The 138182-nt window shown below is 48.0% G+C and overlaps 1 protein-coding gene and 1 long non-coding RNA gene across 3 annotated transcripts; one reads left to right on the top strand and one right to left on the bottom strand.

Moving 5' to 3' along the window:
- Nucleotides 1-46037: 46037 nt before the first annotated feature.
- On the bottom strand, nt 46038-61229 carry LOC134995855 (uncharacterized). Its single transcript, XR_010198593.1, has 3 exons — nt 61133-61229; nt 57510-57590; nt 46038-46584 (listed from the first exon to the last, which is right to left on the bottom strand). It is a non-coding gene; the product is annotated as an uncharacterized LOC134995855 (long non-coding RNA).
- Nucleotides 61230-61240: 11 nt separating this feature from the next.
- Nucleotides 61241-84885, top strand: NDUFV3 (NADH:ubiquinone oxidoreductase subunit V3). 2 transcript variants are annotated; one of them, XM_063951138.1, is made up of 4 exons: nt 61241-61377; nt 73308-73359; nt 76687-76770; nt 84660-84885. In XM_063951138.1, the coding sequence occupies exons 1-4, from the start codon at nt 61261-61263 to the stop codon at nt 84833-84835; spliced, it is 429 nt and encodes a 142-aa protein (XP_063807208.1). In that variant the 5' UTR covers nt 61241-61260; the 3' UTR covers nt 84836-84885. The 2 variants fall into 2 exon arrangements, with proteins under 2 accessions (XP_063807208.1, XP_063807209.1); XM_063951139.1 differs by lacking the exon at nt 76687-76770 and having other exon boundaries at nt 61245-61377.
- Nucleotides 84886-138182: the final 53297 nt, after the last annotated feature.

The following is a 138182-nucleotide window of genomic DNA, read 5'->3' as shown; positions in this document are numbered from 1 at the left end:
ACACACTGTCACATAGAGGAGAGAAGGAAGGATGGTACACACAGGAAACACACTGTCATATAGAGGAGAGAAGAAAGGATGGTCACATAGAGGAGAGAGGGAAGGATGGTACACACAGGAAACACACTGTCACAGAGGAGAGAAAGAAGGATGGTACACACAGGAAACACACTGTCACAGAGGAGAGAAGGAAGGATGGTACACGCAGGAAACACACTGTCATACAGAGGAGAGAAGGAAGGATGGTACACACAGGAAACACACTGTCACAGAGGAGAGGAGAGAAGGATGGTACACGCAGGAAAACACACTGTCACAGAGGAGAGAAGCAAGGATGGTACACACAGGAAACACACTGTCACATAGAGGAGAGAAGGAAGGATGGTACACGCGGGAAACACACTGTCACAGAGGAGAGAAAGAAGGATGGTACACACAGGAAACACACTGTCACAGAGAAGAGGAGAGAAGGATGGTACACGCAGGAAACACACTGTCACAGAGGAGAGAAGGAAGGATGGTACACACAGGAAACACACTGTCACAGAGGAGAGAAGCAAGGATGGTACACACAGGAAACACACTGTCACAGAGGAGAGAGAGGAAGGGTGGTACACGCAGGAAACACACTGTCACATAGAGGAGAGAAGGAAGGATGGTACACGCAGGAAACACACTGTCACAGAGGAGAGAGAAAGAAGGATGGTACACACAGGAAACACACTGTCACAGAGGAGAGAAGGAAGGGTGGTACACGCAGGAAACACACTGTCACATAGAGGAGAGAAGGAAGGATGGTACACACAGGAAACACACTGTCACACAGAGGAGAGAAGGAAGGATGGTACACACAGGAAACACACTGTCAAAGAGGAGAGAAGGAAGGATGGTACACACAGGAAACACACTGTCACATAGAGGAGAGAAGGAAGGATGGTACACACAGGAAACACACCGTCACATAGAGGAGAGAAGAAGGGATGGTACACACAGGAAACACACTGTCACATAGAGGAGAGAAGGAAGGATGGTACACACAGGAAACACACTGTCACATAGAGGAGAGAAGGAAGGTTGGTACACACAAGAAACACACTGTCACATAGAAGAGAAAAGGAAGGATGGTACACACAGGAAACACACTGTCACATAGAGGAGAGAAGGAAGGTTGGTACACACAGGAAACACACTGTCACATAGAGGAGAGAAGAAAGGATGGTACACACAGGAAACACACTGTCACATAGAGGAGAGAAGGAAGGATGGTACAAACAGGAAACACACCGTCACATAGAGGAGAGAAGAAGGGATGGTACATACAGGAAACACACTGTCACATAGAGGAGAGAAGGAAGGATGGTACACAGGAAACACACCGTCACATAGAGAAGAGAAGGAAGGATGGTACACACAGGAAACACACTGTCACATAGAGGAGAGAAGGAAGGATGGTACAAACAGGAAACACACCGTCACATAGAGGAGAGAAGAAGGGATGGTACACACAGGAAACACACTGTCACATAGAGGAGAGAAGGAAGGATGGTACACAGGAAACACACCGTCACATAGAGGAGAGAAGAAGGGATGGTACACACAGGAAACACACTGTCACATAGAGGAGAGAAGGGATGGTACACACAGGAAACACACCGTCACATAGAGGAGAGAAGAAGGGATGGTACACACAGGAAACACACTGTCACATAGAGGAGAGAAGGAAGGATGGTACACACAGGAAACACACTGTCACAGAGGAGAGAAGGATGGTACACACAGGAAACACACTGTCACAGAGGAGAGAAGGAAGGATGGTACACACAGGAAACACACTGTCACATAGAAGAGGAGAGAAGGATGGTACACACAGGAAACACACTGTCACAGAGGAGAGAAAGAAAGATGGTACACACAGGAAACACACTGTCACAGAGGAGAGAAAGAAGGATGGTACACACAGGAAACACACTGTCACAGAGGAGAGAAGGAAGGATGGTACACGCAGGAAACACACTGTCACACAGAGGAGAGAAGGAAGGATGGTACACACAGGAAACACACTGTCAAAGAGGAGAGAAGGAAGGATGGTACACACAGGAAACACACTGTCACAGAGAAGAGGAGAGAAGGATGGTACACGCAGGAAACACACTGTCACAGAGGAGAGAAGGAAGGATGGTACACGCAGGAAACACACTGTCACACAGAGGAGAGAAGGAAGGATGGTACACACAGGAAACACACTGTCAAAGAGGAGAGAAGGAAGGATGGTACACACAGGAAACACACTGTCACAGAGAAGAGGAGAGAAGGATGGTACACGCAGGAAACACACTGTCACAGAGGAGAGAAGGAAGGATGGTACACACAGGAAACACGCTGTCACAGAGGAGAGAAGGACGGTACACACAGGAAACACACTGTCACATAGAGGAGAGAAGGAAGGATGGTATACACAGGAAACACACTGTCATATAGAGGAGAGAAGAAAGGATGGTCACATAGAGGAGAGAGGGAAGGATGGTACACACAGGAAACACACTGTCACACAGAGGAGAGAAGAAAGGACGGTACACACAGGAAACACACTGTCACAGAGGAGAGAAAGAAGGATGGTACACACTGGAAACACACTGTCACAGAGGAGAGAAGCAAGGATGGTACACACAGGAAACACACTGTCACAGAGGAGAGAAGGAAGGGTGGTACACGCAGGAAACACACTGTCACATAGAGGAGAGAAGGAAGGATGGTACACGCAGGAAACACACTGTCACAGAGGAGAGAAAGAAGGATGGTACACGCAGGAAACACACTGTCACAGAGGAGAGAAAGAAGGATGGTACACACAGGAAACACACTGTCACAGAGGAGAGAAGGAAGGGTGGTACACGCAGGAAACACACTGTCACATAGAGGAGAGAAGGAAGGATGGTACACACAGGAAACACACTGTCACATAGAAGAGGAGAGAAGGATGGTACACACAGGAAACACACTGTCACAGAGGAGAGAAAGAAGGATGGTACACACAGGAAACACACTGTTACAGATGAGAGAAAGAAGGATGGTACACACAGGAAACACACTGTCACATAGAGCAGAGAAGGAAGGATGGTACACACAGGAAACACACTGTCACACAGAGGAGAGAAGAAGGGATGGTACACACAGGAAACACACTGTCACATAGAGGAGAGAAGGAAGGATGGTACACACAGGAAACACACTGTCACAGAGGAGAGAAGGAAGGATGGTACACACAGGAAACACACTGTCGCAGAGGAGAGAAGGAAGGATGGTACACACAGGAAACACACTGTCACAGAGGAGAGAAAGAAGGATGGTACACACAGGAAACACACTGTCACAGAGGAGAGAAAGAAGGACGGTACACACAGGATACACACCGTCACATAGAGGAGAGAAGAAGGGATGGTACACACAGGAAACACACCGTCACATAGAGGAGAGAAGAAGGGATGGTACACACAGGAAACACACTGTCACATAGAGGAGAGAAGAAGGGATGGTACACACAGGAAACACACTGTCACAGAGGAGAGAAAGAAGGACGGTACACACAGGATACACACCGTCACATAGAGGAGAGAAGAAGGGATGGTACACACAGGAAACACACCGTCACATAGAGGAGAGAAGAAGGGATGGTACACACAGGAAACACACTGTCACATAGAGGAGAGAAGGAAGGATGGTACACACAGGAAACACACTGTCACAGAGGAGAGAAGGATGGTACACACAGGAAACACTCTGTCACAGAGGAGAGAAGGAAGGATGGTACACACAGGAAACACACTGTCACATAGAAGAGGAGAGAAGGATGGTACACACAGGAAACACACTGTCACAGAGGAGAGAAAGAAAGATGGTACACACAGGAAACACACTGTCACAGAGGAGAGAAAGAAGGATGGTACACACAGGAAACACACTGTCACAGAGGAGAGAAGGAAGGATGGTACACGCAGGAAACACACTGTCACACAGAGGAGAGAAGGAAGGATGGTACACACAGGAAACACACTGTCAAAGAGGAGAGAAGGAAGGATGGTACACACAGGAAACACACTGTCACAGAGAAGAGGAGAGAAGGATGGTACACGCAGGAAACACACTGTCACAGAGGAGAGAAGGAAGGATGGTACACACAGGAAACACGCTGTCACAGAGGAGAGAAGGACGGTACACACAGGAAACACACTGTCACATAGAGGAGAGAAGGAAGGATGGTATACACAGGAAACACACTGTCATATAGAGGAGAGAAGAAAGGATGGTCACATAGAGGAGAGAGGGAAGGATGGTACACACAGGAAACACACTGTCACACAGAGGAGAGAAGAAAGGACGGTACACACAGGAAACACACTGTCACAGAGGAGAGAAGAAAGGATGGTACACACAGGAAACACACTGTCACAGAGGAGAGAAAGAAGGATGGTACACACAGGAAACACACTGTCACAGAGGAGAGAAGGAAGGATGGTACACGCAGGAAACACACTGTCATACAGAGGAGAGAAGGAAGGATGGTACACACATGAAACACACTGTCACAGAGAAGAGGAGAGAAGGATGGTACACGCAGGAAACACACTGTCACAGAGGAGAGAAGCAAGGATGGTACACACAGGAAACACACTGTCACATAGAGGAGAGAAGGAAGGATGGTACACGCGGGAAACACACTGTCACAGAGAGAAAGAAGGATGGTACACACAGGAAACACACTGTCACAGAGAAGAGGAGAGAAGGATGGTACACGCAGGAAACACACTGTCACAGAGGAGAGAAGGAAGGATGGTACACACAGGAAACACACTGTCACAGAGGAGAGAAGCAAGGATGGTACACACAGGAAACACACTGTCACAGAGGAGAGAAGGAAGGGTGGTACACGCAGGAAACACACTGTCACATAGAGGAGAGAAGGAAGGATGGTACACGCAGGAAACACACTGTCACAGAGGAGAGAAAGAAGGATGGTACACGCAGGAAACACACTGTCACAGGAGAGAAAGAAGGATGGTACACACAGGAAACACACTGTCACAGAGGAGAGAAGGAAGGGTGGTACACGCAGGAAACACACTGTCACATAGAGGAGAGAAGGAAGGATGGTACACACAGGAAACACACTGTCACACAGAGGAGAGAAGGAAGGATGGTACACACAGGAAACACACTGTCAAAGAGGAGAGAAGGAAGGATGGTACACACAGGAAACACACTGTCACATAGAGGAGAGAAGGAAGGATGGTACACACAGGAAACACACTGTCATATAGAGGAGAGAAGAAAGGATGGTCACATAGAGGAGAGAGGGAAGGATGGTACACACAGGAAACACACTGTCACACAGAGGAGAGAAGAAAGGACGGTACACACAGGAAACACACTGTCACAGAGGAGAGAAGAAAGGATGGTACACACAGGAAACACACTGTCACAGAGGAGAGAAAGAAGGATGGTACACACAGGAAACACACTGTCACAGAGGAGAGAAGGAAGGATGGTACACACAGGAAACACACTGTCACAGAGGAGAGAAGCAAGGATGGTACACACAGGAAACACACTGTCACAGAGGAGAGAAGGAAGGGTGGTACACGCAGGAAACACACTGTCACATAGAGGAGAGAAGGAAGGATGGTACACGCAGGAAACACACTGTCACAGAGGAGAGAAAGAAGGATGGTACACGCAGGAAACACACTGTCACAGGAGAGAAAGAAGGATGGTACACACAGGAAACACACTGTCACAGAGGAGAGAAGGAAGGGTGGTACACGCAGGAAACACACTGTCACATAGAGGAGAGAAGGAAGGATGGTACACACAGGAAACACACTGTCACACAGAGGAGAGAAGGAAGGATGGTACACACAGGAAACACACTGTCAAAGAGGAGAGAAGGAAGGATGGTACACACAGGAAACACACTGTCACATAGAGGAGAGAGGGAAGGATGGTACACACAGGAAACACACTGTCACACAGAGGAGAGAAGAAAGGACGGTACACACAGGAAACACACTGTCACAGAGGAGAGAAGAAAGGATGGTACACACAGGAAACACACTGTCACAGAGGAGAGAAAGAAGGATGGTACACACAGGAAACACACTGTCACAGAGGAGAGAAGGAAGGATGGTACACGCAGGAAACACACTGTCATACAGAGGAGAGAAGGAAGGATGGTACACACAGGAAACACACTGTCACAGAGAAGAGGAGAGAAGGATGGTACACGCAGGAAACACACTGTCACAGAGGAGAGAAGCAAGGATGGTACACACAGGAAACACACTGTCACATAGAGGAGAGAAGGAAGGATGGTACACGCGGGAAACACACTGTCACAGAGGAGAGAAAGAAGGATGGTACACACAGGAAACACACTGTCACAGAGGAGAGAAGGAAGGATGGTACACGCAGGAAACACACTGTCACACAGAGGAGAGAAGGAAGGATGGTACACACAGGAAACACACTGTCAAAGAGGAGAGAAGGAAGGATGGTACACACAGGAAACACACTGTCACAGAGAAGAGGAGAGAAGGATGGTACACGCAGGAAACACACTGTCACAGAGGAGAGAAGGAAGGATGGTACACACAGGAAACACGCTGTCACAGAGGAGAGAAGGACGGTACACACAGGAAACACACTGTCACATAGAGGAGAGAAGGAAGGATGGTATACACAGGAAACACACTGTCATATAGAGGAGAGAAGAAAGGATGGTCACATAGAGGAGAGAGGGAAGGATGGTACACACAGGAAACACACTGTCACACAGAGGAGAGAAGAAAGGACGGTACACACAGGAAACACACTGTCACAGAGGAGAGGAGAGAAGAAAGGATGGTACACACAGGAAACACACTGTCACAGAGGAGAGAAAGAAGGATGGTACACACAGGAAACACACTGTCACAGAGGAGAGAAAGAAGGATGGTACACACAGGAAACACACTGTCACAGAGGAGAGAAGGAAGGATGGTACACGCAGGAAACACACTGTCATACAGAGGAGAGAAGGAAGGATGGTACACACAGGAAACACACTGTCACAGAGGAGAGAAGGAAGGATGGTACACACAGGAAACACACTGTCACATAGAGGAGAGAAGGAAGGATGGTACACGCGGGAAACACACTGTCACAGAGGAGAGAAAGAAGGATGGTACACACAGGAAACACACTGTCACAGAGAAGAGGAGAGAAGGATGGTACACGCAGGAAACACACTGTCACAGAGGAGAGAAGGAAGGATGGTACACACAGGAAACACACTGTCACAGAGGAGAGAAGCAAGGATGGTACACACAGGAAACACACTGTCACAGAGGAGAGAAGGAAGGGTGGTACACGCAGGAAACACACTGTCACATAGAGGAGAGAAGGAAGGATGGTACACGCAGGAAACACACTGTCACAGAGGAGAGAAAGAAGGATGGTACACGCAGGAAACACACTGTCACAGAGGAGAGAAAGAAGGATGGTACACACAGGAAACACACTGTCACAGAGGAGAGAAGGAAGGGTGGTACACGCAGGAAACACACTGTCACATAGAGGAGAGAAGGAAGGATGGTACACACAGGAAACACACTGTCACACAGAGGAGAGAAGGAAGGATGGTACACACAGGAAACACACTGTCAAAGAGGAGAGAAGGAAGGATGGTACACACAGGAAACACACTGTCACATAGAGGAGAGAAGGAAGGATGGTACACACAGGAAACACACCGTCACATAGAGGAGAGAAGAAGGGATGGTACACACAGGAAACACACTGTCACATAGAGGAGAGAAGGAAGGATGGTACACACAGGAAACACACTGTCACATAGAGGAGAGAAGGAAGGTTGGTACACACAAGAAACACACTGTCACATAGAAGAGAAAAGGAAGGATGGTACACACAGGAAACACACTGTCACATAGAGGAGAGAAGGAAGGTTGGTACACACAGGAAACACACTGTCACAGAGGAGAGAAGGAAGGATGGTACACACAGGAAACACACTGTCACATAGAGGAAAGAAGGAAGGATGGTACACACAGGAAACACACTGTGACATAGAGGAGAGAAAGAAGGATGGTACACACAGGAAACACACTGTCAGATAGAGGAGAGAAGAAATGATGGTACACACAGGAAACACACTGTCACATAGAGGAGAGAAGAAAGGATGGTACACACAGGAAACACACTGTCACATAGAGGAGAGAAGGAAGGATGGTACAAACAGGAAACACACTGTCACATAGAGGAGAGAAGAAAGGATGGTACACACAGGAAACACACTGTCACATAGAGGAGAGAAGAAGGGATGGTACATACAGGAAACACACTGTCACATAGAGGAGAGAAGGAAGGATGGTACACAGGAAACACACCGTCACATAGAGAAGAGAAGGAAGGATGGTACACACAGGAAACACACTGTCACATAGAGGAGAGAAGGAAGGATGGTACAAACAGGAAACACACCGTCACATAGAGGAGAGAAGAAGGGATGGTACACACAGGAAACACACTGTCACATAGAGGAGAGAAGGAAGGATGGTACACAGGAAACACACCGTCACATAGAGGAGAGAAGAAGGGATGGTACACACAGGAAACACACTGTCACATAGAGGAGAGAAGGGATGGTACACACAGGAAACACACCGTCACATAGAGGAGAGAAGAAGGGATGGTACACACAGGAAACACACTGTCACATAGAGGAGAGAAGGAAGGATGGTACACACATGAAACACACTGTCACAGAGGAGAGAAGGAAGGATGGTACACACAGGAAACACACTGTCACAGAGGAGAGAAGGAAGGATGGTACACACAGGAAACACACTGTCACATAGAAGAGGAGAGAAGGATGGTACACACAGGAAACACACTGTCACAGAGGAGAGAAAGAAAGATGGTACACACAGGAAACACACTGTCACAGAGGAGAGAAAGAAGGGATGGTACACACAGGAAACACACTGTCACAGAGGAGAGAAGGAAGGATGGTACACGCAGGAAACACACTGTCACATAGAGGAGAGAAGGAAGGATGGTACACGCAGGAAACACACTGTCACACAGAGGAGAGAAGGAAGGATGGTACACACAGGAAACACACTGTCAAAGAGGAGAGAAGGAAGGATGGTACACACAGGAAACACACTGTCACAGAGAAGAGGAGAGAAGGATGGTACACGCAGGAAACACACTGTCACAGAGGAGAGAAGGAAGGATGGTACACACAGGAAACACGCTGTCACAGAGGAGAGAAGGACGGTACACACAGGAAACACACTGTCACATAGAGGAGAGAAAGAAGGATGGTATACACAGGAAACACACTGTCATATAGAGGAGAGAAGAAAGGATGGTCACATAGAGGAGAGAGGGAAGGATGGTACACACAGGAAACACACTGTCACACAGAGGAGAGAAGAAAGGACGGTACACACAGGAAACACACTGTCACAGAGGAGAGAAAGAAGGATGGTACACACTGGAAACACACTGTCACAGAGGAGAGAAGCAAGGATGGTACACACAGGAAACACACTGTCACAGAGGAGAGAAGGAAGGGTGGTACACGCAGGAAACACACTGTCACATAGAGGAGAGAAGGAAGGATGGTACACGCAGGAAACACACTGTCACAGAGGAGAGAAAGAAGGATGGTACACGCAGGAAACACACTGTCACAGAGGAGAGAAAGAAGGATGGTACACACAGGAAACACACTGTCACAGAGGAGAGAAGGAAGGGTGGTACACGCAGGAAACACACTGTCACATAGAGGAGAGAAGGAAGGATGGTACACACAGGAAACACACTGTCACATAGAAGAGGAGAGAAGGATGGTACACACAGGAAACACACTGTCACAGAGGAGAGAAAGAAGGATGGTACACACAGGAAACACACTGTTACAGATGAGAGAAAGAAGGATGGTACACACAGGAAACACACTGTCACATAGAGCAGAGAAGGAAGGATGGTACACACAGGAAACACACTGTCACACAGAGGAGAGAAGAAGGGATGGTACACACAGGAAACACACTGTCACATAGAGGAGAGAAGGAAGGATGGTACACACAGGAAACACACTGTCACAGAGGAGAGAAGGAAGGATGGTACACACAGGAAACACACTGTCGCAGAGGAGAGAAGGAAGGATGGTACACACAGGAAACACACTGTCACAGAGGAGAGAAAGAAGGATGGTACACACAGGAAACACACTGTCACAGAGGAGAGAAAGAAGGACGGTACACACAGGATACACACCGTCACATAGAGGAGAGAAGAAGGGATGGTACACACAGGAAACACACCGTCACATAGAGGAGAGAAGAAGGGATGGTACACACAGGAAACACACTGTCACATAGAGGAGAGAAGAAGGGATGGTACACACAGGAAACACACTGTCACAGAGGAGAGAAAGAAGGACGGTACACACAGGATACACACCGTCACATAGAGGAGATAAGAAGGGATGGTACACACAGGAAACACACCGTCACATAGAGGAGAGAAGAAGGGATGGTACACACAGGAAACACACTGTCACATAGAGGAGAGAAGGAAGGATGGTACACACAGGAAACACACTGTCACAGAGGAGAGAAGGATGGTACACACAGGAAACACACTGTCACAGAGGAGAGAAGGAAGGATGGTACACACAGGAAACACACTGTCACATAGAAGAGGAGAGAAGGATGGTACACACAGGAAACACACTGTCACAGAGGAGAGAAAGAAAGATGGTACACACAGGAAACACACTGTCACAGAGGAGAGAAAGAAGGATGGTACACACAGGAAACACACTGTCACAGAGGAGAGAAGGAAGGATGGTACACGCAGGAAACACACTGTCACACAGAGGAGAGAAGGAAGGATGGTACACACAGGAAACACACTGTCAAAGAGGAGAGAAGGAAGGATGGTACACACAGGAAACACACTGTCACAGAGAAGAGGAGAGAAGGATGGTACACGCAGGAAACACACTGTCACAGAGGAGAGAAGGAAGGATGGTACACACAGGAAACACGCTGTCACAGAGGAGAGAAGGACGGTACACACAGGAAACACACTGTCACATAGAGGAGAGAAGGAAGGATGGTATACACAGGAAACACACTGTCATATAGAGGAGAGAAGAAAGGATGGTCACATAGAGGAGAGAGGGAAGGATGGTACACACAGGAAACACACTGTCACACAGAGGAGAGAAGAAAGGACGGTACACACAGGAAACACACTGTCACAGAGGAGAGAAGAAAGGATGGTACACACAGGAAACACACTGTCACAGAGGAGAGAAAGAAGGATGGTACACACAGGAAACACACTGTCACAGAGGAGAGAAAGAAGGATGGTACACACAGGAAACACACTGTCACAGAGGAGAGAAGGAAGGATGGTACACGCAGGAAACACACTGTCATACAGAGGAGAGAAGGAAGGATGGTACACACAGGAAACACACTGTCACAGAGAAGAGGAGAGAAGGATGGTACACGCAGGAAACACACTGTCACAGAGGAGAGAAGCAAGGATGGTACACACAGGAAACACACTGTCACATAGAGGAGAGAAGGAAGGATGGTACACGCGGGAAACACACTGTCACAGAGGAGAGAAAGAAGGATGGTACACACAGGAAACACACTGTCACAGAGAAGAGGAGAGAAGGATGGTACACGCAGGAAACACACTGTCACAGAGGAGAGAAGGAAGGATGGTACACACAGGAAACACACTGTCACAGAGGAGAGAAGCAAGGATGGTACACACAGGAAACACACTGTCACAGAGGAGAGAAGGAAGGGTGGTACACGCAGGAAACACACTGTCACATAGAGGAGAGAAGGAAGGATGGTACACGCAGGAAACACACTGTCACAGAGGAGAGAAAGAAGGATGGTACACGCAGGAAACACACTGTCACAGGAGAGAAAGAAGGATGGTACACACAGGAAACACACTGTCACAGAGGAGAGAAGGAAGGGTGGTACACGCAGGAAACACACTGTCACATAGAGGAGAGAAGGAAGGATGGTACACACAGGAAACACACTGTCACACAGAGGAGAGAAGGAAGGATGGTACACACAGGAAACACACTGTCAAAGAGGAGAGAAGGAAGGATGGTACACACAGGAAACACACTGTCACATAGAGGAGAGAAGGAAGGATGGTACACACAGGAAACACACCGTCACATAGAGGAGAGAAGGGATGGTACACACAGGAAACACACTGTCACATAGAGGAGAGAAGGAAGGATGGTACACACAGGAAACACACTGTCACATAGAGGAGAGAAGGAAGGTTGGTACACACAAGAAACACACTGTCACATAGAAGAGAAAAGGAAGGATGGTACACACAGGAAACACACTGTCACATAGAGGAGAGAAGGAAGGTTGGTACACACAGGAAACACACTGTCACAGAGGAGAGAAGGAAGGATGGTACACACAGGAAACACACTGTCACATAGAGGAAAGAAGGAAGGATGGTACACACAGGAAACACACTGTGACATAGAGGAGAGAAAGAAGGATGGTACACACAGGAAACACGCTGTCAGATAGAGGAGAGAAGAAATGATGGTACACACAGGAAACACACTGTCACATAGAGGAGAGAAGAAAGGATGGTACACACAGGAAACACACTGTCACATAGAGGAGAGAAGGAAGGATGGTACAAACAGGAAACACACCGTCACATAGAGGAGAGAAGAAGGGATGGTACATACAGGAAACACACTGTCACATAGAGGAGAGAAGGAAGGATGGTACACAGGAAACACACTGTCACATAGAGAAGAGAAGGAAGGATGGTACACACAGGAAACACACTGTCACATAGAGGAGAGAAGGAAGGATGGTACAAACAGGAAACACACCGTCACATAGAGGAGAGAAGAAGGGATGGTACACACAGGAAACACACTGTCACATAGAGGAGAGAAGGAAGGATGGTACACAGGAAACACACCGTCACATAGAGGAGAGAAGAAGGGATGGTACACACAGGAAACACACTGTCACATAGAGGAGAGAAGGGATGGTACACACAGGAAACACACCGTCACATAGAGGAGAGAAGAAGGGATGGTACACACAGGAAACACACTGTCACATAGAGGAGAGAAGGAAGGATGGTACACACATGAAACACACTGTCACAGAGGAGAGAAGGAAGGATGGTACACACAGGAAACACACTGTCACAGAGGAGAGAAGGAAGGATGGTACACACAGGAAACACACTGTCACATAGAAGAGGAGAGAAGGATGGTACACACAGGAAACACACTGTCACAGAGGAGAGAAAGAAAGATGGTACACACAGGAAACACACTGTCACAGAGGAGAGAAAGAAGGGATGGTACACACAGGAAACACACTGTCACAGAGGAGAGAAGGAAGGATGGTACACGCAGGAAACACACTGTCACATAGAGGAGAGAAGGAAGGATGGTACACGCAGGAAACACACTGTCACACAGAGGAGAGAAGGAAGGATGGTACACACAGGAAACACACTGTCAAAGAGGAGAGAAGGAAGGATGGTACACACAGGAAACACACTGTCACAGAGAAGAGGAGAGAAGGATGGTACACGCAGGAAACACACTGTCACAGAGGAGAGAAGGAAGGATGGTACACACAGGAAACACGCTGTCACAGAGGAGAGAAGGACGGTACACACAGGAAACACACTGTCACATAGAGGAGAGAAGGAAGGATGGTATACACAGGAAACACACTGTCATATAGAGGAGAGAAGAAAGGATGGTCACATAGAGGAGAGAGGGAAGGATGGTACACACAGGAAACACACTGTCACACAGAGGAGAGAAGAAAGGACGGTACACACACAGGAAACACACTGTCACAGAGGAGAGAAAGAAGGATGGTACACACTGGAAACACACTGTCACAGAGGAGAGAAAGAAGGATGATACACACAGGAAACACACTGTCACAGAGGAGAGAAGGAAGGATGGTACACGCAGGAAACACACTGTCATACAGAGGAGAGAAGGAAGGATGGTACACACAGGAAACACACTGTCACAGAGAAGAGGAGAGAAGGATGGTACACGCAGGAAACACACTGTCACAGAGGAGAGAAGGAAGGATGGTACACACAGGAAACACACTGTCACAGAGGAGAGAAGCAAGGATGGTACACACAGGAAACACACTGTCACAGAGGAGAGAAGGAAGGGTGGTACACGCAGGAAACACACTGTCACATAGAGGAGAGAAGGAAGGATGGTACACGCAGGAAACACACTGTCACAGAGGAGAGAAAGAAGGATGGTACACACAGGAAACACACTGTCACAGAGGAGAGAAGGAAGGGTGGTACACGCAGGAAACACACTGTCACATAGAGGAGAGAAGGAAGGATGGTACACACAGGAAACACACTGTCACACAGAGGAGAGAAGGAAGGATGGTACACACAGGAAACACACTGTCAAAGAGGAGAGAAGGAAGGATGGTACACACAGGAAACACACTGTCACATAGAGGAGAGAAGGAAGGATGGTACACACAGGAAACACACCGTCACATAGAGGAGAGAAGAAGGGATGGTACACACAGGAAACACACTGTCACATAGAGGAGAGAAGGAAGGATGGTACACACAGGAAACACACTGTCACATAGAGTAGAGAAGGAAGGTTGGTACACACAAGAAACACACTGTCACATAGAAGAGAAAAGGAAGGATGGTACACACAGGAAACACACTGTCACATAGAGGAGAGAAGGAAGGTTGGTACACACAGGAAACACACTGTCACAGAGGAGAGAAGGAAGGATGGTACACACAGGAAACACACTGTCACATAGAGGAAAGAAGGAAGGATGGTACACACAGGAAACACACTGTGACATAGAGGAGAGAAAGAAGGATGGTACACACAGGAAACACACTGTCAGATAGAGGAGAGAAGAAATGATGGTACACACAGGAAACACACTGTCACATAGAGGAGAGAAGAAAGGATGGTACACACAGGAAACACACTGTCACATAGAGGAGAGAAGGAAGGATGGTACAAACAGGAAACACACCGTCACATAGAGGAGAGAAGAAGGGATGGTACACACAGGAAACACACTGTCACATAGAGGAGAGAAGGAAGGATGGTACACAGGAAACACACCGTCACATAGAGAAGAGAAGGAAGGATGGTACACACAGGAAACACACTGTCACATAGAGGAGAGAAGGAAGGATGGTACAAACAGGAAACACACCGTCACATAGAGGAGAGAAGAAGGGATGGTACACACAGGAAACACACTGTCACATAGAGGAGAGAAGGGATGGTACACACAGGAAACACACCGTCACATAGAGGAGAGAAGAAGGGATGGTACACACAGGAAACACACTGTCACATAGAGGAGAGAAGGAAGGATGGTACACACAGGAAACACACTGTCACAGAGGAGAGAAGGAAGGATGGTACACACAGGAAACACACTGTCACATAGAAGAGGAGAGAAGGATGGTACACACAGGAAACACACTGTCACAGAGGAGAGAAAGAAAGATGGTACACACAGGAAACACTGTCACAGAGGAGAGAAAGAAGGATGGTACACACAGGAAACACACTGTCACAGAGGAGAGAAGGAAGGATGGTACACGCAGGAAACACACTGTCACATAGAGGAGAGAAGGAAGGATGGTACACGCAGGAAACACACTGTCACACAGAGGAGAGAAGGAAGGATGGTACACACAGGAAACACACTGTCAAAGAGGAGAGAAGGAAGGATGGTACACACAGGAAACACACTGTCACAGAGAAGAGGAGAGAAGGATGGTACACGCAGGAAACACACTGTCACAGAGGAGAGAAGGAAGGATGGTACACACAGGAAACACGCTGTCACAGAGGAGAAGGACGGTACACACAGGAAACACACTGTCACATAGAGGAGAGAAGGAAGGATGGTATACACAGGAAACACACTGTCATATAGAGGAGAGAAGAAAGGATGGTCACATAGAGGAGAGAGGGAAGGATGGTACACACAGGAAACACACTGTCACACAGAGAGAAGAAAGGACGGTACACACAGGAAACACTGTCACAGAGGAGAGAAGAAAGGATGGTACACACAGGAAACACACTGTCACAGAGGAGAGAAAGAAGGATGGTACACACTGGAAACACACTGTCACAGAGGAGAGAAAGAAGGATGGTACACACAGGAAACACACTGTCACAGAGGAGAGAAGGAAGGATGGTACACGCAGGAAACACACTGTCATACAGAGGAGAGAAGGAAGGATGGTACACACAGGAAACACACTGTCACAGAGAAGAGGAGAGAAGGATGGTACACGCAGGAAACACACTGTGACAGAGGAGAGAAGCAAGGATGGTACACACAGGAAACACACTGTCACATAGAGGAGAGAAGGAAGGATGGTACACGCGGGAAACACACTGTCACAGAGGAGAGAAAGAAGGATGGTACACACAGGAAACACACTGTCACAGAGAAGAGGAGAGAAGGATGGTACACGCAGGAAACACACTGTCACAGAGGAGAGAAGGAAGGATGGTACACACAGGAAACACACTGTCACAGAGGAGAGAAGCAAGGATGGTACACACAGGAAACACACTGTCACATAGAGGAGAGAAGGAAGGATGGTACACGCAGGAAACACACTGTCACAGAGGAGTGAAAGAAGGATGGTACACACAGGAAACACACTGTCACAGAGGAGAGAAGGAAGAGTGGTACACGCAGGAAACACACTGTCACATAGAGGAGAGAAGGAAGGATGGTACACGCAGGAAACACACTGTCACACAGAGGAGAGAAGGAAGGATGGTACACACAGGAAACACACTGTCAAAGAGGAGAGAAGGAAGGATGGTACACACAGGAAACACACTGTCACATAGAGGAGAGAAGGAAGGATGGTACACACAGGAAACACACCGTCACATAGAGGAGAGAAGAAGGGATGGTACACACAGGAAACACACTGTCACATAGAGGAGAGAAGGAAGGATGGTACACACAGGAAACACTCTCACACAGAGGAGAGAAGGAAGGATGGTACACACAGGAAACACACTGTCACATAGAGGAGAGAAGGAAGGTTGGTACACACAAGAAACACACTGTCACATAGAAGAGAAAAGGAAGGATGGTACACACAGGAAACACACTGTCACATAGAGGAGAGAAGGAAGGTTGGTACACACAGGAAACACACTGTCACAGAGGAGAGAAGGAAGGATGGTACACACAGGAAACACACTGTCACATAGAGGAAAGAAGGAAGGATGGTACACACAGGAAACACACTGTGACATAGAGGAGAGAAAGAAGGATGGTACACACAGGAAACACACTGTCAGATAGAGGAGAGAAGAAAGGATGGTACACACAGGAAACACACTGTCACATAGAGGAGAGAAGAAAGGATGGTACACACAGGAAACACACTGTCACATAGAGGAGAGAAGGAAGGATGGTACAAACAGGAAACACACCGTCACATAGAGGAGAGAAGAAGGGATGGTACACACAGGAAACACACTGTCACATAGAGGAGAGAAGGAAGGATGGTACACAGGAAACACACCGTCACATAGAGGAGAGAAGAAGGGATGGTACACACAGAAAACACACTGTCACATAGAGGAGAGAAGGAAGGATGGTACACAGGAAACACACCGTCACATAGAGAAGAGAAGAAAGGATGGTACACACAGGAAACACACTGTCACATAGAGGAGAGAAGAAAGGATGGTACACACAGGAAACACACTGTCACATAGAGGAGAGAAGGAAGGATGGTACAAACAGGAAACACACCGTCACATAGAGGAGAGAAGAAGGGATGGTACACACAGGAAACACACTGTCACATAGAGGAGAGAAGGAAGGATGGTACACACAGGAAACATACTGTCACATAGAGGAAAGAAGGAAGGATGGTACACACAGGAAACACACTGTCACATAGAGGAGAGAAGGAAGGATGGTACACACAGGAAACACACTGTCACAGAGGAGAGAAGGAAGGATGGTACACACAGGAAACACACTGTCGCAGAGGAGAGAAGGAAGGATGGTACACACAGGAAACACACTGTCACAGAGGAGAGAAAGAAGGATGGTACACACAGGAAACACACTGTCACAGAGGAGAGAAAGAAGGACGGTACACACAGGATACACACCGTCACATAGAGGAGAGAAGAAGGGATGGTACACACAGGAAACACACCGTCACATAGAGGAGAGAAGAAGGGATGGTACACACAGGAAACACACTGTCACATAGAGGAGAGAAGAAGGGATGGTACACACAGGAAACACACTGTCACAGAGGAGAGAAAGAAGGACGGTACACACAGGATACACACCGTCACATAGAGGAGAGAAGAAGGGATGGTACACACAGGAAACACACCGTCACATAGAGGAGAGAAGAAGGGATGGTACACACAGGAAACACACTGTCACATAGAGGAGAGAAGGAAGGATGGTACACACAGGAAACACACTGTCACAGAGGAGAGAAGGATGGTACACACAGGAAACACACTGTCACAGAGGAGAGAAGGAAGGATGGTACACACAGGAAACACACTGTCACATAGAAGAGGAGAGAAGGATGGTACACACAGGAAACACACTGTCACAGAGGAGAGAAAGAAAGATGGTACACACAGGAAACACACTGTCACAGAGGAGAGAAAGAAGGATGGTACACACAGGAAACACACTGTCACAGAGGAGAGAAGGAAGGATGGTACACGCAGGAAACACACTGTCACACAGAGGAGAGAAGGAAGGATGGTACACACAGGAAACACACTGTCAAAGAGGAGAGAAGGAAGGATGGTACACACAGGAAACACTGTCACAGAGAAGAGGAGAGAAGGATGGTACACGCAGGAAACACACTGTCACAGAGGAGAGAAGGAAGGATGGTACACACAGGAAACACGCTGTCACAGAGGAGAGAAGGACGGTACACACAGGAAACACACTGTCACATAGAGGAGAGAAGGAAGGATGGTATACACAGGAAACACACTGTCATATAGAGGAGAGAAGAAAGGATGGTCACATAGAGGAGAGAGGGAAGGATGGTACACACAGGAAACACACTGTCACACAGAGGAGAGAAGAAAGGACGGTACACACAGGAAACACACTGTCACAGAGGAGAGAAGAAAGGATGGTACACACAGGAAACACACTGTCACAGAGGAGAGAAAGAAGGATGGTACACACAGGAAACACACTGTCACAGAGGAGAGAAAGAAGGATGGTACACACAGGAAACACACTGTCACAGAGGAGAGAAGGAAGGATGGTACACGCAGGAAACACACTGTCATACAGAGGAGAGAAGGAAGGATGGTACACACAGGAAACACACTGTCACAGAGAAGAGGAGAGAAGGATGGTACACGCAGGAAACACACTGTCACAGAGGAGAGAAGCAAGGATGGTACACACAGGAAACACACTGTCACATAGAGGAGAGAAGGAAGGATGGTACACGCGGGAAACACACTGTCACAGAGGAGAGAAAGAAGGATGGTACACACAGGAAACACACTGTCACAGAGAAGAGGAGAGAAGGATGGTACACGCAGGAAACACACTGTCACAGAGGAGAGAAGGAAGGATGGTACACACAGGAAACACACTGTCACAGAGGAGAGAAGCAAGGATGGTACACACAGGAAACACACTGTCACAGAGGAGAGAAGGAAGGGTGGTACACGCAGGAAACACACTGTCACATAGAGGAGAGAAGGAAGGATGGTACACGCAGGAAACACACTGTCACAGAGGAGAGAAAGAAGGATGGTACAAGCAGGAAACACACTGTCACAGGAGAGAAAGAAGGATGGTACACACAGGAAACACACTGTCACAGAGGAGAGAAGGAAGGGTGGTACACGCAGGAAACACACTGTCACATAGAGGAGAGAAGGAAGGATGGTACACACAGGAAACACACTGTCACACAGAGGAGAGAAGGAAGGATGGTACACACAGGAAACACACTGTCAAAGAGGAGAGAAGGAAGGATGGTACACACAGGAAACACACTGTCACATAGAGGAGAGAAGGAAGGATGGTACACACAGGAAACACACCGTCACATAGAGGAGAGAAGGGATGGTACACACAGGAAACACACTGTCACATAGAGGAGAGAAGGAAGGATGGTACACACAGGAAACACACTGTCACATAGAGGAGAGAAGGAAGGTTGGTACACACAAGAAACACACTGTCACATAGAAGAGAAAAGGAAGGATGGTACACACAGGAAACACACTGTCACATAGAGGAGAGAAGGAAGGTTGGTACACACAGGAAACACACTGTCACAGAGGAGAGAAGGAAGGATGGTACACACAGGAAACACACTGTCACATAGAGGAAAGAAGGAAGGATGGTACACACAGGAAACACACTGTGACATAGAGGAGAGAAAGAAGGATGGTACACACAGGAAACACGCTGTCAGATAGAGGAGAGAAGAAATGATGGTACACACAGGAAACACACTGTCACATAGAGGAGAGAAGAAAGGATGGTACACACAGGAAACACACTGTCACATAGAGGAGAGAAGGAAGGATGGTACAAACAGGAAACACACCGTCACATAGAGGAGAGAAGAAGGGATGGTACATACAGGAAACACACTGTCACATAGAGGAGAGAAGGAAGGATGGTACACAGGAAACACACTGTCACATAGAGAAGAGAAGGAAGGATGGTACACACAGGAAACACACTGTCACATAGAGGAGAGAAGGAAGGATGGTACAAACAGGAAACACACTGTCAAAGAGGAGAGAAGGAAGGATGGTACACACAGGAAACACACTGTCACAGAGAAGAGGAGAGAAGGATGGTACACGCAGGAAACACACTGTCACAGAGGAGAGAAGGAAGGATGGTACACACAGGAAACACGCTGTCACAGAGGAGAGAAGGACGGTACACACAGGAAACACACTGTCACATAGAGGAGAGAAGGAAGGATGGTATACACAGGAAACACACTGTCATATAGAGGAGAGAAGAAAGGATGGTCACATAGAGGAGAGAGGGAAGGATGGTACACACAGGAAACACACTGTCACACAGAGGAGAGAAGGACGGTACACACAGGAAACACACTGTCACAGAGGAGAGAAAGAAGGATGGTACACACTGGAAACACACTGTCACAGAGGAGAGAAAGAAGGATGATACACACAGGAAACACACTGTCACAGAGGAGAGAAGGAAGGATGGTACACGCAGGAAACACACTGTCATACAGAGGAGAGAAGGAAGGATGGTACACACAGGAAACACACTGTCACAGAGAAGAGGAGAGAAGGATGGTACACGCAGGAAACACACTGTCACAGAGGAGAGAAGGAAGGATGGTACACACAGGAAACACACTGTCACAGAGGAGAGAAGCAAGGATGGTACACACAGGAAACACACTGTCACAGAGGAGAGAAGGAAGGGTGGTACACGCAGGAAACACACTGTCACATAGAGGAGAGAAGGAAGGATGGTACACGCAGGAAACACACTGTCACAGAGGAGAGAAAGAAGGATGGTACACACAGGAAACACACTGTCACAGAGGAGAGAAGGAAGGGTGGTACACGCAGGAAACACACTGTCACATAGAGGAGAGAAGGAAGGATGGTACACACAGGAAACACACTGTCAAAGAGGAGAGAAGGAAGGATGGTACACACAGGAAACACACTGTCACAGAGGAGAGAAGGAAGGATGGTACACACAGGAAACACACCGTCACATAGAGGAGAGAAGAAGGGATGGTACACACAGGAAACACACTGTCACATAGAGGAGAGAAGGAAGGATGGTACACACAGGAAACACACTGTCACATAGAGTAGAGAAGGAAGGTTGGTACACACAAGAAACACACTGTCACATAGAAGAGAAAAGGAAGGATGGTACACACAGGAAACACACTGTCACATAGAGGAGAGAAGGAAGGTTGGTACACACAGGAAACACACTGTCACAGAGGAGAGAAGGAAGGTTGGTACACACAGGAAACACACTGTCACAGAGGAGAGAAGGAAGGATGGTACACACAGGAAACACACTGTCACATAGAGGAAAGAAGGAAGGATGGTACACACAGGAAACACACTGTGACATAGAGGAGAGAAAGAAGGATGGTACACACAGGAAACACACTGTCACAGAGAAGAGGAGAGAAGGAAGGATGGTACACACAGGAAACACACTGTCACATAGAGGAGAGAAGAAAGGATGGTACACACAGGAAACACACTGTCACATAGAGGAGAGAAGGAAGGATGGTACAAACAGGAAACACACCGTCACATAGAGGAGAGAAGAAGGGATGGTACACACAGGAAACACACTGTCACATAGAGGAGAGAAGGGATGGTACACACAGGAAACACACCGTCACATAGAGGAGAGAAGAAGGGATGGTACACACAGGAAACACACTGTCACATAGAGGAGAGAAGGAAGGATGGTACACACAGGAAACACACTGTCACAGAGGAGAGAAGGAAGGATGGTACACACAGGAAACACACTGTCACATAGAAGAGGAGAGAAGGATGGTACACACAGGAAACACACTGTCACAGAGGAGAGAAAGAAAGATGGTACACACAGGAAACACTGTCACAGAGGAGAGAAAGAAGGATGGTACACACAGGAAACACACTGTCACAGAGGAGAGAAGGAAGGATGGTACACGCAGGAAACACACTGTCACATAGAGGAGAGAAGGAAGGATGGTACACGCAGGAAACACACTGTCACACAGAGGAGAGAAGGAAGGATGGTACACACAGGAAACACACTGTCAAAGAGGAGAGAAGGAAGGATGGTACACACAGGAAACACACTGTCACAGAGAAGAGGAGAGAAGGATGGTACACGCAGGAAACACACTGTCACAGAGGAGAGAAGGAAGGATGGTACACACAGGAAACACGCTGTCACAGAGGAGAGAAGGACGGTACACACAGGAAACACACTGTCACATAGAGGAGAGAAGGAAGGATGGTATACACAGGAAACACACTGTCATATAGAGGAGAGAAGAAAGGATGGTCACATAGAGGAGAGAGGGAAGGATGGTACACACAGGAAACACACTGTCACACAGAGAGAAGAAAGGACGGTACACACAGGAAACACACTGTCACAGAGGAGAGAAGAAAGGATGGTACACACAGGAAACACACTGTCACAGAGGAGAGAAAGAAGGATGGTACACACTGGAAACACACTGTCACAGAGGAGAGAAAGGATGGTACACACAGGAAACACACTGTCACAGAGGAGAGAAGGAAGGATGGTACACGCAGGAAACACACTGTCATACAGAGGAGAGAAGGAAGGATGGTACACACAGGAAACACACTGTCACAGAGAAGAGGAGAGAAGGATGGTACACGCAGGAAACACACTGTGACAGAGGAGAGAAGCAAGGATGGTACACACAGGAAACACACTGTCACATAGAGGAGAGAAGGAAGGATGGTACACGCGGGAAACACACTGTCACAGAGGAGAGAAAGAAGGATGGTACACACAGGAAACACACTGTCACAGAGAAGAGGAGAGAAGGATGGTACACGCAGGAAACACACTGTCACAGAGGAGAGAAGGAAGGATGGTACACACAGGAAACACACTGTCACAGAGGAGAGAAGCAAGGATGGTACACACAGGAAACACACTGTCACATAGAGGAGAGAAGGAAGGATGGTACACGCAGGAAACACACTGTCACAGAGGAGAGAAAGAAGGATGGTACACACAGGAAACACACTGTCACAGAGGAGAGAAGGAAGAGTGGTACACGCAGGAAACACACTGTCACATAGAGGAGAGAAGGAAGGATGGTACACGCAGGAAACACACTGTCACACAGAGGAGAGAAGGAAGGATGGTACACACAGGAAACACACTGTCAAAGAGGAGAGAAGGAAGGATGGTACACACAGGAAACACACTGTCACATAGAGGAGAGAAGGAAGGATGGTACACACAGGAAACACACCGTCACATAGAGGAGAGAAGAAGGGATGGTACACACAGGAAACACACTGTCACATAGAGGAGAGAAGGAAGGATGGTACACACAGGAAACACTCTCACACAGAGGAGAGAAGGAAGGATGGTACACACAGGAAACACACTGTCACATAGAGGAGAGAAGGAAGGTTGGTACACACAAGAAACACACTGTCACATAGAAGAGAAAAGGAAGGATGGTACACACAGGAAACACACTGTCACATAGAGGAGAGAAGGAAGGTTGGTACACACAGGAAACACACTGTCACAGAGGAGAGAAGGAAGGATGGTACACACAGGAAACACACTGTCACATAGAGGAAAGAAGGAAGGATGGTACACACAGGAAACACACTGTGACATAGAGGAGAGAAAGAAGGATGGTACACACAGGAAACACACTGTCAGATAGAGGAGAGAAGAAAGGATGGTACACACAGGAAACACACTGTCACATAGAGGAGAGAAGAAAGGATGGTACACACAGGAAACACACTGTCACATAGAGGAGAGAAGGAAGGATGGTACAAACAGGAAACACACCGTCACATAGAGGAGAGAAGAAGGGATGGTACACACAGGAAACACACCGTCACATAGAGGAGAGAAGGAAGGATGGTACACAGGAAACACACCGTCACATAGAGAAGAGAAGGAAGGATGGTACACACAGGAAACACACTGTCACATAGAGGAGAGAAGGAAGGATGGTACAAACAGGAAACACACCGTCACATAGAGGAGAGAAGAAGGGATGGTACACACAGGAAACACACTGTCACATAGAGGAGAGAAGGAAGGATGGTACACAGGAAACACACCGTCACATAGAGGAGAGAAGAAGGGATGGTACACACAGCAAACACACTGTCACATAGAGGAGAGAAGGAAGGATGGTACACAGGAAACACACCGTCACATAGAGAAGAGAAGAAAGGATGGTACACACAGGAAACACACTGTCACATAGAGGAGAGAAGAAAGGATGGTACACACAGGAAACACACTGTCACATAGAGGAGAGAAGGAAGGATGGTACAAACAGGAAACACACCGTCACATAGAGGAGAGAAGAAGGGATGGTACACACAGGAAACACACTGTCACATAGAGGAGAGAAGGAAGGATGGTACACAGGAAACACACCGTCACATAGAGAAGGGAAGGAAGGATGGTACACACAGGAAACACACCGTCACATAGAGAAGAGAAGGAAGGATGGTACACACAGGAAACACACTGTCACATAGAGGAGAGAAGAAGGGATGGTACACACAGGAAACACACTGTCACATAGAGGAAAGAAGGAAGGATGGTACACACAGGAAACATACTGTCACATAGAGGAAAGAAGGAAGGATGGTACACACAGGAAACACACCGTCACATAGAGGAGAGAAAGAAGGATGGTACACACAGGAAACACACTGTCACATAGAGGAGAGAAGGAAGGATGGTACACACAGGAAACACACCGTCACATAGAGGAGAGAAGAAGGGATGGTACACACAGGAAACACACTGTCACATAGAGGAGAGAAGGAAGGATGGTACACACAGGAAACACACTGTCACACAGAGGAAAGAAGGAAGGATGGTACACACAGGAAACACACTGTCACATAGAGGAGAGAAGGAGGGATGGTACACACAGGAAACACACCGTCACATAGAGGAGAGAAAGAAGGATGGTACACACAGGAAACACACTGTCACATAGAGGAGAGAAGAAGGGATGGTACACACAGGAAACACACTGTCACATAGAGGAAAGAAGGAAGGATGGTACACACAGGAAACACACTGTCACATAGAGGAGAGAAGGAAGGATGGTACACACAGGAAACACACTGCCACATAGAGGAGAGAAGGAGGAAGGGTACTCACAGGAAACACACTGTCACACGGAGGAGATAAGGAAGGATGGTACACACAGGAAACACACTGTCACAGAGGAGAGAAGGAGGAAGGGTACACACAGGAAACACACCGTCACATAGAGGAGAGAAGAAGGGATGGTACACACAGGAAACACACTGTCACATAGAGGAGAGAAGGAAGGATGGTACACAGGAAACACACCGTCACATAGAGAAGAGAAGAAAGGATGGTACACACAGGAAACACACTGTCACATAGAGGAGAGAAGGAAGGATGGTACAAACAGGAAACACACCGTCACATAGAGGAGAGAAGAAGGGATGGTACACACAGGAAACACACTGTCACATAGAGGAGAGAAGGAAGGATGGTACACAGGAAACACACCGTCACATAGAGAAGGGAAGGAAGGATGGTACACACAGGAAACACACCGTCACATAGAGAAGAGAAGGAAGGATGGTACACACAGGAAACACACTGTCACATAGAGGAGAGAAGAAGGGATGGTACACACAGGAAACACACTGTCACATAGAGGAAAGAAGGAAGGATGGTACACACAGGAAACATACTGTCACATAGAGGAAAGAAGGAAGGATGGTACACACAGGAAACCCACCGTCACAGAGGAGAGAAAGAAGGATGGTACACACAGGAAACACACTGTCACATAGAGGAGAGAAGGAAGGATGGTACACACAGGAAACACACCGTCACATAGAGGAGAGAAGAAGGGATGGTACACACAGGAAACACACTGTCACATAGAGGAGAGAAGGAAGGATGGTACACACAGGAAACACACTGTCACACAGAGGAAAGAAGGAAGGATGGTACACACAGGAAACACACTGTCACATAGAGGAGAGAAGGAGGGATGGTACACACAGGAAACACACCGTCACATAGAGGAGAGAAAGAAGGATGGTACACACAGGAAACACACTGTCACATAGAGGAGAGAAGGAAGGATGGTACACGCAGGAAACACACTGTCACACAGAGGAGAGAAGGAAGGATGGTACACACAGGAAACACACTGTCAAAGAGGAGAGAAGGAAGGATGGTACACACAGGAAACACACTGTCACATAGAGGAGAGAAGGAAGGATGGTACACACAGGAAACACACCGTCACATAGAGGAGAGAAGAAGGGATGGTACACACAGGAAACACACTGTCACATAGAGGAAAGAAGGAAGGATGGTACACACAGGAAACACACTGTCACATAGAGGAGAGAAGGAAGGATGGTACACACAGGAAACACACTGCCACATAGAGGAGAGAAGGAGGAAGGGTACACACAGGAAACACACTGTCACACAGAGGAGATAAGGAAGGATGGTACACACAGGAAACACACTGTCACAGAGGAGAGAAGGAGGAAGGGTACACACAGGAAACACACCGTCACATAGAGGAGAGAAGAAGGGATGGTACACACAGGAAACACACTGTCACATAGAGGAGAGAAGGAAGGATGGTACACAGGAAACACACCGTCACATAGAGAAGAGAAGAAAGGATGGTACACACAGGAAACACACTGTCACATAGAGGAGAGAAGGAAGGATGGTACACACAGGAAACACACTGTCACATAGAGGAGAGAAGAAGGGATGGTACATACAGGAAACACACTGTCACATAGAGGAAAGAAGGAAGGATGGTACACACAGGAAACATACTGTCACATAGAGGAAAGAAGGAAGGATGGTACACACAGGAAACACACCGTCACATAGAGGAGAGAAAGAAGGATGGTACACACAGGAAACACACTGTCACATAGAGGAGAGAAGGAAGGATGGTACACACAGGAAACACACCGTCACATAGAGGAGAGAAGAAGGGATGGTACACACAGGAAACACACTGTCACATAGAGGAAAGAAGGAAGGATGGTACACACAGGAAACACACTGTCACATAGAGGAGAGAAGGAGGGATGGTACACACAGGAAACACACTGTCACATAGAGGAGAGAAGGAAGGATGGTACACACAGGAAACACACTGCCACATAGAGGAGAGAAGGAGGAAGGGTACACACAGGAAACACACTGTCACACAGAGGAGATAAGGAAGGATGGTACACACAGGAAACACACTGTCACAGAGGAGAGAAGGAGGAAGGGTACACACAGGAAACACACTATCACACAGAGGAGAGAAGGAAGGATGGTACACACAGGAAACACACTGTCACACAGAGGAGAGAAGGAACGATGGTACACACAGGAAACACACTGTCACACAGAGGAGAGAAGGAAGGATGGTACACACAGGAAACACACTGTCACATAGAGGAGAGAAGGAAGGATGGTATACACAGGAAACACACTGTCACATAGAGGAGAGAAGGATGGTACATGCAGGAAACACACTGTCACGTAGAGGAGAGAAGGAAGGATGGTACACGCAGGAAACACACTGTCACGTAGAGGAGCAGGGAACTGGTGACCGGAGAAGTAACCCATTGAAGCTTGGTGCATCAGGGTGGGCGTCCTGTGGATCCCATGGACCTCGAAGATAGAGTTAACAAAGGTAAGTTTTAACACAACTCCTCCTTTGTTCTACGGGGACCATGGTCTCCACAGGGTTAATTCTTAAACATGGGGAGGGAATGCTCCTAAGCTGAAAGGAGGACATTGCGGCCAAAGGTTGCATCCTAAGAGGAAAATGTATCAAAGACATAGAACCTAAGAAACGTATGGGCAGAAGACCCCGTAGCTGCCTTGCAGAGTTGTTCGGCAGATGCGCCACGGCGGGCTGCCCATAAGGACCCACAGAGTGAGTACAGTGAGGAGACTGTATTTGGAACAGGCAGACCCTTTGAGTATACACTTGTGAAATAGCCAGGCAGAGCCAACATGCCAACGTTTGTTTAGTGGCTGGCCAGACCCGCTTGTGAAATCCATAAATGATAAATAATCTGTTTTCCTAAGGAAACCAGTACAGTCTACGTAAATCCGGAGAGCACGGACCACATCCAACAATGCTTCCTCTTATGATAGGCTGGGTTCTTGAAAGGCTGGTACTACAATAGGTTCATTAATATGGAACTTAGATACTACCTTTAGGCAGGTATCCTTTTCTCGTTCTAAGGACAGGACGGTCCTGGTGAAAAATTAAGAATGATGAGCAACATGACAGAGCTCCCAAGTCTGAGACCCTACATGCTGAGGCCAGGAGAAAGAGGGTCTCCCAGGTTAACCACTTGAGGTCTACCATCTCCAAGGGTTCAAACGGGGGCCTTGATAAGGCCTGAAGAACCAAAGAAATCCCACGGAGCAACCAGAAGGACAAATGGAGGTTTCAGTCGGAGTACTTCTTGAAGGAAGGTACGTACATCTGGTAATGGAGCCAGTCTCTTTTGGAACCTGTTGATAAGGCAGATACCTGGACCTTCAGAGAAGCCAGGCAAAGGCCCAAGGCTAGGCCCGCTGTAAGAAGGCAAACAGCCGAGGGATCCTCAGAACTTTAGGATCGCAGTGATTATGAGCACACCACTGGAAGCAAGAGTGCCATATGCGGTAATATATGCGGGCTGAGGCTGGTTTTCAAGCCTGAAGCATAGTCTGAATTACCGCACATGTGAAGCCTTTTTCCCTTAGGAGGGAAGTCACAGGAGCCACGCCGTCAAAGACAGGCGTGACAGGTCCGGACAGAGACAGAGCCGCTGAGAGAGCAGGTCTGGCTTAAGAGGTAGAGGGAAGGGTTCGTCTACAGAGAGATCCCCCAGATCCGAGAACCAATGGCGTCTGGGCCATGCTGGAGCTAGCAGGATGAGCTTGCCGCCTTCCTCCTTGAATTTGCCCAGTATTCTGGGAAGGAGAGATACTGAAGGAAAGAAATATGCCAGAGGGAATTCCCATGGAACTGTTAGAGCGTCCACAATGCTCGCTTCTGGATCTCTTGTCCTGGCCCCGTACACGGGAACCTTGTGGTTGTGTCTGGAGGCCATGAGATCCACATCTGGCAACACCCATTTGCGTACCAGGATTTGAAAGACGTCCGGGTGGAGAGACCACTCTCTCCAGTGTGGACATCCTGGCGACTGAGAAAGTCTGCCTCCCAGTGAATGACTCCTGGAATGAGATGGCTGGAAGATGGATTTCTGCCCAGGTGAGGATTCAAGATACTTCCTGCCTGGCTGCCGCACTTAGAGTGCTGCTTTGCCGCACTCTAAAACTTGGGTACTCTGAGGTACTTGTTCAGCAGCTTGAAATTCAGACTGGGGCAGTAGGACCCATTTGGTTTCTGAACCAGAAAGTATGAATAGAACCCTTGACCCTGTTGATGTCGTAACACAGGGATGACCACTCCAGACTGCAGTAAAGAGTGAATAACTCCCTGCAATGCCTGTGCTTTGCCAGGATGCGGTGATGGAGTGGTAGAGAAGTACTGTCTAGGAGGACGCCTCAGGAATGAGAAAGAATACCCGTGAGAGTCTACTTCTTGGACCCAGGAGATGGTTGTTTTAAGACTCCATGCCTGGGAAAACTGAAGAAGCCGGCCTCCCACCCTGGGGTCCCCCAGGGGGTGGCCCGTCACATCAGGCTGAGGGTTCATCCTCAGTTGTGGTAGGACGACGTCTGGCAGTCGAAGCCTGTTTGACCCTGGGTTTGGAGGCCTTGCTTGCGCGATCTAAGTGTGGGAAGGACTAACCCTTGGGTTTGCCTTGTGAACGAAAAGTCCGAAAGGACGAAGTTGGAGGTCTTCCTGGGGAAGATGAAGGCAAATGAGCCATCTTAGATGTCGCTAGTTTCTCGACAATCTTGTGCAGTGTTGGACTAAAGAGGAACTTGCTTGTGTATGGGAGGGCTTCCAGGGCTTTCTTGATGTCTGTATCCGCCTTCCATGAACGGAGCAACACAATGCGGCGAGCTGCAATGGATACAGCCGAAGCCTTAGAGGATAGCAGTGTAACGTCAAGAGCAGCTTCACCAATGTAATAGGTCGCATCCCTGATGTTGGCAATAATTGATAACTAAGCTGTGGACAGATCAGATGTGAAACTACATTCCAGGTCATCGGACCAGGTATCCATTGCCTTAGCGACACACGCTGTGGATATAGCTGGCCTGGCCTGGCTATAGCTGGCCTTCTGTAAGGAAGTAGACAGACTTTAGACACGCATCCAGTTGTCTATCCGGCAGCTCCTTAACTGAGGACGCAGCAAGGATAGGTAGGATGGAACTTTTGAGTAAGCATGTCACATGAGTATCCACAATAAGTGGGTTTTCCCACTGTGCACAATCCGCTGTGGGTAACGGGTAAAAGGAGCAGAGTCTCTTCGGTACCTTGAATTTCTTGGGTGTTTTCCACGATTCAGTTCTGTGAAGTGGTCAGGGTGTGGGAATTCAGCTAGGGCTACTTTCTGCCGCTTGCATAGCGGGTCTTTAGAAGTAGTGGTCGGTTCAGCATCCTCGAGGCTCAAAAGCTTATTGTTTGGTGTCAGTCCTGGTCTCCACCAACATCATACCATGGTTAACAATTAACCTTGTGGAGACCATGGACCCCGGAGAAGAAAGGGTATACACAGAGCACAGGGGGTATATGTACGCAGAGCACAGGGGGTATATGTACGCAGAGCACAGGGGGTATATGTACGCAGAGCACAGGGGGTATATGTACGCAGAGCACAGGGGGTATATGTACGCAGAGTGTACACAGGACATAGGGTATATGTACACAGGGTATATCACAGAGTATAGGGTATATGGTATTTGACATAATATATGTACACAGAGTATAGGGTATATGTACACAGAGTACAGGGTATGTGTACACAGGGTATAGGGTATGTGTACACAGAGCATAAGGTGTATCACAGAGTATAGGGTATATGGTATTTGACAGAGTATATATACACAGGGCATAGGATGTATGCGCACAGGGCATAGGGTGTATGCGCACAGGGCATAGGGTGTATGCGCACAGGGCATAGGGTGTATGCGCACAGGGCATAGGGTGTATGCACACAGGGCATAGGGTGTATGCACACAGGGCATAGGGTGTATGCACACAGGGTGTATGCACACAGAGCATAGGGTATATGTACATAAAATATACGGTATAGATACACAGGGTATATGTACACAGAGCATAGGGGATATGTACACAGAGTATAGGGGATATGTACATAAAATATAGGGTATAGATACACAGGGTATATGTACACAGAGCATAGGGGATATGTACACAGAGCATAGGGGATATGTACACAGAGCATAGGGTATATGTACACAGAACATAGGGGATATGTACACAGAGCATAGGGGATATGTACACAGAGCACAGGGGATATGTACACAGAGCATAGGGTATATGTACACAGGGCATAGGGGATATGTACACAGAGCATAGGGTATATGTACACAGAGCACAGGGTATATGCACACAGAGCACAGGGTATATGCACACATAGCATAGGGGATATGTACACAGAGCACAGGGTATATGCACACAGAGCATAGGGGATATGTACACAGAGCACAGGGTATATGTACACAGAGTATAGGGTATATGTACACAGAGCATAGGGTATATGTACACAGAGCACAGGGGATATGTACACAGAGCATAGGGGATATGTACACAGAGCACAGGGTATCTGTACACAGGGCATAGGGTATATGTACACAGAGCACAGGGGATATGTACACAGGGCACAGGGTATATTCACACAGGGCACAGGTATATGTACACAGAGCATAGGGGATATGTACACAGAGCATAGGGGATATGTACACAGAGCACAGGGTATATGTACACAGAGCACAGGGTATATGTACACAGAGCACAGGGTATATGTACACAGAGCACAGGGTATATGTACACAGAGCACAGGGTATATGTACACAGAGCATAGGGGATATGTACACAGAGCATAGGGGATATGTACACAGAGCATAGGGGATATGTACACAGAGCACAGGGTATATGCACACAGAGCACAGGGTATATGTACACAGAGCATAGGGGATATGTACACAGAGCATAGGGGATATGTACACAGAGCATAGGGGATATGTACACAGAGCATAGGGGATATGTACACAGAGCATAGGGGATATGTACACAGAGCATAGGGTATATGTACACAGAGCATAGGGTATATGTACACAGAGCACAGGGTATATGCACACAGAGCACAGGGGATATGTACACAGAGCACAGGGTATATGTACACAGAGCACAGGGTATATGTACACAGAGCACAGGGTATATGTACACAGAGCACAGGGTATATGTACACAGAGCATAGGGTATATGTACACAGAGCATAGGGGATATGTACACAGAGCATAGGGGATATGTACACAGAGCACAGGGTATATGCACACAGAGCACAGGGTATATGTACACAGAGCATAGGGGATATGTACACAGAGCATAGGGGATATGTACACAGAGCATAGGGGATATGTACACAGAGCATAGGGGATATGTACACAGAGCATAGGGGATATGTACACAGAGCATAGGGTATATGTACACAGAGCATAGGGTATATGTACACAGAGCATAGGGGATATGTACACAGAGCATAGGGTATATGCACACAGAGCATAGGGGATATGTACACAGAGCACAGGGTATATGTACACAGAGCATAGGGGATATGTACACAGAGCATAGGGTATATGTACACAGAGCATAGGGTGTATGTACAGAAAATATAGGGTATAGATACACAGGGTATATGTACACAGAGCATAGGGGATATGTACACAGAGCATAGGGTATATGTACACAGAGCATAGGGTATATGTACACAGAGCACAGGGGATATGTACACAGAGCATAGGGGATATGTACACAGAGCATAGAATATAGGGTATAGATACACAGGGTATATGTACACAGAGCATAGGAGTTATGTACACAGAGCATAGGGTATATGTACACAGAGCATAGGGTATATGTACACAGAGCATAGGGGATATGTACACAGAGCATATGGTATATGTACACAGAGCATAGGTTATATGTACACAGAGCATAGGTTATATGTACACAGAGCATAGGAGATATGTACCCAGAGCACAGGGGATGTGTACACAGAGCATAAGGGATATGTGCACAGGGTATCTGTACACAGGGCATAGGGTATATGTCCACAGAGCACAGGGGATATGTACACAGGGCACAGGGTATATTCACACAGGGCACAGGTATATGTACACAGAGCACAGGGTATATGTACACAGAGCATAGGGTATATGTACACAGAGCACAGGGTATATGTACACAGAGCATAGGGGATATGTACACAGAGCACAGGGTATATGTACACAGAGCATAGGGGATATGTACACAGAGCACTGGGGATATGTACACAGAGCACAGGGTATATGTACACAGAGCATAGGGTATATGTACACAGAGCATAGGGGATATGTACACAGAGCATAGGGTATATGTACACAGAGCATAGGAGATATGTACACAGAGCATAGGGGATATGTACACAGAGCATAGGGGATATGTACACAGAGCATAGGGGATATAGGCATAGGGGATATGTGCACAGGGTATATGTACACAGAGCATAGGGGATATGTACACAGAGCACAGGGTATATGTACACAGAGCATAGGGGATATGTACACAGAGCACAGGGTATATGTACACAGAGCATAGGGGCTATGTACACAGAGCATAGGGGATATGTACACAGAGCATAGGGTATATGTACACAGAGCATAGGGGATATGTACACAGAGCATAGGGGATATGTACACAGAGCACAGGGTATATGCACACAGAGCACAGGGTATATGTACACAGAGCATAGGGGATATGTACACAGAGCATAGGGGATATGTACACAGAGCATAGGGGATATGTACACAGAGCATAGGGGATATGTACACAGAGCATAGGGGATATGTACACAGAGCATAGGGTATATGTACACAGAGCATAGGGTATATGTACACAGAGCACAGGGTATATGCACACAGAGCACAGGGGATATGTACACAGAGCATAGGGGATATGTACACAGAGCATAGGGGATATGTACACAGAGCATAGGGGATATGTACACAGAGCATAGGGGATATGTACACAGAGCATAGGGTATATGTACACAGAGCATAGGGTATATGTACACAGAGCATAGGGTATATGCACACAGAGCATAGGGTATATGCACACAGAGCATAGGGTATATGTACACAGAGCACAGGGTATATGCACACAGAGCACAGGGTATATGCACACAGAGCATAGGGGATATGTACACAGAGCACAGGGTATATGTACACAGAGCATAGGGGATATGTACACAGAGCATAGGGTATATGTACACAGAGCATAGGGGATATGTACACAGAGCATAGGGTATATGCACACAGAGCATAGGGGATATGTACACAGAGCACAGGGTATATGTACACAGAGCATAGGGGATATGTACACAGAGCATAGGGTATATGCACACAGAGCATAGGGGATATGTACACAGAGCACAGGGTATATGTACACAGAGCATAGGGGATATGTACACAGAGCACTGGGGATATGTACACAGAGCACAGGGTATATGTACACAGAGCATAGGGTATATGTACACAGAGCATAGGGGATATGTACACAGAGCATAGGGTATATGTACACAGAGCATAGGAGATATGTACACAGAGCATAGGGGATATGTACACAGAGCATAGGGGATATGTACACAGAGCATAGGGGATATAGGCATAGGGGATATGTGCACAGGGTATATGTACACAGAGCATAGGGGATATGTACACAGAGCACAGGGTATATGTACACAGAGCATAGGGGATATGTACACAGAGCACAGGGTATATGTACACAGAGCATAGGGGCTATGTACACAGAGCATAGGGGATATGTACACAGAGCATAGGGTATATGTACACAGAGCATAGGGGATATGTACACAGAGCATAGGGGATATGTACACAGAGCACAGGGTATATGCACACAGAGCACAGGGTATATGTACACAGAGCATAGGGGATATGTACACAGAGCATAGGGGATATGTACACAGAGCATAGGGGATATGTACACAGAGCATAGGGGATATGTACACAGAGCATAGGGGATATGTACACAGAGCATAGGGTATATGTACACAGAGCATAGGGTATATGTACACAGAGCACAGGGTATATGCACACAGAGCACAGGGGATATGTACACAGAGCATAGGGGATATGTACACAGAGCATAGGGGATATGTACACAGAGCATAGGGGATATGTACACAGAGCATAGGGGATATGTACACAGAGCATAGGGTATATGTACACAGAGCATAGGGTATATGTACACAGAGCATAGGGTATATGCACACAGAGCATAGGGTATATGCACACAGAGCATAGGGTATATGTACACAGAGCACAGGGTATATGCACACAGAGCACAGGGTATATGCACACAGAGCATAGGGGATATGTACACAGAGCACAGGGTATATGTACACAGAGCATAGGGGATATGTACACAGAGCATAGGGTATATGTACACAGAGCATAGGGGATATGTACACAGAGCATAGGGTATATGCACACAGAGCATAGGGGATATGTACACAGAGCACAGGGTATATGTACACAGAGCATAGGGGATATGTACACAGAGCATAGGGTATATGCACACAGAGCATAGGGGATATGTACACAGAGCACAGGGTATATGTACACAGAGCATAGGGGATATGTACACAGAGCATAGGGTATATGTACACAGAGCATAGGGTGTATGTACAGAAAATATAGGGTATAGATACACAGGGTATATGTACACAGAGCATAGGGGATATGTACACAGAGCATAGGGTATATGTACACAGAGCATAGGGTATATGTACACAGAGCACAGGGGATATGTACACAGAGCATAGGGGATATGTACACAGAGCATAGAATATAGGGTATAGATACACAGGGTATATGTACACAGAGCATAGGAGTTATGTACACAGAGCATAGGGTATATGTACACAGAGCATAGGGTATATGTACACAGAGCATAGGGGATATGTACACAGAGCATATGGTATATGTACACAGAGCATAGGTTATATGTACACAGAGCATAGGTTATATGTACACAGAGCATAGGAGATATGTACCCAGAGCACAGGGGATGTGTACACAGAGCATAAGGGATATGTGCACAGGGTATCTGTACACAGGGCATAGGGTATATGTCCACAGAGCACAGGGGATATGTACACAGGGCACAGGGTATATTCACACAGGGCACAGGTATATGTACACAGAGCACAGGGTATATGTACACAGAGCATAGGGTATATGTACACAGAGCACAGGGTATATGTACACAGAGCATAGGGGATATGTACACAGAGCACAGGGTATATGTACACAGAGCATAGGGGATATGTACACAGAGCACTGGGGATATGTACACAGAGCACAGGGTATATGTACACAGAGCATAGGGGATATGTACACAGAGCATAGGGGATATGTACACAGAGCACAGGGTATATGTACACAGAGCATAGGGGATATGTACACAGAGCATAGGGTATATGCACACAGAGCATAGGGGATATGTACACAGAGCACAGGGTATATGTACACAGAGCATAGGGGATATGTACACAGAGCATAGGGTATATGTACACAGAGCATAGGGTGTATGTACAGAAAATATAGGGTATAGATACACAGGGTATATGTACACAGAGCATAGGGGATATGTACACAGAGCATAGGGTATATGTACACAGAGCATAGGGTATATGTACACAGAGCACAGGGGATATGTACACAGAGCATAGGGGATATGTACACAGAGCATAGAATATAGGGTATAGATACACAGGGTATATGTACACAGAGCATAGGAGTTATGTACACAGAGCATAGGGTATATGTACACAGAGCATAGGGTATATGTACACAGAGCATAGGGGATATGTACACAGAGCATATGGTATATGTACACAGAGCATAGGTTATATGTACACAGAGCATAGGTTATATGTACACAGAGCATAGGAGATATGTACCCAGAGCACAGGGGATGTGTACACAGAGCATAAGGGATATGTGCACAGGGTATCTGTACACAGGGCATAGGGTATATGTCCACAGAGCACAGGGGATATGTACACAGGGCACAGGGTATATTCACACAGGGCACAGGTATATGTACACAGAGCACAGGGTATATGTACACAGAGCATAGGGTATATGTACACAGAGCACAGGGTATATGTACACAGAGCATAGGGGATATGTACACAGAGCACAGGGTATATGTACACAGAGCATAGGGGATATGTACACAGAGCACTGGGGATATGTACACAGAGCACAGGGTATATGTACACAGAGCATAGGGTATATGTACACAGAGCATAGGGGATATGTACACAGAGCATAGGGTATATGTACACAGAGCATAGGAGATATGTACACAGAGCATAGGGGATATGTACACAGAGCATAGGGGATATGTACACAGAGCATAGGGGATATAGGCATAGGGGATATGTGCACAGGGTATATGTACACAGAGCATAGGGGATATGTACACAGAGCACAGGGTATATGTACACAGAGCATAGGGGATATGTACACAGAGCACAGGGTATATGTACACAGAGCATAGGGGCTATGTACACAGAGCATAGGGGATATGTACACAGAGCATAGGGTATATGTACACAGAGCATAGGGGATATGTACACAGAGCATAGGGGATATGTACACAGAGCACAGGGTATATGCACACAGAGCACAGGGTATATGTACACAGAGCATAGGGGATATGTACACAGAGCATAGGGGATATGTACACAGAGCATAGGGGATATGTACACAGAGCATAGGGGATATGTACACAGAGCATAGGGGATATGTACACAGAGCATAGGGTATATGTACACAGAGCATAGGGTATATGTACACAGAGCACAGGGTATATGCACACAGAGCACAGGGGATATGTACACAGAGCATAGGGGATATGTACACAGAGCATAGGGGATATGTACACAGAGCATAGGGGATATGTACACAGAGCATAGGGTATATGTACACAGAGCATAGGGTATATGTACACAGAGCATAGTGTATATGTACACAGAGCATAGGGTATATGCACACAGAGCATAGGGTATATGCACACAGAGCATAGGGTATATGTACACAGAGCACAGGGTATATGCACACAGAGCACAGGGTATATGCACACAGAGCATAGGGGATATGTACACAGAGCACAGGGTATATGTACACAGAGCATAGGGGATATGTACACAGAGCATAGGGTATATGTACACAGAGCATAGGGGATATGTACACAGAGCATAGGGTATATGCACACAGAGCATAGGGGATATGTACACAGAGCACAGGGTATATGTACACAGAGCATAGGGGATATGTACACAGAGCATAGGGTATATGCACACAGAGCATAGGGGATATGTACACAGAGCACAGGGTATATGTACACAGAGCATAGGGGATATGTACACAGAGCATAGGGTATATGTACACAGAGCATAGGGTGTATGTACAGAAAATATAGGGTATAGATACACAGGGTATATGTACACAGAGCATAGGGGATATGTACACAGAGCATAGGGTATATGTACACAGAGCATAGGGTATATGTACACAGAGCACAGGGGATATGTACACAGAGCATAGGGGATATGTACACAGAGCATAGAATATAGGGTATAGATACACAGGGTATATGTACACAGAGCATAGGAGTTATGTACACAGAGCATAGGGTATATGTACACAGAGCATAGGGTATATGTACACAGAGCATAGGGGATATGTACACAGAGCATATGGTATATGTACACAGAGCATAGGTTATATGTACACAGAGCATAGGTTATATGTACACAGAGCATAAGGGGATATGTACACAGAGCATAGGGGATATGTACACAGAGCATAGGGGATATGTACACAGAGCATAGGTTATATGTACACAGAGCATAGGGTATATGTACACAGAGCATAGGGTATATGTACACAGGGCATAGGGGATATGTACACAGAGCACAGGGGATATGTACACAGAGCATAGGGGATATGTACACAGAGCACAGGGTCTATGTACACAGAGCACAGGGTCTATGTACACAGAGCACAGGGTATATGTACACAGAGCACAGGGTATATGTACACAGAGCACAGGGTATATGTACACAGAGCACAGGGTATATGTACACAGAGCACAGGGGATATGTACACAGAGCACAGGGTATATGTACACAGAGCATAGGGGATATGTACACAGAGCATAAGGGATATGTACACAGAGCATAGGGGATATGTACACAGAGCACAGGGGATATGTACACAGAGCACAGGGTATATGTACACAGAGCATAGGGTATATGTACACAGGGCATAGGGGATATGTACACAGAGCATAGGATATATGTACACAGAGCATAGGGTATATGTACACAGAGCACAGGGTATATGTACACAGAGCATAGGGGATATGTACACAGAGCACAGGGTATATGTACACAGAGCATAGGCGATATACACACAGGGCACAGGGTATATGTTACATATATATACATATATATATATATATATATATATATATATATGTATGTAATATATTAAAATCTCTGGCGCCCTCCCTCTGCCCACATATGCAACAAACCTAACAGTAACGGAAGAGGACTCAGCATCGTGTCTGTATTATCAGACCAACACCTCACTAGTTGCGTTACTATTATAAAGAACTGCAGCATGTGAATCACTATGGATCTACTCGTTGTCTGATAAAGACTTACTTTTATATATGTGCTAATTACACCTCCCTGTGTAAAGGATATGTTATAGCACGGATCATTACCATTCATAATATGTCACGTTGTATATAGTGACGCTAGTAATCCATTGTAATATTACGAATATTCATGTGTTTTGTGTTATATGCGTCGACTAATGTGTTGTGATATTGTTTTAATTTGTTTTATGGATAAGGTGTAATAAATAAATCTTGATTTGATCATATAGCGCTCCCTCGATATATATTTAATATCTTTATTTCCATAGTTTCAGTGGTGACATTTGGGAGCTGGGTTTGACATAATGGAGCGGGATTGGTGGCTTTATAAGCGCTAGGGATCTGACTGGTTCTCTGAATATGAATATAATTATTGTTCTAGTCAATGGTACTATTACTGTATGATCATGCGCTGTCACATTTTATAGACAGACAATAATTCCCCATTTATAGGTGATCACTGTTCCTATAATCCATGAATTACAGTTTCTCCAGAGAGAATATGGTTATATCCACCGCTATAATGATCAGTGCTTCCAGCACAGATGTTATAGCTTCTTTGTGTTTATACTGACATGCAATGTCTCACTGTCTGAGCATATAAATAATGATCCTCTCTGGGATTCACAACACAATACTACCGCTGTAGTCAGCAGCGCTTCCGGCGCTGTTTATGTAGTCTCTCTCTGATTACAGTAACACATAGTATCACACTGTTGTGGGCACTCAGATAGTGGGGGAGATTCAATTGTTTGAAAAGTCAGTTGGGTGTCTGTATCTAATGGGAAAAATCAGACTCCGAACCGACTTTCCAAACATTTTAATTCCCCCCAGTGACTCCCCAACGGGATTCTGGACACATTATTATCTCAAATCATCTTGTATGTATAATCTACAGAGGTCATCTCTAGTGCGCAGCTAGCCTGACGCACGTTTCACTAGCCTGACGCACGTTTCGCTAGCGGCTTTATCAGAGGAAGACCCAATTGCCTCCCGGGTTTCACTTAAATGACAGCAGACATCCCAATCTACCAATCAGGATCCAGATAGTGTTGTCCAATAGTGTTACACTGTATATCAGTGCATTTTCTCCGGTCATGTGATCAGCATGGTTTATAGGCTACGTCAGTGCCTTTTTCAGGTTTCCCTAATCCATCAATCTCATCTAACCCCGTCCAAGCCATTCAGACTTATCCAATCGGTCACCGATCAGTTATTTAAAATATTTATTTGATCTAGTTGGACACTTTTTTTCCTATTCCATAATTAGTCCCTTATTTTCTTAATTCATCAAGTTGTATAGATGTCATTCATTGAAAGTCCTTACTCCAAGTGAATCATTATTTGGATATATTCCCACAGATGCACCGTATTCAGGTTATGTCATCAATATATTGATCAAACATGACAAATTAATGTTTGACAGATACACAAAAGACATTTCAACTCTAGAAGAGAAATTAAAGAATTATGGAGGTCTGGAAAAATTCCACAGGACGTACGATAGGTAAAAACAAGAAATAGAACCCATCGAGGATATCATCAGTAAAAAAACGGGCAAATTACAAAGTGATGAGAATGATTTCCTTTCCAAAATGTTCATATATGGAGTCATATAAAGAAGAAATCCACAACGGAGAACGGCACTGGCTACAAGGAAGCGCAGGTTTGTGTTCCACCGCAGTGGAAGTCCAGATCCTCTGGTTACTGGCTTCTGGGCTTAATTCTGTTGTCTCGCCAGACGGCCATTCCTGGAGCTGACGATCCTGCGCAGAAGTGACCCCACTACCATATATGCTATAAGGGGAACAGAGCTCGGGACAGAATCCAGGCAGCCAGGATCCAAGAGGTCATTATACCAACACCGGGATCCCGGCTGTCTGAATGCTGTGCTCACCACAGGTTCTATTCTCACTGTATGTATACCAACACCGGGATCCCGGCTGTCTGAATGCTGTGCTCACCACAGGTTCTATTCTCACTGTATGTATACCAACACCGGGATCCCGGCTGTCTGAATGCTGTGCTCACCACAGGTTCTATTCTCACTGTATGTATACCAACACCGGGATCCCGGCTGTCTGAATGCTGTGCTCACCACAGGTTCTATTCTCACTGTATGTATACCAACACCGGGATCCCGGCTGTCTGAATGCTGTGCTCACCACAGGTTCTATTCTTACTGTATGTATACCAACACCGGGATCCCGGCTGTCTGAATGCTGTGCTCACCACAGGTTCTATTCTCACTGTATGTATACCAACACCGGGATCCCGGCTGTCTGAATGCTGTGCTCACCACAGGTTCTATTCTCACTGTATGTATACCAACACCGGGATCCCGGCTGTCTGAATGCTGTGCTCACCACAGGTTCTATTCTCACTGTATGTATACCAACACCGGGATCCCGGCTGTCTGAATGCTGTGCTCACCACAGGTTCTATTCTCACTGTATGTATACCAACACCGGGATCCCGGCTGTCTGAATGCTGTGCTCACCACAGGTTCTATTCTCACTGTATGTATACCAACACCGGGATCCCGGCTGTCTGAATGCTGTGCTCACCACAGGTTCTATTCTCACTGTATGTATACCAACACCGGGATCCCGGCTGTCTGAATGCTGTGCTCACCACAGGTTCTATTCTCACTGTATGTATACCAACACCGGGATCCCGGCTGTCTGAATGCTGTGCTCACCACAGGTTCTATTCTCACTGTATGTATACCAACACCGGGATCCCGGCTGTCTGAATGCTGTGCTCACCACAGGTTCTATTCTCACTGTATGTATACCAACACCGGGATCCCGGCTGTCTGAATGCTGTGCTCACCACAGGTTCTATTCTCACTGTATGTATACCAACACCGGGATCCCGGCTGTCTGAATGCTGTGCTCACCACAGGTTCTATTCTCACTGTATGTATACCAACACCGGGATCCCGGCTGTCTGAATGCTGTGCTCACCACAGGTTCTATTCTCACTGTATGTATACCAACACCGGGATCCCGGCTGTCTGAATGCTGTGCTCACCACAGGTTCTATTCTCACTGTATGTATACCAACACCGGGATCCCGGCTGTCTGAATTCTGTGCTCACCACAGGATTTATTCTCACTGTATGTATACCAACACCGGGATCCCGGCTGTCTGAATGCTGTGCTCACCACAGGTTCTATTCTTACTGTATGTATACCAACACCGGGATCCCGGCTGTCTGAATGCTGTGCTCACCACAGGTTCTATTCTCACTGTATGTATACCAACACCGGGATCCCGGCTGTCTGAATGCTGTGCTCACCACAGGTTCTATTCTCACTGTATGTATACCAACACCGGGATCCCGGCTGTCTGAATGCTGTGCTCACCACAGGTTCTATTCTCACTGTATGTATACCAACACCGGGATCCCGGCTGTCTGAATGCTGTGCTCACCACAGGTTCTATTCTCACTGTATGTACACCAACACCGGGATCCCGGCTGTCTGAATGCTGTGCTCACCACAGGTTCTATTCTCACTGTATGTATACCAACACCGGGATCCCGGCTGTCTGAATGCTGTGCTCACCACAGGTTCTATTCTCACTGTATGTATACCAACACCGGGATCCCGGCTGTCTGAATGCTGTGCTCACCACAGGATCTATTCTCACTGTATGTATACCAACACCGGGACCCGGCTGTCTGAATGCTGTGCTCACCACAGGTTCTATTCTTACTGTATGTATACCAACACCGGGATCCCGGCTGTCTGAATGCTGTGCTCACCACAGGTTCTATTCTCACTGTATGTATACCAACACCGGGATCCCGGCGGTCTGAATGCTGTGCTCACCACAGGCTCTATTCTCACTGTATGTATACCAACACCGGGATCCCGGCTGTCTGAATGCTGTGCTCACCACAGGTTCTATTCTCACTGTATGTATACCAACACCGGGACCCGGCTGTCTGAATGCTGTGCTCACCACAGGTTCTATTCTCACTGTATGTATACCAACACCGGGATCCCGGCTGTCTGAATGCTGTGCTCACCACAGGTTCTATTCTCACTGTATGTATACCAACACCGGGATCCCGGCTGTCTGAATGCTGTGCTCACCACAGGTTCTATTCTCACTGTATGTATACCAACACCGGGATCCCGGCTGTCTGAATGCTGTGTTCACCACAGGTTCTATTCTCACTGTATGTATACCAACACCGGGATCCCGGCTGTCTGAATGCTGTGCTCACCACAGGATTTATTCTCACTGTATGTATACCAACACCGGGATCCCGGCTGTCTGAATGCTGTGTTCACCACAGGTTCTATTCTCACTGTATGTATACCAACACCGGGATCCCGGCTGTCTGAATGCTGTGTTCACCACAGGTTCTATTCTCACTGTATGTATACCAACACCGGGATCCCGGCTGTCTGAATGCTGTGCTCACCACAGGATTTATTCTCACTGTATGTATACCAACACCGGGATCCCGGCTGTCTGAATGCTGTGCTCACCACAGGTTCTATTCTCACTGTATGTATACCAACACCGGGATCCCGGCTGTCTGAATGCTGTGCTCACCACAGGTTCTATTCTCACTGTATTGGTGTCGTGGACAACACGAGTGGGAACAGCCCTGGCGGAGCTGTCGGCATCCCGACATCTGTATTCTGACCTCCGAGGTGCCGACTGCTGGGACAGTAACTACGTCCCGGGGAATATCTAACACTTCCGGTCCCGCCTTGGCATACTGAGTGGTGGGCAGGGGTATACATATCACGTCTGGTGCTCTCCATGATAAAGATATTACATTGAAACGTGCCGGTTCTGAGGACTTGTATCACTGGAAGGACTAAACCCTGCAACTGTAGAACTGACCCTGGCAGCTGTGGCGAGATGTTCTGCAGATCTGTACTTCACGCTGCGGGGAGATTACTATTTGGATTTTCATTTTGGAACTTTCACCTGTTTATGTGATTATATGGAATACACGCGTTTTACCTGTGGAGACGGTGGGGATCCTTATTGACTGACTGACGCAGACGAGAGCGTTCTCCTTCCGCCATCTACATGTGACACGGAAGGTCTGTCTATTAGATACACCGTCGCCACCCGTAATGAGCTGTATATTAGGGACAATCCTACACATTATTGTTTTTTCTTTTTCCGTTTAATATACGACAATCCACTGAGGAGAACATCACAGATAATAATGAGACATCACAGGACTCTGTTACAGTATATGTTTCCATACTTAGCGTTTCCCCTTACTGTTTGTGTTTAGTGTCAGCGCTATGTCAGAGAACAACGTCATCCACAGATCGCGTCAGCCATGCAGAACAGCGGATATATCTGCAGCTATATCGGTGCGTCGTGCTGCGGGCAGTCTGCTCTCCACCCATACGCTGGCTGCAGAGGCTGCCGGTGACTGACATGCAAAGGCTCGCCCACGTCAGACCGATGATCAGTGTGTATGCACTTACAGATGCCAGATACGTCGGCAGACCGGCCTAGCGTGTGCTCCGGCCTAGCGTGTGCCTCTGTCCTCATTATTATACATGAGAGTAACACAATGCACAGATTCCCTGTATCACTTACTCTGCCCCCGGCGGCCTTCTCTCCAGACTGCTGGAATCAAACACGAAGAGGCAATCGCAGGACCTGCAGAGAGAGGACAGAGGCTGAGATACAGGAGGGCACCCCCCATATACACACACTGACAGACACCCCCCCAACACCAACCCCCCCCACTGCCACATAGACACACCCCCAACACCAACCCCCCCACTGCCACATAGACACCCCCCACATACACACTGACAGACACCCCCCTAACACCAACGCCCCCACTGCCCGCTGCCACATAGACACCCCCCACATACACACTGACAGACACCCCCACAACTCCAACCCCCCCCCACTGCCAAATAGAGACACACACCCAACACCAACCCCCCCACACCCCACTGCCACATAGACACCCCCCACATACACACACTGACAGACACCCCCCCAACACCAACCCCCCCCCACTGCCACAGACACCCCCCACACCAACCCCCCCACTGCCACAGACACCCCCCACATACACACTGACAGACACCCCCCCAACACCAACCCCCCCACCGCCCGCTGCCACATAGACACCCCCCACATACACACTGATAGACACCCCCCCAACACCAACCCCCCCGCTGTCACACACAGAGACACCCCCCCACATACACATAGAGACACCCCCCAAACTCCATCCTACCCCACATACACAGACATCCTACCCCCCTTTCCATACAGTAATGAGACATATATGCAGTCAGATAATGAGACACACAGGATATAATGTGCTGGTCACACGTGACAGTAATGAGACATATATGCAGTCAGATGATGAGACATACAGGATATAGTGTGCCGGTCACACGTGACAGTAATGAGACATATATGCAGTCAGATAATGAGACATACAGGATATAGTGTGCCGGTCACACGTGACAGTAATGAGACATATATGCAGTCAGATAATGAGACATACAGGATATAGTGTGCCGGTCACACGTGACAGTAATGAGACATATATGCAGTCAGATAATGAGACATACAGGATATAGTGTGCCGGTCACACGTGACAGTAATGAGACATATATGCAGTCAGATAATGAGACATACAGGATATAGTGTGCCGGTCACACGTGACAGTAATGAGACATATATGCAGTCAGATAATGATACATACAGGATATAATGTGTCGGTCACACGTGACAGTAATGAGACATATATGCAGTCAGATAATGAGACATACAGGGTATAATGTGCCGGTCACACGTGACAGTAATGAGACATATATGCAGTCAGATAATGAGACATACAGGATATAATGTGCCGGTCACACGTGACAGTAATGAGACATATATGCAGTCAGATAATGAGACATACAGGATATAATGTGCCGGTCACACGTGACAGTAATGAGACATATATGCAGTCAGATAATGAGACATACAGGATATAGTGTGCCGGTCACACGTGACAGTAATGAGACATATATGCAGTCAGATAATGAGACATACAGGATATAATGTGCCGGTCACACGTGACAGTAATGAGACATATATGCAGTCAGATAATGAGACATACAGGATATAATGTGCCGGTCACACGTGACAGTAATGAGACATATATGCAGTCAGATAATGAGACATACAGGATATAATGTGCCGGTCACACGTGACAGTAATGAGACATATATGCAGTCAGATAATGATACATACAGGATATAATGTGCCGGTCACACGTGACAGTAATGAGACATATATGCAGTCAGATAATGAGACATACAGGATATAGTGTGTCGGTCACACGTGACAGTAATGAGACATATATGCAGTCAGATAATGAGACATACAGGATATAGTGTGCCGGTCACACGTGACAGTAATGAGACATATATGCAGTCAGATAATGAGACATACAGGATATAATGTGCCGGTCACACGTGACAGTAATGAGACATATATGTAGTCAGATAATGAGACATACAGGATATAATGTGCCGGTCACACGTGACAGTAATGAGACATATATGCAGTCAGATAATGAGACATACAGGATATAATGTGCCGGTCACACGTGACAGTAATGAGACATATATGCAGTCAGATAATGATACATACAGGATATAATGTGCCGGTCACACGTGACAGTAATGAGACATACATGCAGTCAGATAATGAGACATACAGGATATAGTGTGTCGGTCACACGTGACAGTAATGAGACATATATGTAGTCAGATAATGAGACATACAGGATATAATGTGCCGGTCACACGTGACAGTAATGAGACATACATGCAGTCAGATAATGGGACATACAGGGTATAATGTGCCGGTCACACGTGACAGTAATGAGACATATATGCAGTCAGATAATGAGACATACAGGATACAGTGTGCCGGTCACACGTGACAGTAATGAGACATATATGCAGTCAGATAATGAGACATACAGGATATAATGTGCCGGTCACACGTGACAGTAATGAGACATATATGCAGTCAGATAATGAGACATACAGGATATAGTGTGCCGGTCACACGTGACAGTAATGAGACATACATGCAGTCAGATAATGAGACATACAGGATGTAATGTGCCGGTCACACGTGACAGTAATGAGACATATATGCAGTCAGATAATGAGACATACAGGATATAATGTGCCGGTCACACGTGACAGTAATGAGACATATATGCAGTCAGATAATGAGACATACAGGATATAATGTGCCGGTCACACGTGACAGTAATGAGACATACATGCAGTCAGATAATGAGACATACAGGGTATAATGTGCCGGTCACACGTGACAGTAATGAGACATATATGCAGTCAGATAATGAGACATACAGGATATAGTGTGTCGGTCACACGTGACAGTAATGAGACATACATGCAGTCAGATAATGAGACATAGAGGGTATAATGTGCCGGTCACACGTGACAGTAATGAGACATACATGCAGTCAGATAATGAGACATACAGGGTATAATGTGCTGGTCACACGTGACAGTAATGAGACATACATGCAGTCAGATAATGAGACATACAGGGTATAATGTGCTGGTCACACGTGACAGTAATGAGACATATATGCAGTCAGATAATGAGACATACAGGATATAATGTGCCGGTCACACGTGACAGTAATGAGACATATATGCAGTCAGATAATGAGACATACAGGATATAATGTGCCGGTCACACGTGACAGTAATGAGACATATATGCAGTCAGATAATGAGACATACAGGATATAATGTGCCGGTCACACGTGACAGTAATGAGACATATATGCAGTCAGATAATGAGACATACAGGATATAATGTGCCGGTCACACGTGACAGTAATGAGACATACATGCAGTCAGATAATGAGACATACAGGATATAATGTGCCGGTCACACGTGACAGTAATGAGACATGCATGCAGTCAGATAATGAGACATACAGGATATAATGTGCCGGTCACACGTGACAGTAATGAGACATACATGCAGTCAGATAATGAGACATACAGGATATAGTGTGCCGGTCACACGTGACAGTAATGAGACATATATGCAGTCAGATAATGAGACATACAGGATATAATGTGCCGGTCACACGTGACAGTAATGAGACATATATGCAGTCAGATAATGAGACATACAGGATATAATGTGCCGGTCACACGTGACAGTAATGAGACATATATGCAGTCAGATAATGAGACATACAGGATATAGTGTGCCGGTCACACGTGACAGTAATGAGACATATATGCAGTCAGATAATGAGACATACAGGATATAGTGTGCCGGTCACACGTGACAGTAATGAGACATATATGCAGTCAGATAATGAGACATACAGGATACAATGTGCCGGTCACACGTGACAGTAATGAGACATATATGCAGTCAGATAATGAGACATACAGGATATAGTGTGCCGGTCACACGTGACAGTAATGAGACATATATGCAGTCAGATAATGAGACATACAGGATATAGTGTGCCGGTCACACGTCACAGTAATGAGACATATATGCAGTCAGATAATGAGACATACAGGATATAGTGTGCCGGTCACACGTGACAGTAATGAGACATATATGCAGTCAGATAATGAGACATACAGGATATAGTGTGCCGGTCACACGTGACAGTAATGAGACATATATGCAGTCAGATAATGAGACATACAGGATACAGTGTGCCGGTCACACGTGACAGTAATGAGACATATATGTAGTCAGATAATGAGACATACAGGATATAGTGTGCCGGTCACACGTGACAGTAATGAGACATATATGCAGTCAGATAATGAGACATACAGGATATAGTGTGCCGGTCACACGTGACAGTAATGAGACATATATGCAGTCAGATAATGAGACATACAGGATATAGTGTGCCGGTCACACGTGACAGTAATGAGACATATATGCAGTCAGATAATGAGACATACAGGATATAGTGTGCCGGTCACACGTGACAGTAATGAGACATATATGCAGTCAGATAATGAGACATACAGGATATAATGTGCCGGTCACACGTGACAGTAATGAGACATATATGCAGACAGATAATGAGACATACAGGATATAATGTGCCGGTCACACGTGACAGTAATGAGACATATATGCAGTCAGATAATGAGACATACAGGATACAATGTGCCGGTCACACGTGACAGTAATGAGACATATATGCAGTCAGATAATGAGACATACAGGATATAGTGTGCCGGTCACACGTGACAGTAATGAGACATATATGCAGTCAGATAATGAGACATACAGGATATAATGTGCCGGTCACACGTGACAGTAATGAGACATATATGCAGACAGATAATGAGACATACAGGATATAATGTGCCGGTCACACGTGACAGTAATGAGACATATATGCAGTCAGATAATGAGACATACAGGATATAATGTGCCGGTCACACGTGACAGTAATGAGACATACATGCAGTCAGATAATGAGACATACAGGATATAATGTGCCGGTCACACGTGACAGTAATGAGACATATATGCAGTCAGATAATGAGACATACAGGATATAATGTGCCGGTCACACGTGACAGTAATGAGACATATATGCAGTCAGATAATGATACATACAGGATATAGTGTGCCGGTCACACGTGACAGTAATGAGACATATATGCAGTCAGATAATGAGACATACAGGATACAGTGTGCCGGTCACACGTGACAGTAATGAGACATATATGCAGTCAGATAATGAGACATACAGGATATAGTGTGCCGGTCACACGTGACAGTAATGAGACATATATGCAGTCAGATAATGAGACATACAGGATATAGTGTGCCGGTCACACGTGACAGTAATGAGACATATATGCAGTCAGATAATGAGACATACAGGATATAATGTGCCGGTCACACGTGACAGTAATGAGACATATATGCAGTCAGATAATGAGACATACAGGATATAGTGTGCCGGTCACACGTGACAGTAATGAGACATACATGCAGTCAGATAATGAGACATACAGGATATAGTGTGCCGGTCACACGTGACAGTAATGAGACATACATGCAGTCAGATAATGAGACATACAGGATATAATGTGCCGGTCACACGTGACAGTAATGAGACATATATGCAGTCAGATAATGAGACATACAGGATATAGTGTGCCGGTCACACGTGACAGTAATGAGACATATATGCAGTCAGATAATGAGACATACAGGATATAGTGTGCCGGTCACACGTGACAGTAATGAGACATATATGCAGTCAGATAATGAGACATACAGGATATAATGTGCCGGTCACACGTGACAGTAATGAGACATATATGCAGTCAGATAATGAGACATACAGGATATAATGTGCCGGTCACACGTGACAGTAATGAGACATATATGCAGTCAGATAATGAGACATACAGGATATAATGTGCCGGTCACACGTGACAGTAATGAGACATATATGCAGTCAGATAATGAGACATACAGGATACAGTGTGCCGGTCACACGTGACAGTAATGAGACATATATGCAGTCAGATAATGAGACATACAGGATATAGTGTGCCGGTCACACGTGACAGTAATGAGACATACATGCAGTCAGATAATGAGACATACAGGATATAATGTGCCGGTCACACGTGACAGTAATGAGACATATATGCAGTCAGATAATGAGACATACAGGATATAATGTGCCGGTCACACGTGACAGTAATGAGACATATATGCAGTCAGATAATGAGACATACAGGATATAGTGTGCCGGTCACACGTGACAGTAATGAGACATATATGCAGTCAGATAATGAGACATACATGGTATAATGTGCCGGTCACACGTGACAGTAATGAGACATATATGCAGTCAGATAATGAGACATACAGGATATAGTGTGCCGGTCACACGTGACAGTAATGAGACATATATGCAGTCAGATAATGAGACATACATGGTATAATGTGCCGGTCACACGTGACAGTAATGAGACATATATGCAGTCAGATAATGAGACATACAGGATATAGTGTGCCGGTCACACGTGACAGTAATGAGACATATATGCAGTCAGATAATGAGACATACAGGATATAATGTGCCGGTCACACGTGACAGTAATGAGACATACATGCAGTCAGATAATGAGACATACAGGATATAATGTGCCGGTCACACGTGACAGTAATGAGACATACATGCAGTCAGATAATGAGACATACAGGATATAGTGTGCCGGTCACACGTGACAGTAATGAGACATATATGCAGTCAGATAATGAGACATACAGGATATAGTGTGCCGGTCACACGTGACAGTAATGAGACATACATGCAGTCAGATAATGAGACATACAGGATATAATGTGCCGGTCACACGTGACAGTAATGAGACATACATGCAGTCAGATAATGAGACATACAGGATATAATGTGCCGGTCACACGTGACAGTAATGAGACATACATGCAGTCAGATAATGAGACATACAGGATATAGTGTGCCGGTCACACGTGACAGTAATGAGACATATATGCAGTCAGATAATGAGACATACAGGATATAATGTGCCGGTCACACGTGACAGTAATGAGACATACATGCAGTCAGATAATGAGACATACAGGATATAATGTGCCGGTCACACGTGACAGTAATGAGACATACATGCAGTCAGATAATGAGACATACAGGATATAGTGTGCCGGTCACACGTGACAGTAATGAGACATACATGCAGTCAGATAATGAGACATACAGGATATAGTGTGCCGGTCACACGTGACAGTAATGAGACATACATGCAGTCAGATAATGAGACATACAGGATATAATGTGCCGGTCACACGTGACAGTAATGAGACATACATGCAGTCAGATAATGAGACATACAGGATATAATGTGCCGGTCACACGTGACAGTAATGAGACATATATGCAGTCAGATAATGAGACATACAGGATACAGTGTGCCGGTCACACGTGACAGTAATGAGACATATATGCAGTCAGATAATGAGACATACAGGATATAATGTGCCGGTCACACGTGACAGTAATGAGACATATATGCAGTCAGATAATGAGACATACAGGATATAGTGTGTCGGTCACACGTGACAGTAATGAGACATATATGCAGTCAGATAATGAGACATACAGGATATAATGTGCCGGTCACACGTGACAGTAATGAGACATATATGCAGTCAGATAATGAGACATACAGGATATAATGTGCCGGTCACACGTGACAGTAATGAGACATATATGCAGTCAGATAATGAGACATACAGGATATAATGTGCCGGTCACACGTGACAGTAATGAGACATATATGCAGTCAGATAATGAGACATACAGGATATAATGTGCCGGTCACACGTGACAGTAATGAGACATATATGCAGTCAGATAATGAGACATACAGGATATAATGTGCCGGTCACACGTGACAGTAATGAGACATATATGCAGTCAGATAATGAGACATACAGGATATAATGTGCCGGTCACACGTGACAGTAATGAGACATATATGCAGTCAGATAATGAGACATACAGGATATAGTGTGCCGGTCACACGTGACAGTAATGAGACATATATGCAGTCAGATAATGAGACATACAGGATATAGTGTGCCGGTCACACGTGACAGTAATGAGACATATATGCAGTCAGATAATGAGACATACAGGGTATAATGTGCCGGTCACACGTGACAGTAATGAGACAAATATGCACTCAGATAATGAGACATACAGGATATAGTGTGCCGGTCACACGTGACAGTAATGAGACATACATGCAGTCAGATAATGAGACATACAGGATATAATGTGCCGGTCACACGTGACAGTAATGAGACATACATGCAGTCAGATAATGAGACATACAGGATATAATGTGCCGGTCACACGTGACAGTAATGAGACATACATGCAGTCAGATAATGAGACATACAGGATATAGTGTGCCGGTCACACGTGACAGTAATGAGACATATATGCAGTCAGATAATGAGACATACAGGATATAATGTGCCGGTCACACGTGACAGTAATGAGACATATATGCAGTCAGATAATGAGACATACAGGATATAGTGTGCCGGTCACACGTGACAGTAATGAGACATATATGCAGTCAGATAATGAGACATACAGGATATAGTGTGCCGGTCACACGTGACAGTAATGAGACATATATGCAGTCAGATAATGAGACATACCGGATATAATGTGCCGGTCACACGTGACAGTAATGAGACATATATGCAGTCAGATAATGAGACATACAGGATATAATGTGCCGGTCACACGTGACAGTAATGAGACATATATGCAGTCAGATAATGAGACCTACAGGATATAGTGTGCCGGTCACACGTGACAGTAATGAGACATATATGCAGTCAGATAATGAGACATACAGGATATAGTGTGCCGGTCACACGTGACAGTAATGAGACATATATGCAGTCAGATAATGAGACATACAGGATATAATGTGCCGGTCACACGTGACAGTAATGAGACATATATGCAGTCAGATAATGAGACATACAGGATATAGTGTGCCGGTCACACGTGACAGTAATGAGACATATATGCAGTCAGATAATGAGACATACAGGATATAATGTGCCGGTCACACGTGACAGTAATGAGACATATATGCAGTCAGATAATGAGACATACAGGATATAATGTGCCGGTCACACGTGACAGTAATGAGACATATATGCAGTCAGATAATGAGACATACAGGATATAATGTGCCGGTCACACGTGACAGTAATGAGACATATATGCAGTCAGATAATGAGACATACAGGATATAATGTGCCGGTCACACGTGACAGTAATGAGACATATATGCAGTCAGATAATGAGACATACAGGATATAATGTGCCGGTCACACGTGACAGTAATGAGACATATATGCAGTCAGATAATGAGACATACAGGATATAATGTGCCGGTCACACGTGACAGTAATGAGACATATATGCAGTCAGATAATGAGACATACAGGATATAATGTGCCGGTCACACGTGACAGTAATGAGACATATATGCAGTCATATAATGATACATACAGGATATAGTGTGCCGGTCACACGTGACAGTAATGAGACATATATGCAGTCAGATAATGAGACATACAGGATATAGTGTGCCGGTCACACGTGACAGTAATGAGACATATATGCAGTCAGATAATGAGACATACAGGGTATAGTGTGCCGGTCACACGTGACAGTAATGAGACATATATGCAGTCAGATAATGATACATACAGGATATAGTGTGCCGGTCACACGTGACAGTAATGAGACATATATGCAGTCAGATAATGAGACATACAGGATATAGTGTGCCGGTCACACGTGACAGTAATGAGACATACATGCAGTCAGATAATGATACATACAGGATATAATGTGCCGGTCACACGTGACAGTAATGAGACATATATGCAGTCAGATAATGAGACATACAGGATATAGTGTGCCGGTCACACGTGACAGTAATGAGACATATATGCAGTCAGATAATGAGACATACAGGATATAGTGTGCCGGTCACACGTGACAGTAATGAGACATACATGCAGTCAGATAATGATACATACAGGATATAATGTGCCGGTCACACGTGACAGTAATGAGACATATATGCAGTCAGATAATGAGACATACAGGATATAATGTGCCGGTCACACGTGACAGTAATGAGACATATATGCAGTCAGATAATGAGACATACAGGATATAATGTGCCGGTCACACGTGACAGTAATGAGACATATATGCAGTCAGATAATGAGACATACAGGATATAGTGTGCCGGTCACACGTGACAGTAATGAGACATATATGCAGTCAGATAATGATACATACAGGATATAGTGTGCCGGTCACACGTGACAGTAATGAGACATATATGCAGTCAGATAATGAGACATACAGGATATAATGTGCCGGTCACACGTGACAGTAATGAGACATATATGCAGTCAGATAATGATACATACAGGATATAATGTGCCGGTCACACGTGACAGTAATGAGACATATATGCAGTCAGATAATGAGACATACAGGGTATAATGTGCCGGTCACACGTGACAGTAATGAGACATATATGCAGTCAGATAATGAGACATACAGGATATAATGTGCCGGTCACACGTGACAGTAATGAGACATATATGCAGTCAGATAATGAGACATACAGGATATAATGTGCCGGTCACACGTGACAGTAATGAGACATATATGCAGTCAGATAATGAGACATACAGGGTATAGTGTGCCGGTCACACGTGACAGTAATGAGACATATATGCAGTCAGATAATGAGACATACAGGATATAATGTGCCGGTCACACGTGACAGTAATGAGACATATATGCAGTCAGATAATGAGACATACAGGGTATAGTGTGCCGGTCACACGTGACAGTAATGAGACATATATGCAGTCAGATAATGAGACATAAATACCCGATTCTGGCCCCTAGCAGACGGCTCCCCGTGATGATAACGAGTTTCCCGGCCTTCAGGCGCAGCATTGTATACATAGATCTATACAGAGACATACTGCGTCATACAGCAGATAATAATAGGGGCACAGTCTACAGAGGGGGTATTACAGGGGCAGTCTACAGAGGGGGTATTACAGTGGCAGTCTACAGAGGGGGTATTACAGGGGCAGTCTACAGAGGGGGTATCGCAGGGGCAGTCTGCAGAGGGGGTATCGCAGGGGCAGTCTGCAGAGGGGGTATCGCAGGGGCAGTCTACAGAGGGGGCATTACGGGGCAGTCTACAGAGGGGGTATTACAGGGTCACAGTCTACAGAGGGGGTATTACAGGGTCACAGTCTACAGAGGGGGTATTACAGGGTCACAGTCTACAGAGGGGGTATTACAGGGTCACAGTCTACAGAGGGGGTATTACAGGGTCACATTCTACAGAGGGGGTATTACAGGGTCACAGTCTACAGAGGGGGTATTACAGGGTCACAGTCTACAGAGGGGGTATTACAGGGTCACAGTCTACAAAGGGGGTATTACAGGGTCACAGTCTACAGAGGGGGTATTACAGGGTCACAGTCTACAGAGGGGGTATTACAGGGTCACAGTCTACAGAGGGGGTATCACAGGGGCAGTCTACAGAGGGGGTATTACAGGGTCACAGTCTACAGAGAGGGCATTACAGGGTCACAGTCTACAGAGGGGGTATTACAGGGTCACAGTCTACAGAGGGGGTATCTACAGAGTGGTATTATAGGGGCAGTCTACAGAGGGGTATTATAGGGGCAGTCTACAGAGGGGTATTATAGGGGCAGTCTACAGAGGGGTATTATAGGGGCAGTCTACAGAGGGGTATTATAGGGGCAGTCTACAGAGGGGGTATTATAGGGGCAGTCTACAGAGGGGGTATTATAGGGCACAGTCTACCGAAGGGGTATTATAGGCGCAGTTAATGGATCATTTTCAACTTGGACTGAAGTGCTAAGTGGTGTGCCGCAAGGCTCAGTATTAGGACCGCTATTGTTCAATATTTTCATTAACGACCTAACAGAAGGTCTAGAGAGCATGGTGTCAATTTTTGCAGATGATACCAAATTGTGTAAGGCTATAAATACAGAGGAGGATGCAGAGTCTCTTCAGCACGACTTAGTTAAATTAGAAGCATGGGCAGCCAAATGGAGAATGCGCTTCAACACAGACAAGTGTAAGGTAATGCACTGTGGTAACAAGAACAAAAATTACACCTACTTACTAAATGGGGTAAAATTAGGGGATTCTGTACTGGAAAAGGACTTAGGTGTCCTCATAGATAGCAAGCTAAGCAGTAGTACCCAAAGTAGGACTGCAGCAAAGAAGGCTAATAAGATATTAGCATGCATAAAACGGGGTATTGATGCTAGGCACGAGAGTATTATACTCCCGTTATATAAATCACTAGTGAGGCCACACCTTGAATACTGTGTACAATTCTGGGCACCGTACTACAAAAAGGATATCCTGGAGCTTGAAAAGGTACAGAGGAGGGCGACCAAACTAATTAAGGGCATGGAGACGATGGAATACAAGGAAAGGCTTGCAGACTAGGCATGTTTACACTGGAAAAGAGGAGACTAAGAGGGGACATAGGCCCTCATTCCGAGTTGATCGCTCGCTAGCTGCTTTTGGTCGCCGACCTCTGGGAGTGTATCTTAGCTTAGCAGAATTGCAAACAAAAGATTAGCAGACTGCTAATAAATATTTCCCTGCAGTTTCTGATTAGCTCCAGACCTACTCCTAGATTGCGATCAGCTCAGTCTATTTAGTTCCTCGTTTGACGTCACAAACACGCCCTGCGTTCGGCCAGACACACCTGCGTTTTTTAGCACACTCCCGGAAAACGCTGAGTTACCACCCAGAAACACCCACTTCCTGTCAATCATTCACCGATCAGTAGTGCGACTGAAAAGCGCCACAGGATCCACAGCAAAACTGCTAAGATTTTAGTTAAATAACTAAGTGCATGCGCCATTAGCAACAAACTGCAGCATAGCGAAAATCAGCAACGAGCGAACAACTCGGAATGACCCCCATGATCAACATCTACAAATATACAAGGGCTCAATACACAGAGCTTGGGAGGGACCTGTTTTCTATAAGATCAGCACAGAGGACACGTGGTCACTCGCTTAGGTAAGAGGAGAGGAGTTTCCGCACATTGAGGCAAAAAGGTTATTTCACAGTAAGGACAATATGTGTTTGGAATTCCCTGCCTGAGGGAGTTGTAATGGCCGACTCAGTGAACACATTTAAGAATGGGTTAGATAAATTCCTAATGGATAAAGATATTCAGGGTTATGGTGCGACAGTCTACGGAGGGGGCAGTACAGGGACAGTGTACGGAGGGGGCAGTACAGGGACAGGGTACGGAGGGGGCAGTACAGGGACAGTGTACGGAGGGGGCAGTACAGGGACAGTGTACGGAGGGGGCAGTACAGGGACAGTGTACGGAGGGGATAGTACAGGGACAGCGGACGGAGGGGGCAGTACAGGGACAGCGGACGGAGGGGGCAGTACAGGGACAGCGGACGGAGGGGGCAGTACAGGGACAGCGGACGGAGGGGGCAGTACAGGGACAGCGGACGGAGGGGGCAGTACAGGGACAGCGGACGGAGGGGGCAGTACAGGGACAGCGGACGGAGGGGGCAGTACAGGGACAGCGGACGGAGGGGGCAGTACAGGGACAGCGGACGGAGGGGGCAGTACAGGGACAGCGGACGGAGGGGGCAGTACAGGGACAGCGGACGGAGGGGGCAGTACAGGGACAGCGGACGGAGGGGGCAGTACAGGGACAGCGGACGGAGGGGGCAGTACAGGGACAGCGGACGGAGGGGGCAGTACAGGGACAGCGGACGGAGGGGGCAGTACAGGGACAGCGGACGGAGGGGGCAGTACAGGGACAGCGGACGGAGGGGGCAGTACAGGGACAGCGGACGGAGGGGGCAGTACAGGGACAGCGGACGGAGGGGGCAGTACAGGGACAGCGGACGGAGGGGGCAGTACAGGGACAGCGGACGGAGGGGGCAGTACAGGGACAGCGGACGGAGGGGGGAGTACAGGGACAGCGGACGGAGGGGGCAGTACAGGGACAGCGGACGGAGGGGGGAGTACAGGGACAGCGGACGGAGGGGGGAGTACAGGGACAGCGGACGGAGGGGGGAGTACAGGGACAGCGGACGGAGGGGATAGTACAGGGACAGCGGACGGAGGGGATAGTACAGGGACAGTGTACGGAGGGGATAGTACAGGGACAGTGTACGGAGGGGATAGTACAGGGACAGTGTATGGAGGGGGTAGTACAGGGACAGCGTACGGAGGGGGCAGTATAGGGACAGCGTACGGAGGGGGCAGTACAGGGACAGAAAGGACATTACATACAGTAGATATTATAGGGACAGTGTGTGTGTGTATATATATATATATATATAGTAGAGTATAGACACGGAAAGTAGGGATAGAATATACAGGAGTCACTAGGATGCAGGGACAGGAGGGGGTATAAGGGCAGCGTTATATACACAGGTACAGGAATATATATACAGAGAGAGCCATGCTGACCATGTGACGGGTGTCCCGCTCCTATGACGTAGCCACGCTGACCATGCGACGGGTGTCCCGCTCCTATGACGTATGACGTATGACGCTGGGAGATAGCGCTCGTCCGGCAGCATCCGGTCTCCTACAAGATGGCGCCGCCCTGGTGCTGTTCGCCCTCTAGCGGCCGCCTGGTGTCACTACATACAGAGCTCAGGGTCAGAATGGCGGCTCCGGCGCTGAGACCTGTGAGGAGGCTGCGTCTGGAGGTGAGAGAGGAGACCCCTGCCGTTATCATACCATGTGTGCGTGGGGCCCCTGCCGTTATTATACCTTGTGTGCGTGGGGCCCCTGCCGTTATTATACCATGTGTGCGTGGGGCCCCTGCCGTTATCATACTTTGTGTGCATGGGGCCCCTGCCGTTATCATACCTTGTGTGTATGGGGCCCCTGCCGTTATTATACCATGTGTGCGTGGGGCCCCTGCTGTTATTATACCATGTGTGCGTGGGGCCCCTGCTGTTATTATACCTTGTGTGCGTGGGGCCTCTGCCGTTATCATACCTTGTGTGTATGGGGCCCCTGCCGTTATCATACCATGTGTGCGTGGGGCCCCTGCCGTTATTATACCATGTGTGCGTGGGGCCCCTGCCGTTATTATACCATGTGTGCGTGGGGCCCCTGCCGTTATTATACCATGTGTGCGTGGGGCCCCTGCCGTTGTTATACCTTGTGTGCGTGGGGCCCCTGCCGTTGTTATACCTTGTGTGCGTGGGGCCCCTGCCGTTGTTATACCTTGTGTGCATGGGGCCCCTGCCGTTGTTATACCTTGTGTGCATGGGGCCCCTGCCGTTGTTATACCTTGTGTGCATGGGGCCCCTGCCGTTGTTATACCTTGTGTGCATGGGGCCCCTGCCGTTGTTATACCTTGTGTGCATGGGGCCCCTGCCGTTGTTATACCTTGTGTGCATGGGGCCCCTGCCGTTGTTGTACCTTGTGTGCATGGGGCCCCTGCCGTTGTTGTACCTTGTGTGCATGGGGCCCCTGCCGTTGTTGTACCTTGTGTGCATGGGGCCCCTGCCGTTGTTGTACCTTGTGTGCATGGGGCCCCTGCCGTTGTTGTACCTTGTGTGCATGGGGCCCCTGCCGTTGTTGTACCTTGTGTGCATGGGGCCCCTGCCGTTGTTGTACCTTGTGTGCATGGGGCCCCTGCCGTTGTTGTACCTTGTGTGCATGGGGCCCCTGCCGTTGTTGTACCTTGTGTGCATGGGGCCCCTGCCGTTGTTGTACCTTGTGTGCATGGGGCCCCTGCCGTTGTCGTACCTTGTGTGCATGGGGCCCCTGCCGTTGTCGTACCTTGTGTGCATGGGGCCCCTGCCGTTGTCGTACCTTGTGTGCATGGGGCCCCTGCCGTTGTCGTACCTTGTGTGCATGGGGCCCCTGCCGTTGTCGTACCTTGTGTGCATGGGGCCCCTGCCGTTGTCGTACCTTGTGTGCATGGGGCCCCTGCCGTTGTCGTACCTTGTGTGCATGGGGCCCCTGCCGTTGTCGTACCTTGTGTGCATGGGGCCCCTGCCGTTGTCGTACCTTGTGTGCATGGGGCCCCTGCCGTTGTCGTACCTTGTGTGCATGGGGCCCCTGCCGTTGTCGTACCTTGTGTGCATGGGGCCCCTGCCGTTGTCGTACCTTGTGTGCATGGGGCCCCTGCCGTTGTCGTACTTTGTGTGCATGGGGCCCCTGCCGTTTCTCATACGTCCTAGAGGATGCTGGGGTCACATCAAGAACCATGGGGTATAGACTGAATCTGCAGGAGACATGGGCACACTAAAAAGACTTTGACTGGGTGTGAACTGGCTCCTCCCTCTATGCCCTTCCTCCAGACTCCAGTTAGATTCTGTGCCCAGGAGTGACTGGACACACACTGAGGAGCTCTACTGAGTTTCTCTGGAAAAGACTTTGTTAGGTTTATTATTTTCAGGGAGCCCTGCTGGCTACAGGCTCCCTGCATCGTGGGACTGAGGGGAGAGAAGCAGCCCTACTTAAATGCTAGGCTCTGCTTCTTAGGCTACTGGACACCATTAGCTCCAGAGGGTTCGCCTAGCTGCTTGTTCCCGGAGCCGCGCCGTCATCCCCCTCACAGATGCCGGGTGAGTATGAGAAGATCAGAAGACTTCAGGACGGCAGAAGACTTCAGTGACGGCTTTGAGGTACCGCACAGCGCGCCATGCTCCCACACTCAGAGGCACTACAGGGTGCGGGGGGGGGGGGGGGCACTGCGCAGCATATATGACCTCTATACGTAACTGGCAAGAGAGGACATAGTGCCAGGGCACTATCCAGACCCCGCCAGTATAAAAATGTATTTGAAAAGAGCGGGTCTGAAGCGCACCATTACAGGGGCGGAGCTTAGCCCTCACAGCCCGTCGCCATCTTCTCTACACAAGGCTGCAGAGACGCTGGTCCGCTGTACAAGTAACAGGGTGCAAAATGGGGGGGGGGGGGCACAGTTATTTTGATGCATTATATGTTAATTATAAAAGCGCTGCAGGTCTGGGACATCGTCTGCAGTGTTTTCAGACCGGGTTTGGGCGCTGGGGTGTGGGCTGGCTATATCTCTCCCTCTGTGTCTCTCTGACAGGCTTTACTGTGGGTCTGTCCCCTATAGGCCCAGTGTGTTTGCGTGTGTTGCATGCACGTGTGTCGACATGTCTGAGGCGGAGTGCTCTTCCCAGGAGGAGACTGTTAGGGACAGAAACGGCTGTGGGAGTGACCCTGTCGACACCGCCGACACCTGATTGGGTGAATGTTTTGAGTGCTTTGAATACAAATGTGGCTCTTATTAATACGAGATTGGATAAATCTGAGTCTCAGTACCAGGCATGGAAGAAATCCGTAGAGCAGAGGTTCCCAAACTGTGTGCCGTGGCCCCCTGGGGTGCCTCGGGACACTTGCAGGGGTGCCCTGGGTTGGTGTCCAGGACCAATTCAAATTATTCATGGTCAATATAATAGGCAAAACCAGTGCTGGTGGCTGCCAGTCATACAATGTGTGGCCAAACAGAAGCAAATCCTGTCCCTCACCCCACGACTGACCCTAAGGATGACATATAAACGCCATCTACTTAATGTAATATTTCTTTCTAAATTTCTCAGTAAGAAATTTTTTGCTTAGGGGTGCAGTGAAAAAAATTCTGATATTCTAGGGCACCGAGATACAAAAAAGTTTGGAATCCACTGCCGTAGAAGATGTGTTATTACAAGTCCAGACCCCCTCGGGGTCACAAAAACGTTCATTTGCCCAGCTGGCAGACACGGATACCGACACGGACACTGACTCCAGTGTCGACTATAGTGATGCCAGATTAGATCCAAAACTGGCAAAGAACATTCAGTACATGATTGTGGCTATAAAAGACGTGTTACATATCACTGAGGACCCCGCTGTTCCTGATACTAGGGTCTGTATGTATAAAGGAAAGAAACCTGAGGTGACGTTTCCTCCCTCTCATGAACTGAACACGCTTTGTGAAAAGGTTTGGGAAAATCCTGACAAAAAGTTTCAGATTCCCAAAAGGATTCCAGTGGCGTATCCGTTTCCCTCTGGGGACAGGGAAAAATGGGAGTCACCCCCCATTGTGGACAAAGCTCTATCACGTCTGTCCAAAAAGGTGGCTCTTCCGTCCCCTGACACGGCAGCCCTAAAGGATCCTGCGGATCGTAGACAGGAAAATGCATTGAAATACATTTATATCACCACGGGTACGCTACTCAGACCAGCCATTGCATCTGCGTGGGTGAGTAGTGCTATCGAAAAATGGGCAGATAACCTGTCATCTGAATTGTATACCCTGGATAGGGATAGCATTCTTCTGACACTAGGTCATATCAGGGACGCTGCAGTCTACCTAAAGGAAGCTGCGAGGGATACTGGCCTCTTGGGATCAAGGGCCAATGCCATGGCAGTCTCGGCTAGGAGAGCATTGTGGATTCATCAGTGGAATTCTGATGCTGACTCTAAGAAAGCTATGGAGTCTCTACCGCAGTGTTTCCCAACCTCGGTCCTCAAGGCACACTAACAGTGCAGGTTTTAGTGATATCCAGGCTTCCGCACAGGTGACTTTATTAGTAGCTCAATTATTTTGATTTAACCATCTGTGCTGCAGCCTGGCTATCACAAAAACCTGCACTGTTGGTGTGCCTTGAGGACCGCGGTTGGGAATGCCTGCTCTACTGTATAAAGGTGGTGTGTTTGGTGACGGCCTCGCTGATTTGGTATCTACGGCTACCGCTGGGAAGTCATAATTTTTACCTTATGTGCCTGCACCACAAAAGAAAGCACACCACTATCGGATGCAGTCCTTTCGGCCCAATAAATACAGAAAAGGCCGAGGGTCTTCCTTCCTTGCTACTAGAGGAAAGGGAAAAGGTAAACAATCACCGGCCGTGGCCGGTTCCCAGGAGCAGAAGTCCTCCCCGGCTTCTGCCAAATCCACCGCATGACGCTGGGGCTCCTTTGCGGGAGCACGTCTCAAGCTCTTCAGTCAGTTCTTGGCTCGTTTGGCTCTGGACCCATGGGTTTTAGAAATAGTGTCCCAGGGGTACAAACTGGAGTTTCAAGACGTTCCTTTTCACCGATTTTTCAAATCTGCCTTACCAGCTTCTCTTCCAAACAGGGAGGTGGTATGTGCCGCAATACAAAAATTGTGTCACAATCAAGTAATTGTCAGGGATCCCCAGGGAGAATGCTTTTATTCGAGCCTGTTCGTGGACCCAAAGCCAGACCAATCCTGAACCTCAAATCCCTAAATTTCTACCTAAGAAAATTCAAGATGGAATCTCTCCGCGCAGTGATCTCCAGTCTGGAGGAGGGGGATTTTATGGTGTCGGTAGACATAAAGGATGCCTACTTACATGTTCCCATTATCCTCCACATCAGGCTTACCTGAGGTTTGCAGTTCAGGATTTGTCATTACCAATTTCAGAAGTTGCCGTTTGGTCTATCCACGGCTCTGAGGATTTTCACCAATGTAATGGCCGAAATGATGGTTCTCCTGCGCAAACAAGGAGTCCCAATTATCCCGTACTTGGACGATCTCCTGATAAAGGCGAGATCCAAGGACCAATTACTGCAGAACATTACGCTCTCCCTGACAATTCTGCAGCAACATGGTTGGTTCCTAAACTTGTCAAAATCACAGTTGGTTCCGACGAGACGGCTGTCGTTTTTGGGAATGATTCTGGACACAGAATTACAGAGTTTTTCTTCCAGTGGAAAAGGCTCTGGAAATTCAGAACCTGGTCAAACAAATTCTGAAACCAGCAAAAGTATCGATCCATCAATGCACTCGGTTGCTGGGGAAGATGGTGGCGGCCTACGAGGCCATTCAGTTTGGCAGATTCCATGCCAGAGTGTTTCAGTGGGACCTGTTGGACAAGTGGTTCGGGTCCCATCTGCACATGTACCGGAGGATAATCCTGTCTTCCAAGACCAGAATCTCACTCCTGTGGTGGCTGCACAGCTCTCACCTCCTAGAGGGACGCAGGTTCGGGATCCAGGACTGGATCTTAGTGACGGATGCGAGTCTCCGAGGCTGGGGAGCAGTCACACAGGGGGAAAGCTTCCAGGGAAGATGGTCAAGCCAGGAAATTTGTCTACACATAAACGTTCTGAAGCTAAGGGCCATTTACAACAGCCTTCTGCAAGCAGGACATCTTCTTCGCAATCGGCCCGTCTTGATTCAGTCGGACAACATAACAGCAGTAGCGTACATAAACCGCCAGGGCGGAACAAAGAGCAGAGCGGCAATGGCAGAGGCCACAAAGGTTCTCCGCTGGGCGGAAAGGTTATACAAGCGCTCTGTCAGCGATCTTCATTCCAGGAGTGGACAACTGGGAAGCAGACTTCCTCAGCAGACACTATCTCCATCCAGGAGAGTGGGGTCTTCATCAAGAGGTCTTTGCAGAAGTGACAAGTCTTTGGGGAATTCCTCAAATAGACATGATGGTGTCTTGCCTCAACAAGAAACTTCAGAGATATTGTTCCAGGTCAAGAGACCCTCAAGCAATAGCAGTGGACGCCCTAGTGACACCGTGGGTGTTTCAGTCGGTGTATGTGTTTCCTCCGTTTCCACTCGTTCCAAAAGTAATAAAGATCATAAGAAGAACAAAGGTTCAAGTGATCCTCATTGTTCCAGACTGGCCAAGGAGGGCTTGGTATCCAGATCTTCAGGAATTACTTATAGGAGATCCCTGGCCTCTTCCTCTGAAGGAGGATCTGTTACAGCAGGGGCCGTGCGTGTTCCAAGACTTACCGCGGCTATGTTTGACGGCATGGCTTTTGAGCGCCGGATCCTAGCCCGAAACGGTATTCCCAAAGAGGTCATTCCCACTGATTCAGGCCAGGAAAGGAGTAACGTCTAAACATTACCACCGTATTTGGAGAAAATGTGTCTTGGTGTGAATCCAAGAAGGCTCCAATGGAAGAGTTTGTTAGGACATTTTCTCCATTTTCTGCAGGCGGGTGTGGATGCGGGCCTAAGATTGTGTTCAATCAAGGTCCAGATTTCGGCCTAGTCCGTTTTTCTTTCAGAAACAATTGGCCTCCCTTCCAGAAGTTCAGACGTTCTTGAAAGGGGTTCTGCGCATCCAACCTCCATTTGTGCCTCCTGTGGCATCATGGGATCTTAACGTGGTGTTGCAGTTCCTTCAATCAGATCGGTTTGAACCTCTACAGGAGATATAGTTGAAGTTTATCACTTGGAAAGTGGTCATGCTTTTGGCCTTGGCATCCGCAAGGAGGGTGTCTGAGTTAGGGGCCTTGTCTCACAAGAGCCCTTACTTGATCTTCCATGAAGATAGGGCTGAGTTAAGAACTCGTCAGCAATTTCTTCCAAAGGTGGTTTCTTCTTTCCATATCAACCAACCTATTGTGGTGCCAGTGGCTACTGACACCTTCGCTGCCTCAAAGTCTCTGGACGTGGTCGGAGCTTTGAAAATTTATATCGCAAGAACAGCTCTGATACGGAAAACAGAGGCTCTGTTTGTCCTGTATGCAACCAACAAGATTGGGTGTCCTGCTTCTAAGCAGAATATTGCGCGCTGGATAAGAGGTACGATTCTGCACGCTCATTCCACGGCAGGATTGCCAATACCGAATTCGGTGAATGCCCCTTCTACTAGAAAGGTGGGCTCATCCTGGGCGGGTGCCCGGGGGGTCTCGGCGTTACAACTTTGCCGAGCTGCTACTTGATCAGGGGCAAACACGTTTGTTAAGTTTTACAAGTTTGACACCTTGGCCGATGAAGACCTCAAGTTTGGTCAATCGGTGCTGCAGGGACATCCGCGCTCTCCCGCCCGTACTGGAGCTTTGGTATAACCCCATGGTACTGAAGTGGACTCCAGCATCCTCTAGGACGTATGAGAAAACAGGATTTTAATACCTACCGGTAAATCCTTTTCTCCTAGTCCGTAGAGGATGCTGGGCGCCCGTCCCAGTGCAGACTGTATCTGCAGTTGTTAATTTGTTAAAGATATTTTCAGCACGTTTGCTGTAAAGTTCATGCCCGTTGGCGTGTGTTATGTTGAATGCCACGTTGTGCGGCATGGTTGAGGTGTGAGCTGGTATGACTCTCACCGTTAACTTAAAAATAAATCCTTTTCTCGAATTGTCCGTCTCCCTGGGCACAGTTCCTATACTGAGGTCTGGAGGAGGGGCATAGAGGGAGGAGCCAGTTCACACTCTAGAAAAGTCTTAAAGTGCCCATGGCTCCTGTGGAACCGTCTATACCCCATGGTAATGAAGTGGACCCCAGCATCCTCTACGGACTAGGAGAAAAGGATTTACCGGTAGGTATTAAAATCCTGTTTTCCTCAATACACCGTGTAGCGAGAGATGCCTCGTACATCTTGCCTCAATACGCTGTGCAGCGAGAGATGCCTCGTACATATCGCTGGGGGGGAAACGCACGACAGATCCGTGCTTAAAATCTAAGCAATCTAGTCAGATCTCTCGGTGTGTACCCCCCTTTAGGCTGCAAACACCATCCAATCCATCAGGGAGATATCGAGGACCTTAGCAGGAGCCAAATCTACAGTTTGGTATATTTTGAGAAAAACAGAACGTACTGGTGACCTGAACAACACAGAAAGGCCTGGACATCCATGGAAGACAATGCTGGTGGATGATTGTAGGATCGTTTCCATTGTAATGAAAAACACTTCACAACATCCAGCCAAGTGAGAAATGCTCCACAGGAGGTAGGGATATCATTATCCAAGTCTACCATAAAGAGAAGACGTCACAGAACCCAATACAGGAGGGTCACCACAAGGTGCAAACCATTCATAAGCCTCAAGAGTAGAAAGGCCAGATTCCACTCTGCCAAAAACATCTAAAATAGCCAGCCCAGCTCTGGAGCAGCGTTCTATGGTCAGATGGAAGTGAGATCCACCTGCCCCAGAATGAGGGGAAGATGATACTAAGATCCACCTGCCCCAGAATGAGGGGAAGATGAAACTAAGATCCACCTGCCCCAGAATGAGGGGAAGATGAAACCAAGATCCACCTGCTTCAGAATGAGGGGAAGATGAAACAAAGATCCACCTGCCCCAGAATGAGGGGAAGATGAAACCAAGATCCACCTGCCCCAGAATGAGGGGAAGATGATACTAAGATCCACCTGCCCCAGAATGAGGGGAAGATGGAAGTAAGATCCACCTGCCCCAGAATGAGGGGAAGATGGAAGTAAGATCCACCTGCCCCAGAATGAGGGGAAGATGGAAGTAAGATCCACCTGCCCCAGAATGAGGGGAAGATGGAAGTAAGATCCACCTGCCCCAGAATGAGGGGAAGATGATACTAAGATCCACCTGCCCCAGAATGAGGGGAAGATGATACTAAGATCCACCTGCCCCAGAATGAGGGGAAGATGATACTAAGATCCACCTGCCCCAGAATGAGGGGAAGATGATACTAAGATCCACCTGCCCCAGAATGAGGGGAAGATGATACTAAGATCCACCTGCCCCAGAATGAGGGGAAGATGATACTAAGATCCACCTGCCCCAGAATGAGGGGAAGATGATACTAAGATCCACCTGCCCCAGAATGAGGGGAAGATGATACTAAGATCCACCTGCCCCAGAATGAGGGGAAGATGATACTAAGATCCACCTGCCCCAGAATGAGGGGAAGATGATACTAAGATCCACCTGCCCCAGAATGAGGGGAAGATGATACTAAGATCCACCTGCCCCAGAATGAGGGGAAGATGATACTAAGATCCACCTGCCCCAGAATGAGGGGAAGATGATACTAAGATCCACCTGCCCCAGAATGAGGGGAAGATGATACTAAGATCCACCTGCCCCAGAATGAGGGGAAGATGATACTAAGATCCACCTGCCCCAGAATGAGGGGAAGATGATACTAAGATCCACCTGCCCCAGAATGAGGGGAAGATGATACTAAGATCCACCTGCCCCAGAATGAGGGGAAGATGATACTAAGATCCACCTGCCCCAGAATGAGGGGAAGATGATACTAAGATCCACCTGCCCCAGAATGAGGGGAAGATGATACTAAGATCCACCTGCCCCAGAATGAGGGGAAGATGATACTAAGATCCACCTGCCCCAGAATGAGGGGAAGATGATACTAAGATCCACCTGCCCCAGAATGAGGGGAAGATGATACTAAGATCCACCTGCCCCAGAATGAGGGGAAGATGATACTAAGATCCACCTGCCCCAGAATGAGGGGAAGATGATACTAAGATCCACCTGCCCCAGAATGAGGGGAAGATGAAACTAAGATCCACCTGCCCCAGAATGAGGGGAAGATGAAACTAAGATCCACCTGCCCCAGAATGAGGGGAAGATGATACTAAGATCCACCTGCCCCAGAATGAGGGGAAGATGATACTAAGATCCACCTGCCCCAGAATGAGGGGAAGATGATACTAAGATCCACCTGCCCCAGAATGAGGGGAAGATGATACTAAGATCCACCTGCCCCAGAATGAGGGGAAGATGATACTAAGATCCACCTGCCCCAGAATGAGGGGAAGATGATACTAAGATCCACCTGCCCCAGAATGAGGGGAAGATGATACTAAGATCCACCTGCCCCAGAATGAGGGGAAGATGATACTAAGATCCACCTGCCCCAGAATGAGGGGAAGATGATACTAAGATCCACCTGCCCCAGAATGAGGGGAAGATGAAACTAAGATCCACCTGCCCCAGAATGAGGGGAAGATGAAACTAAGATCCACCTGCCCCAGAATGAGGGGAAGATGAAACTAAGATCCACCTGCCCCAGAATGAGGGGAAGATGAAACTAAGATCCACCTGCCCCAGAATGAGGGGAAGATGAAACTAAGATCCACCTGCCCCAGAATGAGGGGAAGATGAAACTAAGATCCACCTGCCCCAGAATGAGGGGAAGATGAAAGTATGGAGAAGGCTTAGAATGGCTCATACTCTGAGGCACAGCACCTCATCTGTAGCGCACGGTGGAGGCGGTGTGATGGCGTGTTGCGGCATGGCTTCCACTGGCACTGGGTCACTAGTGGTTACTGATGATGAGACGGGAGCAGCCGGATGAATAGTGAAGTGTATAGGGATGTACTATCTGCTTACATTCAGTGGAATTCTGCAGAGATGATTGGACGACGCCTCACAGCCCAGATGGACAATGACCCAGAACATACAGCGGCAGTAACCCGGAGTATAAGGGAAAGAAGTGGAAAATTCTGGAATGGGCGAGTCAGTCACCTGATCAGGCAGCATGTCACCGGCTGAGGATAAAGCTAGAGGAGACGCAGCACCTGGAGACGGCTGCAGGAAAGGCCTGGCACAGCGCAGCAGGACCCAGCGTTTGGTGACGTCCATGGCTTCAGACTCCAGGCAGCCATTGTCTGCAAAGTATTAAACATTAACATTTGATTATTATTATGTTGATTTGTCCAATTACATTTTAGACCCTGAAAATAGGAACTGTGTATAAAAATGTCTGCAATTCCAGTCGTCTGAACTTAGGGGGTAATTCAGATCTGATCGCAGGAGCAAATTGATTAGCTAATGGGCAAAACCATGTGCACTGCAGGTGGGGCATGTGTAACATGTGCAGAGAGAGTTAGATTTGGGTGGGTTATAGTGTTTCTGTGCAGGGTAAATACTGGCTGCTTTATTTGTACACTGCAATTTAGATTTCAGTTTGAACACGCTGCACCCAAATCTACTCTCTCTGCACATGTTACATCTGCCCCCCTGCAGTGCACATGGTTTTGCCCATTAGCTGACAAATTTGCTGCTGTGATCAGATCTGAATTAGGGGGGTCATTCCGAGTTGATCGCTAGCTGCTTTCGTTGGCTGCGCAGCGATCAGGCAAAAAAAAGCACGTATGCGGCGCAATGCGCACGCGTGTCGTACTATTACAATGAACGATGTAGTTTCACACAAGGTCTAGCAAAGCTTTTCAGTCGCACTGCTGGCCGCAGAGTGATTGACATGAAGAGGGCGTTTCTGGGTGTCAACTGACCGCTTTCAGGGAGTGTTCGAAAAAACGCAGGCGTGGCTGGGCGAACGCAAGGCGTATTCGTGATGTCAAAACAGGAACTGAACAGTCTGAAATCATCGCAAGCGCTGAGTAGGTCTGAAGCTACTCTGAAACCGCACAAAATTATATTGTAGCCGTTCTGCGATCCCTTCGTTCTGCCGCCTCCCAGTGGGAGGCGGCAGAGCGTTTGCACAGCTGCTAAAAACTGCTAGCGGGCAAACAACTCTGAATGACCACCTAGGCCCTTAGTGTGACCATGAAACGTATGTGATATCTCTGTATGTGACTTGGGCTGAGGAGAACCTCGGCTATAGGGAGCTCTCTGGAGTGAAGGTCAGATCCTGCATGGTCATCTATAACATGAAATGTATGGGGGGGTGTTATCTGGCAGAAAGTGTCGGCCTGTGATGTTACATGGAATCCTGCCTATTGTGGACATATAGAGAAGGTAGCCTGCGTGTCTGGGTATTAGTTGGTCCCTTGAGAATACTGGGTAACCCCTCCTTTCTAAGGGGCTTTGGGCGAGTTATACTGACACCTTACCTATGAACTGTGAGACTGTCCCGGGCTGTTTCGTATTAATGAGAGGGCAGGTTATAGTAAGAACGGTATGTAGCTGATGATCTCTCTATCCTGCAGGCTTTCCTTCTGCCGAGGATCAGTGTGACACCAGTCCGGGCCATTAATGGAGGTGAGCGACAAATCTGCCCCCCACCCCCCACAACCCCCAGTCTATGACCCCTGACTTCCCATTTCCTTCTACTCAGACCCGTGCAGCAGGGATTAAAAGTTCCCCCAGCATACCGGCTCTACTGCCCCTCACTCCCTACAGTCACGGCATACCGGCTCTACTGCCCCCCCCCCCCCCCCCCTCACTCCCTACAGTCACGGCATACCGGCTCTACTGCCCCTCACTCCCTACAGTCACGGCATACTGGCTCTACTGCCCCTCACTCCCTACAGTCACGGCATACTGGCTCTACTGCCCCTCACTCCGTACGGTCACGGCATACTGGCTCTACTGCCCCTCACTCCGTACAGTCACGGCATACCGGCTCTACTGCCCCTCACTCCCTACAGTCACGGCATATCGGCTCTACTGCCCCTCACTCCCTACAGTCATGGCATACCGGCTCTACTGCCCCTCACTCACGACATACAGTCATGGCATACCGGCTCTACTGCCCCTCACTCAAGGCATACAGTCACGGCATACCGGCTCTACTGCCCCTCACTCAAGGCATACAGTCACGGCATACCGGCTCTACTGCCCCTCACTCAAGGCATACAGTCACGGCATACCGGCTCTACTGCCCCTCACTCCCTACATACAGTCACGGCATACCGGCTCTACTGCCCCCTCACTCCCGGCATACAGTCACGGCATACCGGCTCTGCTGCCCCTCACTCTAGGCATACACTCGCGATATACTGGCTCTACTGCCCCTCACTCACGGCATATTGGCTCTACTGCCCCTCACTCACGGCATACAGTCACGGCATACTGGCTCTACTGCCCCTCACTCCCTACATACAGTCACGGCATACCGGCTCTACTGCCCCCTCACTCCCGGCATACAGTCACGGCATACCGGCTCTGCTGCCCCTCACTCTAGGCATACACTCGCGATATACTGGCTCTACTGCCCCTCACTCACGGCATATTGGCTCTACTGCCCCTCACTCACGGCATACAGTCACGGCATACCGGCTCTACTACCCCTCACTCACGGCATACAGTCACGGCATACCGGCTCTACTGCCCCTCACTCCCGGCATACAGTCACGGCATACCGGCTCTACTGCCCCTCACTCACGGCATACAGTCACGGCATATTGGCTCTACTGCCCCTCACTCACGGCATACAGTCACGGCATACTGGCTCTACTGTTCCTCACTCCCTACATACAGTCACGGCATACTGGCTCTACTGCCCCTCACTCCCTACATACAGTCACGGCATACTGGCTCTACTGCCCCTCACTCCCTACATACAGTCACGGCATACTGGCTCTACTGCCCCTCACTCAAGGCATACTGTCACGGCATACTGGCTCTACTGCCCCTCACTCAAGGCATAAAGTCACGGCATACCGGCTCTACTGCCCCTCACGGCATACCGGCTCTACTGCCCCTCACTCACGGCATACAGTCACGGCATACCGGCTCTACTGCCCCTCACTCACGGCATACAGTCACGGCATACTGGCTCTACTGCCCCTCACTCCCTACATACAGTCACGGCATACCGGCTCTACTGCCCCCTCACTCCCGGCATACAGTCACGGCATACCGGCTCTACTGCCCCCTCACTCCCGGCATACAGTCACGGCATACCGGCTCTACTGCCCCCTCACTCCCGGCATACAGTCACGGCATACCGGCTCTACTGCCCCCTCACTCCCGGCATAGTCACGGCATACCGGCTCTACTGCCCCCTCACTCAAGGCATACAGTCACGGCATACCGGCTCTACTGCCCCTCATTCAAGGCATACAGTCACGGCATACTGGATCCACTGCCCCTCACTCTAGGCATACACTCGCGACATACTGGCTCTACTGCCCCTCACTCACGGCATATTGGCTCTACTGCCCCTCACTCACGGCATACAGTCACGGCATACCGGCTCTACTACCCCTCACTCACGGCATACAGTCACGGCATACCAGCTCTACTGCCCCTCACTCACGGCATACAGTCACGGCATACCGGCTCTACTGCCCCTCACTCACGGCATACAGTCACGGCATATTGGCTCTACTGCCCCTCACTCACGGCATACAGTCACGGCATACTGGCTCTACTGTTCCTCACTCCCTACATAGTCACGGCATACTGGCTCTACTGCCCCTCACTCCCTACATACAGTCACGGCATACTGGCTCTACTGCCCCTCACTCAAGGCATACAGTCACGGCATACCGGCTCTACTGTTCCTCACTCCCTACATACAGTCACGGCATACTGGCTCTACTGCCCCTCACTCCCTACATACAGTCACGGCATACTGGCTCTACTGCCCCTCACTCAAGGCATACAGTCACGGCATACTGGCTCTACTGCCCCTCACTCAAGGCATAAAGTCACGGCATACCGGCTCTACTGCCCCTCACTCACGGCATACCGGCTCTACTGCCCCTCACTCACGGCATACCGGCTCTACTGCCCCTCACTCACGGCATACAGTCACGGCATACTGGCTCTACTGCCCCTCACTCCCTACATACCGTCACGGCATACTGGCTCTACTGCCCCTCACTCCCTACATACAGTCACGGCATACTGGCTCTACTGCCCCTCACTCCCTACATACAGTCACGGCATACTGGCTCTACTGCCCCTCACTCAAAGCATACAGTCACGGCATACCGGCTCTACTGCCCCTCACTCACGGCATACAGTCACGGCATACCGGCTCTACTGCCCTTCACTCAAGGCATACAGTCACGGCATACTGACCATCACTCTCTACAGTCACGGCATACTGACCATCACTCTCTACAGTCACGGCATACTGACCATCACTCTCTACAGTCACGGCATACTGACCATCACTCTCTACAGTCACGGCATACTGACCATCACTCTCTACAGTCACGGCATACTGGAATGAAGGAACTTCAGCTTAGATGTTTCCGTTCTGCTCCTAAACTCTGGAGCTGGTTCCAGTAACTTAGACCTATTTGTTATACCTCTGAGCGGAATGGTTTCTTACAGTAAATGTCAAACAATGTCTGCTTTTCTAGGTTCACCATTTTTGCCTATATTATGAGCATAAATTGATGTTTTGTTTTGTTACATGAGAACCTCAATACAATTTAACGTGTCTTCTTTCTGCTGCACATTTTCACCACTACCTGGCATCTGTCTGTCCCCTAGTGCCTCTGTAATATTACCCCTCTCTTTGCTGAAGCTCTGATCTGAGCGGTTTCATTTCCTCTTTTCTCAGAGTAATGGTAATGTGTCCTACTATACCATGGGTATGGTGTGACAGTGGTTGTCTCTTTCTCTTAGGTGAGGGATCATCTCAAACAGGAATCTGTAAGACATTGGTGTCTTTCCCAGTGAAATTCTCTAATTTCCAGGACTCCACAACAGGTGAGAATATAAATCAACCCGGAACTGGTCCTGAAACACTTAAACCTCTCCGTGCTCCACCACCTGATGAGGGAAGTGTGAGTGGACAGTCCGAGGGAGATGCACAGTTAGGAGATGAAGTGTCACAGCAGAAAATTCAAAGTGTAGACAAAGAGCTTCCTCAAGAAGAAGATTCCTCAAGTTCCAGCTCTGACTCTGAGAGTGAAGAGGAGGAAGACCATACTCCTCGGCATGGAAAGAAAAGAGATGGTGATGGAACATCACTCCAGACATTCCATCCTTCTCAAAATCGCACACATGGAGAAAGTCCGACAACACAAGAGCACAACGAAATCTTGGTGCAGAAGCAACATCGCTCTGAAAGTGACAGAAGCGAAGACTTAGTGGACACTGCCCCATCTGTAGCTACGGAGGAGCAGCTTACTGTAGTGGGTGCCCAGAGGCGTGGTGGAGGGGAGAGGTCAGAAGATGATCAGAATCTTCCAGGTGGACCTTCATCCATTGATGATATACAGTCAGGAGCAACCCAAATCCTTTTTTCTGGAATATGTGAGGAGCCTACAAAAGGGGTAGACAAGGAGCCAGCAATTTCTAGAAGTGATAGAAGTGAAGACTTGGTGGACACTGCTCCACCTGTAGCCACAGAGGAACACCTGACTTTAGAGGGTGCCCAGAGTCTTGGTGAAGGAGAGAGGGAGAAGTCAGGAGATGATGAGAATCTTCCATGTGGACCTTCATCCACTGATGATATACCGTTAGATGCTTCCCAAATCCTTTCTTCTGGAGTATGTGAGGAGCCTACAGATGGGATAGACCAGGAGCCAGCAGTTTCACGTGAGCAGAGCTCTGTGTAGGATTAAGCAATTCCCTCTTCTTCCTCTCTGCTCCTAACTTTCCCCATATATATTGTTCAGTCCACCACCTCTATACACAGTGGGCTCATCTGATTTTGAAGTAAAGTAAAAAAAAAAGCAAGTAACTGTATCTGAAACAGACCATGTTGCAAGAGGAGCAAATACATTTATATTTTTCTGTGCAGGGTAAATACTGGCTGCTCTTGCATGTAACCCACACGTTAGCTTTATTTTTACACTGTAGTATAGATTCCAGTTTGGACACACCCCACCCAAATCTAACACTCTCTGCACGTGTTACATCTGCCCCACCTGCAGTATAACATGGTTTTGCCCAGATGCAAGGTTTATTTTTATTTATTTTTTCTTTACATTCGAATCTGTCCCCTCGCCATTGAGGACACGAGCTGCTAGACTCCTCCGTTCCTTCCGCCTACATTTCTCACTGTAGTCACTCCTTACTTGCACTTGGTACCGGCTCTCTGCACATTAGCCGCTCACTCGTATATATGTCTGTGTGGAGTCATTCACTCACCAATGTCTGTGTCCTGTGCAATCTTCCTCTGTTCTCTCCATTGCCGCACTATAGTGCATGATTGTGGGAACTGTAGTTGTGTTTTTGTCTCTGTCGCACGTTATTACAGATAACTTGTGTCATTTATATTAGGAGAAATGGAGAGCAGAGACATCATTGATAATATATAGGTGATACAGATGTATATGTATGTTATGCTGAAGTGCCAAAAGGCATGGGATAGCCGTATATAAAGGTACTGTAGGTGGAGCCTCCATACTGTAATCCCTTGGAAATGGCCAGACCTGCATCGTTTGTGACATCTCGTGAGTCGGTAAGGTAGTGGGAGCCTGACGGACGGGACATTCCATTGCCACAGTTTTGTGGACATTCAACATTCCTCAATCTATGGTGTCACGTGTGTATGGGGAACCCCTCGTGGAAGACATTACCACCCTCTGTGGACAGCGTAGTGGCAGACTACAGGTGCTTAATGATCGTGGCCAGAATTGTCCGTGGTAACAGAAAAGCGACACTGGCTCAAATCACATCCACGTTGAGTGCAGGAGGCACCAGAGGCTTATCCAGCAGGTCAGTGCAGGAGGCACCAGAGGCATATCCAGCAGGTCAGTGTAGGAGGTACCAGAAGCATATCCAGCAGGTCAGTGCAGGAGGTACCAGATGCATATCCAGCAGGTCAGTGCAGGAGGCACCAGAGGCATATCCAGCAGGTCAGTGCAGGAGGCACCAGAGGCATATCCAGCAGGTCAGTGCAGGAGGTACCAGAGGCATATCCAGCAGGTCAGTGCAGGAGGTACCAGAGGCATATCCAGCAGGTCAGTGCAGGAGGTACCAGATGCATATCCAGCAGGTCAGTGCAGGAGGTACCAGAGGCATATCCAGCAGGTAAGTGCAGGAGGCACCAGAGGCATATCCAGCAGGTCAGTGCAGGAGGCACCAGAGGCATATCCAGCAGGTCAGTGCAGGAGGCACCAGAGGCATATCCAGCAGGTCAGTGCAGGAGGCACCAGAGGCATATCCAGCAGGTCAGTGCAGGAGGCACCAGAGGCATATCCAGCAGGTCAGTGCAGGAGGCACCAGAGGCATATCCAGCAGGTCAGTGCAGGAGGCACCAGAGGCATATCCAGCAGGTCAGTGCAGGAGGCACCAGAGGCATATCCAGCAGGTCAGTGCAGGAGGCACCAGAGGCATATCCAGCAGGTCAGTGCAGGAGGCACCAGAGGCATATCCAGCAGGTTAGTGCAGGAGGCACCAGAGGCATATCCAGCAGGTCAGTGCAGGAGGCACCAGAGGCATATCCAGCAGGTCAGTGCAGGAGGCACCAGAGGCATATCCAGCAGGTCAGTGCAGGAGGCACCAGAGGCATATCCAGCAGGTCAGTGCAGGAGGTACCAGAGGCATATCCAGCAGGTCAGTGCAGGAGGTACCAGAGGCATATCCAGCAGGTCAGTGCAGGAGGTACCAGAGGCATATCCAGCAGGTCAGTGCAGGAGGTACCAGAGGCAGGTCAGTGCAGGAGGTACCAGAGGCAGGTCAGTGCAGGAGACACCAGAGGCATATCCAGCAGGTCAGTGCAGGAGGCACCAGAGGCATATCCAGCAGGTCAGTGCAGGAGGCACCAGAGGCATATCCAGCAGGTCAGTGCAGGAGGCACCAGAGGCATATCCAGCAGGTCAGTGCAGGAGGCACCAGAGGCATATCCAGCAGGTCAGTGCAGCGGTCTTTCGCTTCCGTGGGCTATGGGAGCAGAAGACCCACCAAAGTGCCCCTGTTAACACCGACAACGGACACATCGCCTCACCTGGGCTTGTGACTTCAGGTGCTGGCTGATGAAGCAGCTTCTTGGGCTAAAAAGCCAACAAGACCTGATCTGGGCCAAATAGATGGGAACCCGGCCCATCCACACTTCCCACCTGCCCCCAGGACCCTGTGAGTAGCTTCCAGGTGGCAAAGTACCTCTCCTGCCACTATATATATATATATATATTAGTGTTTAAAAGTGTGCAAATGTTTATATACATATATATATATATATATATATAATGTATATAAACATTTGCACACTTTTAAACACTAATAAATCCAGGTGCTTCCTATAATCTGTTCCTTAATGGTCCAGTAAAGATTTATTTAAATAAAAAAGAGGCACTCAATCAATAATAATATATGAAAAAAGTCTTTATAAATTTATTTTCACCCAACAACGGGCATTTCAGGTGGAATCACATTGATGGTGGTGGCTCAGCAAAAAATCTTGAGTATAATTTACAACAAATGCAGCACTATAAAGTGCTTTTTGATGAAAAAGTGTTTGCTTATTAAGAGGACATGAAAAGATCAAACCAGTACGTCCGTCGACCTCGGTCCCATGTGGACCGTACAAGACCCGCACAACATGTTACAGTCACCTTCCACCATCCAGAGCCATCTGCTTGCACTCACTGTGATAGATCTTTGATAGAAATTTTGAATTTTGCACAAGACCTGGAGTGACGCCGTTTTTTCCTTGTTATGATATATATATATATATATATATATATATATATATATATATATATATATATATATATATATATATATATACATACACACACACACACACACACACGTGGAAATCATTGGTGGCACAGTGGATGTGGGCTGTACATTGGTGGGGTAGTGGGTGAGAAACATTGGTGGCAAAGTGGATGTGGGCTGTACATTGGTGGGGTAGGGGGTGAGAAACATTGGTGGCACAGTGGATGTGGGCTGTACATTGGTGGGGTAGTGGGTGAGAAACATTGGTGGCACAGTGGATGTGGGCTGTACATTGGTGGGGTAGTGGGTGAGAAACATTGGTGGCACAGTGGATGTGGGCTGTACATTGGTGGGGTAGGGGGTGAGAAACATTGGTGGCACAGTGGATGTGGGCTGTACATTGGTGGGGTAGGGGGTGAGAAACATTGGTGGCACAGTGGATGTGGGCTGTACATTGGTGGGGTAGGGGGTGAGAAACATTGGTGGCACAGTGGATGTGGGCTGTACATTGGTGGGGTAGGGGGTGAGAAACATTGGTGGCACAGTGGATGTGGGCTGTACATTGGTGGGGTAGGGGGTGAGAAACATTGGTGGCACAGTGGATGTGGGCTGTACATTGGTGGGGTAGGGGGTGAGAAACATTGGTGGCACAGTGGATGTGGGCTGTACATTGGTGGGGTAGGGGGTGAGAATCATCGGTGGCACAGTGGATGTGGGCTGTACATTGGTGGGGTAGGGGGTGAGAATCATCGGTGGCACAGTGGATGTGGGCTGTACATTGGTGGGGTAGTGGGTGAGAAACATTGGTGGCACAGTGGATGTGGGCTGTACATTGGTGGGGTAGTGGGTGAGAAACATCGGTGGCACAGTGGATGTGGGCTGTACATTGGTGGGGTAGTGGGTGAGAAACATTGGTGGCACAGTGGATGTGGGCTGTACATTGGTGGGGTAGTGGGTGAGAAACATTGGTGGCAGAATTACAATACACTTGGCTGATGTCAGAGTGTCTATGGGTGAAATGCGTCGGTAAAGAGGGATTGCAGTGACCGCTGGAGCTGACGTACTGGTGTGCAAGTGCCCAATTGTATGTCATTCAGATCATGGTACCGCTGTCACAAGCACAGAGGCAGCGAGTCTTGCCGCAGTAATCCGGCCTGTTCCGGGAATATACCTTTGTTTCATTTTTACAGACTCTGTGTAATGAGACATTTGTGTCTTTTACATAACACAACCCTCCTTGGATGAGATGGAGCCTGCAGGACACCGGGGCCCAGGTCTAAGTTTAGATGACTTGTTTTCATTTTGCTCCTGGGTGTGACCAGTTTTAAGTGATGTACATTCCAGGCACACTTATATTTATATAGTGTGTAGCCGACGTTATATACCAAGTTTATTTGTTTTGTCTTGTTTTTTTTATGCTATTCTATTGTTATTAAATATAATTTTCTTTTACTAGCGCTGTCCTGATGAATGTGAATGTAGTCTAGGGGGAGAAGTAAAGTCGCATTCACCGGAGCTTCATTTAGTTTCTACCCACAACAAATGCTGGTTTATGTGTTTCACAAGACACTGGGCCGGATTCAGAATGTACACAAGTGGTGTCGGAGCTGCATCTTCGGTAGCAGCGGATCTGAGACGTTACGGTAATGCCGGTACTGCCGCCTCTGAGATCTGCGGTATGCGCCTGAAGACGTATCATCGGATTTCCATCCACAACATCAGGCAGACGTCTGAGCAACCCACAACCACGGACAGTGCTTCTGTGTCCGAAGACTCGGACAATGTCATGTCTGAAAACACTCCCCCTTCCCGCCAACAAAAGGCAGCAGACTGTCAATCAAATGACGACGCAGGACCACTCTTAATTGCAGCTTATTCGCCCAGCAGCAGCCGCACTGTTGGGTAAAAGCAGGAAATGTGTGTGCCTGATGGCTGGCTCGCGGTGACCCGTCTTCCTCAGATTGTGTTGTGTATTCACCAGTTTTTAGTGTGACCAGGTACAGAGGCGGTGCAGAGAGTGATACGCAGCTGTAGGTGACGTTGTAGAGAGAATCCTGAGACCACAGGTAGCAAGGTATCTGCTGTCCTCCTGCCGGAAGGTATCTGCTGTCCTCCTGCCTGGCTCGTGGTTACACTCCGGTAGAGAACCTAAGATTGGACAGTGTGGAGACTGCAGTACACAGACCTACAGATGTGGGAGCAGATGAGACAATCCGGTACACAAGCCTCAGAGAAAGAGATGTCTGCAGCGCGTGATCCCGGAACACAGCCGTAGGCATGGATTCTGTCTGTACGGAGAATATGGGAGCGCGCTGCTCTGTCTCACTGACCATTTGCTACAAATCCAATCCTCCATCTTTTCCATACTGCAAGTTCCAGAAAACCTTGTTGTAAATTCTCGTCAGTGAAATGGCTCATTAATGTGTTACAGTCACAAAGACACAAGTGTTCTCCTGCTTTGTGTCCTAGGGAAATTAGCGAGATGTAACTCGTTCTCATTATTTTGTACTGTGGCTTGTAGTTACCATCGTTTTACAATTTACTTTCCTGCTCATAATGTTCAAATTGAAATGAGAAGTGAGAGTTTATCCTTTGTGTCCCGGCGTTTCCTTTTATTAATAGACTGTATTACCCTCAGGTATTATTGGTTCTGCATCTTTATAGGTTTATTTGGGAATGGGGATCAGTATACTAATGCAGGAAGATGTCGGCAGTCCCTGACGGATTATCCCTGTGTCTGGGTAACTCTCATTTCTGGTCCAGCAAATCCTCCCACAAGGTCTGAATGTGGATGAGGGGGAAGTCTCTGTAGGGTCCGCAGTGCTGTGAGCCGGGTTATACTGCCGTAGATCTTATCGCCTAATCTATTTTATTGTGAATGCATCTAGTCCTATAGAAAAAGCATTGCATTACGGGGTACGCACTGTTTCCCTTTGGGATGTAAATTGCAGCAAAGCCCTTGCCTATGCTTTTTCTGCCCTAAATACAGTTGATATAATGAATTCTTTATAAATACGGCATTGTGACCGGACGCCTTTCGTACGAAAGCACTCACCGCTTCCGCGTCCCGTTCCCAGTACACAGAATGGAAGGTTTAGGTCACACGGGACCTGACCACATAGGGGATTCCCGCTTACCGTCAGTAACCGCCTGTTACTGACTCCACCCACTGCGCTGTGGGTGGGTTTATGCTGCCACCACCAAACTCCTAACCTTCCGTAACGTTTGGAACCACGGTTCTGCTCTGTATGTGCCGACACGCTGCCTTACCACACCTGTGTGGTATTGACGAATCCCCACTAGTCACTTGCTAGGCCTCTACCGGTAGCTGGCGGAAGGCGGAACTTGGAGACGTTAGGTGCTTCCCTGGACAGCCGGAGGACGGGGCTATGTTTGGCCTAACCCTGTTGGTCACAAGATGAAGCAGTCTTCTTGAGGCAGATGATGTTTATTTGCTCAATAATAGTCTTAAAAAAGACTTCCCTATTGCTAGGGGCAACAGCATACAGCAAGATGTTCCAGCAGAATGAAGATGGTACAAATACACTTTGGAGGCACGCAGGCCTCCTTTTTATGTCAATTTTACACACCGTACCACAGAGGGGTAAGCCCTCCCTGTCTTCTCCAACCAATCAAGTTATCGCAGAAAATATAAAGAAATACAAGTTACATTACAATAGATAAGAATTAGATAAAGCACATTCCTGCTCCTCCTCATATATAACCAAACCAGTGGCTTTCCCAAACACAATCTGATTATCATGTTCCTGTCTCTTTCACAAATGTAAATGTAACTTGCCTTCAGTGCTGCGGCCGCCATTACACGTGTGGCTGGTTAGTCTCTCCGGCCACAGGCATCCACGAAGTTCACACTTACCAGCATAGAGTAATATTTACATGAGCGCATTGTAAAACAATGATTATTTTTTTTTGCACTATTTTGGGCACCTTGGTTGACTGGTTGATTTTATTTCCTCTTTCAGTGTCACCTCCGGGGCCCCTGGCTGCCCCTGTGCCTGAAGAGCCTTTTGATAATTCCAAGTACCAGAACGAGCAGCATTTTTCCTACACGCCCTTCACCTTTGTGGATTATGATGTAGAGCTTGCTAAATTTCGCCTCCCACAGCCTTCATCAGGACGTCCTTCTCCCCAACACTGAGAGACCCTCTAATGTCAGTTTGATAATGTGCAATAAATGCTGTATGTGTATTTATGTAATGTGTGTAATGACCTGCAGGTGCCGCTATCTGCTCTGCTGCTACACGGATACTGCTGGTAGTCATGTGGACACGAAGGTTCATCCGAAAATCCAAAATTGTGTTGGCAAGTCTCTAGTAGTATACAATTGATCCTGCTTTTAGGGGTAAGCGCATAGATTTGTGATACAGAAGAATTAAGGAAGCCTGTTTTGACCAGAAACAGCAATGTATGAGGTTTGGTTGGATTAAATCTCAGAGACTACCACCAAACTTCAGGGACATTGCCTGGCTTTCTTTCCATATTAAGCTTTCCATAAGAGGTAAGCTCATGTGGCAAAGTGCCAATGATCGCGGTCGCCCATTTGAGGAGTGTCTATAGAAGAAGGAAACTATGGACCACTTCCTTGAATGTTCCTTTAATGAAATAGTTTACAAGGCAGTTTTAAAGGGCATATGTGCACCCGTGCATTCCATGTCTACGGGGATTAGTTAACCTGAGTGGGTTTATGTGGCATCCAAAGGCTATGGTAACTCTAATTTGACCACTTTTTCTAGTTAGTTTAGCAGCTAGATTTCACAAGTGGAGCTTGCAGTGCCAGGTGTCCCTGAGAGGTGTGGAGGTGGCTGGATAGATCTTGCACAGGGTGAAGTGGATGGTGTAATTGGACAGGGGAAGGATGAACATTGTCAGTTGATCTTGATTTCTGTGCCATCTGAAACCCCCTCGAGTGGGTGGTGAATGTTCATTCCCAGTCTAGTTGTAGAGCTTTCTTTACTTTCACATCCCTTATATAATGATGATGATTGTTTTTTGTTTTTGGGAGGGGGGTCATGACTGGCTTGACAAATAATTCTCCAGATACCTCAATCTGAAAAATACCACCAGTGATTTATGGTTGCTTCAGCATGGATGGTTAATGAAAACCCGGTTACTGCCACCAGCACAAGAACCACAAAACATGAACGTGTGGACACCAGACAGTCTTTTGCAGCTATCTGTATCCAGAATTATTAATTGCACACTCACTTACACTTCAGTAGTAGCTTTGGCCTCACAGGCTCGCAGATTCACCAAGAGACACATAGAATACGCTAGAATTAATTATATTTTCATTCGAACAAAATAATCCAAGATGTGCTTATAACATAAATAGATTTCAGATATGGACAGAAATACAGTACATGAATCTCAGAAAACAAGAAATGAATAATTCAGAAGCCTAACACACAAAGAACTTAGTATACTTGATGTGGGGGTCTTCACACTTGTGCTTCAAGATTCATCTCTCAGCCCGCAGCTGAATCCCCAAAAGACAATTAACACAGCTTTGAGGGACACTGGTTTTTGCTTTTTAACTAGCGCAATTCTAGACATGTAAGGGATCATGTCCTCCCAAGTCTGTAATTTAGTAAATAGGGGAGGGGGAGTTAGCCCAGATGGGACACACACATCCCATTCTCCTTAAGAGGTGACATTTATTTATTGTTCCTGGCTTATCGGGACCAGGTCTGGTTGAGGATGAAGGATGCAGTTTTCAACCCTCAAACATTTATGACTGGTACAAGGTAAGAGATTGTTATGTATCTCCTGCACATACATTTCTCCATCTCCTCTTTCCCTGGATAAAGTTAGGTCAACTTCAGGACACAGTTTAGCAGCCATGTAGTTCCATGCAAGGGTCGTTCATACTGTACACTTACCTATGATACAATTCTGATATTGCTGAGTGCATATAAATGTCACATCTTTGCCACAGGGTGTTTATGGATTTCACTTATAATTTATATATTTTTACAAGTTTAAATGCACGACAAACAAAAATGAAGCTGAAATGAATCATTTTAAAAATATGACCGTAATATTTGGGGTAGGTGGTGGTAATTAATGAATAGAAGCAGAAGAAATGTACACTCTTATTTATATGCCTGACTTAACAGAATGGACATAGGAACTGAGGGACTTAGACCTGTAGAATCCATGTGATTGATCAATGTAGGTCTTTTATCTTCCTGATTAACTGTGAAGATGTATAAAATATTTAGAGAGTGGAGCAAGAAAATTCCGTGACTCGTGTTACAATATATTGTTTTTACATTATGCCCTTATACGGGTTGGGTTCGGGTGACTGGTGGTTGGGAGACCGGCGTTCACCATACCGACGCTGAGATCCTGGCTTTTAGATGGCTGGCGGGGAAAGGGCGAGCACAGCGAATCCCCTTGTGGTCGTGGACACCCATGAGTGGGAATAGTCCCTGGTGATCGGCATGCCAACCGGTGGGCTATTCAGTGTTCGGAATCCCGGAGTTGGTCACATGACCACATCCCCTATCCATATTTCTCTGACGTCCTAAGTGGATGCTGGGACTCCGTAAGGACCATGGGGATTAGCGGCTCCGCAGGAGACTGGGCACAACTAAAGAAAGCTTTAGGACTACCTGGTGTGCACTGGCTCCTCCCACTAAGACCCTCCTCCAGACCTCAGTTAGAATCTTGTGCCCGGCTGAGCTGGATGCACACTAGGGGCTCTCCTGAGCTCCTAGAAAGAAAGTATATTTTAGGTTTTTTATTTTACAGTGAGATCTGCTGGCAACAGACTCACTGCAGCGAGGGACTAAGGGGAGAAGAAGCGAACCTACCTAACTGGTGGTAACTTGGGCTTCTTAGGCTACTGGACACCATTAGCTCCAGAGGGATCGACCGCATGGAACCGGCCATTGATGTTCGGTCCCGGAGCCGCGCCGCCGGCCCCCTTACAGAGCCAGAAGCAAGAAGTGTTCCGGAAAATCGGCGGCAGAAGACTTCAGTCTTCACCAAGGTAGCGCACAGCACTGCAGCTGTGCGCCAATGCTCCTCATGCACACCTCACACTCCGGTCACTGAGGGTGCAGGGCGCTGGGGGGGGGCGCCCTGAGCTGCAATATAAACACCTTGCCTGGCAAAATCATCACAATATATAGCCCCAGAGGCTATATATGTGATAAATACCCCTGCCAGAATCCATAAAAAAGCAGGAGAAAAGTCTGCGAAAAAGGGGCGGAGCTATCTCCCTCAGCACACTGGCGCCATTTTCTCTTCAAAGTGCAGCTGGAAGACAGCTCCCCAGGCTCTCCCCTGTAGTTTTCAGGCTCAAAGGGTTAAAAAGAGAGGGGGGGCACTAAATGTAGGCGCAATATTGTTTATACAAGCAGCTATTGGGGGAAAAATCACTCAGTTATAGTGTTAATCCCTGCATTATATAGCGCTCTGGTGTGTGCTGGCATACTCTCTCTCTGTCTCCCCAAAGGACTTTGTGGGGTCCTGTCCTCAGTCAGAGCATTCCCTGTGTGTGTGCTGTGTGTCGGTACGGCTGTGTCGACAGGTGGGATGAGGAAGGTTACGTGGAGGTGGAGCAGAGGCCGATAAATGGGATGTCGCCCCCTGTGGGGCCGACACCAGAGTGGATGGATAGGTGGAAGGTATTAACCGACAATGTCAACTCCTTACATAGAAGGCTGGATGACGTAAAACAGCTGTGGGACAGCCGGCTTCTCAGCCCGCGCCTGCCCAGGCGTCTCAAAGGCCATCAGGGGCTCAAAAAAGCGCCCGTTACCTCAGATGGCAGACACAGATGTCGACACGGAGTCTGACTCCACAGTGTCGACGAGGTTGAGATATATACACAATCCACTAGGAACATCCGTTACATGATCTCGGCAATGAAAAATGTGTTACGCATTTCTGACATGAACCCAAGTACCACATAAAAGGGGTTTTATTTTTGGGGAGAAAAAGCAGCCTGTGTTTTGTTCCCCCATCAGATGAATGAATGAAGTGTGTAAAGTAGCGTGGGTTCCCACGATAAGAAACTGGTAATTTCTAAAAAGTTACTGATGGCGTACCCTTTCCCGCCAGAGGATAGGTCACGTTGGGAGATATCCCTTAGGGTGGATAAGGCGCTCACACGTTTGTCAAAAAAGGTGGCACTGCCGTCTTAGGATACGGCCACCTTGAAGGAGCCTGCTGATAAAAAGCAGGAGGCTATCCTGAAGTCTGTATATACACACTCAGGTTATATACTGAGACCTGCAATTGCCTCAGCATAAATAGTGCTGCTGCAGCGTGGTCTGATACCCAGTCAGATAATATTAATACTCTAAGACAGGGATAATAGTTTGCTAACATAGAGCATATTAAAGACGTCGTCTTAGATATAAAGGATGCACAGAGGGATATATGCCGGCTGGCATCCAGAATTAATGCAATGTCCATTCTGCCAGGAGGGTATTAGAGACCCGGCAGTGGACAGGTGATGCTGCCTATAAAAGGCACATGGAGATTCTGCCTTATAAGGGTGAGGAATTGTTTGGGGATGGTCTCTGGGACCTCGTATCCACAGCAACAGCTGGGAAGAAAAAAATTTTTACCTCAGGTTTCCTCACAGCCTAAGAAAGGACTGTACCTGAAATTACAGTGCTGTCGGCTTCAGAAAAGCAAGCGGGTCAAAGGCGCTTCCTTTCTGCACAGAGACAAGGGAAGAAGGAAAAAGCTGCACCAGTAGCCAGTTCCCAGGATCAAAAATCTTCCCCCGCTTCCTCTGAGTCCACCGCATGACGTTGGGGTGGAGACAGGTGCGGTAGGGGCGCGTCTCGGGAACTTCAGGGACCAGTGGGCTTGCCCACAGGTGGATCCCTAGGTTCTGCAAGTAGTATCACAGGGATACAGGCTGGAGTTCGAGGCGACTCCCCCTCGCCGTTACCTCACATCAGCCTTGCCTGCTGCCCTCGGAGAAAGGTAGTACTGGCGGCAATTCACAAGCTGTACTTCCAGCAGGTGAAATCAAGGTACCCCTCCTTCAACAAGGCCGGGGTTACTATTCCAAAATGTTGTGGTACCGAAACCAGACGGTTCGGTGAGACCCATTCTAAAATTGAAAGCCTTGAACACTTATATACGAAGGTTCAAGTTCAAAATGGAATCGCTCAGGGCGATTATTGCAAGCCTGGAGAATTTCATGGTATCACTGGACATCAAGGATGCTTACCTGCATGTCCCTATTTACCCTCTTCACCAGGAGTACCTCAAAATTGTGGTACAGGATTGTCATTACCAATTCCAGACATTGCCGTTGGTCTGTCCCCGGCACCGAGGTATTTACCAAGGTAATGGCCGAAATAATTATCCCGTACTTGGACGATCTCCTTATAAAGGCGAGGTCCAGGGAGCAGTTGTTCGGCAGAGTAGCACTATCTCGGGAAGTGCTACAACAGCACGGCTGGATTCTGAATATTCCAAAGTCGCAGCTGGTTCCTACGACGCGTCTACTGTTCCTGGGTATGGTTCTGGACACAGAACAGGATAAAAAGGGTTTCTCCCGGAGGAGAAGTCCAAGGAGTTGTCGTCTCTAGACAGAGACCTCCTAATACGTATACAGGTGTCGGTGCATCAATGCACGCGAGCCCTGGGAAGGATGGTAGCTTCTTACGAAGAAATTCCATTCGCCAGGTCCCATGCAAGGATTTTCCAGTGGGATCTGTTGGACAAGTGGTCCGGGTCGCATCTTCAGATGCATCGGCGGATAACCCTGTCTCCAAGGGCCAGGGTGTCGCTGTTGTGGTGGCTGCAGAGTGCTCATCTTCTAGGGGGCCGCAGATTCGGCATACAGGACTGGGTGACCACGGATGCCAGCTTTCGAGGCTGGGGGGCAGTCACACAGGGAAGAAACTTCCAAGGCTATGGAAAAGTCAGGAGACTTCCCTACACATAAATATTCTGGAACTAAGGGCCATCTACAATGCCCTAAGTCAGGCTAGACCCCTGCTTCAACACCGGCCGGTGCTGATCCAGTCAGACAACATCACGGCGGTCGCTCATGTAAACCGACAGGGCGGCACAATAAGCAGGATGGCGATGGCAGAAGCCACAAGGATTCTCCGATGGGCGGAAAATCATGTGTTAGCACTGTCAGCAGTGTTCATTCCCGGAGTGGACAACTGAGAAGCAGACTTTCTCAGAAGACACGACCTCCACCCGGGAGAGTGGGGACTTCATCCAGAAGTTTTCAAAATTATTGTACACCGTTGGGAAAGGCCACAGGTGGACATGATGATGGCGTTCCGCCTCAACAAAAAGCTACAAAGATATTGCGCCAGGTCAAGGGACCCTCAGGCGATAGCTGTGGACGCTCTGGTAACACCGTGGGTGTACCAGTCGGTGTATGTGTTCCCTTCTCTGCCTCTCTTACCCAGGGTAATGAGAATAATAAGAAGGAGAGGAGTAAGAACTATACTCATTGTTCCGGGTTGGCCAAGAAGAGCTTGGTAACCAGAACTCCAAGAAATGATCTCAGAGGACCCATGGCCTCTGCCGCTCAGACAGGACCTGCTGCAGCAGGGGGCCTGTCTGTTCCAAGACGTACCGCGGCTGCGTTTGACGGCATGGCGGTTGAACGCCGGATCCTGAAGGAAAAGGGCATTCCGGAGGAAGTTATCCCTACGCTATTTAAAGCTAGGAAAGAAGTGAACGCAAACCATTATCACCGCATATGGTGGAAATATGTTGCGTGCTGTGAGGCCAGGAAGGCCCCAAAGGAGAAATTTCAGCTAGGTCGATTTCTGCACTTCCTACAGTCAGAGGTGACTATGGGCCTAAAATTGGGTTCCATGAAGGTCCAGATTTCGGCTCTATCGATTTTCTTCCAAAATAGAACTGGCTTCACTGCCTGAAGTTCGGACTTTTGTTAAGGGAGTGCTGCATAGTCAGACCCGTTTGTGCCTCAAGTGGCACCGTGGGATCTCAACGTGGTGTTGGATTTCCTGAAGTCGCATTGGGTTGAGCCACTTAAATCCGTGGAGCTACAATACCTCACGTGGAAAGTGGTCATGCTGTGGGCCGTGGCGTCGGCCAGGCGTGTATCAGAATTGGCGGTTTTGTCATACAAAAGCCCTTATCTGTATTTTATATGGATAAGGCGGAATTGAGGACTCGTTCCCAATTCCTTCCTAAGGTGGTATCAGTTTTTCATGTGAACCAACCTATTGTGGTGCCTGCGGCTACTTGGGACTTGGAGGATTCCAAGTTACTGGACGTAGTCAGGGCCCTGAAAAGTATATGTTTCCAGGACGGCTGGAGTCAGGAAAACTGACTCGCTATTTATCCTGTATGCACCCAACAAGCTGGGTGCTCCTGCTTCTAAGCAGACTATTGCTCGCTGGATCTGTAGCACGATTCAACTTGCACATTCTGCGGCTGGACTGCCGCACCCTAAATCTGTAAAAGCCCATTCCACGAGGAAAGTGGGCTCTTCTTGGGCGGCTGCCCGAGAGGTCTCGGCTTTACAACTTTGCCGAGCTGTTACTTGGTCGGGTTCAAACATTTTTGCAACAGTCTACAAGTTTGATACCCTGGCTGAGGAGGACCTAGAGTTTGCTCATTCGGTGCTGCAGAGTCATCCGCATTCTCCCGCCCGTTTGGGAGCTTTGGTATAATCCCCATGGTCCTTACGGAGTCCCAGCATCCACTTAGGACGTCAGAGAAAATAAGATTTTACTCACCGGTAAATCTATTTCTCGTAGTCCGTAGTGGATGCTGGGCGCCCGTCCCAAGTGCGGATTGTCTGCAATACTTGTATATAGTTATTGTTTAACTAAAGGGTTATTGTTGAGCCATCTGTTGAGAGGCTCTGTTATGTTCATACTGTTAACTGGGTATAGTATCACGAGTTATACGGTGTGATTGGTGTGGCTGGTATGAGTCTTACCCGGGATTCAAAATCCTTCCTTATTGTGTCAGCTCTTCCGGGCACAGTATCCTAACTGAGGTCTGGAGGAGGGTCATAGAGGGAGGAGCCAGTGCACACCAGGTAGTCCTAAAGCTTTCTTTAGTTGTGCCCAGTCTCCTGCGGCGCCGCTAATCCCCATGGTCCTTACGGAGTCCCAGCATCCACTACGGACTATGAGAAATAGAATTACCGGTGAGTAAAATCTTATTATCATTTATTTCAGCATTATAATAGTACTTATCACACAATATACTACGCTCTATTAGCAGCATGAACATACTAAAATGTAAGTGGTTATGTGAAATGTCATTTCTCCTACGTCCTAGAGGATGCTGGGGATGCTTCAAGAACCATGGGGTATAGACGGGATCCGCAGGAGACATGGGCACACTATAAGACTTTGAATGGGTGTGAACTGGCTCCTCCCTCTATGCCTTTGTGGGCAGACCCTGCTCCACACATCGCTCCACAAGCACTTCCTTTCTGAGCTTGTGGTAGTTTGTGGCTGTGACAGGACGGTACCGTACGGAAGCACTCGCCGCTTTCGCGTCCCGTTGACTGCGCACAGATTGGAAGGTCAAGCCGCACGAGGCCTGACCACATAGGGGATTCCCGCTTACCGTCAGTAACCGCCTGTTACTGACTCCACCCACTGCGTTGTGGGCGGGTTCTTGCTGCCACCACCAAACTCCTAACCTGCCGTGGCGTTTGGAACCACGGTTCTGCTATGTATGTGCCGACGCACTGCCTTACCACAGCTGTGTGGTGCTGACGAATCCCCACTAGCCACTTGCTAGGCCTCTACCGGTAGCTGGCGGAAGGCGGAGCTTGGAGACGTCAGGTGCTTCCCTGGACAGCCGGAGAACGGGGCTAGGTTTGGCCTAACCCTGTAGGTCACAAGATGAAGCAGTCTTCTTGAGGCAAAGGTGTTTATTGCTCAAATAACCTTTAAAAAGGCTCCTCCCTATTGCTAGGGGCAACAGCATACAATCAAGATGTTTTCAGCAGAAGAAGATGTTTCAACTACAACCTGGAGGCACGCAGGTCTCCTTTTTATGTCAGTTTTCCACACAGTACCACAGGGGGGTAAGCCCTCCCTGTCTTCTCCAACCAATCAGGTTATTTTACAAAATACTAATAAATTACATTTTACAAGGATATAAGTGCAATAAAACAATATCCTCCTTCCTGTCACCCAGACAACGTTTGGTATCAGATTAACATTCACTATTGATAAATTTATCACATATCTTCAAAATACAAATGTGTCTGGTCATTCCCATCTGCAGGCAATCCCAGTGTTTAAGATTACAACAGGAATGGCTACAATACAAACAAACAGTCTTCCTTCCTTTATCTGCCATTCACGGATCGTAAATCAATTACATCCCCTACATGAAACAGATTCCAAGCCCATAGACCCAGTGATTAGTATCTCTCTCTAAGGAACTTACACATCAAAAGGTTTTGTCCTTCACACCTCTCTGCTAGCACAGAGCCATTTTTCCTTTAAATACATTTCATTTAAACACGTGTTTCCCTTTAAATATACACCAAGCTTGTCTTGAATATAAAATAAATACATTTAAACATGTCTTCCTGCAATGGTGCACAGAGCACTACATATGACATGTTAAAACACATCATTCAACAAACTTTTAAACAGTCCGCAACATGGCGCTGGGCACGAGGGTTAACCCCTTCAGTGCCGCAGACGCCATTACACGTGTGGCTGGCTTGTCTCTCCGGCCACAGTGGCCATCTTTTGCCAAACAAAAAAAACAGGGATGGGGAACAGAAATTGTTTTCACTGTGTGACTTTAACTAATATAAGATTTGAGTTCTGGTCTCCGGTGAATTTCATTCACTTAAGTTTTCTAAATAATAAAAAAGCAATATTATCTCCCACGGCTGCACACCAGTCTGTTATGATTCTAGGTGGCGATTCTCCAGATACACCAATCTGAGAACGCTGCACATGACACCTTACTGGTTACCTTACAATGTGTGGTAAATCAACGTGGTAACTGCCACCAGCAGAAGTACCTTTTAGGTCAAGCCCAGGTCGAGCCTCTGCTCTCACCTCCAAACACAATTATTAATACCTAAAAAATTTAGGTAACATGAGCTTCTCGGGCCTGGGTGTGAGAATCCAGAACTAAGATTAAGATTTTAAACCAATTCAAAACTATAAAAGCTTATAGTTACAGAAAAAGTAAGGTTACAAGAATATAATGGTTCAAATAGTCACACAGGTAATTACCATTTCTAGAAATAAAATAGGGAGAAAAACAACGTTCATATCACCGAGCCAGTGATGAACGCTGATTGAGGTGAAGTTTCCTCTGGCAGGTATGTTTCATCATGATCATCTAGAGCCCTTCACGACAATGAACAAGCATTTAACCCTCCCAGAAGCAGAGTGGAGTATCAGATTACACTGTGGGGGTTTCTCAGCCATCCTAATCTTTATGTCTGGCTTTAAAAGCCATAGATCTGGTTCCTGGTTAAACAAACTATGGCCCTCATTCCGAGTTGTTCGCTCGGTATTTTTCATCGCATCGCAGTGAAAATCCGCTTAGTACGCATGCGCAATGTTCGCACTGCGACTGCGCCAATTAACTTTACTATGAAGAAAGTAATTTTACTCACGGCTTTTTCTTCGCTCCGGCGATCGTAATGTGATTGACAGGAAATGGGTGTTACTGGGCGGAAACACGGCGTTTCAGGGGCGTGTGGCTGAAAACGCTACCGTTTCCGGAAAAAACGCAGGAGTGGCCGGAGAAACGGTGGGAGTGCCTGGGCGAACGCTGGGTGTGTTTGTGACGTCAACCAGGAACGACAAGCACTGAAATGATCGCACAGGCAGAGTAAGTCTGGAGCTACTCAGAAACTGCTAAGTAGTTAGTAATCGCAATATTGCGAATACATCGGTCGCAATTTTAAGAAGCTAAGATTCACTCCCAGTAGGCGGCGGCTTAGCGTGTGTAACTCTGCTAAATTCGCCTTGCGACCGATCAACTCGGAATGAGGGCCTATATCTGGTCAGTAAGAACATCACACCTGAGTAAACAGTGTGTCTTCCCTAGACTGCAGGCTTGATCCATGCTGTGTTTATTCAGATTCCTGTCCCATACACAGGATTCTAGGGCTAATTAGCATCTGTCTATAGACTTCTGGTGGAAATGAGCACATTCCAGCAGATCAATTCACTTTCTACTATTTGACATGCAAAGACATTTACCTGGTATAATACATTGGTACATCGATACATCATTCAGTTAGAATACAGATTTCAACCATGCCCATTTTGGGTGTCCCTTACACTAAACCTACCCACAGCCTAACCCTCCCCCTAGTGCCTAACCCCCCCCCCCCCCACAGCTTAACCCTCCCCCTAGTGCCTAACCCCTCCTGCAGCCTAACCCCCCCCCCCCCCGCGCCGCCTAACCCTCCCCCTAGTGCCTAACCCCCCCACAGCTTAACCCTCCCCCTAGTGCCTAACCCCCCCACAGCTTACCCTCCTCCTAGTGCCTAACCCTCCGCAGCTTAACCCTGCCCCTAGTGCCTAACCCCTCCTGCAGCCTAACCATCCCCCACCCCCGCAGCCTAAGCCTCCCCGTAGTGCCTAAATTTCCCCCGCGGCTTAACCCTCCCCCTAGTGCCTAACCCCCCCTGCAGCTTAACCCTGTCCATCTTCAGCAAATTTAGGATTAGGATTTTAGCTGTCAGGTTTCCAGCGTCGGTCTTCTAACTACCGGCATTCGGTTCGTCAGGATGAACCTGCATCCCTGCATACAATCACATGACCATTCATTAGAGGATTGTATAGGTGCACACCCAGTTTTAGTTCATTCATAAACTGTATGATTCAGAACCCAATCCTTTGAAGAGATTCTTAGACCGCTAGGCTACGTTATAGCGTCTGTGTTGCCGAGCCTACGCTTAATTGTTAGGTGTTGGGGGACCTGTGACCCCTTTGATTATCATGGGTGGTGGCAGTATATGGTATTGGGGTACGTCTAGCTACTCAGATTATGGCGCCCCGACCATAGTCCAGCGTTTTATACGCCCATTACTCAGGATAGGCAATGAGGTCCCTGACAGACAGGATACAAGACTTCTAGGAATCTCCAAACAAATGAAGTGATAGAGATGTGGAAGATGATTATCATACAGGGCACCGGCTCCATATGCACTATACCCCATGATATAGAATAATCCATTCAGTACACAGTGGGATATTCTATAGAAGAAGAGGGGTTTGTTTTACCTTATCTCTGGTATTGGCTTTTTTGTGTTCCATGATGTCATTTGTTCCAGCACTTCAGTCTCCTTTTATGTTTATCAATCATAGAAAAACAGGTGATGCAGGAGCGCTATGCAAACGTTACTACTATGGTGGCCAGTCCCGGGATTGGCTGCATTTCAGTGACACCCCCCCTTCCCCCAGTCAGATAAATCACAACAATTTCACCGGGCGGGTGGGAGGGACACTTCCATCACGTTCTGGTGGCCAGGCGGGCAGTGCGGCGTTACGTAAAATCAGAGGTCACACTGCGCAGCCGCTATATCCCACCGCCAGAGGGAGCAGGGCAGCATCTGAACGTCCTGAGGATGCTCAATGCTGCCCGACATATCCAAAAATAGGTTGCTGGCCAATCCCAAAATCCCCGGGATTGGAAACTGGACAATTTTAGGCCGGTATCCCGCCGATCCTGATCCCAGGATTGCCCACCCTAATTACTACTCAGAATTTAAATTTCTCTAACGTCCTAGTGGATGCTGGGGACTCCGTAAGGACCATGGGGAATAGATGGGCTCCGCAGGAGATAGGGCACTTTAAGAAAGCTTTGGATTCTGGGTGTGCACTGGCTCCTCCCTCTATGCCCCTCCTCCAGACCTCCGTTTTACACTGTGCCCAGAGGATGAAGGGCGCACTGCAGGGAGCTCTCTTGAGTTCTTTGCTATAGAAAGCATTTTTGTTTTGGATTTTTACTTTTTTTACAGGGAGCACTGCTGGCAACAGGCTCCCTGCATCGAGGGACTGAGGAGAGAGGGGCAGACCTACTTAACTGATAGGATCTGCTGCCTCGGCTACTGAACACCATTAGCTTCAGAGGGGGTGAACACAGGTTCGTCCTGGGCGTCCACCCCCGGAGCCACGCCACCGTTCTCCTCACAGAGCCAGAAGAACAGAAGACGTCTCAGGCGGCAGAAGCCTTCAGCTTCACAGAGGTAACGCACAGCACTGCAGCTGTGCGTCATTGCTCCACATCACCTCACACACTCCGGTCACTGTATGGGTGCAGGGCGCAGGGGGGGGGGGGGGGCACAGGGCAGCAATAGTTACACCTCTTAGATGGCAAATAGGTATATACATGTACAGCTGGGTACTGTACATGTATATAATTGAGCCCCCGCCATTTTTTCACGATTTTGAGCGGGACAGAAGCCCGTCGCCGAGGGGGCGGGGCTTCTCCCTCAGCACTCACCAGCGCCATTTCTCTCTCCAAAGCACAGCTGAGAGGAAGCTACCCGGACTCTCCCCTGCTTACACACAGTGAAGGGGGTTTAAAAAGAGAGGGGGGGGGGGCACATAATTGGCGGATAAAGTATAATACAGCGCTACTGGGGGAAAAACATTCTGTGTGGGTCTCCAGGTTGTTGCGCTGGGGTGTGTGCTGGCATGCTCTCTCTCTCTGTCTCTCCAAAGGGCCTTTCAGGGGATACTGTCTTCAGAAAAAGTTTCCCTGGGTGTGTGCAGTGTGTCGGTACGGATGTGTCGACATGTTTGATGAGGAAGGCTCGCTAAATGTGGAGGGGGAGTGCTTGAATGTCAGGTCGCCGTCGGCAACGCCGAAACCGGACTGGGTGGATATGCTGAATGTCTTGAATGCAAATGTCAATCTATTGCATAAAAGGTTAGACATGGCAGAAGCTAGGGATCAGTCAGGTAGCCAGTCCATGCCTGTCCCTGGGGCGCCAGGTCCTTCAGGGTCTCAAAAGCGCCCCATATCCCAGGTTGCTGACACAGATACCGACACAGATACTGACTCGTGTCGACTATGAGGATGCAAAATTACAGCCGAAGGTGGCAAAAGGTATTAGGTACATGATTATTGCCATAAGAGGTTTTGCATATTACTGAGGAACCCCCTGTCCCTGACACGAGGGTACACATGTATAAAGGGAAAAAGCCTGAGGTCACGTTTCCGTCCTCATTTGAGCTAAGCGAATTGTGCGAAAAGGCTTGGGAATCTCCAGATAGGAGACTCCATGTTCCCAAAAGGATTCTCATGGCGTATCCTTTTCCACAGAAGGATCGGATACGATGGGAATCTGCGCCTAAAGTAGACAAGGCACCGACACGCTTATCCAAGAAGGTGGCACTGCCTTCTCAGGATACAGCTTCCCTCAAGGATCCTGCTGATCGCAAGCAGGAAATCACCCTGAAGCACATTTACACACATTCAGGAACTATAGTTAGGCCGGCCATGGCGTCGGCCTGGGTTTGTAGTGCTGTTGTGGCATGGGCAGATTCCTTATCTACGGAGATGGACACCTTAGATAGGGATACCATTCTAATGACCATGGAGCATATCAGAGATGCTGCCTTGTATATGAGGGATGCTCAGAGAGACATTTGTTTACTAAGCTCTAGAATAAACGCTATGTCTATTTCTGCTAGGCGGCTCTCGTGGACCCGACAGTGGACGGGAGACGCCGACTCGAAGCGGCATATGGAGTCATTGCCGTACAAGGGGGAGGAGTTGTTTGGAGAAGGCCCCTCGGACCTAGTCTCTACTGCTACGGCTGGTAAATCAAATTTTTTACCTTATGTTCCCCCGCAGCATTCTAAGAAGGTACCGCATTATCAAATGCAGTCCTTTTGTTCCAATAAAAAGAAGAAAGTACGTGGATCGTCCTTTGTTGCCAGACGTAAAGGCAAGGGAAAACGGCTGCACTCAGCTAGTTCCCAGGAGCAGAAGTCCTCCCCTACTTCCGCAAAGTCAACCGCATGACACTGGGGCTTTCGGGGGGGGGGGCAGATCAAGTGGGGGCATGTCTTCGTCTTTTCAGCCACGTCTGGGTTCTCTCACAGGTGGATCCCTGGGCAATAGAGATTGTTTCCCAGGGATACAGACTGGAATTCGAAGACATGCCTCCTCGCCGGTTTTTCAAATCGGCTCTGCCGGCTTCCCCGTCGGAGAGGGAGCTGGTGTTAGCTGCAATTCACAAATTGTACATTCAACAGGTGATAGTCGAAGTTCCTCATCTCCAGCAAGGAGAGGGATATTACTCAACCCTGTTTGTGGTACCGAAACCGGACGGTTCGGTCAGACCCATTCTAAATCTAAAATCCCTGAACCTGTACTTGAAGAGGTTCAAGTTCAAGATGGAATCGCTCAGAATGGTCATCGCCAGCCTGGAGGGAGGGGATTGGATGGTGTCCCTGGACATAAAGGATGCGTACCTTCATGTTCCGATTTTCCCCCCTCACCAGGCGTTTCTGAGATTTGCAGTACAGGATTGTCACTACCAATTTCAGACGTTGCCGTTTGGTCTTTCCACGGACCCGAGAATTTTCACCAAGGTAACGGCGGAAATTATGGTGCTCCGGCGCAAGCAGGGAGTCACAATTATCCCGTACTTGGACGATCTCCTTATAAAGGCGAGATCTCGGGAGAAGTTGCTGGACAGCGTGTCTCTGTCCGTGAAGACGTTGCAGAGGCACGGTTGGATTCTCAATTTACCGAAATCCCAGCTAGTACCTGCAACGCGTCTGAACTTTTTGGGCCTGATTCTAGACACAGACCAAAAAAGAGTTTTTCTTCCGGTGGAGAAGGCTCAGGAGCTCATAGCCCTGGTCAGGAACCTTTTAAAGCCAAAAAAGGTTTCTGTGCATCATTGCACAAAAGTTCTGGGGAAGATGGTGGCTTCATACGAGGCCATCCCCTTCGGCAGGTTCCATGCGAGGACCTTCCAATGGGACCTATTGGACAAATGGTCCGGGTCCCATCTACATTTGCAGAAACGGATCACCCTGTCTCCCAGGGCCAGGGTATCTCTCCTGTGGTGGCTGCAAAGTGCTCACCTCCTAGAGGGTCGCAGGTTCGGCATTCAGGACTGGATCCTGGTGACCACGGACGCGAGCCTCCGAGGTTGGGGAGCTGTCGCACTGGGAAGAAATTTCCAAGGTCTCTGGTCAAGCCTAGAGACTTGTCTCCACATCAATATCCTGGAGTTAAAGGCCATTTACAACGCCCTACGCCAGGCGGAGGAATGGCTTCAGAACAAACCGGTTCTGATTCAGTCGGACAATGTCACGGCAGTGGCTCATGTAAACCGCCAGGGCGGCACAAGGAGCAGAGTGGCCATGGCAGAGGCGTCCAGGATTCTGCGCTGGGCAGAAGGCCATGTAAGCGCGCTATTAGCAGTATTCATCCCGGGGGTGGAAAACTGGGAGGCGGACTTCCTCAGCAGGCACGACCTGCATCCGGGAGAGTGGGGACTTCATCAAGAAGTCTTCACACAGATCGTGGATCGGTGGGAACTGCCTCAAATAGACATGATGGCGTCCCGTCTCAACAAGAAGCTAAAGAGGTATTGCGCCAGGTCAAGAGACCCTCAGGCGGTAGCGGTAGACGCTCTGGTGACACCATGGGTGTTCAGATCGGTCTATGTGTTTCCTCCTCTGCCTCTCATACCCAAGGTGTTGAGATTAATAAGACTAAGAAGGGTCAGAGCAATTCTCATTGTTCCAGATTGGCCAAGGAGGACTTGGTATCCGGATCTGCAAGAGTTGCTCACAGAAGATCCGTGGCCTCTTCCTCTAAGGCAGGACCTGCTGCAGCAGGGGCCCTGTCTGTTCCAAGACTTACCGCGGCTGTGTTTGACGGCATGGCGGTTGAACGCCGGATCCTAGCGGAAAAAGGGATTCCGGATGAGGTCATTCCTACCCTGATCAAGGCTAGGAAGGATGTGACATCGAAACATTATCACCGTATATGGCGGAAATATGTTTCTTGGTGTGAAGCCAGAACTGCTCCTACGGAGGAGTTCCATTTGGGCCGTTTGCTTCCCTTCCTTCAAACGGGAGTGAATTTGGGCCTAAAATTAGGGTCCATAAAGGTCCAAATTTCGGCCTTATCCATTTTCTTTCAAAGAGAATTGGCTTCTCTTCCTGAAGTACAGACTTTTGTGAAGGGCGTGCTGCATATTCAGCCTCCCTTTGTGCCTCCGGTGGCGCCTTGGGATCTTAACGTGGTATTAAGTTTCCTCAAGTCACCTTGGTTTGAACCACTCAAAACAGTGGAGTTGAAATACCTCACTTGGAAAGTGGTCATGTTGTTGGCCTTAGCTTCTGCAAGGCGTGTTTCAGAATTAGCGGCTTTATCATATAAAAGGCCATACCTAATTTTTCACGTGGATAGGGCAGAGTTGAGGACTTGGCCTCAATTTCTACCCAAGGTGGTCTCATCTTTTCATATGAACCAACCTATTGTCGTGCCTGTGGCTACTCGGGACTTGGAGGACTCTGAGTCCCTGGATGTGGTCAGGGCTTTGAAGATTTATGTGACCAGAACAGCTAGGATCAGGAAGACGGAAGCTCTGTTTGTTCTGTATGCGGCCAACAAGGTTGGCGCTCCTGCTTCAAAGCAGACTATTGCTCGCTGGATCTGTAACACGATTCAGCAGGCGCATTCTACGGCAGGATTGCCATTACCTAAATCGGTTAAGGCCCATTCCACTAAGAAGGTGGGCTCTTCTTGGGCGGCTGCCCGAGGGTCTCGGCATTACAGCTTTGCCGAGCGGCTACTTGGTCAGGTTCAAACACTTTTGCGAAGTTCTATAAGTTTGATACCCTGGCTGAGGAGGACCTTGTGTTTGCTCAATCTGTGCTGCAGAGTCATCCGCACTCTCCCGCCTGTTTGGGAGCTTTGGTATAATCCCCATGGTCCTTACGGAGTCCCCAGCATCCACTAGGACGTTAGAGAAAATAAGATTTTACTTACCGGTAAATCTATTTCTCGTAGTCCGTAGTGGATGCTGGGCGCCCGTCCCAAGTGCGGACTTCTTCTGCAAGACTTGTATATAGTTATTGCTTCAATAAGGGTTATATTATAGTTGGTCGGTCTTGAACCGAGGCTATGTTAATTGTTCATACTGTTTACTGGGTAGTTTATCACAAGTTATACGGTGTGATTGGTGTGGCTGGTATGAATCTCGCCCTTAGATTACAAAAATACTTTCCTCGTACTGTTCATATCCTCTGGGCACAGTTTCTCTAACTGAGGTCTAGAGGAGGGGCATAGAGGGAGGAGCCAGTGCACACCCAGAATCCAAAGCTTTCTTAAAGTGCCCTATCACCTGCGGAGCCTGTCTATTCCCCATGGTCCTTACGGAGTCCCCAGCATCCACTACGGACTACGAGAAATAGATTTACCGGTAAGTAAAATCTTATTATATATTATAATTAAATATATAAGAGGTTGTTAGCATAATTTGGCCAAAGTTATGGGCTTACCCACCGTCGTCAAGGTCACCTCTTTGTCAGGCAAGTCCCTAACACTCTGAAGTTCACATCTTGGGTGCAGGGCACCCCCAAACCAGCCCGGCCGGGGAAAAACCAGGGCATCACACAAATGAAAGATATTGTAGCAGTGAATTGTTACAGAGTTTCCTTGACGATGGTGGGCGAGCCCATATCTTTGGCCACATTTATGCTAGCAACCTCTTATATGATATTTCATTGTAATATACTGTAGATTTATATTCTGAGTAGTAATGTTTACATAGTGCATCTGCATTCCCCTTTCTCTGACGTCCTAAGTGGATGCTGGGGACTCCGTCAGGACCATGGGGATTAGCGGCTCCGCAGGAGACAGGGCACAAAAGTAAAAGCTTTAGGACTAGGTGGTGTGCACTGGCTCCTCCCCCTATGACCCTCCTCCAAGCCTCAGTTAGGTTTTTGTGCCCGGCCGAGAAGGGTGCAATCTAGGTAGCTCTCCTGAGCTGCTTAGAATAAAAGTATAGACTTAGTTTTTTTTTATTTTCAGTGAGTCCTGCTGGCAACAGGCTCACTGCATCGAGGGACTAAGGGGAGAAGAAGCGAACTCACCTGCGTGCAGAGTGGATTGGGCTTCTTGGCTACTGGACATTAGCTCCAGAGGGACGATCACAGGCCCAGCCATGGATGGGTCCCGGAGCCGTGCCGCCGGCCCCCTTACAGAGCCAGAAGAGTGAAGAGGTCCAGAAATCGGCGGCAGAAGGCATCTTGTCTTCAAGAAAGGTAGCGCACAGCACTGCAGCTGTGCGCCATTGCTCTCAGCACACTTCACACTCCGGTCACTGAGGGTGCAGGGCGCTGGGGGGGGGGCGCCCTGAGACGCAATGAAAACACTATTTATGGTAAAAAATACATCACATATAGCTCCTGGGCTATATGGATGTATTTAACCCCTGCCATTTTACCTCATAAAAAGCGGGAGAAAGGCCGCCGAGAAGGGGGCGGAGCCTATCTCCTCAGCACACAAGCGCCATTTTCCCTCACAGCTCCGCTGGAAGGACGTCTCCCTGACTCTCCCCTGCAGTCCTGCACTACAGAAACGGTAAAAAAGAGAGGGGGGGGGGCACTAATTTGGCATATAAAAACATATATAGCAGCTATAAGGGAGAAACACTTATTTATAAGGTTGTCCCTATACATATATAGCGCTCTGGTGTGTGCTGGCAAACTCTCCCTCTGTCTCCCCAAAGGGCTAGTGGGGTCCTGTCCTCTATCAGAGCATTCCCTGTGTGTGTGCTGTGTGTCGGTACGCGTGTGTCGACATGTATGAGGAGGAAAATGGTGTGGAGGCGGAGCAATTGCCTGTATTAGTGATGTCACCCACTAGGGAGTCGACACCTGACTGGATGGTCTTATGGAAGGAATTACGTGATAGTGTCAGCACTTTACAAAAAACTGTTGACGACATGAGACAGCCGGCAAGTCAGTTAGTGCCTGTCCAGGCGTCTCAAACACCGTCAGGGGCTCTAAAGCGCCCATTTACATCAGTCGGTCGACACAGACACGGACACTGACTCCAGTGTCGACGGTGAAGAAACAAACGTATTTTCCAGTAGGGCCACACGTTACATGATCACGGCAATGAAGGAGGCTTTGCATATTTCTGATACTACAAGTACCACAAAAAAGGGTATTATGTGGGGTGTGAAAAAACTACCCGTAGTTTTTCCTGAATCAGAAGAATTAAATGAGGTGTGTGATGAAGCGTGGGTCTCCCCCGATAAAAAATTGCTGATATCTAAGAAATTATTGGCATTATACCCTTTCCCGCCAGAAGTTAGGGCGCGTTGGGAAACACCCCCTAGGGTGGATAAGGCGCTCACACGCTTATCAAAACAAGTGGCGTTACCGTCTCCTGATACGGCCGCCCTCAAGGAGCCAGTTGATAGGAAGCTGGAAAATGTCCTAAAAAGTATATACACACATACTGGTGTTATACTGCGACCAGCGATTGCCTCAGCCTGGATGTGCAGCGCTGGGGTGGCATGGTCGGAGTCCCTGACTGAAAATATTGATACCCTGGACAGGGACAGTATTTTATTGACTATAGAGCGTTTAAAAGATGCGTTTCTATATATGCGTGATGCACAGAGGGATATTTGCACCCTGGCATCAAGAGTAAGTGCGATGTCCATTTCTGCCAGAAGATGTTTATGGACACGACAGTGGTCAGGTGATGCGGATTCCAAACGGCATATGGAAGTATTGCCGTATAAAGGGGAGGAGTTATTTGGGGTCGGTCTTTCGGACCTGGTGGCCACGGCAACAGCTGGAAAAATCCACCTTTTTACCCCAACTCACCTCTCAGCAGAAAAAGACACCGTCTTTTCAGCCTCAGTCCTTTCGTCCCCATAAGGGCAAGCGGGCAAAAGGCCAGTCATATCTGCCCCGGGGTAGAGGAAAGGGAAAAAGACTGCAGCAGGCAGCCCATTCCCAGGAACAGAAGCCCTCCACCGTTTCTGCCAAGTCCTCAGCATGACGCTGGGGCCTTACAAGCGGACTCAGGCACGGTGGGGGCCCGTCTCAAAAAGTTCAGTGCGCAGTGGGCTCACTTGCAAGTGGACCCCTGGATCCTACAGGTAGTATCCCAGGGGTACAGATTGGAATTCGAGACGTCTCCCCCTCGCAGGTTCCTGAAGTCTGCTTTACCAACGTCTCCCTCCGACAGGGAGGCAGTATTGGAAGCAATTCACAAGCTGTATTCCCAGCAGGTGATAATCAAAGTACCCCTCCTACAACAGGGAAAGGGGTATTATTCCACACTATTTGTGGTACCGAAGCCAGACGGCTCGGTGAGACCTATTCTAAATCTGAAATCTTTGAACACTTACATACAAAGGTTCAAATTCAAGATGGAGTCACTCAGAGCAGTGATAGCGAACCTGGAAGAAGGGGACTATATGGTGTCCCTGGACATCAAGGATGCTTACCTTCATGTCCCAATTTGCCCTTCTCACCAAGGGTACCTCAGGTTCGTAGTACAGAACTGTCATTATCAGTTTCAGACGCTGCCGTTTGGATTGTCCACGGCACCCCAGGTCTTTACCAAGGTAGTGGCCGAAATTATGATTCTTCTTCGAAGAAAAGGCGTCTTAATTATCCCTTACTTGGACGATCTCCTGATAAGGGCAAAGTCCAGGGAACAGTTGGAGGTCGGAGTAGCACTATCTCGGGTACTGCTACAACAGCACGGGTGGATTCTAAATATTCCAAAATCGCAGCTGATCCCGACGACACGTCTGCTGTTCCTAGGGATGATTCTGGACACAGTCCAGAAAAAGGTGTTTCTCCCGGAGGAGAAAGCCAGGGAGTTATCCGAGCTAGTCAGGAACCTCCTAAAACCAGGAAAAGTGTCAGTGCATCATTGCACAAGGGTCCTGGGAAAAATGGTGGCTTCTTACGAAGCGATTCCATTCGGCAGATTTCACGCAAGAACTTTTCAGTGGGATCTGCTGGACAAATGGTCCAGATCGCATCTTCAGATGCATCAGCGGATAACCCTGTCTCCAAGGACAAGGGTGTCTCTTCTGTGGTGGCTGCAGAGTGCTCATCTACTAGAGGGCCGCAGATTCGGCATTCAGGATTGGATCCTGGTGACCACGGATGCCAGCCTGAGAGGCTGGGGAGCAGTCACACAGGGAAGAAATTTCCAGGGAACGTGGTCAAGTCTAGAGACTTCTCTCCACATAAATATACTGGAGCTAAGGGCAATTTACAATGCTCTATGCCTAGCAAGACCTCTGCTTCAAGGTCAGCCGGTGCTGATCCAGTCGGACAACATCACGGCAGTCGCCCACGTAAACAGACAGGGCGGCACAAGAAGCAGGAGGGCAATGGCAGAAGCTGCAAGGATTCCTCGCTGGGCGGAAAATCATGTGATAGCACTGTCAGCAGTGTTCATTCCGGGAGTGGACAACTGGGAAGCAGACTTCCTCAGCAGGCACGACCTCCACCCGGGAGAGTGGGGACTTCACACGGAAGTCTTCCACATGATTGTGAACCGTTGGGAAAAACCAAAGGTGGACATGATGGCGTCCCGCCTCAACAAAAAACTGGAAAGGTATTGCGCCAGGTCAAGGGACCCTCAGGCAATAGCTGTGGATGCTCTGGTAACACCGTGGGTGTACCAGTCAGTGTATGTGTTCCCTCCTCTTCCTCTCATACCCAAGGTACTGAGAATTATAAGACGGAGAGGAGTAAGAACTATACTCGTGGCTCCGGATTGGCCAAGGAGGACTTGGTACCCGGAACTTCAAGAGATGCTCACAGAGGACCCATGGCCTCTGCCGTTAAGAAGGGACTTGCTTCAGCAAGGACCCTGTCTGTTCCAAGACTTACCGCGGCTGCGTTTGACGGCATGGCGGTTGAACGCCAGATCCTAAGGGAAAAAGGCATTCCGGAAGAGGTCATACCTTCCCTGGTCAAAGCCAGGAAGGAGGTGACCGCACAACATTATCACCGCATTTGGCGAAAATATGTTGCGTGGTGTGAGGCCAGGAAGGCCCCCACGGAGGAATTTCAACTCGGTCGATTCCTGCATTTCCTGCAAACAGGAGTGTCTATGGGCCTCAAATTGGGGTCCATTAAGGTTCAAATTTCGGCCCTGTCGATTTTCTTCCAGAAAGAATTGGCTTCAGTTCCTGAAGTCCAGACATTCGTCAAGGGAGTACTGCATATACAACCCCCTTTTGTGCCTCCAGTGGCACCGTGGGATCTCAACGTAGTTCTGGGATTCCTCAAATCACATTGGTTTGAACCGCTCAAATCTGTGGATTTGAAGCATCTCACATGAAAAGTGACCATGCTCTTGGCCCTGGCCTCGGCCAGGCGAGTGTCAGAATTGGCGGCTTTGTCTCACAAAAGCCCATATCTGATTTTCCATTCGGACAGGGCAGAACTGCGGACTCGTCCCCAGTTTCTCCCTAAGGTGGTGTCAGCGTTTCACCTGAACCAACCTATTGTGGTGCCTGCGGCTACTAGGGACTTGGAGGACTCCAAGTTGCTAGACGTTGTCAGGGCCCTGAAAATATATATTTCCAGGACGGCTGGAGTCAGGAAAACTGACTCGCTGTTTATCCTGTATGCACCCAACAAGCTGGGTGCTCCTGCTTCTAAGCAGACGATTGCTCGTTGGATTTGTAGTACAATTCAGCTTGCACATTCTGTGGCAGGCCTGCCACAGCCAAAATCTGTAAAAGCCCATTCCACACGGAAAGTGGGCTCATCTTGGGCGGCTGCCCGAGGGGTCTCGGCTTTACAACTTTGCCGAGCAGCTACTTGGTCAGGGGCAAACACGTTTGCTAAATTCTACAAATTTTATACCCTGGCTGAGGAGGACCTGGAGTTCTCTCATTCGGTGCTGCAGAGTCATCCGCACTCTCCCGCCCGTTTGGGAGCTTTGGTATAATCCCCATGGTCCTTACGGAGTTCCCAGCATCCACTAGGACGTCAGAGAAAATAAGAATTTACTTACCGATAATTCTATTTCTCGTAGTCCGTAGTGGATGCTGGGCGCCCATCCCAAGTGCGGATTGTCTGCAATACTTGTACATAGTTATTGTTACAAAAATCGGGTTATTATTGTTGTGAGCCGTCTGTTCAGAGGCTCCTCTGTTATCATGCTGTTAACTGGGTTCAGATCACAAGTTGTACGGTGTGATTGGTGTGGCTGGTATGAGTCTTACCCGGGATTCAAAATCCTTCCTTATTGTGTACGCTCGTCCGGGCACAGTATCCTAACTGAGGCTTGGAGGAGGGTCATAGGGGGAGGAGCCAGTGCACACCACCTAGTCCTAAAGCTTTTACTTTTGTGCCCTGTCTCCTGCGGAGCCGCTAATCCCCATGGTCCTGACGGAGTCCCCAGCATCCACTACGGACTACGAGAAATAGAATTATCGGTAAGTAAATTCTTATTTTTTTCTATGTGTCGTACTATAAATCTCAGCAAGGTAGCACCTCTTATTACAAGCAGCTACTGTGTGCGGGCTAGAGCTCTAGCATACATATTTTACTGGCTACATCGGAACCCCATATTAAAAAGAATTAAATCTCCCTGTCTGGAGAGTATAGAGAATGATTAAACAAAAATCTTTATTTCCTAGGAAAGTGCAGAAAAAATACTTATAGGGAATAAAAAGTAAAAAAAAACATTTCTACATGGTTTGATTCAGATTATACACTAAAGCTTATGCAGCTGCGGACTTCAGAAACAACGCGAGTGAAGTAGAACCATCGCAAAAACTCAGCAACAATGGCACAAATACTAGGAATAGCAGCTGCCCTGTCTAAGGGGCCCTACACATTGGCCCTCATTCCAAATTGATCACAGCCAGCAACTTTTTGCTGCTGCTGCTGCGATCAATAGTCCACGCCTATGGGGGGGTGTATTTTAGCTTAGCGGGGATGCGATCGCTTGTGCAGCCCGGCTAAGCCAAAAAAAATTCAAGCAATTTCAGAGTAGTCCTGGACATACTAACCCTGTGCGATGCTCCCTGCGATGCTGAAGCTTCTTCTGACGTCAGATATCCGCCCTCCGTTGGACTGGACTTGCGCGATCCTCTGTCGAGCTGCCCGACGGAGGATACGGCCGACGGGCAAACAGGTGGCAGGGGGGCAGTGATGGGGGGAAGTGAAGTTTCTTCACTCCCCTCGTCACCCAGCTCCATAGCAGTGCAGGCAAATACGGACGAGATCGTCCATATTGGCCTGCATGCACAAGCGACGGGGCACCAGAGATAAACGAATGCGGGGCCTCCACACTGACAGATATGAACAGTATTTCATTCATTAATGAACGAGATCGTTCATATCTTTCACTTATGTCACCTAGTGTGTAGGGCCCATAACTCTGTGGTCTTGCAAAATGGCTGCGATGCTAGTGCCATGTTTTATGCTTGCGCAATCACCGACGTAAGCAGAGATGTGCCCTAAAAATGGTTGTGACACCCCTCTGTCATACCAGGAAGCCTGCTAGAAGAAGTGCTGACAGAACACTCCTGGCTGCCAGAGCAATGGGAGACCGCACATGACACTCCTGGCTGCCAGAGCATTGGGGGACCGAACATGACGCTCCTGGCTGCCCGAGAATTGGTGGACCGCTCATGACGCTCCTGGCTGCCAGAGCATTGGGGGACTGAACATGACGCTCCTGGCTGCCAGAGCATTGGGGGACTGAACATGACGCTCCTGGCTGCCAGAGTATTGGGGGACCGCACATGACACTCCTGGCTGCCAGAGTATTGGGGGATCGCACATGACGCTCCTGGCTGCCAGAGTATTGGGGGACCGCACATGACACTCCTGGCTGCCAGAGCATTGGGGGACCGAACATGACGCTCCTGGCTGCCCGAGAATTGGTGGACCGCTCATGATGCTCCTGGCTGCCAGAGCATTGGGGGGCTGACATGACGCTACTGGCTGCCAGACCATTGGGGGACCACACATGACGCTCCTGGCTGCCCGAGAATTGGTGGACCGCTCATGACGCTCCTGGCTGCCAGAGCATTGGGGGACCGCACATGACACTCCTGGCTGCCAGAGCATTGGGGGACCGCACATGACGCTCCTGGCTGCCAGAGCATTGGGGGACCGCACATGACACTCCTGGCTGCCAGAGCATTGGGGGAATGCACATGACACTCCTGGCTGCCAGAGCATTGGGGGACCGCACATGATGCTCCGGGCTGCCAGAGCATTGGGGGACCGCACATGATGCTCCGGGCTGCCAGAGCATTGGGGGACCGCACATGACGCTCCTGGCTGCCAGAGCATTGGGGGACCGCACATGACGCTCCTGGCTGCCAGAGCATTGGGTGACCGCACATGACACTCCTGGCTGCCAGAGCATTGGGGGACCGCACATGACACTCCTGGCTGCCAGAGCATTGGGGGACCGCACATGACACTCCTGGCTGCCAGAGCACTGGGGGAACGCACATGACGCTCCTGGCTGCCAGAGCATTGGGGGAATTCACATGACACTCCTGGCTGCCCGAGCATTGGGGGACCGCACATGACGCTCCTGGCTGCCCGAGCATTGGGGGACCGCACATGACACTCCTGGCTGCCAGAGCATTGGGGGACCGCACATGACACTCCAGGCTGCCACAGCATTGGGGGACTGCAAATGATGCCCCTGGCTGCCAGAGCATTGGGGGACCACACATGGCTGCCAGAGCATTGGGGGACCGCACATGACTCTCCTGGCTGCCAGAGCATTGGGGGACCGCACATGACACTCCTGGCTGCCACAGCATTGGGGGACTGCAAATGATGCCCCTGGCTGCCAGAGCATTGGGGGACTGCACATGACGTTCCTGGCTGCCAGAGCATTGGGGGACCGCACATGACGCTCCTGGCTGCCAGAGCATTGGGGGACTGCACATGACACTCCTAGCTGCCAGAGCATTGGGGGACCGCACATGACGCTCCTGGCTGCCAGAGCATTGGGGGACCACACATGACACTACTGGCTGCCAGAGCATTAGGGGACCGCACATGACGCTCCTGGCTGCCAGAGCATTGGGGGACCACACATGACGCTCCTGGCTGCCAGAGCATTGGGGGACTGCAAATGATGCCCCTGGCTGCAAGAGCATTGGGGGACCACACATGACACTACTGGCTGCCAGAGCATTAGGGGACCGCACATGACGCTCCTGGCTGCCAGAGCATTGGGGGACCACACATGACGCTCCTGGCTGCCAGAGCATTGGGGGACTGCAAATGATGCTCCTGGCTGCCAGAGCATTGGGGGACCGCACATGACGCTCCTGGCTGCCAGACCATTGGGGGACCGCACATGACGCTCCTGGCTGCCAGAGCATTGGGGGACCGCACATGACACTCCTGGCTGCCAGAGCATTGGGGGACCGCACATGACGCTCGTAGCTGCCAGAGCATTGGGGGACTGCACATGACACTCCTGGCTGCCAGAGCATTGGGGGACCGCACATGACACTCCTGGCTGCCAGAGCATTGGGGGACTGCACATGATGCTCCGGGCTGCCAGAGCATTGGGGGACCGCACATGACACTCCTGGCTGCCAGAGCATTGGGGGACCGCACATGACACTCCTGGCTGCCAGAGCATTGGGATACCGCACATGACGCTCCTGGCTGCCAGAGCATTGGGGGACCGCACATGACGCTCCTGGCTGCCAGAGCATTGGGGGACCGCACATGACACTCCTGGCTGCCACAGCATTGGGGGACTGCAAATGATGCCCCTAGCTGCCAGAGCATTGGGGGACCGCACATGACACTCCTGGCTGCCAGAGCATTGGGGGACCGCACATGACACTCCTGGCTGCCAGAGCATTGGGGGACCGCACATGACGCTCCTGGCTGCCAGAGCATTGGGGGACAGCACATGACGCTCCTGGCTGCCAGAGCATTGGGGGACTGCACATGACGTTCCTGGCTGCCAGAGCATTGGGGGACCGCACATGACGCTCCTGGCTGCCAGAGCATTGGGGGACTGCACATGACGTTCCTGGCTGCCAGAGCATTGGGGGACCGCACATGACACTCCTTGCTGCCAGAGCATTGGGGGACAGCACATGACGCTCCTGGCTGCCAGAGCATTGGGGGACTGCACATGACGTTCCTGGCTGCCAGAGCATTGGGGGGCCGCACATGACGCTCCGGGCTGCCAGAGCATTGGGGGACCGCACATGACGCTCCTGGCTGCCAGAGCATTGGGGGACCGCACATGACGCTCCTGGCTGCCAGAGCATTGGGGGACCACACATGACACTACTTGCTGCCAGAGCATTGGGGGACCGCACATGACGCTCCTGGCTGCCAGAGCATTGGGGGACCACACATGACGCTCCTGGCTGCCAGAGCATTGGGGGACTGCAAATGATGCCCCTGGCTGCCCGAGCATTGGGGGACCGCACATGACACTCCTGGCTGCCCGAGAATTGGTGGACCGCACATGACGCTCCTGGCTGCCAGAGCATTGGGGGACCGCACATGACACTCCTGGCTGCCAGAGCATTGGGGGACCGCACATGACGCTCCTGGCTGCCAGAACATTGGGGGACCGCACATGACGCTCCAGGCTGCCAGAGCATTGGGGGACCGCACATGACACTCCTGGCTGCCAGAGCACTGGTAGACCGCACATGACGCTCCTGGCTGCCAGAGCATTGGGGGACCGCACATGACGCTCCTGGCTGCCAGAGCATTGGGGGACCGCACATGACACTCCTGGCTGCCAGAGCATTGGGGGACCGCACATGACACTCCTGGCTGCCAGAGCATTGGGGGACCGCACATGACGCTCCTGGCTGCCAGAACATTGGGGGACCGCACATGACGCTCCAGGCTGCCAGAGCATTGGGGGACCGCACATGACACTCCTGGCTGCCAGAGCACTGGTAGACCGCACATGACGCTCCTGGCTGCCAGAGCATTGGGGGACCGCACATGACGCTCCTGGCTGCCAGAGCATTGGGGGACTGAACATGACGCTCCTGGCTGCCAGAGCATTGGGGGACTGCACATGATGCTCCTGGCTGCCAGAGCATTGGGGGACCGCACATGACACTCCTGGCTGCCAGAGCATTGGGGGACCGCACATGACGCTCCTGGCTGCCAGAGCATTGGGGGACCGCACATGACACTCCTGGCTGCCAGAGCATTGGGGGACCGCACATGACGCTCCTGGCTGCCAGAGCATTGGGGGACCGCACATGACGCTCCTGGCTGCCAGAGCATTGGGGGACTGAACATGACGCTCCTGGCTGCCAGAGCATTGGGGGACCGCACATGACACTCCTGGCTGCCAGAGCATTGGGGGAATGCAAATGACACTCCTGGATGCCAGAGCATTGGGGGACCGCACATGACGCTCCAGGCTGCCAGAGCATTGGGGGACCGCACATGACACTCCTGGCTGCCAGAGCATTGGGGGATCGCACATGACGCTCCTGGCTGCCAGAACATTGGGGGACCGCACATGACACTCCTGGCTGCCAGAGCATTGGGGGATCGCACATGACGCTCCTGGCTGCCAGAGCATTGGGGGACCGCACATGACACTCCTGGCTGCCAGAGCATTGGGGGACCGCACATGACACTCCTGGCTGCCAGAGCATTGGGGGATCGCACATGACGCTCCTGGCTGCCAGAGCATTGGGGGACCGCACATGACACTCCTGGCTGCCAGAGCATTGGGGGACCGCACATGACACTCCTGGCTGCCAGAGCATTGGGGGACTGCAAATGATGCCCCTGGCTGCCAGAGCATTGGGGGACCGCACATGACACTCCTGGCTGCCAGAGCATTGGGGGACCGCACATGACGCTCCTGGCTGCCAGAGCATTGGGGGACTGCACATGACGTTCCTGGCTGCCAGAGCATTGGGGGACCGCACATGACGCTCCGGGCTGCCAGAGCATTGGGGGACCGCACATGACGCTCCTGGCTGCCAGACCATTGGGGGACCGCACATGACACTCCTGGCTGCCAGAGCATTGGGAGACCGCACATGACGCTCCTGGCTGCCAGAGCATTGGGGGACCGCACATGACGCTCCTGGCTGCCAGAGCATTGGGGGACCGCACATGACACTCCTGGCTGCGACAGCATTGGGGGACTGCAAATGATGCCCCTAGCTGCCAGAGCATTGGGGGACCGCACATGACACTCCTGGCTGCCAGAGCATTGGGGGACCGCACATGACACTCCTTGCTGCCAGAGCATTGGGGGACAGCACATGACGCTCCTGGCTGCCAGAGCATTGGGGGACTGCACATGACGTTCCTGGCTGCAAGAGCATTGGGGGACCGCACATGACGCTCCGGGCTGCCAGAGCATTGGGGGACCGCACATGACGCTCCTGGCTGCCCGAGCATTGGGGGACCGCACATGACGCTCCTGGCTGCCAGAGCATTGGGGGACCACACATGACACTTCTGGCTGCCAGAGCATTGGGGGACCGCACATGACGCTCCTGGCTGCCAGAGCATTGGGGGACCACACATGACGCTCCTGGCTGCCAGAGCATTGGGGGACTGCAAATGATGCCCCTGGCTGCCCGAGCATTGGGGGACCGCACATGACACTCCTGGCTGCCCGAGAATTGGTGGACCGCACATGACGCTCCTGGCTGCCAGAGCATTGGGGGACCGCACATGACACTCCTGGCTGCCAGAGCATTGGGGGACCGCACATGACACTCCTGGCTGCCAGAGCATTGGGGGACCGCACATGACGCTCCTGGCTGCCAGAACATTGGGGGACCGCACATGACGCTCCAGGCTGCCAGAGCATTGGGGGACCGCACATGACACTCCTGGCTGCCAGAGCACTGGTAGACCGCACATGACGCTCCTGGCTGCCAGAGCATTGGGGGACCGCACATGACGCTCCTGGCTGCCAGAGCATTGGGGGACTGAACATGACGCTCCTGGCTGCCAGAGCATTGGGGTACTGCACATGATGCTCCTGGCTGCCAGAGCATTGAGGGACTGCAAATGATGCCCCTGGCTGCCAGAGCATTGGGGGACCGCACATGACACTCCTGGCTGCCCGAGAATTGGTGGACCGCACATGACGCTCCTGGCTGCCAGAGCATTGGGGGACCGCACATGACACTCCTGGCTGCCAGAGCATTGGGGGACCGCACATGACGCTCCTGGCTGCCAGAGCATTGGGGGACCGCACATGACACTCCTGGCTGCCAGAGCATTGGGGGACCGCACATGACGCTCCTGGCTGCCAGAGCATTGGGGGACCGCACATGACGCTCCTGGCTGCCAGAGCATTGGGGGACTGAACATGACGCTCCTGGCTGCCAGAGCATTGGGGGACCGCACATGACGCTCCAGGCTGCCAGAGCATTGGGGGACTGAACATGACACTCCTGGCTGCCAGAGCATTGGGAGACCGCACATGACGCTTCTGGCTGCCAGAGCATTGGGGGACCGCACATGACACTCCTGGCTGCCAGAGCATTGGGGGATCGCACATGACGCTCCTGGCTGCCAGAGCATTGGGGGACCGCACATGACACTCCTGGCTGCCAGAGCATTGGGGGACCGCACATGACACTCCTGGCTGCCAGAGCATTGGGGGACCGCACATGACACTCCTGGCTGCCAGAGCATTGGGGGACTGCAAATGATGCCCCTAGCTGCCAGAGCATTGGGGGACTGAACATGACACTCCTGGCTGCCAGAGCATTGGGGGACCGCACATGACGCTCCTGGCTGCCAGAGCATTGGGGGATCGCACATGACGCTCCTGGCTGCCAGAGCATTGGGGGACCGCACATGACACTCCTGGCTGCCAGAGCATTGGGGGACCACACATGACGCTCCTGGCTGCCAGAGAATTGGGGGACCGCACATGACACTCCTGGCTGCCAGAGCATTGGGGGACCGCACATGACACTCCTGGCTGCCAGAGCATTGGGGGACTGCACATGACACTCCTGGCTGCCAGAGCATTGGGGGACCGCACATGACGCTCCTGGCTGCCAGAGCATTGGGGGACCGCACATGACACTCCTGGCTGCCAGAGCATTGGGGGACCGCACATGACACTCCTGGCTGCCAGAGCATTGGGGGACCGCACATGACACTCCTGGCTGCCAGAGTATTGGGGGACCGCACATGTCGCTCCTGGCTGCCAGAGCATTGGGGGACCACACATGACGCTCCTGGCTGCCAGAGCATTGGGGGACCGCACATGACACTCCTGGCTGCCAGAGCATTGGGGGACTGAACATGACGCTCCTGGCTGCCAGAGCATTGGGGGACCGCACATGACACTCCTGGCTGCCAGAGCATTGGGGGACCACACATGACGCTCCTGGCTGCCAGAGCATTGGGGGACCGCACATGACACTCCTGGCTGCCAGAGCATTGGGGGAATGCACATGACACTCCTGGCTGCCAGAGCATTGGGGGACCGTACATGACGCTCCTGGCTGCCAGAGCATTGGGGGACCGCACATGACACTCCTAGCTGCCAGAGCATTGGGGGACCGCACATTACGCTCCTGGCTGCCAGAGCATTGGGGGACCGCACATGACACTCCTGGCTGCCAGAGCATTGGGGGACTGCACATGATGCTCCGTGCTGCCAGAGCATTGGGGGACCGCACATGACGCTCCTGGCTGCCAGAGCATTGGGGGACCGCACATGACACTCCTGGCTGCCAGAGCATTGGGGGAATGCACATGACACTCCTGGCTGCCAGAGCATTGGGGGACCGCACATGACTCTCCTGGCTGCCAGAGCATTGGGGGACCGCACATGACTCTCCTGGCTGCCAGAGCATTGGGGGACCGCACATGACGCTCCTGGCTGCCAGAGCATTGGGGGACCGAACATGACGCTCCTGGCTGCCCGAGAATTGGTGGACCGCTCATGATGCTCCTGGCTGCCAGAGCATTGGGGGGCTGACATGACGCTCCTGGCTGCCAGACCATTGGGGGACCGCACATGACGCTCCTGGCTGCCCGAGAATTGGTGGACCGCTCATAACGCTCCTGGCTGCCAGAGCATTGGGGGCCCGCACATGACACTCCTGGCTGCCAGAGCATTGGGGGACCGCACATGACACTCCTGGCTGCCAGAGCATTGGGGGACTGATCATGACGCTCCTGGCTGCCAGATCATTGGGGGACCGCACATGACACTCCTGGCTGCCAGAGCATTGGGGGACTGAACATGACGCTCCTGGCTGCCCGAGAATTGGTGGACCGCACATGACGCTCCTGGCTGCCAGAGCATTGGGGGACCGCACATGACACTCCTGGCTGCCAGAGCATTGGGGGACCGCACATGACGCTCCTGGCTGCCAGAGCATTGGGGGACCGCACATGACACTCCTGGCTGCCAGAGCATTGGGGGACCACACATGACGCTCCTGGCTGCCAGAGCATTGGGGGACCGCACATGACGCTCCTGGCTGCCAGAGCATTGGGGGAATGCACATGACACTCCTGGCTGCCAGAGCATTGGGGGACCGCACATGACACTCCTGGCTGCCAGAGCATTGGGGGACCGCACATGACACTCCTGGCTGCCAGAGCATTGGGGGACCGCACATGACGCTCCTGGCTGCCAGAGCATTGGGGGAATGCACATGACACTCCTGGCTGCCAGAGCATTGGGGGAATGCACATGACACTCCTGGCTGCCAGAGCATTGGGGGACCGCACATGACGCTCCTGGCTGCCAGAGCATTGGGGGACCGCACATGACACTCCTGGCTGCCAGAGCATTGGGGGACCGCACATGACACTCCTGGCTGCCAGAGCATTGGGGGACAGCACATGACACTCCTGGCTGCCTGAGCATTGGGGTTCCGCACATGACTCTCCTGGCTGCCAGAGCATTGGGGGACCGCACATGACTCTCCTGGCTGCCAGAGCATTGGGGGACCGCACATGACACTCCTGGCTGCCAGAGCATTGGGGGACCGCACATGACACTCCTGGCTGCCACAGCATTGGGGGACTGCAAATGATGCCCCTGGCTGCCAGAGCATTGGGGGACCGCACATGACACTCCTGGCTGCCAGAGCATTGGGGGACCGCACATGACGCTCCTAGCTGCCAGAGCATTGGGGGACCGCACATGACGCTCCTGGCTGCCAGAGCATTGGGGAACCGCACATGACGCTCTTGGCTGCCAGAGCATTGGGGGAATGCACATGACACTCCTGGCTGCCAGAGCATTGGGGGACCGTACATGACGCTCCTGGCTGCCAGAGCATTGGGGGACCGCACATGACACTCCTAGCTGCCAGAGCATTGGGGGACCGCACATTACGCTCCTGGCTGCCAGAGCATTGGGGGACCGCACATGACACTCCTGGCTGCCAGAGCATTGGGGGACTGCACATGATGCTCCGTGCTGCCAGAGCATTGGGGGACCGCACATGACGCTCCTGGCTGCCAGAGCATTGGGGGACCGCACATGACACTCCTGGCTGCCAGAGCATTGGGGGAATGCACATGACACTCCTGGCTGCCAGAGCATTGGGGGACCGCACATGACTCTCCTGGCTGCCAGAGCATTGGGGGACCGCACATGACTCTCCTGGCTGCCAGAGCATTGGGGGACCGCACATGACGCTCCTGGCTGCCAGAGCATTGGGGGACCGAACATGACGCTCCTGGCTGCCCGAGAATTGGTGGACCGCTCATGATGCTCCTGGCTGCCAGAGCATTGGGGGGCTGACATGACGCTCCTGGCTGCCAGACCATTGGGGGACCGCACATGACGCTCCTGGCTGCCCGAGAATTGGTGGACCGCTCATAACGCTCCTGGCTGCCAGAGCATTGGGGGCCCGCACATGACACTCCTGGCTGCCAGAGCATTGGGGGACCGCACATGACACTCCTGGCTGCCAGAGCATTGGGGGACTGATCATGACGCTCCTGGCTGCCAGATCATTGGGGGACCGCACATGACACTCCTGGCTGCCAGAGCATTGGGGGACTGAACATGACGCTCCTGGCTGCCCGAGAATTGGTGGACCGCACATGACGCTCCTGGCTGCCAGAGCATTGGGGGACCGCACATGACACTCCTGGCTGCCAGAGCATTGGGGGACCGCACATGACGCTCCTGGCTGCCAGAGCATTGGGGGACCGCACATGACACTCCTGGCTGCCAGAGCATTGGGGGACCACACATGACGCTCCTGGCTGCCAGAGCATTGGGGGACCGCACATGACGCTCCTGGCTGCCAGAGCATTGGGGGAATGCACATGACACTCCTGGCTGCCAGAGCATTGGGGGACCGCACATGACACTCCTGGCTGCCAGAGCATTGGGGGACCGCACATGACACTCCTGGCTGCCAGAGCATTGGGGGACCGCACATGACGCTCCTGGCTGCCAGAGCATTGGGGGAATGCACATGACACTCCTGGCTGCCAGAGCATTGGGGGAATGCACATGACACTCCTGGCTGCCAGAGCATTGGGGGACCGCACATGACGCTCCTGGCTGCCAGAGCATTGGGGGACCGCACATGACACTCCTGGCTGCCAGAGCATTGGGGGACCGCACATGACACTCCTGGCTGCCAGAGCATTGGGGGACAGCACATGACACTCCTGGCTGCCTGAGCATTGGGGTTCCGCACATGACTCTCCTGGCTGCCAGAGCATTGGGGGACCGCACATGACTCTCCTGGCTGCCAGAGCATTGGGGGACCGCACATGACACTCCTGGCTGCCAGAGCATTGGGGGACCGCACATGACACTCCTGGCTGCCACAGCATTGGGGGACTGCAAATGATGCCCCTGGCTGCCAGAGCATTGGGGGACCGCACATGACACTCCTGGCTGCCAGAGCATTGGGGGACCGCACATGACGCTCCTGGCTGCCAGAGCATTGGGGGACTGCACATGACGTTCCTGGCTGCCAGAGCATTGGGGGACCGCACATGACGCTCCTGGCTGCCAGAGCATTGGGGGACTGCACATGACACTCCTAGCTGCCAGAGCATTGGGGGACCGCACATGACGCTCCTGGCTGCCAGAGCATTGGGGAACCGCACATGACGCTCTTGGCTGCCAGAGCATTGGGGGACCGCACATGACACTCCTGGCTGCCAGAGCATTGGGGGATCGCACATGACGCTCCTGGCTGCCAGAGCATTGGGGGACCGCACATGACGCTTGTCAAAGTCAAAAAAAATATCCCCATACACTCTGCCATATTTGCACCGCACACTGGTCTGCGCTGCGCATGCGTACGCTCTCCCGTGAAGGCGCATACCCGCAATAGCGTGCACCCGCGGACGCACGGTATGCGTATTTACGGTAGAGTTTATGTAACCGTGGCGTGCGACTCATTCGTTACATATTTTCACAATTAATGTAGTTTGTAGACCATGGTCCCTTTGATAGATTCTGAAAGTTTGGTTAATATAGAATGTCCCTGAACGGAGGAATCCCTCTTTGTATTGTGCGAAGGGTCTAACAGGAATCATACAGCAGTGTTTGGTACCCATCGGAAGAGTATTTAATTAACAATATTCCGGTGTTGGTTTGGAGCGTATTAATCGCTCGTGCGGATAGTTATGGACATAAGAAGTTTATGTCCATTTCTATTATTTACGCATACTCAGGTATGCGGCGGGAAACCTAGTTTCCCACCCACCTGAGCTGTTTGAAATCGTCACAGCCCACCTGTATGAATCACCCTATGACCTTTTGTTATAATGCGAGGCCGAATTCCTGCGTCCAATGGACAATGAGGTTGTAGGGACCATTAGATTGCATTGTGTGAGTAGCATAAAAGACGGGCCTGTGGCATCCAGCTTTCACTTCTCATCAAACGGTTCTCATTGCTGATAATCGGGAAGCTGGATGTCCAGAGGCGCATGCGATCATACCCTTTGTGCGTAAGTTTTTCTCCGTAATCATATTGTCTTACTGTGAGCCAATCTCTCTCTCTCCGTCTCTCTCTCTCTCTCTCTCCCTTCTCTTTCTCTCGTATCTCCCATTGACTAGTATTGTATTGTATTAGATCAGCATAGTATTGTATTGTATTTCTTGTATAGTTATTCGGTTAGGAAGTCTCTGTTATATTGTAGTGTATCATTTGTACTGTGATTCTTTTTGCAAGTATAATAGTTATAATACAGATAATAGGCTTTGGACCCTAAACCAGTATCTGTGTATTTCCTATAGTTTTAAGTGTTCACTTGAGCGTCGGTGACGCTCAAGCAGCTTTGTAGTTAGTCAGGTTACACAAGGTTGCACTTACACCCTGTATTCACATTAAGGTATTCTGTGTATTTCATTGATAAAAGGTTTAGACATAAAGGTATAGCGTTGTGAGCGTCTGCGCCGCTGGTGATCTCCTCGTGGTCTCGAGCGTCCGCTACGCCATAGCGAATCATTACTCTAGTCATCACCAATAACGTGCTGTCCTGTGATCACTGGGCCGTGAGCGAACGTGACGCTTGAGCGTCTCGCCTACGGCTAAGCGATCGTTACGCAACTAGCGTACCCTTACGGTACTTCTTAAGTAAACAGCGTACTGTGTTCTTAGACTTCATTAAGGGTTGTTTATACGACAAAGGAATTTAGAATTGTCAATTGGGGGACTCGTCCTGTCCTTCTCATATCTGCACTAGGTAGATCAGCAGACATTATCCCCCAGCAAAGGGTGGGAGGTTGTCTCGCAGTGCTGACGGGATAAGCGTCTGCTTCACTTAGATAAAGAGTGCTGAAGGAATCCGGGAACCGGAAGTAAGAACAAAACGCTTGTGTCTTTTAAAACTGTTTATTTCTCTTCTGTCTTGCGTATACACGCACGCATACATATATATCTGCATTTCTTTTTCAATTTCGTATATCACTATTCCTGTTTGCCAATTTTTATAGTTGATAGAAAGTACTAAAAGAGACTTGCTGTTATTTCATAGTTTAAGAATAGAGGTAATAGTTAAAAGTGTAGACAAACACACAGGTTTGCCTGGGAGATAAGGCAATAAGGAATATTAATAATAAGGGAGATAAGATGATCAGGGATCGTTTACATTGATAAAAGAAATTGTGTTACGGTGGATCTTTTGTTTTGCGTACACGTGTCTCTAACAAAGACTAGCGTACGCAATCCAAAGGCAGACGCACGCAGTGTACATTACGCAACGTAGCGTCCGGTTACGCCCACGTAGCTCAAGTTGTGAAAAGGCGATAAGTAACGCGACGCGGTAAATAACGCAAATCTATTTTTGGAAAATTTGAAATTTAGTTTAACAGATCCTGCTCCTAATTGGTAACACAGCTGGGCTAAAGAAAATTTCTGCGCAGAAATAGATATAGAAACGAAAGTGTACATGTGTTGAGTGAGTGTGTTTTTATTACATAAGTTTATATAACTTAGAGGTTGAACCAAAAAGAAATCGGGTAGGACATACGTGTAAGTGACATATACGGTGGCTAAGGAGGCATCCTTGGTTAAATAAAATATGAGCATTAGAGTATAGCGGACCAGTATACAAGACCAGGAGGTCAGACCAGGAGGTCGTACAGAACAAGACCAGGAGGTCATAAGGAGACAAAGAAGGTCCGCTATAAAGGTACAAGAAGCACAACCCCGGGGGTTGGTGCTAAAACCCATATAGGCCATTGGAAGCTCTGGCTGAAGGAATCCGCAGCCGCAATTTTCGATTCCATTGATCTCTCAGTACATAACAGGTAGTGCTTATGTACTGAACGATTGTACCGCACGTAATTGTGTGCAGTAGTTAGTAATCTGACCTAATACCATTAGAGTAAAGTGGTCACAAACGCTATTTGTACATTCTGACGTGATTTGTGTAATTTTTTATTTTTAAAGGGAAGTTCGCTGGTCACTCAGGAACTATCTAACAACCCCACCTTTACTGGAAAGAGTAAGTGTCCTGCGGGTAACCCTCATATGTTCCAGTAAACAGAAGGTTTCTGGTAGGGCCCTGTATCGAGTACGCCAGCACCATATCGGTGTGATCAGGTCGTATTGGTCGAGGTGGGCGAGTGAGTGGGGTACTCGGTAAACCGCCACCGCCGGCCTATTTTGAATAATTTGGTTTGCTGTAAGGGTTCGCTGAAGACCGTGATATAAAGATCAAAGGAGTAGTAAGCAACACCTGCAGATTATGGGGGCCAATTGTTCAGGTAGGGGGCGATCAACCTCGGTTCGGGTTGATTCAGAGAACCGACCAGTCGGGTCGGCAAGGTACATCATGTGTGAAAAATACGGAAGTCACACAGAGGTTTTATGTGATGAATGGGAGAGAATGACTGTACAAGACAGGGAGAAATTCCCAAGAATAGGTAGCTTCAGTCCAGAAGTGTTACAAAATTTAAGGAGGAGGATATGTCTCATAAAATCAACAAAGAGACGAATTCAGCATCATGATTATTTACAGTTGTGGCAACAGGAAGGTGAGATACAGAGAGGTTTGGCTCTGGCGGCAGGATCTGGGGCAGTCAGGAAACTGATAGCCACAGCCCCGTCACCACCATACATAGCAGGAGAGAAGTTGATTACGGAGAGAAACGCACTGGGTTGTAAAACACAAACACTTAGTAACCCTGTAAATGTTAATGATGTTAACCAAGTAACTCATGCAAGTATTAACCCGTGCAAGTTGTACCCTGTTTTGAACTTTCCTCAGGAGTGTGATCAAGAAGACGATCCAGCAACAATTTCAGCTCTCTCTCTAGCGGCCACCATAGCAGAGACCACAGTAGGCACAGCAACACCCACGAGATTAGCGAAAGCCCCTAGCGGAGGGATAGGTGAGGTCGTGTCAACGGGTAAGTACGGCACCATGCATTATACTGAAACAATTTCACCACAAGTTGTAGAATCTACACAGAATGAGGTTGTTAGAGTTAACCCTGTTAGAGTAATAGCAGTTCCCAATGGGAAAACAGATGTATCAGGAGCCACTCCCATAAGGAACATTGCCATGTACACTCCATTTTCCCGAATGGAATTAAGAACAATAGTGTCCGAATTTCCTGACCCCAGGAAAGACTTAGTTGCTAGCCAAAAATACATCAGGGATCTAGGTAACACTGTAGAACCCAACAACAAGGAATGGCAGATACTGCTAAGAGCTTGTTTACCTTCAAATGTCGACTCAGTTCAATTCTTAGCGGATTGTGGACTAGATAAAGATGTACCGCTTACAGACGTGTACAACAAGGATAATGTAAAAAGGATAAATTTACAGCTAAAGGAGTATTTCCCAGCCGTTGTTAAATGGAACAAAATATTCTCCATTAGACAAAAAGAGTCCGAAACGGCAACAGAATATTTTCACCGGGCACTATTAGAAATGGCAAAATACACTGGAATAGAAGACATTAGGACCAACCCAAACCACCAAGAAGTAGCAGTATCTGTACTGATGGATGGTTTAAAGGAAACATTAAAGACTAGGGTTCAGACCACGCAACCATGTTGGCGAGGTCTGTCGGTGTCCACATTGAGAGAGGCTGCTATTGATCACGACAGAAACATCACTAGACACAGGGAGTCGCAAAGTGATAAGTTGATGTCAGTAAGTATACAGGCGCTGACCACAAGGCAGCCTGCGTATGTACCACCGAATCCTGTGGGTAAGTCAAGTGTAATAACATGTTTTTCTTGTAACAAACAGGGACACTATGCACGAGACTGTAGAACAAAGAGTGTACAAAGATCTTTTCAACCCCCTAGACAACAACACAACACACGACATTGGGAGCAGGGTCCACAGAGGCGGAGTTTTGAGCCACATACAGGGGAAACAAAAAGATATCCCCCGAACAGAGATTGGCATGCCTCTGGTAGTTCCCAGCTAACCCCCTCACAAGTAGTTGCTGCCAATGGGATTCAGGGAGGTCAGCATACCCAATAGGGGTGTGGCCATACCTGTAATCTGCAGCCAGTGAAATTGATTGCCAGTCTTGGAAGTGAACCAGAAATTGCAATCGATGTAGCTGGTAAAACCTTAAACTTTCTTGTAGACACAGGGGCGGCCAAGTCAGTGATAAATTCGACAGTGGGCATGAGAACCACTGGTAGGACAGTTCCAGCCATGGGAGTAACAGGAGTAGTCCAGCACTACCCTGTTAGCAAACCAGCCGAGATTACAATAGGGCCTTTGCATACCAAGCATTCGTTTTTGCTAGCTGCATCGGCACCAACCAATCTCCTGGGAAGAGACTTACTATGTAAAATGGGTTGCGTCATTTATTGTACTCCTGAAGGTGTATTCTTGGACATTCCTGAGAATCACTGGAAAACAACCAGAACAAAGAAAATAACCCGGACGTGCTGTCACAGCTGCCAGAAGGGATTGTCAGTCCCTGAAAATGTTTTTAGAAAATGAGGAAATGAAGACTGGCGCTAATGTGTTTCTCCAATAATAATGAACGACTGTGGATCAGTTTAAATGAAATAACATAAAATTTATTACCTATACATCACAATTTAAAAACTGAAAAACATCTGAACATATATATCATATATAAAATTGAGGCATATATGGAGCTAAGAAATATTTAGAGGTGGCTGCTTTCAGTGTCCACAAATGGATCCCGGACTGAGTGCCTTGTGCAAAGTTCTCTAGTAGGAGGAAATGTGTGCAGCTGGTATTACCCGTATTGATGGAGACTTCCAAAGGTTTTTGTTGGTTTTTTCAGCAAGCAAGCTGTAGTGATGAAACAACCTGGGTCTCTCCCATCGATGCTGTACATATAAAATTCCTCAGAGTTCCAAACGGCAAGTTTGAACGGCAGGTTTAAAAGTCCATATCTGGATCCGACTTGAAAGTGGAACACTTGTGGTGGTGGTCGCAGCTTCAACACTTAACGCGTTTCCCTAGGTAAAGTCACCTAGCTTCATCAGAAGTATGGCTCCATCTGATTTTGGGATCTATTTATACCCCATTTGATAGCCTGATGCCCCACAGGTGTGATGTAGTAATTTTCAATAATCCACAGTCTTGTTAAAAATACAGAAATTATATAAATAATGTACTCATAATATACATAAGAAAGGATGGGAGGCAAACCCACATGAAATAAAAGTTTCAAAAGCAACAAATCAATAGAATAAATATCTATGATAAGGAGGGTCAAAGGTCAGTGTCGTCACATGACTCACCTCCTATATATATTATAAGTGACCACTTTTAATCAAATGAACTGATTGTATAAACTTCACTCCCCCAGTCACTGGGATGATAGTGTCCCCATAATAATTATAACTTACATGAATATCCCCAATCTGTTATATAGAGATGGGGAGGTTTTACTCCTGGGCTCCGTATAGCGCTGTGTGCTCCTTCCGGGTCACGTGACCGGCGGCGTCACGTGTCAATTGTTTTACTGAAGCGCCCTAGTTGCTAAGCAACTGAGCGTGTATCTACGTGGTGTGTAGTGACGTGACGCCGCCGTCACGTGATCGGAATCCTGAAACAGACAGATTTGTGAGGCTGGTTGCTATGTTACCCGGACATACGCCCGCATAATGTACGTAGCAATCATGCCGTTGTGTCATGACAAAATACTTACAGTTATATTGCTACAGACAGAGTATTACCACTGATAGACTAATCAAAAAACACTTTATACATGGATATATACACATATATTTACTACAATAAGATCACTATGTCTACATTGGTTAATAACTCTTTTATATAATATATAATATATATATGCTATAAACGTCAGCATCATACTATTATACCGCCCACATGACCAGGTGTAATCATATATTGAACACTCGCTGTGCACATCAAGCCTTACGTAATAAATAATGACAAATATTACATCATATCACTCATATCCCTTGAAATGGGAGACAACTGAATACTATTGTGTTACTTTCTGTTGTTTATTTTTAATTGTTTATTTTATTATTTTCTATATTTTATATATATATATATATATTTTTTTTTTTTATATATATTATTATTATTTTTTATATATATATATATATAAATTTTAGCCCTCAAGAACTCTGAAAAAAAGGAGAAGGAAACATAATTTTGATCTATTTAATAATAACATTCATTACGTTTATAAGTAGGTTTGTCCCGTTCATGGGTGTCTGATTATGTATACTCAATAGAGAAAACTGACTCATATTGAGTCCAGAAGATAATTAAGTATATTAAATACTGAAAATATTAAGATATGTTAGACCTCAGTCATCCCAACTCTGTCGATACCCTAGGGTGGCTGTACAGCCGTGGAGTGACTCCAGTTGACAGGAGTTCCTAAACACTCAGAAGAAACTTCGAATGACCGCTGATCCTGGACGCGCTGACAGGGGTGAACACTGTCCCGTCCAGGATTGCGTGGAAGTCTCCAAGGCCATACAGACCACACACAGGTGACACAGATTTGTCACCTGTACCTAGTGGTCTCGAGAGTGGTTGTTGGCATGGGATCAAAACAATGTATTAGTCAAAGATGATTAGTAAATTCTAAACCACTACATTTAGTTCCATTGTCTCGTTTAGACCTGAAGGGTGCACTGAATTAAACTGAAGCATCCAGTAGATTTCTCTCTTGCATAATAACGAAAATCTATCACCCCCTCTCCCCGTAGGGGCTACATGTTCCAATCCTAAGATCGAGAGACAACTAGGATCTTTCTGATGTGTGGAATAAAAATGTCGGGACACGCTATGTTTGAAAAAACCTTTTGCAATATTTCTTTTATGCTCCATGAACCTAGTGCGCAGTTTCCTGGTGGTACGGCCCACATAATATAAGTTGCAGCTACACCAAAGGAGGTAAACTACATATGAAGAATCACAGTTTATAAATGATTTAATAAAATGAGTGTCTATTTTATTTGGTAATTCGATTGACATCGTTTTCCTTGATGTATGGAGACAAACCTGGCATTTATTTTTGCCACAGTGAAAAAAAACCAAGGGTTTTTTTGTCAACCAATCAGAGCCTGATTCTTGTTTTCTGATACAATCTTTGTTCTCTACTTTTTTCAAATAGCTTGGAGCTAAAAGCGTTTTTAGAGACCTATTTTTTCGATAGATAATTAGTGGGTCTTGAGGGAGTGTCTCCACCAAGATGCGATCTTGTTTCAAAATTTTATAGTTTCTGTGTATTATGCTACGTATCTGTCCTGCACAGCTGTTAAATTTACATATAAATGCAGAACTCCTATCTTTTTTAGTTGGATCTTCTTCTCTTTTAGAATGATACTGCAAAAGGCTATTCCTATCTAAATCAGAAACTTCCCTGAGGGCTTTTTGTAGAATATTATCTGGATATCCACACTCTCTGAAAGAGGAGAGTAGGGTATCTGCTTGTTCAGAAAAAGTGGTAAAATTGGAACAGTTTCTTCTAAGACGAATAGGTTGTCCCTTAGGAATATTTTGCTTCCAAGGTTTGTGATGTGCACTACTAAAGTGCAAAAAGGAGTTGGTATTAGTTTTTTTATTAAATGTGGACGTGACTATCTTATTATTTATAATCTCTAAATCGATATCTAGAAAGTTAATTTTAGTGGTGTGAAACATAGAAGTGAAAGTGAGATTGTACTTATTATGGGATAATGACTGAATAAATTGTGAAGCAGAGTGTGAATCCCCATCCCAAATAATAAAAAGATCATCTATGTAGCGGCCATAGAGGACCAGGTTCGCCTCCCAGCCGCCCCCCCACACATGGGTTTGTTCAAACTCCCCCATGTAGAGGTTGGCATAGCTGGGTGCGAACCTGGTCCCCATGGCCGTGCCCATAACCTGAAGGTAAAAATCACCAAGAAATAGAAAATAATTATGTGATAAAATAAAAGATATGGAAGAAATAAGAAAAGATTTCTGTTCCTCACTGAGGTCATCATCCATATCTAATCTCCTTTTAATTACTTCACACCCCAATTGATGAGGGATATTTGTGTAAAGTGCAGATACATCCAAGGTGAGAAAGGAATAAGATTCTTTCCATGAGATGGTGTTTAATAAATTTAAAAAATGCGTAGTATCTTTAATGTGAGACCTCAGTGAGGACACTCTAGATTGAAGAAAAGAGTCTACATAAAAAGAAAGATTTGAGGTTAAAGAATCAATACCTGAAATAATAGGTCTCCCGGGAGGTGTGGTGAGGGATTTGTGAATTTTGGGTAAATAATAAAAAACTGGAATGTGGGGGTGAGTAGAAAAAAGAAAGTGATATATTTCTCTAGTGATGATACCTGAGTCTAAGGCTCCTTCTAATAAAGTTTTGAGGTCTGACTGGAATTTTAAAGTAGGGTCTCCCTTTAAAGTGTAATAATGTTCTGGATTGTTCAATTGTCTGCGTGATTCTGCTATATAGTCAGCACGGTTCAGAATTACTAAACCCCCCCCCTTATCTGCCTCTTTTATTATAATGGTTGAATCATCCACCAGTGATTTAAGAGCTTCCTTTTCTTTCCTACTTAGATTGGATGGTTGTTTTTTGTCATAATATTTTTGGCACATGTCCTTGAAATCATCCAAGGTGATGCGATAAAAAGTTTCGATAGAACTACTTTTTGCACTGATTGGGAAGAACTCCGATCTCTTCTTAAATCTATTTGTATTTTTAATGTCGTAGATTTTGATTTCAGTATCAGGGGAATCTTCTGAATCTACATTACCCTCCTGCCACAGGCTCTCCAAGGTGTTTAATAAAAAGGTATCTGTACTATCCAATACAATAGGGATAGAAGTGTCCTGTAAGGTTTTCAATCGTTTGTTCGCAAAATAGCGTTTACGACAAAGTGTGCGAACAAATTTGTTCAGGTCCACATATAAATCAAACAGATTGGGACCACTTGTGGGGGCAAACTTTAGTCCCTTCCCAAGCAGTGTTAATTCTGATTGGGTGAGTTTCTTTGAAGATAAATTAATTACTTTCTTAGAGTCCCTCTCTGGGTCTGATATATGGACTTGTTTGTTCTTAAATTGATGTTTATGTCTCAGACGTCCTCCTCTCGTGCCTCTGCACTTAAATTTCTGACTCTTTTGTTTCTGAAGTCTGCTCTCTGCCTCTTTGGTGGAGATTCCCACCTGTTGTGTCTGTACTCCCTGTCTAAAAAATGATCCTCTCTGTTTCGAATTCTACCTCTATAGGAGTCTGTGTTTGTTGGTTCCAATTTGTCTTGATAATAACTTGAGTTATTTTTATTATTAAAATCCTTTTTCCTGGCTCCTAGTTGTTTGGGAGATCTTTTAGGGTCAACTGGATGACTAAGGGCTTCAAATCTATTTGTATGTTCAAAATTTTCATGTCTATCCTGTTGGTGACGTGGATATTCCCTCTCCCTCCCTGGGTTGTTTCTAGGGGTGCCTGGCCTGTGAATTTGTTTAGAGTTATTCCTATAACTTCTAATTTGGTCATTCTTATAGTCAAATGAATCTCTCTTAAACTTTCTATATTTATTATCCATCAAGTTTTTTTCAAAATTTATAACTCTCTCATTAACACGTCTATCTTTCTCCTTGAATTCTGGTAATGACATATATTTGTCCATTGATTTTTTTAGAACATCTATTTCTTTTTCTATTTGTTGGACCTTATACAATCTAAATTTTATAATGGTTTTCATGAGGGCTAACGAGCAATTATCTAATAAATTGTCCCATTCTTTTTGGAAATCAGGATAATCAGAAAAAATTGAGTTCTTGAATAGCCTGAGTCCCCTTGGTACCATCCCCTTATCCAGATAATTCTGTAAGTTGGTACTGTCTAACCAGTTTCTTGATTCATTTTTAAGGAGATCTTCTAAAGCATAAAAATCCTTATTCATATCATGCAATTCAGAACCTGGTTTGTCTAACATTGAATCCCCCCAATCTGTCATGTAGGTTTGCCTCCTATCACTCCTTTCTTTAAAATTGGAGAAACAACTCATGGCTGCAGCGTCTGGGTAGAGACTATGGAAAACAACCAGAACAAAGAAAATAACCCGGACGTGCTGTCACAGCTGCCAGAAGGGATTGTCAGTCCCTGAAAATGTTTTTAGAAAATGAGGAAATGAAGACTGGCGCTAATGTGTTTCTCCAATAATAATGAACGACTGTGGATCAGTTTAAATGAAATAACATAAAATTTATTACCTATACATCACAATTTAAAAACTGAAAAACATCTGAACATATATATCATATATAAAATTGAGGCATATATGGAGCTAAGAAATATTTAGAGGTGGCTGCTTTCAGTGTCCACAAATGGATCCCGGACTGAGTGCCTTGTGCAAAGTTCTCTAGTAGGAGGAAATGTGTGCAGCTGGTATTACCCGTATTGATGGAGACTTCCAAAGGTTTTTGTTGGTTTTTTCAGCAAGCAAGCTGTAGTGATGAAACAACCTGGGTCTCTCCCATCGATGCTGTACATATAAAATTCCTCAGAGTTCCAAACGGCAAGTTTGAACGGCAGGTTTAAAAGTCCATATCTGGATCCGACTTGAAAGTGGAACACTTGTGGTGGTGGTCGCAGCTTCAACACTTAACGCGTTTCCCTAGGTAAAGTCACCTAGCTTCATCAGAAGTATGGCTCCATCTGATTTTGGGATCTATTTATACCCCATTTGATAGCCTGATGCCCCACAGGTGTGATGTAGTAATTTTCAATAATCCACAGTCTTGTTAAAAATACAGAAATTATATAAATAATGTACTCATAATATACATAAGAAAGGATGGGAGGCAAACCCACATGAAATAAAAGTTTCAAAAGCAACAAATCAATAGAATAAATATCTATGATAAGGAGGGTCAAAGGTCAGTGTCGTCACATGACTCACCTCCTATATATATTATAAGTGACCACTTTTAATCAAATGAACTGATTGTATAAACTTCACTCCCCCAGTCACTGGGATGATAGTGTCCCCATAATAATTATAACTTACATGAATATCCCCAATCTGTTATATAGAGATGGGGAGGTTTTACTCCTGGGCTCCGTATAGCGCTGTGTGCTCCTTCCGGGTCACGTGACCGGCGGCGTCACGTGTCAATTGTTTTACTGAAGCGCCCTAGTTGCTAAGCAACTGAGCGTGTATCTACGTGGTGTGTAGTGACGTGACGCCGCCGTCACGTGATCGGAATCCTGAAACAGACAGATTTGTGAGGCTGGTTGCTATGTTACCCGGACATACGCCCGCATAATGTACGTAGCAATCATGCCGTTGTGTCATGACAAAAGACTTACAGTTATATTGCTACAGACAGAGTATTACCACTGATAGACTAATCAAAAAACACTTTATACATGGATATATACACATATATTTACTACAATAAGATCACTATGTCTACATTGGTTAATAACTCTTTTATATAATATATAATATATATATGCTATAAACGTCAGCATCATACTATTATACCGCCCACATGACCAGGTGTAATCATATATTGAACACTCGCTGTGCACATCAAGCCTTACGTAATAAATAATGACAAATATTACATCATATCACTCATATCCCTTGAAATGGGAGACAACTGAATACTATTGTGTTACTTTCTGTTGTTTATTTTTAATTGTTTATTTTATTATTTTCTATATTTTATATATATATATATATATTTTTTTTTTTATATATATTATTATTATTTTTTATATATATATATATAAATTTTAGCCCTCAAGAACTCTGAAAAAAAGGAGAAGGAAACATAATTTTGATCTATTTAATAATAACATTCATTACGTTTATAAGTAGGTTTGTCCCGTTCATGGGTGTCTGATTATGTATACTCAATAGAGAAAACTGACTCATATTGAGTCCAGAAGATAATTAAGTATATTAAATACTGAAAATATTAAGATATGTTAGACCTCAGTCATCCCAACTCTGTCGATACCCTAGGGTGGCTGTACAGCCGTGGAGTGACTCCAGTTGACAGGAGTTCCTAACACTCAGAAGAAACTTCGAATGACCGCTGATCCTGGACGCGCTGACAGGGGTGAACACTGTCCCGTCCAGGATTGCGTGGAAGTCTCCAAGGCCATACAGACCACACACAGGTGACACAGATTTGTCACCTGTACCTAGTGGTCTCGAGAGTGGTTGTTGGCATGGGATCAAAACAATGTATTAGTCAAAGATGATTAGTAAATTCTAAACCACTACATTTAGTTCCATTGTCTCGTTTAGACCTGAAGGGTGCACTGAATTAAACTGAAGCATCCAGTAGATTTCTCTCTTGCATAATAACGAAAATCTATCACCCCCTCTCCCCGTAGGGGCTATATGTTCCAATCCTAAGATCGAGAGACAACTAGGATCTTTCTGATGTGTGGAATAAAAATGTCGGGACACGCTATGTTTGAAAAAACCTTTTGCAATATTTCTTTTATGCTCCATGAACCTAGTGCGCAGTTTCCTGGTGGTACGGCCGACATGATATAAGTTGCAGCTACACCAAAGGAGGTGAACTACATATGAAGAATCACAGTTTATAAATGATTTAATAAAATGAGTGTCTATTTTATTTGGTAATTCGATTGACATCGTTTTCCTTGATGTATGGAGACAAACCTGGCATTTATTTTTGCCACAGTGAAAAAAACCCAAGGGTTTTTTTGTCAACCAATCAGAGCCTGATTCTTGTTTTCTGATACAATCTTTGTTCTCTACTTTTTTCAAATAGCTTGGAGCTAAAAGCGTTTTTAGAGACCTATTTTTTCGATAGATAATTAGTGGGTCTTGAGGGAGTGTCTCCACCAAGATGCGATCTTGTTTCAAAATTTTATAGTTTCTGTGTATTATGCTACGTATCTGTCCTGCACAGCTGTTAAATTTACATATAAATGCAGAACTCCTATCTTTTTTAGTTGGATCTTCTTCTTCTAAATAGATCCCAAAATCCCAAAATCAGATGGAGCCATACTTCTGATGAAGCTAGGTGACTTTACCTAGGGAAACGCGTTAAGTGTTGAAGCTGCGACCACCACCACAAGTGTTCCACTTTCAAGTCGGATCCAGATATGGACTTTTAAACCTGCCGTTCAAACTTGCCGTTTGGAACTCTGAGGAATTTTATATGTACAGCATCGATGGGAGAGACCCAGGTTGTTTCATCACTACAGCTTGCTTGCTGAAAAAACCAACAAAAACCTTTGGAAGTCTCCATCAATACGGGTAATACCAGCTGCACACATTTCCTCCTACTAGAGAACTTTGCACAAGGCACTCAGTCCGGGATCCATTTGTGGACACTGAAAGCAGCCACCTCTAAATATTTCTTAGCTCCATATATGCCTCAATTTTATATATGATATATATGTTCAGATGTTTTTCAGTTTTTAAATTGTGATGTATAGGTAATAAATTTTATGTTATTTCATTTAAACTGATCCACAGTCGTTCATTATTATTGGAGAAACACATTAGCGCCAGTCTTCATTTCCTCATTTTCTAAAAACATTTTCAGGGACTGACAATCCCTTCTGGCAGCTGTGACAGCACGTCCGGGTTATTTTCTTTGTTCTGGTTGTTTTCCATAGTCTCTACCCAGACGCTGCAGCCATGAGTTGTTTCTCCAATTTTAAAGAAAGGAGTGATAGGAGGCAAACCTACATGACAGATTGGGGGGATTCAATGTTAGACAAACCAGGTTCTGAATTGCATGATATGAATAAGGATTTTTATGCTTTAGAAGATCTCCTTAAAAATGAATCAAGAAACTGGTTAGACAGTACCAACTTACAGAATTATCTGGATAAGGGGATGGTACCAAGGGGACTCAGGCTATTCAAGAACTCAATTTTTTCTGATTATCCTGATTTCCAAAAAGAATGGGACAATTTATTAGATAATTGCTCGTTAGCCCTCATGAAAACCATTATAAAATTTAGATTGTATAAGGTCCAACAAATAGAAAAAGAAATAGATGTTCTAAAAAAATCAATGGACAAATATATGTCATTACCAGAATTCAAGGAGAAAGATAGACGTGTTAATGAGAGAGTTATAAATTTTGAAAAAAACTTGATGGATAATAAATATAGAAAGTTTAAGAGAGATTCATTTGACTATAAGAATGACCAAATTAGAAGTTATAGGAATAACTCTAAACAAATTCACAGGCCAGGCACCCCTAGAAACAACCCAGGGAGGGAGAGGGAATATCCACGTCACCAACAGGATAGACATGAAAATTTTGAACATACAAATAGATTTGAAGCCCTTAGTCATCCAGTTGACCCTAAAAGATCTCCCAAACAACTAGGAGCCAGGAAAAAGGATTTTAATAATAAAAATAACTCAAGTTATTATCAAGACAAATTGGAACCAACAAACACAGACTCCTATAGAGGTAGAATTCGAAACAGAGAGGATCATTTTTTAGACAGGGAGTACAGACACAACAGGTGGGAATCTCCACCAAAGAGGCAGAGAGCAGACTTCAGAAACAAAAGAGTCAGAAATTTAAGTGCAGAGGCACGAGAGGAGGACGTCTGAGACATAAACATCAATTTAAGAACAAACAAGTCCATATATCAGACCCAGAGAGGGACTCTAAGAAAGTAATTAATTTATCTTCAAAGAAACTCACCCAATCAGAATTAACACTGCTTGGGAAGGGACTAAAGTTTGCCCCCACAAGTGGTCCCAATCTGTTTGATTTATATGTGGACCTGAACAAATTTGTTCGCACACTTTGTCGTAAACGCTATTTTGCGAACAAACGATTGAAAACCTTACAGGACACTTCTATCCCTATTGTATTGGATAGTACAGATACCTTTTTATTAAACACCTTGGAGAGCCTGTGGCAGGAGGGTAATGTAGATTCAGAAGATTCCCCTGATACTGAAATCAAAATCTACGACATTAAAAATACAAATAGATTTAAGAAGAGATCGGAGTTCTTCCCAATCAGTGCAAAAAGTAGTTCTATCGAAACTTTTTATCGCATCACCTTGGATGATTTCAAGGACATGTGCCAAAAATATTATGACAAAAAACAACCATCCAATCTAAGTAGGAAAGAAAAGGAAGCTCTTAAATCACTGGTGGATGATTCAACCATTATAATAAAAGAGGCAGATAAGGGGGGGGGTTTAGTAATTCTGAACCGTGCTGACTATATAGCAGAATCACGCAGACAATTGAACAATCCAGAACATTATTACACTTTAAAGGGAGACCCTACTTTAAAATTCCAGTCAGACCTCAAAACTTTATTAGAAGGAGCCTTAGACTCAGGTATCATCACTAGAGAAATATATCACTTTCTTTTTTCTACTCACCCCCACATTCCAGTTTTTTATTATTTACCCAAAATTCACAAATCCCTCACCACACCTCCCGGGAGACCTATTATTTCAGGTATTGATTCTTTAACCTCAAATCTTTCTTTTTATGTAGACTCTTTTCTTCAATCTAGAGTGTCCTCACTGAGGTCTCACATTAAAGATACTACGCATTTTTTAAATTTATTAAACACCATCTCATGGAAAGAATCTTATTCCTTTCTCACCTTGGATGTATCTGCACTTTACACAAATATCCCTCATCAATTGGGGTGTGAAGTAATTAAAAGGAGATTAGATATGGATGATGACCTCAGTGAGGAACAGAAATCTTTTCTTATTTCTTCCATATCTTTTATTTTATCACATAATTATTTTCTATTTCTTGGTGATTTTTACCTTCAGGTTATGGGCACGGCCATGGGGACCAGGTTCGCACCCAGCTATGCCAACCTCTACATGGGGGAGTTTGAACAAACCCATGTGTGGGGGGGCGGCTGGGAGGCGAACCTGGTCCTCTATGGCCGCTACATAGATGATCTTTTTATTATTTGGGATGGGGATTCACACTCTGCTTCACAATTTATTCAGTCATTATCCCATAATAAGTACAATCTCACTTTCACTTCTATGTTTCACACCACTAAAATTAACTTTCTAGATATCGATTTAGAGATTATAAATAATAAGATAGTCACGTCCACATTTAATAAAAAAACTAATACCAACTCCTTTTTGCACTTTAGTAGTGCACATCACAAACCTTGGAAGCAAAATATTCCTAAGGGACAACTTATTCGTCTTAGAAGAAACTGTTCCAATTTTACCACTTTTTCTGAACAAGCAGATACCCTACTCTCCTCTTTCAGAGAGTGTGGATATCCAGATAATATTCTACAAAAAGCCCTCAGGGAAGTTTCTGATTTAGATAGGAATAGCCTTTTGCAGTATCATTCTAAAAGAGAAGAAGATCCAACTAAAAAAGATAGGAGTTCTGCATTTATATGTAAATTTAACAGCTGTGCAGGACAGATACGTAGCATAATACACAGAAACTATAAAATTTTGAAACAAGATCGCATCTTGGTGGAGACACTCCCTCAAGACCCACTAATTATCTATCGAAAAAATAGGTCTCTAAAAACGCTTTTAGCTCCAAGCTATTTGAAAAAAGTAGAGAACAAAGATTGTATCAGAAAACAAGAATCAGGCTCTGATTGGTTGACAAA

This window comes from Pseudophryne corroboree, unplaced genomic scaffold (assembly GCF_028390025.1).
Source record: "Pseudophryne corroboree isolate aPseCor3 unplaced genomic scaffold, aPseCor3.hap2 scaffold_1408, whole genome shotgun sequence".
In the NCBI taxonomy this organism is placed as follows: domain Eukaryota; kingdom Metazoa; phylum Chordata; class Amphibia; order Anura; family Myobatrachidae; genus Pseudophryne; species Pseudophryne corroboree.
This window is presented reverse-complemented; position numbering and strand designations above follow the sequence as displayed.

What these genes read in the sequence shown, in the direction of transcription:
- NDUFV3 (XM_063951138.1), top strand. Translation starts at nt 61,261, where the DNA reads ATGGCGCCGCCCTGGTGCTGTTCGCCCTCTAGCGGCCGCCTGGTGTCA. An exon ending in TGAGGAGGCTGCGTCTGGAG is followed by an intron (nt 61,378 to 73,307) that starts GTGAGAGAGGAG and finishes TCTATCCTGCAG; the next exon opens with GCTTTCCTTCTGCCGAGGAT. An exon ending in TTTCCAGGACTCCACAACAG is followed by an intron (nt 76,771 to 84,659) that starts GTGAGAATATAA and finishes TTCCTCTTTCAG; the next exon opens with TGTCACCTCCGGGGCCCCTG.